At 39.7% G+C, this 112318-nt stretch overlaps 5 protein-coding genes across 12 annotated transcripts; 2 read left to right on the top strand and 3 right to left on the bottom strand.

The window, feature by feature from the left end:
* Positions 1 to 9175: 9175 nt before the first annotated feature.
* Positions 9176 to 19135, top strand: si:ch73-173p19.1 (uncharacterized). Of its 2 annotated transcripts, none has more exons than XM_055020996.1 (17): positions 9176 to 9371; positions 10040 to 10146; positions 10222 to 10361; positions 10445 to 10602; positions 10691 to 10849; positions 11253 to 11706; positions 12378 to 12476; positions 12885 to 12975; positions 13305 to 13528; positions 13601 to 13843; positions 13911 to 14009; positions 14143 to 14336; positions 14425 to 14599; positions 15499 to 15655; positions 15742 to 15895; positions 16196 to 16307; positions 17077 to 19135. In XM_055020996.1, the coding sequence occupies exons 1-17, from the start codon at positions 9351 to 9353 to the stop codon at positions 17238 to 17240; spliced, it is 2751 nt and encodes a 916-aa protein (XP_054876971.1). In that variant the 5' UTR covers positions 9176 to 9350; the 3' UTR covers positions 17241 to 19135. The 2 variants fall into 2 exon arrangements, with proteins under 2 accessions (XP_054876971.1, XP_054876970.1); XM_055020995.1 differs by having other exon boundaries at positions 9178 to 9371; positions 10442 to 10602.
* Positions 19136 to 19139: 4 nt separating this feature from the next.
* abcf2b (ATP-binding cassette, sub-family F (GCN20), member 2b) lies at positions 19140 to 27285 on the bottom strand. 2 transcript variants are annotated; one of them, XM_055020998.1, is made up of 15 exons: positions 27170 to 27277; positions 26304 to 26454; positions 24754 to 24966; positions 24492 to 24674; positions 23517 to 23688; positions 23348 to 23443; positions 23169 to 23271; positions 22931 to 23026; positions 21748 to 21867; positions 21558 to 21647; positions 21364 to 21474; positions 21225 to 21287; positions 21025 to 21153; positions 20395 to 20598; positions 19140 to 19696 (listed from the first exon to the last, which is right to left on the bottom strand). In XM_055020998.1, exons 2-15 carry the CDS (start codon positions 26440 to 26442, stop codon positions 19592 to 19594), a joined length of 1824 nt encoding a protein of 607 aa, XP_054876973.1. In that variant the 5' UTR covers positions 26443 to 26454; positions 27170 to 27277; the 3' UTR covers positions 19140 to 19591. The 2 variants fall into 2 exon arrangements, with proteins under 2 accessions (XP_054876973.1, XP_054876972.1); XM_055020997.1 differs by having other exon boundaries at positions 19141 to 19696; positions 27185 to 27285.
* A 504-nt stretch (positions 27286 to 27789) lies between these two features.
* chpf2 (chondroitin polymerizing factor 2) lies at positions 27790 to 33649 on the top strand. 2 transcript variants are annotated; one of them, XM_055020978.1, is made up of 5 exons: positions 27790 to 27912; positions 28033 to 29174; positions 30157 to 30721; positions 30802 to 30984; positions 31935 to 33649. In XM_055020978.1, the coding sequence occupies exons 2-5, from the start codon at positions 28903 to 28905 to the stop codon at positions 33204 to 33206; spliced, it is 2292 nt and encodes a 763-aa protein (XP_054876953.1). In that variant the 5' UTR covers positions 27790 to 27912; positions 28033 to 28902; the 3' UTR covers positions 33207 to 33649. The 2 variants fall into 2 exon arrangements, with proteins under 2 accessions (XP_054876953.1, XP_054876952.1); XM_055020977.1 differs by having other exon boundaries at positions 27790 to 29174.
* Positions 33650 to 35166: 1517 nt separating this feature from the next.
* smarcd3b (SWI/SNF related, matrix associated, actin dependent regulator of chromatin, subfamily d, member 3b) lies at positions 35167 to 80066 on the bottom strand. Of its 5 annotated transcripts, none has more exons than XM_055020935.1 (14): positions 79777 to 80066; positions 56742 to 56968; positions 53810 to 53899; positions 49483 to 49525; positions 47961 to 48083; positions 47708 to 47833; positions 46536 to 46631; positions 42270 to 42371; positions 42003 to 42164; positions 40974 to 41071; positions 40741 to 40876; positions 38616 to 38738; positions 38027 to 38128; positions 35167 to 37945 (listed from the first exon to the last, which is right to left on the bottom strand). In XM_055020935.1, the coding sequence occupies exons 1-14, from the start codon at positions 79786 to 79788 to the stop codon at positions 37892 to 37894; spliced, it is 1494 nt and encodes a 497-aa protein (XP_054876910.1). In that variant the 5' UTR covers positions 79789 to 80066; the 3' UTR covers positions 35167 to 37891. The 5 variants fall into 5 exon arrangements, with proteins under 5 accessions (XP_054876910.1, XP_054876908.1, XP_054876909.1 ...); XM_055020933.1 differs by lacking the exon at positions 79777 to 80066 and adding an exon at positions 65026 to 65339; XM_055020934.1 differs by lacking the exon at positions 79777 to 80066 and adding an exon at positions 65026 to 65339 and having other exon boundaries at positions 47708 to 47830.
* Positions 80067 to 81347: 1281 nt separating this feature from the next.
* Positions 81348 to 97089, bottom strand: nfx1 (nuclear transcription factor, X-box binding 1). Its single transcript, XM_055020960.1, has 23 exons — positions 96833 to 97089; positions 95041 to 95880; positions 93926 to 94087; positions 93627 to 93704; positions 92343 to 92448; positions 91220 to 91291; positions 90971 to 91110; positions 90190 to 90289; positions 89892 to 90109; positions 88035 to 88132; positions 87931 to 87961; positions 87770 to 87852; positions 86950 to 87058; positions 86690 to 86809; positions 86036 to 86115; positions 85723 to 85953; positions 85011 to 85084; positions 84833 to 84934; positions 84093 to 84230; positions 83909 to 83975; positions 82646 to 82791; positions 82465 to 82569; positions 81348 to 82023 (listed from the first exon to the last, which is right to left on the bottom strand). The coding sequence occupies exons 1-23, from the start codon at positions 96849 to 96851 to the stop codon at positions 81951 to 81953; spliced, it is 3192 nt and encodes a 1063-aa protein (XP_054876935.1). The 5' UTR covers positions 96852 to 97089; the 3' UTR covers positions 81348 to 81950.
* Between the last annotated feature and the right edge of the window lie 15229 nt (positions 97090 to 112318).

Here is a 112318-nt window from a genome sequence, read left to right as displayed (position 1 = left end):
TGCATAGAAGAAAAGAAAATTGCATATTAAAGTACATTTAACCTGATCTGTTAATTACCCTCACCCAGTCACTTCCCGTGTGACCAGATTAGCTTTAGCGTGTTGCACACCTGCTCTCTGGGATTAATCTGCATCTTCAGTCCATTTGCCTCACAGTGTTTTTGGCCTAAAATAACCCAGCAGTTTCAAGTCACCCGGCCACTTCCAGAACCTTTCAAGACTCAGACATGTCCAACTCTCTGCTCAGGGACGCATCGCCTTCACTCAGGGTTTGGTGGCTCCCTGCTCTTCACCATGACTGTTTTCTATCTGTGAATCTCAGAGCCAACAGCTGCTCAGTCAGTCTGCGGCCATCTTTATCTCGCTCTTTGTCCCATCGGGGCGGCGAGCTTCAGCGGCTAAAACAGCACTTGTCTTTTGGGAGACGAGGGGATTTAACTTCGGAATTTTATTATGCAATGAGGCTGTTTTTACCCTCTTGTGCAAAGAAAAAAACAACCAGAAGTCATCTGTTTAATTAGGATTGCAAAATTAGAAGTGTAGTTATTACAATTTCATAAAGACTCAGAATTTTTTTAATTAACCAATTCTGATTCCCCTAGAATTATTTAAAACAATAAAACTATCCAAGTTATCTTAATATTTAAACAGGATGCATTATGCAAAACTCACATTTTGCCCATTTTTTTAATACCTCAATTTTGGTCTCGGCTGCTTCTAAAAACTGACCAAGTGTTAAAAAAAAAAACATTTTCTGGCAACAAGTTAATGTTTTTCAGTGTCAGGAAAATGAGCTGTTTCGGCAGGCTCTGCACCATTACCTAGCAACCCCAGCTACCCATTTAGTCAGCTAGTTTTACTGCTGTATGCGCTACTTTTCCAGTAGCATACAGTTTTGTTTGAGTTACCATTCAGAAACCACTTGCTGCATTTTTGTTGGTTGTGCAGGAGGCTCTACTTCTGCTTTTCAAAGATGTACGGTTGTATAATTGTGCATCTGTTTGCAGCCATTTTCACATGCAAGTGCACATGTTAAGTTGAGGTCAGGGGGTGTGGTCAGCAGCTTATTTGGATTTGAAGTGACAAGAGGCACCAAGACATTTTATTCTGAAAGGAGCTCAAAATAGTCCGACCTTAAGACTAAATCTCATTATCTAAGAATAATTCTGTGCAAAAAAATATTATGAACATATTTTGTGTGGCCAATAGACCGATCCTAACCATTCAGGGAAGCATAAGAGGTCATCTTTAGTTTAATGAGTAGTAAACTTCCCTACCCATGGGCTGCAAGGGCATAAATGCCCTTACTTGGCATATTTAACTGTTGCATGGATGAATGCAACTGCAAGACAGCAAAGTTTTTAATAGACTTTTGCTGAGTCATGTCATCAAAACACAGAAAAGCTTGGAGAGAGTTTTGATGGTGCAAAGAAGTCATTGTGGTCAATGAAGCGGGCAAGAAACTAAAGCTTAGTTAATGATCGCTGCCTCAACCCCTAAAAACAGAGACAAGTACGAATGTGACTTGACTTAGATCTCATGTTATGTGCTGTCCAAGTTGTAAAAAAACAAGTAGAAGTAAAAACAAGTTTGTCCTTCCAGTCCTTTGCTTTAAATTAAGGCAAAGGAACACAGCAGACAGCTCAAGGATAATGTTTTAAAGAGGTTTAAAGAAGGCGTTACGACTGGCTCAAAGTCATAACAAAATGGGAGTTTAATGGACTGATTCATAGCAAAGGGATAATCTGAACCAATAAACCTCAGGATTCAGGGAAATCTCCTGCCACTGATCACTGGTTAAAGTACATAAAAAGGAATATTTATTGTCAATGTCAAATTTATTTATATAGCAGTTTATAAACAGGTGTAAAACTGCACCAAAGTGCAATAACAGAAACTGATAAAAACAGAGTATCAAACACAACTTCAAATAAATGCCAAAGAAAAAAAATAGTTTTGAGAAGCAATTTAAAATGGTCAAGGGTGTGGGCAGATCTAATGTGGAAAGGTAGATTATTCCATAGAATAGGAGCAGCAACAGAGAAAGCCCGCTCCCTTTTTCTCTTAAGTTGGGTCCAAGGAACTATCAGTAACAGCTGATTATTTGACTGTAGGGTGGTTCTGGACAAAGACTGAAATTTTAAAAGGTCCTGGAGATAAGGGGGAGCTATAAATATAAATTCTTTAAAGGTTTGGCCCCAGAACAGCATTGGTCAAGATGAACTGAGAAGGTTCTGTTTTCTAAATAAAATTTAAACCATTCAAATACTGGGCCTCTCAGACCAACACAATGTTTTAATCTATATAAGTGAATCTGATAATCTACAGTGTCAAATGTAGCGCTCAGATCCAAAAAGTAATAAAACTGCAACATTGCCTGAATCAACTGTTAAAAGAAGTTAGGACTGCAACTAATTAAAATTAGTTGTGAAATAACAAAAGTGGAAAAATGTTTGCAAGAAACTGAAAGTTAAAAAAAACAAAACAAAAAAAAAACCTTGTATGTCATTGAATGGTAAAGAAGCCTTTTCTTCAGTCACATTTTATGTTCTTTCATATTTAGTTCCTCTGAAAGTTTTAATACTGCAAACACTTTCTGCCCAATATAGTTTGCATTCAAGGGAAAATAAATACTAAAAGTACATGAACTAATACTAAATATGTGGGTCCTGAAAAACTACTGACAATTATTTTAATGCAGAAACAACGTTATGTTTTTAGCAAATCTGTGGATTTAATCAGCATGAGAGCACAGCCTTAAGAAGCATATTGATCAGCCGTTTCTTAAATATCAGCAGTAATCGGATAATAAATCCAAACATCCAGCACTGACTAATTTATAACAATCCAACTGTTTCACTGTCATTTGAGCTGTGAATAGAACGAATAGAGACAATAAATGTTCATTTTTAGCAGTAATTCAGCACTAATGCTATAATAATGATGCTTAAAATACACAATGCAAGAAAATTGAGTCAAGACAGTCCGGCCTTTCTTTAGGTTCCCCTGAGAGCGCTCCCATCGAGTGATAGTTTCAGGGTGTGACTGCAACAAATTGCAAAAAAAAAAAAGTGAGCCTTTCCTCTCAGTTGCAGAAACCCCAGACTTGATGCATTCTCACACAAACAAAACAAAGGCCTACTATTTGACCCTAAAGTGTCTGTGATAAAACAGTCATTTATATTTTCCCTGGGAGTCAATTTGAGTGATTATATTCTGGGTTGGAGATACGCAAACCAGCAGCTCTGTTTGCAAAGGAATGGGATTTAAATTGGCTAGAGCTCCACAGCTTTAGATAGTAAACAGGACTAAAATAATAGTGTTTAACTTTAAGGCTACATATATTTATAGAAAATTGGAGGCTTTGAAAGTAAAATACACATAGAAAACAGAGAGCCTGGTTCAAAAGAAGAAAGAAAATGCTTATCAGGCTTTTTTCTCCTTCCTTCTTTTCTGCATGAACAAGCAATTCACAACAGGAATGTGAAGACGTCCTACTCATCAGTTTTGGCTTTAAGCAAGTGAAACAAAAATTGATTAACCTGTTAAATAAATCTGTTTGATGAATATGTCTCAGCTCTTGAATATAACAAATAAGTTTAAGCACCTCACAATAAGAAATAATAGGAGTTAATTTGAAATTTTATCTCATTTTTCAGGGATTTTCAAGGTCATAATGACTATTACACTACGCAACTGAGGTGATATTTAGGATAGAAATGTTGCAGTAATTTGTTTCAGTTAGATTTAACAGCTGCTGGGAAAGATAATCCCTTAATCCGACATCTCAGCTTGTCCTCAAAGCGAGTCGTCATCTCAGATAACCTGCAGATTGTATGCAGATGATAACGCGGAGTCAGCAGAAAAGGCACATCCTTCCTCTGTCCCGCCAGATGCCACGTCCTCCTGACGTTTATTATTCAAACGCAAAGCAGAGTGGCTGAAACCGCAAAACTAGAAGGCCCAAACCTCCCCCCCCCCAAAAAAAAATTCAAAGCACAAAAACACACAGAGACTGGACAATAAATCAATCAATAACATGTAATTGAAGAAGAGACATGATTAATAACAGATAATACATCTGATTGAATATTCAATATCAATCCAGAACCGCACAGCATTCTGGGAGATGGAGGCAGAGGAAAGGCTTTAGCTCATCAAATGAGTTTTTTTTTATTTCATCTTTATTTTACCAGGATGAAAAGTGATTTAGATTAAAAACTTAATTTTCAAACGGGTCCTAGTAAAAAGGCAGCAACAAATGCATAAAAAATAAAAGGTGTGAAGATAGAGAGGAAGAATCAGGACAGGCAGGTTGGTCTATCATGAGATGGAAGAGCAGGAACAGCCACTTTAGATATTTAATTTGGAAAAAATGCATTAATAAGACTTTAAATTTGCTTTAAGCCATTAAATAATGCTTGATCAAATAATAGAAATGTGACCAGTTAGCTGTGATTTCTATTGAAAACAGTGTTGCTCTCTGTGTCGTTTTTTTTTTTAAACAAATGGATGAGTGCAAAAAGAACAAGTATCAATAGTTTTCAGTTCCTTCAAGAGTCCAGGCTGCTGTTCAGATGTCATAATTTCACAATAGAAAATATATCAACAGCTGGCTGCTGCTTCTGTTGCATTTATTATACACTATCAGACATCTGTCTTTTCGCTGGAGTTGATATGAAGCGTAATTTGAAGTTAAAGTTTCAAAGTACATAGTTCTACCCCTGCCCAGGAACAGCTGTGTTTATTAACAATTCAATATTTGAATTTCACACTTTATGAGCAATCCCACCCATATTTTAGACCAATCACCGTGAATAATTAGGTTTTCACACTGGCAAGATAATTATACTTTTCTGCAGTTCTACAATTGATTATTGGCATCTAAATTTGTAGATACTCTGAATAACATAACTGAATAATTTTAGCCATATTTCACACCAATTGCCCAAAATATTATAACGTGAAATAAACAGAAACAGATTTCTGATCATATTATCAACTTTATAAAATAATGCCTCAAGTCTTTATTTTGACAAAAGTGGATGTTTTTTCCCTGAAACATCTATTGGAAAGAAAGAGGTGGTAACTTATTATTTTTTGAAAAAATAAAAAATGAATAGAAAACAATCCCTTGGCAAAAGAAAGATACTTAGGCCATCATTTTAGGAAGGTGCCAATATTGAATTAGAAGTTATACTTTGTGTTAATTTATGTAAACTCAGTCTAACCACATTACATTGGATAATTTGTTGGCAGTTTTTTTTTAAATAGGTAAATAAATAAAAATTACCAAGTTAATAAGAGGGAGGGGCTGAGAATAGTTTAGGGAAGCTTCAGGCCCCCTAAAATATTCTTAGTGACGCCACTGAGTTTGGCTATGACATAAACATCAGTTTATCTTACCATATGACCATTACAACAAACCCTTTTTCCACCCATTGAGTTGGATATTATTTTGCCCAGCCAAGTGTAAAAGACAGACCATATTTCCAAAAATTTATCAAGCTTGTTCTTTGCAAAATTGCTGATTTTCCTCAAGTGCAAAGCAAAATGTAATTTGTGCAATCCATTGTGAAACTCCACATCATTTCTCTGTCTTCAACGTTTAGCTTCCAAAAAGGAGACATTGAGTAAAGATCTCAAGGTGTTTGTGATAACAAAGTCTTCAGGATAAAAATTCAAGATGCACATTTTAGGACTTAAAGGAGCCTTTTCAACAATCATTTGACTAATCACAATCAATACATCCTTCCAGAAAGCAAACACTCGAGGACAGTCTAAGGAATATTAGAGTTAAAGCGCCAAACACGCTTTTCTTTTAAAAATTCCCCTTCAGTGAGCTGGAGCTTTTATGGTTTCATTGAGATTTCTTCAAGTTTTTGGAAACTATTTGTCAAAGCGCTGATATTTCCAAATGGAAACGCTCTTAAATACCAAAAACCACTAAGCCATGATGGATGAACTCTGAGCAAACGCTAACCACCCCCCTCTGCTTTATTGAGAAACAAGGCAAACATTAAAGTTTAATTTTATTGCCTCATTAACACGACCCTCGTGGTTGCAGCTGCTGTCAGCTCCCTGCTGCTAACTGCTATCATCCCTAACTTCACTACCATCACCACCAATTAATCCCTCAAGAAAAAAAAAGAAAAAAAAAAACTAATTTAACCATCTCCAGAGACTTTTTCCGCTCTCACCCCACCTTTCTTTACATTACCTGTGTAACAAGGCGGAAAACAAAGCCAATTCATCCGCTGGTGGTGCTGCTGTTGGGGGATTACTCCATGCATGTGTGGCTGTCAAGAGGCGAGTCGGTCCGCAGGAAAAACGAGCTAACATCCAGAACTGGTCGGTAATCCTGAAAAATAACACATTTTTCATAAAGCGACATGCCCAAAAAGCTCAAATTATCACAAAGAATTAGACTTATTTACTTACCGGCGCCTGGCAGGGATACTCGCCTCAAACTCTCTGAATTATTCCCCTGTATTGCGTCAAAGAAGAGCGAGAAACTCACAGCTACTTCCGGTGGAAAGTTCAAATTAAGGTCAAGGAATTTACATCTGCTTTCCCTTTGATGTCAACATTGGGTTTGAAAATAACGTCATAAGCGTAATGAAAACCAGACAATAACACAGAAAAATGTAGGGTGCTCTACAAAGTTTCAAACTACGATCTGTGCGTTTATTTTGAAATTCAAACAACCGAGCTCCGGTTGGTTATTATCGGAAGTTGTTGCAGAAGCATTGCTGCGCCTGCGTAAAACTATTATTCATATTTCTGAGTAAATGCGTCTTTCCGTTATAATTCCTATTACCCTCTGAGATAAATGCCGCGATATAAAAACGAATAACTAGGCTATTATTTTTAGAAAAAGTTGAATCATGTAACATCATTTGTCTAACATATATATATATATATATATATATATATATATATATATATATATATATATATATATATATATATATATATATATATATATATATATATATATATATATATAAAAAGATGGAACAATAAATTAGGATTTAATGAAATAATCAAAAACTTACAGAAACAAACAGATGGCAGCCTGATTGGGATCTCTACTTTATCAGTAATGTTATTTCCGAACACATTTCCACAGAAAAGTTTAAAAGCAACATAGAAGATATTTATTTTTCTTGTGAATTTCACATTTTCTCTATCACTTTTAATAATAATGTATCTCGTTCTAACGTTGCTAACATTCATAAAAAATGTATGAATTATGAATTACTTATCATAATAAAGGTTTTCTCACATTTAATCTACATTAATCACAAAAACAACAACGTGGAGCCTAAATAAATTAAATTTGACTGAAAGTATTTTTGTTATTGCTACCTATATAAGTTTATCTTTAGATTAAGCCAACATTAAAATCATTTGTCTCCCTTGTAAATCATATTACTCTCCACAGTTTCTGATGTAATATTAATTAAATATTATAATGAAGGTCAAATTGGAAAGAGTGTATTTGAATTTTTCAGTCTTTGTTATCAATATAAACTGGATTTTTTTGCTTTGTAAAAGTCATTCAGGTCACATTTGTTGTGATTTGACCCAAAATAAACTGAAATTAATTAAGTAAAACAAATGATTACTTTATAGTGTCAATATTTCAGACTCTTGTTGACATTTTTACTGCTCTGTCGTTACCTTTTTAGGAAATTAATCATCACACATGTGGACACCTGCTCTTCATTTTCCCCAGTTAGTCATTTAAACATAATTTATCTCTCTTTAATGGTGTTATTTGTGTCACCTGTTGTATTGCTCTGGTATTTTTGTTTGTTTGTTTGTTTCAATTTTTTGTTCTATGATCTCGTGGGGAAAAACACTGGCACCATTGTGGCTCTCTAGTAATTTTTGTACTAAAAATGAATGACACTGCCACCTGCTGGTGAGTTGTTGCTAATATTTGCAAAAGAGACACCTGTCAAATACAATCCAACCTTTTTTCTTTCTTTTTGAATTATCCACTTAAAAAAACTTTTACAACCACGGTCTTATCTTCAAGAACATTTCCAATAAATTAGAATTTATTTCAGAAAAGTGAAACACATTTATTATAATAGACGTAACAGCTGAATGGGCCTTGAGTGAGCTTTGCATTCACAATCCCCTAAAGGCCGGTCATCTATGTTGTTATCTACGACATTTTTCCTTCCACTAAACTTTCTGTTGCCTGTTGGATAATGTCTTCCTCGTGAAAAAATATCTTCCTGTTTTCTGAAATCTAAAATATTTCTCATTAGTTTTGTGTAATATAAGTTTCACCGTTAATTTGACAAATAATGGTGGTAAAAATCCTTATTTTAAAAAAATTAACAGCCCATAACCTGGTGAGGGGGAAATAAATGTCATGCAATATGTATATTGCATAACTAGAGCTCTTTTAAATATTTCAGACTTATCGAAAGTCATTTTATGTTCTGGAAGGTGAAAATGACTTTTCATTGAAGTGGATTTGAAAAAGTAAGTATATTTTTACTTTCACTTGAGGAGAACACTCCAACCGGTAATTTTGCTCGTTTATAAATCACTTAATGGTTGTTGATCTCTCAGGTCTTCTGGTCTGACCTGCTCTGCATCCAGAACTAGAACCAGACATAGAGAAGCAGAATTCAGCTTCTATGCACCGCAAATATGGAATAAACTTCCAGAATACAACGAAACTGCTGAAACACTGCGTGCCTTTGAATCTAAAAACCCACCCGAGTTGCCTGTGAATCATAATTCAATGAAACATTAATTTGATGTGTAACAATGGCACTTGACACAATGTAATATTTCAGTTGTTCTATGACTTTGCATTTTTCTCTTTTTATGATATAAAGCGTTTTGAAATGCCTTGTTCCTGAGAGGTGCAAACATAAATACAGTTTTATTGATTGATCAATACTTTTACTGGAACATTTTTTTATGCAGGTATGTGAAGACTGCGTCTGGTAATGTGCACTGAATTAAGCTTCCACTTTCTCTTCATTTGAGTCTCTTCGAGCAAAATATCCGTGTCACGTAAATAAACCTCCACAGGCGGTTCTGGTTGGGGGTTTAAACCCGTCAGTCACCGAGGAAGAAACGAGATTTGCTCTCGGCTGCCTGTTGGAGACGGAGTCGCGTCTCTCCGCCGTGTTGATAGGCTGTTTTTCCGTTGCTGCTCCGTCAATGTGAAAGCCAGGAGGGGAGGAGAAGAGGAAGAGAGGTCAGCGCGACTAGCAGTGCAGATTGCTCGCCAAACAGAAGCAGGGAGTCAATAAAGTTTGACCATAACCACCAATTTCACTCTGATACTGGTGCAGCGACCGTGAAATATCGAAATGAGCTCCACCTCTTCACCGGTAAGCTTCCAAGAGCCTGTTTACCTTTGACCTGTCAGCTGTTAGCTGCGTAGAAGCGTTAGCATGTTAGCTGCGTTGGCTTATTTGTTAGCTACAATGCTAACGCTATTTGTTTACACCCTCCATTGTTCCAAACAACAACAGCAGTGTTAGCTGCAGCTGCTCTCTGGCCTCTTATCCGGTGTTATACATAAGCTGTTAACCTTTATTATGAGTTCCCTTAGTTATACTGACTAAACTAGCCTAGTGTCTCAACTTTATGAACTGTATTTCTCTGAGAGCTTTGGGACTTAAAGGTAAATCTGCAGTTAGAAAGCACAGATGGCACGGTTTATGTACCCCTTTAGCACCTCTTTATGGCAAGCTGCAATGAATCCGTGTTTCCAGTTTCTAATAATCCAGCTTCAACAAAAAATAAGAGGGCCATTTTCATGCAGGCACATCTTTGAAAACATAGAGTTGATGCATATTACTGTGAAAAGTAAAAATTGAAGTTGGCATAATGGAAATCATAAAAAAAATTGGAAAAAATACATTATGTATGTTTTTAAATCTTTAAGATAATATTTATTTGGATCCATGAGAGAAAATGAAGGATTTTTTCATGCTAGTTTTGAATTTGTCACATTGTTCATTGAAGTGCATAAAGTAAAACTTCTGGGTTGCAGACGATCGGGGAGTTCTTCCTCATCCTCAGTGAAATGGGTTTCACAGAACAACAGATCCAGGCAGCTGTGCAGGCGGGACATCTTTCTGTGACTGAAGCCGCTGAATGGTAAGGAAAAAAATATAAATATCAAGCTTTTGATCTGTTTCTCAAGTGTCGTAAAGCATCACCTCTCATTTACAGGCTCTTACAAAGTCAATATCCACGGCATACATTGGTTAAGCAGACATCCAAGTCGTCTGAGACTGCACTTTCTGCTTTCAACCCACCCAAAGACGCAGCAAGCAGCTCCACGCTACCTGCATCTCCTAGTGACAGCAGAGGTATAAAAAAAAAGCTCCTCTTCAAATAAGTTAATTAGTCTGATTTTATTTGATTTATTGTTTTCTGTTTTCTTTAACAGCAGGTTCCTCTCTGGTCCTGAAGCTCTCCGAGTCGACCTCCCAGTCTCCTGATCCTCCTCCAGTTGAGTCGCGGATCAAACAAGACAAGAGCGACTTCAAGGAGAAAGAAAGACAACGTGTGGCTCAGAAAGTCCTGGCTGAGAAGAGGCAAAAGAAGCAGGTCTGACGAAGACAACAGACGTGTACATCTGTTTGTAACTTTTGAAGTAAATGTTGTTGTTTTTTTTTTGTTTGTTTTGTTATGCCAGGAGCGCGAGATGGTGTTAAAGCGGATAGCTGAGGATCGGAAAACCTTGCAGGAGAAAAGCCACGGCGGCTCTGCTGCAGACATGGCTCCTCCCAGCAGCGAAGGCCAGAAACTGGGAGGAAAGGTCCAGACGAATGTTGACAACAACTGTATCCTCATGGTAATGGCTCATTTATAAAGCAGTAGAAAGTGATTAACCTAGCATCTCAGTGTGCTATCAATTAAAACTGGTAGCTTACTCAGACTTACTTATGAAATGTGGTCTGGGTAATTGTGTTTTTACATACTTTTATAAAATACGTGTTTTGGTGAGCAGAATAGACATGTTTCTGTCTTGTAAAATATATGTGCAAACATATCTATCAACCATCTGGTTGAGGCAATTTAATCTAGTTAATATAACTTAAATAATTTTTATTTAAAAGGTAATGCAACTTAAATCTGTCTAGTTGAGGCAACTTGTATCTTCTTAATGCAGCTAATCTATGTAATCTAATCTGTCTATGAGTTCATAAACTTTTAATTTCAGATTTTTTTATCACATTTATTATGTGTTGCTGCAGATCCGGCTTCCCTCTGGAGAATCCATGCGTGAGCGTTTCTCCGCCGACGCGCCGCTGCGCAGTGTCGTGGAGCACATCAGCGGCCGCCATCCCTCCCTGTCCCCCTTTTCCCTCCTCCAGGGTTTTCCCAGAAAACGCTTCGGCGAGGCGGAGTTGGCATGTTCACTGCGGTCTCTGGGCCTCACTCCGAATGCTGCTCTCTGCATTCAGACCACACCGCCAGAAACGCCTCAGGACCCGCCGAGCCCAGCAGACCCGCCGCCAGCGCCTCCCAATGAGCCACTTCCTTGCATTTTCCCACCGCCGCTGCCGCATGCTCCCGTTCCAGAGGAGGCAGAAAGGCTGAATCCAGCGGCGGGTCACCAGCTCCCGAACGATCTGTGGGAGGAGGCTGTGAATTATGCAGGGATACCGAGAGCCAGTCCTCCAATCTCTGGACCTTCACATTTCTGGGGTCAGTACCAAACATAAAAAAACCAGGATGTGAATTAATATCTCTAATCCACGCTGGGTTAAAATGATAAATATAGGTTCTATTATTTGTACTTCTAGAGGTTTAGAAAAAAAATCACAATTTCTGTTATGGTGAATCAATTCAAAAATCTCAAAAATAAATTTTAAAATGTGTTTAATTTGTTCATTTTTGTCGCTCCTATGGGCATATTACATTACGGTCCACTCGCTCTCCGTATATTTTGTGAATAGTTCTTTGATGCTTATTTTCTGAAGAGAAAGCCAGGAAGCTAAGCTAACCTGCAGCCTGAAGTGACCCAATTTTGATTTTCTCTATTTTATTTTGGCCGTCGTGCGACCTGTATCTGATCTTTTCATTAGTCTGAACAACTCAGATCCACCTGGGTATGCGTTTCTAAATCCAATACGTTTTCGATCTTTTCAAATGGGACCTGAATCTGAACAGCCAGTTCGCATTCATCCGACCTGAACGTCATCGATACTCAACAAACGTCATTATTCTGCGCCCTGATACACGCAAGCTGGAAGAAAAACAACAATCATGGCTGACAATAATAAAGATCAAGCTGTTAATGTGCTGGCTCTGGTGGAGCAACAACTTTAAAATTGTAAAATACACTCCACCATCTGCATCCATCTGCTCTTTGACAGGGCGAGGACAGAGACTTGTTCCTGGCGACCCAGAGAATCCTGGACAAGAAGCTGATGAGGGACCGGAAGTAGAGGAAGAACCACCACAAATTCCCAATGGTACAGATTCTTCAGATGATTCATTCCTCATTTTGACCTGCATTTCTCTTACATCCTCTTTCCACCATTTATCCAGTGTAAACTTCTTCCTTCTCAAGACCTTCCAGCTGCAGGAACAGAACTACTTAAATTTTTCCTTCATGTTGCAAAGATTTACTGCTTTACAGAAGATTTGACTAAAAAATGATTGTGATTTCCATCCTAAACATACCAAAATTTTCCCTTAACTTTATATTTCAGTCCATTTGATTATGTAATTTTTAGTTATTAAATGATTTGATAAATTTCTCAGTACCTAAGCAGATGTTTTACCAAATACGTTTTCGTTCTTACTTGAGTAATTACTTGAATGGGTCTTTTTTACTTTTAAGTAAAAACAATTTACTAATTTTTGTGTACTCTGCTCAGGAATGCCAAGGCTGCCTTTCTTCCCAGAGAACAGGGTGCGAGGAGGATTTGAACTCCGACACTTCTGGCCGGACCAGGGCAATCGCCTCAGGTGGGTCGCCTGACAGGACGCCACTAAACTGAAGTTTAAATTATACAATTTAATCAATAAAGACTGCTGCAGCCTGATTGAAAGGTTTTACTAAGAATTTATCTGTTACTAAACTGATCTGCACTGATTTGCTTAAATCAGCCACTGTCCTCCTTTTCTCTGCTGTTGGAGCTTTGACTGCATATTCAGGGACATTTCAGACAAAAACAATTGGTATCGATCAAAATCGACTTTTTAAAGCTTGTAATTATGATCGGCCAGAAAACCGCGATCGATGCAGCCCTGAACACATAGCGATATGTTTTCTGTGCTTCCTCATGCGTCTCCAGAGACGCTCCAGAGGAGGATCCAGCTGACCCCGAGGAGGCAGAGGGTCCGGTGGCGCATGTCGCTGCAGGTCAGGCTGCAGTGGAGCGCCTTCAGAGGGCTGCTCTGCTGGAGGACCACAGCGCCTCTCAAGGACAGCCAACTCCACCTAAAAGACCCTTCAGGACACCAAACGTGCCATCCTTATGTGCCTTGGCCATCCGTGCAACTGTCCACCTCATGACAGGTAGGACGCTGTGAAAGGAAAACGCTCCTGAAGTCTGGTTTCCTCTAAGAACGAAGCGTGTCGCCCCTGCAGCTCCCAGCATGCAGTACAGCAGCAGCCTGGCAGGTCTGACCCCAGAGCTGGCAGAGCTGCTCCTCAGCCACATGTCCAGAGAGAGGCTGCTCCGTCCACGCACCCTGGAACTCTTCTTCGGCTGCCAGTTGCAGAAATTAGTCCTGAACTGCTACCCTTACTCCACCAACGAGCTCCTGCGGCAGCTGCGAGCCTTTACCACGCTGAAGCACCTGAGTCTGGTCAACTCGCCTCTCATCACAGGTAGGAGCTGCAGAAATCTACCTCAGCTTTACGTTTCTTCCTGATCTTATGAGCCGGTTCTGTCTAGATTCTGGTCTGTCGGTCCTTCCCAGTCTGGTCAAGCTCCAGTCACTCAACCTGGCATCCTGCAGCAAACTGACCAACTCCTGTCTGCAGTACCTCACAGGTTAGGATTCTTCCCATAATGCAACTGAGAGCCAGACTTGAAACGGGTTATATTACTAAATATGAACACTTTGGCAGATATTAAATCTTGGTCCTCCAGTTATTTCTAATGAATTGTTTCTTCTGGTTTGAAGGCTTGAAGAGCCTGTGTGTCCTGTCTCTGGATCAGACGAAAGTGACAGATGCTGGGATGGTTCAGTATCTCCAGTCGGCTCCTTCCTGTCTCTCTCAGCTCAGCCTGAACCAGACAGAAGTGACCGAAGTCACCCTGGCTGCGCTCCCCACCTGCGTGCCACACCTGCGACTCCTCAGCATCAAGCAGACAAAGGCACTTCAACTTATTTCAACCAAACTCTGTTTGTCTTAAGAGTCTGGTCTGCCATGTTTCTTCATCTTGTTGCGTGTTGGTGTTTCAGGTTAAAGACATTTCTACTCTAGCAGGGATGTCTAATTTGCAGACTTTGAATCTGAACGGGACAGGTGTGACGGAGGAATCTCTGGAGAGCATCTCCATCCACCCAACTCTGTCTTCTCTGAGTTTAGGAGGAATCTCTGTGAGAGATGGGAATCATGCCCTCAAGATTATCTCAGGTTTGTAAATTGAAATGTGTGTAAGTAAACCAGGGCATCCACGCGTCCTTAAAATGTCTTAAATTCATTAGAAAAAGTAAGTGGGCCTTAAATACGTTAATCACCAAGTCTTAAATTTTGCCATGCGAACAATTGAGTCACTTCTTTGTTGTGTTCCTTGAGTTAAGGTGGTTGAGGCTCCTGGTAAATAGCACCTAATATACCTTTTCTAGCTAGCAAAGGTATATTAGCAGCTAAATGTGTAATGGAAACAGAGGAAGGAAGAAAAAACTGGCTATTCAACTAGCTAAAAAAGTGAACTAGCAAGCTAGCAACCTCACTTTTTGCATCTAATTTCATTTCAGTGCAAATTTATCACCAGTTGACTGGATTGATTGTGTTGCTGACAAGTTAGCTGCTGATGTATACTTGCTAGCTTGCAAAGGTACATTAAAAGGAGTGGAAATGAAGGAAAGCGAAAAACTAGCTAACTAAATAAAGTAGCTTGCTAAAAAATAGTGAGCTAGGGAGCTCACTTTTTTGTGTCCATCATAGTTGAAGTCCAAATTTATCTCCAGTTGGCTGGATGATGTTCATCCTCGTCTTTGGATCACTTATGTTTCCAACCCATAAGATGGGAGCTGCTAATATATTCTTGCTAGCTAGCAAAAGTATATTATCAAAAATAATAATACAAGAATAAGATTATGATTTCATATTACGACTATTTTCTCATTACTTGGACTTTTTCGCAATTTTTTGAAAGCATGGCCCTAATATAGTAATATTCCTGAAATCTTAGATTTCATTCATATAGTCTTAAAAAGTCTTTCATTTGATTGAAACCTCAGAAAACCTGTAAACAGATGGAGCGAAGAAAACAAACCAAGCTAAATCTTGTTGATTCCCACTTCCCCCAGGTCTGAAGTTGACTCACCTCACGCTTCCTGGACGCCACACTGTGACCGATGGGGGTCTGGGGTTCCTCTGCCGGCTGACTCTTCTGTCAGAGCTAGACCTGAAGGATTACACACAGGTCACAGACCAAGGAGTCAGCCAGTTAGCCACCATGACCAGGTCACTCCAACACCTCAATCATGACAGCAAATGCTTGTGGGTGAAACGTCCGCACTGATGGGAGTGTCGTGTGCGTTTGTGTGCAGGTTGAAGAAGCTGTCTCTGAGCAACACGCAGGTGACGGACACAGGGCTTCCCTCTCTGCGTGGCCTGCAGGAGCTGCAGGAACTTTGTTTGGACCGAACGGTGGTGACGAGCCGAGGAGTGGCCGAACTCATCACCTGTCTGCCTCAGCTTCAGGTAATTTGCCTGATAATATTAGTGGAGCTGCATGGTAAAGGTTAGGGTTAGGATGAAGAGGTAGTGAAAACTCTAGTTATAAAACCTCTAGTTTTGATTCAGAGTATCAAAAAAACTAATTTTAAAACAAAAGAAAAATTTATATCACAGCTTAACATAGCTATTCTGGACTTATTTTAATTTGAAAATGAACTTATGGTACACAGGTAAATCTTTAGAAAAATCCCTGTGACATGACATTTGTCAAGCTTTAATAATGAACTGAGAGCTTTGTTTTGGTTATAATTTCCTGTTTTTTAGGTTTTGGGGTTAGCCAGCACGCGTGTGGGAGACTCGGTTGTGAGGAGGGGTTTGATCCACTGTCATCAGCTACTTAAGATCAACCTGAGCCACACACGGATCACGGACCAAGGTGCAGCTACACTGTTAGCTTGTATTCTTTAAGCTCATCTCTGCTTGGTTGAGAGACAAACTGTTATATTTTCTTACTCCTGCAGTAGGGACGCAAAACAAGTAGGTATTAATTGTCGATTAATAGGTTATTGGATTAAAATTAGTTCTAATCATCAACAAATAACGTTTGTCAGTCCATCTTTTAGTGTTGTCGTTTGGCCGCCATCCAGCAGAGGACGCCGCTGGTCATCCTTAAGCACAGCAGTTGATACAGAAACAAAGATGGCGGAGATAACACCATAGCGGAAAAGAGAATTGGTCCAAGTTTGGTTTGGGATGCAAAAAGCACTTTATGGGATTGAAATATAAGCACTCGACAAGATCCTTACGTTTCAGTGTGATAAAGGTTATTCTGCCGAGCTGACTTTACGGATTTTGCTCTGTACTGACAGAGAAAAATTGTAACATAAACATGATTGATTTTGAGGGATGTCTCAAAATCAATCAGAAATTGCAGGCTGCAGGCAAATACAAGAAACGGCGTCCTCTTCGGCACACTTGAATTTGTCTTAAAATACGGAATTGTTCACACATTTTATTATTTTCATCTTTTTCTTTCTTAGTTTATTCATGTGGAAAAAAACACAATTTTCTGTATATTCAGTCAGTATTTAATACAAATGACAAAAAATATTAAAATGTATTACTGAAACTCAAGTTTCAAAGAAAATGGCTCACACAACTTCAGATGAACTCATTCATCAATAATTTGCATCCCTGCCCTGTAGGTCTGAAGCACCTGAAAGACATGCGCCTGGCTCAGGTCAACCTGGACGGCACTGGGGTCAGTCTGATGGGCATCGCCAACCTCCTCTCGCTGACCAACATCGGCAGCATCCGGGCCACCAACACTCGCACTATTCCTCTGGACGCCGTCTCAGACGAGGACTGAGGACGCCTCTGCTTGGACGAAACGAACACTGATGAACCTGAGCACGGCTGTCTCCTGCTGGCCTCAGCACCACGCTGTCCCCGGGACCAACTGGAAACGGCATTGAGTAAAAACACTCCTCCAATTTGCACTGTCTCAACTCCAGCTAGTGCCGCTAATCTGACAATCGCTGAAACCTTCAGGGGACAGTTCAGGGTTTTCCAGAGAAGTTCTGGTTCTGAGCAGCAGCATGTAATGGTCCTGGTGTCCTTATTTGGTCCAAATCCAGACTAGTTGATCCTGGAAGCTGAAGGTTTGAAACCTTAATAACTTCATCCTAAAAGTTTTTTTTTATGCTTTTGGGTATAAAGACAAAAATAAAAGTTAATTCTAGCAGTTCTTCTTTTTACTGCATAGTTTATGCAGTCGCTCTTATGAGATTTTAAACCGACGTCACATTTTCACTGGATGGTTATCATGGGAAATTAAGTGTGGAAGCGGTAATTATCTTTCTGTATGAAACACGTACCAGGGTTTCTGCCCAGTTTGGAGAATTATGACAGCATTTTCTAGAAAATAAAGAGCATTAAAAATATTATTTCCAGACTTCATCACATTGTTTTTATGACCTTCCTTTTTTCTTTTGCCCTACTTCCTATTTTCTGTTCTTCCTTCTCTACTTTTGGACCCCCTCCTGATTATTGTTTCAAATTCTGTATTTAAATACTTCTCATTGTAGAAATTTCAGCCTCAACTTAATGAACTTTATTTTAAAAAACTATGAACTCAGAAAGGTGTGTAATGTTTTATACAGGAAGCTAATCAGACATACCACCTCCTACCTTTTGTTTAAACAAGCAACCAAATAAAAAGGTTCCAACTAATCTGGATTTTAACTAAATTGAGACAAGTTATTTTTTTCTTTTCAGATATTGCATATATATGTAAGCTTTAAAGGAAAAGAAAAAAAAAAGCAGAACCTCAGTCTAAAACTCTGAACTTTTCCTTCAGCTTAACTAATCGGTTTAGGAAGCTTACACTCACCATATAGTTACTGATTATTTACACTCTGCAGCATAATGTCTTAAGACTTGATAAACATTGCAGCTTTAGCTGTATGAAGGAATGTAGGTCAAGCAGCATGAAAAACAGACTAAGGCAGATTTATTTTAATTTCTAATCCTGTTTTTTTATGATTAAAATCTTGATATCAAATGTGGAAATACAGTGCCTTGCAAAAGTAGAAATCAGATCTTAAACTTATGTATTTTATTGGGATTCAAAGTCATAAACGCATACTAAATAGTGCATTTCTTAAGTTTCACATCTGAATCTTCATGGAAGAAGACGTTGGTTCAGATAAGTTTAAAACAAAGTGGTGGCAGCATCAACCTGTGGCAACAGGAAAGTTGGAGGGAGCCAACAGAAAAAGACTGCAATCAGGGCAACAGTAGAATGATTTAGAATGTCCTAGTCAAAGTGTAGACTTGAATCTAAGAGCTGAAAATCGCTGCGATGTACTCCAGTAAGAGCTGTGCTGCAGAAGACAAATCTTAATATAAATAAATAAGGAGGTTGTTACCTCTTCAGACAGTAAAAGTTTAAATATACATTTTGATTAATTCATTGGGTTTCAATACTTTTGCAAGGCATTGTTCAAGAGCAGTAATTAATTTTCATTCAGTAATAAATGAATCATCCTGGTACAGCATGAGTTTTCTCCTAATGTAATGTATGCCAAGAACTACAGCAGTAAAGTGTAAATCTTTGGGAATTCAGCCATTTTGATTTTCATAACCAAAACAAACTCGCTTTAAATCTTTTCCTTGTTGCAATAGTTTATTTTCCCTAAAAGGCAATGACTTTGATACAGTCCCTGTAAATGCATAAAGTATAATAAAGACTTCTCCAATTGGTTTTGCCGTTTTTACCGTTCTGTTTATTGAGACAAACCTTTATTGCATTACTGTCAAATAAGGCAGAACTGCTCTTACAATGGAGGGGAAAGAAAAAAAAAAGAAAAAAAAAAAGAAGTCACCTTTTAAATATGATAAAATGACCTAAAAGCTGCTGCTTACTTCTTGTTGGGGTAAAACAGAAGTTTTAAGAAGGAACAAAAAGACTTCTTTGAAGACAAACACAATGGAATGCATTCCAGGTGAATCAGCCAATCAGAGCGCAGCCTGAGGTTGAGGGGCGGGGCTTGGACTGCAGTCAAACCGTGAGGAAACGGTACTAGGTGTATGAGAGAGAGTCCGATAAGATGCATAATAGATTGGTTCTGTTCAGTAGGACGTTTCCTGCTCCTCCGTTCAGAAACTCGCAGGTCCATGATGTCAAACGAGCGACCAGGTTTGTCAGGTCACCTGCCTTCACTGCTTCTCTATCTTTGACTTCAAATGCTCCTTGTATCCCAAGATGCCGCTCTTCCACTTTGTGATGGTTTGATTCTCACACACCCAGATTTCTTGAGCCACCTGGAAAAAAAAGAAAGAAAAGATTTCAGGGCTGCAACTAACAATTTTGGTAATCGATTATTCTTCCAATTATTTTTTTTATAAGATTATTAATTTACTCATTTTTCACTGAACTACAGAAGTCTCTTTTGCAAAATATTAGAAATACATTGACATGGAAACAATTCAGTTCCTTTTTAAAATATCGGATCCTTTTAAAAAATGTTTTATCTTCACCCGGTTCAGATTTACCAAAGATTTTGTTTTTAATTTTCATCTTAAATGAAAAATAAACATTTCTTTGTATGGTTTTGGTTTAATTACTACTTTCTTTTAAAGCAAATAGTCTTTTAAGTCTGTATACTCCAGTTAGCAATTGATTACTTAGTTGATTATGTCAATATTTGATTAATCATGATTAATCATTTCAGTCCTACAGTTAGCATTTTAAATCTAAGTACTTAAAAATCAATGTTTTTTTGAGTCTGTATACTCTGTTAACAAATAACTGATTAATCACAACTTACCTGATTAATCATTTCCCCTACTAATTGGCATTTTAAATAAGTAGATTTAAAATCTAAATAAGCAAATTTTAAAGCCATATAGTCCAGTTAACCCTCGATTACTGACTTAGTTGATTATTTCAAAAATAGATTAATCATTTCAGCCTTGAGTGATTTAAAACATCAATTCAGGCGTCTTGGAGGAAGCCCTACCTGTTGAATTAGCCTGAAGTCGTGACTAACTAGCATCATGCCTCCCTCGAATTCGTTGATTGCTTCTGCCAGCGCGTCGATCGTCTCAATGTCCAAGTGATTGGTCGGCTCGTCCAGGAACAGCATGTGGGGGTTCTGCCAGGCCAGCCAGGCAAAACAAACTCTGCACTTCTGACCGTCTGACAAGTTCCTGATCGGACTCACCTGGAGAAAATTAAAGGAGGCTTTTAAGAATAATGAGACACTTCATGCGTTTATACTGGTGCTTGAAATCCTTGAATATGCTCAACTTTCAATGAGGCGTTTTGGAATTAATAATTAATAAATATTTATTACTCCTAGTGGCTTGATGAGCTATTGATCTGTGTAATTTAATATTTGAAAATGATTGAAATTGGGGGATTTGTGTTTTGTTCTCAATGTGTATCAAGCGTGGGATATAAAATTATTATTATTTTAGTTTACTTCGTAGAATACAATCACAAGACATTCAAAACAGTAATAAATGGCATCATAGTAAATTTGGTTCATTTTTATGCTTTAGTGCTAGGATTTTATTGAAAACATCTTGAAAATGATTAGGGTTTGCTGTGGGAAAACGGTGCGAAGCGCGTTTTTGCTAACGGCTACCTGCTGTTTTCCTGTGAGGCCGTAGCGACCGATGATCTTCCTCATCTCCTCCTTCTCCTTGATTTCAGGGAAACACTTCATCATGTACTCCAAAGGAGAAAGGTCAAGCTCCAGCTGCTCCGTCAGGTGCTGCCAAGACAAACAGAGGATAGTTACTTTACTGTAATTATTATTATTTATTAAAACGGCTTGACTTTTACCTGGTGATATCTGCCGATCTTCACGTGTGAATGTTTGCGGATCATGCCATCTGTAGGGAGGAGCTGTAAGAAGGACAAAAATCATAAAACTTAGCATTGAGAACAATTCACAAGTTAGTTTTGAAAGAACAGCACCAACCTCTCCCATGAGCAGCTTCAGCAGCGTGGATTTCCCAGCTCCATTGGGTCCCACCAGAGCCACCCGGGTATCCAAGTCGATACCAAACTCCAGGTTTTTATAAATGTGCGGCTAAGACGACATTAAAAGGCAGATTTGTCTGTTTTTGGGAGGTAAAACCAGATAAAAATAGGCTGTTTAATGTCTGTACTCACTGTGTTGTCACTGTACTTGAAGCTCACGTTCTGAACCATGATAACAGGAGGAGGAATCTTCCCACAGGGAGGAAAATAAAATGACAGCGTCTGGAGAAAACAGGTTTTATTCAGTACACTGCAGGAATGTGGGCAGTAATAAATCAGATGCTACGAAACAATCTGACAAAAGGTTCAATCTGTGCTGCACCTTGTCATTCACAACTCTTTCAGTCAAGCCTGATGCCACCATCTTCTGCAGCGTCTTCTCTTTGCTCTGTGCTTGTCGTGCCAACTTAGCGGAGCCGTGGCCGAACCTGGCAATGTAATTCTGGAGAGAACGACAATAAAATTATTATTCTAAAAAAAAATCAAAAAATACACGACTGATTCTGTAGACCCCACACAATGTACACAAATAGATGTTATATTCTAATTGTATCGGAGACAAAATCACCAGAAAAACTTTTAATTCTTAACAGATCTTTGAGATCTCCTCTGCTCTATTTTGGCAGAGGACACATGTACACGTTTTCTTTTTAAATGTTATAGTAGTTCCAGTTCCTTATAGATTAAATCGACAAGCTATGCAAACAGATGTTAACCGTAAGAAGGAAAATAATTGTCACATTTAACTACTTTCAAACACAAAAGTTAAATGTCTTCAAATGAATCTTCAGGCTAGTTCTTATGCCTGATTTGAAAAGTCCAATTTCTAAAAGGCAGCAACATGATTTTGTCCACCAGATGGCGCTGCATTTCTCCTCTAGTAAAATCACAGCAAAATTTCAGAAAAAAAAAAAAGTGTTTTGTATTACATAGTGTAGTTTAAGATTTACTTTACAAATTTTATTTCCTTCATTTTAGCACAAAATGCTAAACAGTAGAGTTATATAAACATATGAAGGGTTAAAAATTAATATTACAGATTTTTAAGAGTAATTTTGCAGGATGGAGCAATTTTAAAAGCATTTTATGCTTAAAGTGGAAATAAAATACTAAGTAACATTTTCAAGATAATTTTGGGAAGCAAATGTCCTGAGAAAAAAATTAAAATAAATCAATGTTGCCATCAAGCAAAGTATAATCTCAGAACCATTTGTTGGCCATTAAAGGTCAACATCCTGCTGGAATTGTTGCTTTAAATAGTTTTATTGTAGCTCTAGTTGTGAGTTTACTAGCTGGTTTTCTTCCAGTATTTTATATTTAATAAAGAAAAAAAATTCTGATTGGCTTCCTTTTCCATACTAAATATTAGCATCCCAAAGCATCACTCTGCCACCTCCGTGACTCGCTATGGGAACGTTGCGTTAAAAGCAATTGGCACTGTTTTAAGGTTTTATTTTGTGGATATTTTTGTAAGTAAAGTGAAATAAATTAGGCCTCTTGTTTACCTTCATGTGTGCAATCTGGTCCTGCTCCCAATTGAAACGCTTCATCTGGTTCTCTTCCAGCTCTGCTCTGGTCTTCACATACTGGTCATAGTTACCCTGAACAAATATAGATTTGCTTCGTCACCCAACAGCAGAGAGACGTTTTTAGCAGCAGCTCGTCTTGATTCCTTATTTAACTTTGGTTCGTTCCAGGTATTCCAGACCTTTGCTATTTGGATTCTAAGCAGCGTGTTCTTACCGTGTAATACTTTAGTTTTCTCTGATGGAGGTGGATGATGTTGGTACACACACCGTTCAGGAAGTCTTGGGAGTGTGAGATGAGAACAAGGATTCTCTTAAACCTGTGGAAAAGCAGAAGCAGGTTGGTGAGTAAAACACTGGAACAGCTGAAACATTCCAGGTGAGGCATAAACATACGATTTGAGCTCCTCTTCCAGCCACACACAAGCGTCCAGGTCCAGGTGGTTCGTCGGTTCATCCAGCAACAACATGAAGGGTTTGATGAACAGAGCTCTGCAGAAACAAACAGTTAAGGTCATAAAACGATACAAAATCCAATTCCGGAAGTTGAGCAAGCGGTTTTCACCTGGCTAGAGCAACACGCATCCTCCAGCCTCCACTGAAGTCCTTCAGCTTCTTCTGCTGCATGGTGGCGCTGAAGCCGAGACCGTGGAGGATCCGAGAGGCTCGCATCTCCGCCTTGTCGGCGTCCAGCTCCTCCAGACGCTCGTACAGCTCCATCAGCTTCTCACACTCCGCTTTAAGGAGAAGGTAAGTTTTAGTTTTAATCATTGCAGCTTTTTAAGCGTTTTCACTGAAATGATCTTCTGAAACAAAAACCTTCTGATGTTATTAGGCCTGATAAATTTGTTTGTTCCCAGAAATTAAACAATAATGTCGTTTTGAGATGGTTTAGAACTAAAATCTTTACATTTCCAGAGAATATTTGACACTGGTACTGAAAAACATTTTAAATTTCCAAAATAAAAATAATGAACAAATAAAATGGATTAAGCTTCAACAAAGCACAATTGCCCTATAAGTTGTGTTAATCATTAGCCTCATACAGGAAAAACAGTTAGGACTTTTAAAATAATGCCAACCAACTATCTTGTTCTTGTCAAATGTTTGCAGCATTTTTAAAATGGTACCTTTTTAATAATCTCTCTTTAATGGCTTAGCAAACTACACAAATAAGCATTTCAATGGAAAAACATTTCTCACTTTAAATCATGTGATTTTCATGTCGCAATAACAAATTTTCCAGTTGAATTGTTGCGATAAATGATAATATTGTTGGTTTGAGACCATTTTCAAGTAACATATTGATAATGGCATAATAATGAAAGTTTGCTCTTTTAATTTGTACAAAATATGTTAATTATCTAAAATAAAAACAAAACCATAAATAAAATTAATTATGACGTCTCTCTAAACAAAATTGTTCTAAAAAAAATATCAGAATGATGATTTGTCATGTGATTAATTTATTTTTTTCTTATGGAGTCTGGCTCAGTTGTTATTCAACCGCTCCAGTTTTGTCAGATCTTATGTAACTCACAGTCTTCATGAGCGAGTCTCTCCGCCTCCTTCTCCAGCATGATCCTCTGCTCGTCCACCTCCATGACACACTGCAGTGCAGTCTTGTCGCTCGGCGCCATCTCCCGGGTCAGGTGGTAAATATCTATGTGTTCTGGAATGGGAATCTCACGGTGACCGATGGCCGACAGTAGCATGGACTTTCCTAGCAGAGGGAAGAAATAACATGATTAATTGTTTTGATTTGGCTTTCAAACAAACGGAGGTCCCAGCTAAACGATTACCAGTGCCGTTAAGCCCGATGAGGCCATAGCGTCGGCCCGAGTTGAGCTCCAAACTGGTGTCTGCCAGCAGCTCTTGGCCGTGGAAGGTGAGCGACAGGCTGCTGATGTGGACATCTGTGCTGTTGGGGTGGGAAGCGAGAACGCCAGTCACGGCCCGAGCCTCCGTCTTGCGCAGCTCGAACTCGTCCAGCTCCTTAGTTAAGCTGCCGACACCTGAAACCAGAGAACAAAGATGTCCTGCTTTATAGATCGCTGCACACCGTTTTAGTCTTCCCAACCAGTCCAATAATTACATGCTTAGACTGATGCTACTCTAAAGATACAAGTAAAATTTCTTGGGATCACTGCTTTTAGTTGCCATCAGATTCAGAAACCTTTGATTTTGTCTTTGGACTTTTCAGGATTCATCATGCAAGCAGTCAAAAATATTAAGATATAACAATGACAACTGGAAAATCAGCACAAACCACTAGAAATACTTAATTATAAGAGTCAAGATGAATTCAGGTTAGGTTATGTGTGTTTGGTGTATAATGTGAAATACTGCAGGCTGATTTTAATACATGGCTGGATCTGTGGGGGTTGCTAAAATTACTGACTCAAAACCTTTGTAGCATCTAGCATCACTGAGATCCAGTTGTTTTAGGTTGAAAGCTTTTTAGATTGTTCCAATTGAAAACTGGAAATATTCTTATTTCTTTTCATTTTTAAGACAAATATTAACAAGTTATGTTTATCTATTTACAAAACTATACTGCTCAAAAAAATAAAGGGAACACTCAAGCAACACAATATAACTCCAAGTAAATCAAACTTCTGTGAAATCAAACTGTCCACTTAGAAAGCAACACTGATTGACAATCAATATCACCTGCTGTTGTGCAAATGGAATAGACAACAGGTGGAAATTATTTTCATATTTACTTCATTCATTCAGATCTAGGATGTGTTATTTGAGTGTTCCCTTTATTTTTTGTGTGCCAGATGTGCAAATACTCAAAAGATAATTATCCAAAATGTCAAAAATCTGAAGAGATTTCAACACCAAGGAACTAAGATTTTTTAAAAAACAAAGTCAAATTGCAGCAGCTTAAAAAATAAAATAACATTTTGATAGATCTTTAAAGTTTAGACAGGCATATAAAAAAAATTAAGGAAAAATTTAATCCAAGACATACAATGTGGATTCACTGTTAAAGTTTTGTGGAACTAGCTCATTATACTATGTTTTTTAAATAATGTGCCTGTCCTTAACTTTATGGTATTCCCTCTAACAGTAAAAGCTCTACAAACTCATTTATTTAATTTTTGATTTTCTAAATAACTGGGTCACTGAGGACAGAAAAAAGCCCCGACAGTTTTTACATTTTTAGTGTTGATACAACTCACTAAGTTACAAATCTCAAGACGGAGACATACATGTTGAAAACAAATCAGTTTAGTCTATCCATATTTAAAGTTAGATGCGACTACTCTGACATATTTTGCATGTACATTCTTCAGTCCCACTGGATCTGGTCACAGAGATCTAATCCCAGTCTTTGTCTCACCGTTGCTGTCTGCTCCATTTTCTTGGATCTCCGGTTGTTCTCCGTCCTCATTCACTTCCTCAGACTTCTTGGGGCGCTGACGGGCTTTGGCTGCCTCCTTCTTCTTGGCTGCTTTCTTTTTAGCCAAGTCTGACGGCATGGTTATCCAAGGCTACTCGACAGAAAACATAAAGTGAGGATAACGAAAAGCAACAAAACACAGTAACATGACAATAAACTCTGGTTATCTGTTGTGTAGCGATTACTGAGGTGACTAAACCGGCATTAGCCATATAAGGTAGAGAGGTCTGAATCAGGATGACTAACCGCTAGCAGGGAACCCCAAGCCGGCTTGCCGGTTAAATACTACCCCCATAATTAAATGGAAACAAAGCTTTTTTTTTTTTAAATGAACACGTTTCAGTAACCAGAGTAATTAAAAACGTCGTCTTAAAGACTTGAATAATGGTGGCAAAGACAACGAACGCCACGTTCTGGTTCTTTCCATTCACGTCTCTAGCATCTATAACGCTCGTTTAGTCCGGTTGTTAGCGGCTAACCGTGCTAACTTTACCTGTACACTTTGTCCCCGAAGAGTAAATGAAATTCGGCGGTGTTGGCTAAAACACGAAAGATGCCAAACACTAAAAAATACGCGTTGGAGATAAAATGTAAAGTTATTTCTACCGGCACAATACGAAGTGAGCCGGTAACGTTAGCTACACCTGACAGGCCTGGATGCTAACTCGACTCCAGGCCCAAATTAAACATGACACAGTTCCAAATCGGTAGAACGAGTTTAAAATAAAGCCAGATTCTCTTCACAATAACCGGTTTTAGTTGGAAGTTCATGCACCAGTTGTTAAACTCAGCTGGATCTAATTTACCTAATATCTCCGTACCTCGTATGTCGTGAGCACACTGACGTCTCGTGTCCACCTTTTGCCGGGTGGATGTAGCCGCTCACTAAACCGCCAGACGAACCATATATGGTCAAGAAGGGCGGTGAAACTAACAGGACCCGCCCCTACTCGTGGGACTGCAGTAAAATGTAGAGATGGGACTTCCGGCTCGGTTATGGGATCCGTTGCTTTGGCTCAGCCGGTTCTTTCGGGTCCCAAACAATTCTTCATGCCAATTAATTTTAAATACTACTCAGTTTTTCAACATCTCAATTTTTCATTAATTATTAAAGTAGAACTCTGAAAATAAAAAATAAAATAAATTTGGTCCAATTAGCTATGGTTTCTTATCGCCAGAAGAAATTGACCCTGAATACCTAAATCACCAGTTCCAATAGCAATTAATTCTAACTACGTTATTATTTTGCAACTTCAAACAAAGTCCTCAGATTTTGACGTCAAAAGACGTTCTTTGTTTATTTCCGATAGGATCCGGCAGGTCGGGTCGGCTCTGTCACGACCGACACATCAGTTGTGAAATGTCATTTCACTCTTTTCCTATTAACAAATTTAAAATGGCTACAATTTATGCCTAAAGGTATTACATACAAATTGGAAGGCGAGTTTTTTTTTAAATACTGTGATTAAAGAAAGAAAAAAAAGATTTCAAATCTGAATTCCTATGCTGAATTCCTGGCAATCTTACTGAGGTGTCTTCACATTTAAAGGTAAAATGCTCCTTCCTCGCATTAAGAACATAATGTACACGAGGATACACGATGACAGTCAAAATATAATTCCGCTTTATTCGTGGGGTTTAATCAAATTGTCTCGGGTTGACAGCACAGGTCTGACAGGCGAGCAGCGGTGATGCTGCAGTCGCGGATGTGCCGTCAGTCTGTAACGATGAGGCTGAAAACGACGTGAGGGACGCTGTTGACACACTTTGTGTGTGTGGCACACAGTTTTTCAGGAAGTGGGGAAAGCGAAGGCAGTAGACGACATGTTTTTGACCGCATTAACGTTTTTGTTTTTTTCCCAGCAGCCAAACGGGACTTGTAACGGCTTCCTGTTGATGATCGCGGAGGTGGATCGACGTGTCTGCACTAACGGCTCGCGATGCTAACTCGCTAGCTTCATCTTTCATGTTTTGTTCCTCTTAGATGTTATTGTTAAACGCTACAATTGAAATAAGATAGACTAAACTCTTCCTCGTTCGCTTCGGGTGTTTTTTTTTTTTTTTAAATAACCAGATTATTGCAAAGCGACTTGACTTTAAAAAGCTTTCCGCTGATTTGGTGACTGCTAGCTAAATGAGTGGAGCTGAGTAACAAAACATGGGTTTTACGTGGATGGAGGCAGGTAGCAGGGCACATGTGAATGATTAACCAGACAGTTTGAGGGTAATAGGAGCCAGTCGGGGGATGTCAAGCTATTTGCATGCATTTGTTGTTTTAAAGCGGAAAACTTTTGCGTACTGGTAGCTGCACAGTTAAATCACATTTAGTAATGGTATACATAAAAAACATGAAATTCTGTGAGGTGGTCGCCTAATCTCATCAAACCTGATCTAATTTATTAGAAACAGTAAACTCTTGTCAGTTTTTTCTTGTTTTATTCAATAGATCTAGTTTTTTCAGCTCCTACTTGGGTAAGATGAGTCTCAGTTGGCCCGTAAAGCGCTGTCACCTTTAGGGTTTGGCTCTGGACCACCAACCATGCGCCTCTCGACGTTTTTGGCCCTCTTCAGGCCTGCTTTGCCCCTCATCCTGGGGCTGTCTCTGGGGTGCAGTCTCAGCCTTTTGATGGTGTCCTGGAACCAAGGGGACACGGACGACCCCTGCGGAGACGAGCTGGCCAAAGGTGGGCTCTTCCTGGGGAGAAGAGACGCTCAGAGAGGAGGCAGAGATGGAGCTGGAGAGGAGGACTTCCAGCCACGAATAGTTCCCTATCACAAGGACCCAAACAAACCACACAAGAAAGTCCTCAGGTGAGTGCAGAGGTCACCTTTTGATGTTTAAAAATACTACACTAGCACCCACATACAAAATCAGAGAGCCAGAATAAAGTGGTTTAAAATTGACATCAAAAGAAGAGAAATGAATGCACATCCACAGTGTGGAGCATGGTAGTGGCAGAATTATGCTGTGTGGATACAGGTATAATGAGTGGAGCTAAACAAGATACAACACTGTTAGATGCTGCAAAATCTTGACACTGTTACAGTAACAAATTGCTCTAATAAGTTATTGCGATAAATGGCTATGTTGTTTTTTTGAGACCTCTTTCAAGTAATATAGCACAATACAAGAACACATTATCAAAGATAATACAGTTTTTATCATATCTGTTGGAAGTAAAAGTCTTGATAAATGACAAGGGCTGCAGTTAATGTTTATTTTAACAGATTATTCTGATGATGAATCGATTAATCGGATAAAATAGCAAATTCTGCAGATTTTTTGTTTCACCACTTGAACATATTTCATACAATATTAGAAAAATATATTTAAAAGATTCAAATAAAATTCAATTCTTATTGTGAAGAAGAAAATAAACATTTTATTGCCTTAATATCAATAACATAACATTCCTATTAGCGGTTAGGAGTAAAATGCTCTTTATTCAAGATTTTCTTTATGGAATTGCAATCAGGTGAAGCTAAAACTGTAATTTGGGGGTATGTTAGTTAGTTACAAAGCTTTTTAAATCTTAAATGCAAAATGTATATATTTTTTGTACAGTTTTGGATTAGTCATAAACTCTGATTAATGATTAATCAGTGCTAATTAAGTTGAAAATTATATTAATAATTGATGAATCACGATTAATCATGGACACCATAATTTCATGAGTTCCATAGTGAGATTAGTAATTATTTAATCAGGAATCGTCACGATTAATCGTTTCAGTCTCATTTGTTTTTGTTTTCTTCATGTTCTCGCGGTTCTAATCTGTTTTTCTCCCAGCAGAACTCGATACATCCACACTGAACTGGGCATCCGAGAGCGGCTGCTGGCGGGCGTCCTCACGTCTCGGGCCACCCTCAGCACGTTGGCTGTGGCGGTGAACCGCACGGTCGCCCATCACTTCCACCGGACCTTTTTCTTCACGGGCCTCCGGAGCCCCAAGGTGCCACACGGCATGACCGTGATCGCCCACGGCGACGACCGGCCCGTGTGGCTGATGTACGAGACGGTGCGGCACCTCCATCAGCACTACGGTTCGGAGTACGACTGGTTCCTGTTGGCGCAGGATGACACTTACATGCAGGCGGTCCGCCTGTCGGAGCTGGTGGGCCACCTCAGCGCGGGGCAGGACCTGTACATGGGCAGGGCGGAGGAGTTCATCGGCGGGGAGGAGAAAGCGCGCTACTGCCATGGCGGCTACGGCTACCTTCTGTCCCGCAGCCTGCTGGCGCGACTGCAGCCGCATCTTGACACCTGCCGCAACGACATCCTGAGCGTGAGGCCGGACGAGTGGCTGGGCCGCTGCATCATCGACTACCTGGGTCTGAGCTGTGTGGAGGTGCACCAGGTAACAACAACCATGCATTTATACACTCAAAAAATAAAAGCAAAGCAAAATCTAGACGTAAATTCTGTGATGCCTGACAGGGGATGACGTATCGCTATTTTGAGCTGGGGAAAAACGCAGATCCAGAGCGTGAGGACAGCGTTGCGTTTAAAAACGCCTTCACAGTTCATCCCGTATCGGACCCCAACCTCATGTACCGTCTGCATAAACGCTTCAGCCAAATAGAGCTTCAGTGGACTTACCAGCAGATTTTTGATCTACAGGTTTGTTACATTTTACTTTCATATTTATTTGGGGGTGGAGCAAAAAACCAAAAAGGTTTTTTGACCCACCCTAATAACCGCATGCTACAAAGCAGAAATTCCTGTTTGATAAATTATTCATTCATGTAAGAAAAAAGCTTTGTTGAGACATGTCAGTGGAATATAATCCTCTCTAAGCTCAGAACAGTTAAATTTAATGACTATTTCTATGTTTTGTTCCTCCAAAATAAAAAAAAAATCTGACTTTTTAATAGAAATGTTACCTCATCTTCTTAGAAATTTGAGCTTTGACACTTTGAGATGATGATTTAATTTAATAGTTCTCACAATATGGCCAGATGTGGGTCTCTTTATTTCATCACGGGACAAAATTATACATTACTCTCACTATTGAACTATCTAGATTAGGGCTGCAACAATTTATCATAATTAATTGACAAGAAATTGTCAACTAATTAATCAATAACTGAAGTATACAGACTCAAAAGAAGTCAGTTTATATATTCACATCTGGAATCAAGGTAAAACTGTACTTAAATTTATATATTTTGCATTAAACCTAGAGAAAAAAAATCTTTGTCAGTAAATATTTTCTGTAAAGTTTTCAGTAAGAATCTGTAGAATTTGTCCAAAAACTTTTATCCGATTAATTGATTAATCCCATTACTAAAATAATTATTAGTAGGGCTGCAACTAACAATTATTTAAAAAATACATTACTTTATTGATTATTTGTACAATTAACTGATTACTAAGCTACTTGGCAATTATTTCAATGATCCATTTGTCGCGATTAATCTGATTAATCGTTTCAACTCTAGTTTTAACCCTGCAAACTTGCTAATGAGTTAATTAGATTTGTTTGGAATTTAAACAAACAGCAGCTATCTTAAAGGTATTATTTTACTTTGGTTTTATATTTCAAAGATTTTTTTGGGTGTATCCATCAGATGCAGATCAGCAACCTGAGCCACTTGACCCCTGAGGGTAAGGCTGGGGTGACGTGGCCAATCGGCATCAACTCTCCCTTCAAACCCAAGACCCGCTTCGAGGTCTTAAACTGGGATTACTTCACCGAGGAGCACATTTACTCCTGCACAGACGGCTCGCCCAAATGTGAGATGAGAGGAGCTGACCGAGCCGACGTCAGCACCATATTGGAGGTCGCCGTGGAGCGGCTCAACGAGCGCTACCAGCCGCAGCTCCGCTTCCGCAAGCGGCGCCTGCTCAATGGGTACAGGCGCTTCGATCCCACGCGTGGGATGGAGTACATACTGGATTTGGCGTTGGAGGCTTTCACCCAGAAAGGTCACAGCCAGGTCATTGCCAAAAGGGTCAACCTGTTGCGACCTCTGAGCGCTGTCGAGATTATCCCCATGCCTTATGTGACGGAGGCAACGCGGGTGCAGGTCATCCTGCCGGTCACCACCCAGGATCAGGACTACGTGGGTAACTTCCTCGACATGTACGTGACGAACACCCTGGACACCCACGATAACGTTTTACTGACCTTCCTGTTCATCTACGACCCCTTCGACGCCCAGAGAGTCAGCCAGAGCGACGTATTCGCCGGGGTCAAGTCGATGATCGGCGAAGTGGAAAAACGTTACGGCGATGTGAAGATTCCCTGGATCAGCGTGAAGACGGAGGTTCCCTCACAGGTCAAGCTGATGGACATCATTTCCAAGAAGCACCCTGTTGACACGCTTTTCTTCCTGTCGAGTGTTTGGACCGAGGTCAACGCGGACTTCCTGAACCGCTGCCGAATGAACGCCATAAGTAACTGGCAGGTTTTCTTCCCCGTCCACTTCCAGGAGTTCAACCCCGCCGTCATCTACCGCGACCAACAGCCGTCCGCCGCCTCCACCTTCGCCTCAGAGTCTCTTCGTGACGGCCACTTTGACCGCCACGTCTTCGACGAAGCCTGCTTCTACAACGCCGACTACATGAGCGCACGCACCAAGATGGCGGCCGACATTTTAGAGAACGAGGACCTCATGGAGAGCATGGACGTTTACGACATTTTCGTGCGTTATTCCGGCTTGCATGTGTTCCGGGCCGTGGAGCCAGCGCTGATCCAAAAGTACGTGCGGCGGGCGTGCAACCCGCGGTTCAGCGAAGACATCTACCACCGCTGCGTGCTCAGCAACCTGGAGAGTCTGGGGTCACGGTCACACCTCGCCATGGCTCTGTTTGAGCAGGACCAGGCCAACAGCACATAAAACACTGGTTTAATGCAGAAAACTGTGGATTTAATCCTCTTTTTCTGGACATTTCATGGTACAAAGATGTCAGGATCAATAAAAAAAAACAATAATAATAACCTTAAAGTATTCCTGCTCATTACGGGAGCTTTTGACTTTTACTTTTGTACCTTTGAAATGTGTCATGTCTAGACAGCAGTGAATCATAGATGCTCCTCCGATTCCTGCTGTTAGCTTTCTCAGCCTCTGAGACGGTATTTATATATTTAGGTGTATTTCAGTATCTGTAACATAAACAAAGGCCTTCTTTGTTAATAATCATTGGAAAGAAAATCACTTGAGCCATAAGTCTTCCATTGTGGAGATGTTCAGATACTGGAAACAAGCTGAAGCCATTGGCTGCCTTTTTCTTTAGGAAATGTTCTTTTTTTTGTAAGAGGTATTAAAGAGTAAAATTTACACTCAGCGGCTTGTGTGTGTTTTTTTGTGTTTGTAAATATCTGGTTAGTATCAGATATTTATATTGGCTTTAGTTTTTGTGTCTGTGCAGCATTTAACATTTTCCTTTGCCTTTTTTTTTCTACACACCTGTGTGTAGAAAAGTAATAATAGGACTATTTTTAGTAAAAATAAAAAATAGCCATCCAAGAAAGTATTTGCTAAAAAGACTTGGATTGCAGAGGTTTTTGTAAGGTATGGACTAAATTACTATTTTCTTGACTTTCTCATCATTTTAGAAGCTTTTTCTGGTTGTGCTCACTACTTATTCCCCGTCTTAAATTCAAAATTTACATGCATTTCAAATGTATTTAATATCTGGTGGGAATCCATTATTTTAGAAGAATTGTTTTGATTGAGCTGGAAAATGGAGGAGAGACGTTCAGGGACCGTTTTTAGGTCAGTTTTCTGGTTCTGATGAACATTTTGTTCCTCAGCTCCACGCCCCGCCTTGTCTCCTCACATTAAATCTTAAAAGTCTCCACCCCGGTACAAACGTGAACCCTCTGCCCAGACGACAGGCCGACTCAGCCAATGGGCGGTTAACCCCCCGACGCTGGGATTGTGGAGAACCCTGAATGCCTCGCTTCATGCAGGCTCATTGCTGATGCAGCGAAATGAGGCCCGCTAACCTCTCTCACCCCTGAGAGGGGCCGTGGGCTCCGGAGAATAGCGCCGCAGCGCAGTGAAAGAAGCTCTTTCTGAGGCGGCAAGGTGCTCCAGCTCCGCTGCAGGTCACAGTGGAAAGGAGGGCCTCCACCTGCCTCCACCAGGAACAATAAAACTCTTGTCTGCCGCCTGCAAACAGCGCCGCTCTCCTGCATGAAGCAGACCCCACCAATGAGCCAGAACTGAAACATTTTTATGAGTCAAAGTCATTTATGTGACGACACAACGAGTAGCAGGCATTATATATATAAAATAATATCTTAAATTTCATATTCCAATTATCTTGGGTTCCCAAATCTTTCCATGCCATCGCCTCCAAAGAACATTTACTGCTGGTCAGAGTATGTAGAGAACCAAAAAGAGCAGCACCACTTCAATATATTTTTACTCTAGTAAAGGTAAAAATTAGCCATCCAAGAGTAAAAAGGTATTTGGTAAAAAGTCGACTCGTGTACTGAGTAAACAATCGATTGATTATTTAACAATTAACAACAATTTTAATTTATTTAATTAAAAAATACATCAGAGTCCCCAAAACATAAAGTTAAGTGGAAATTTTGGCATTTTAAGAATTGGCAATAATTCAATTGCCAATGAAATTGGCAATAATTCAAATAATTCAATTGGCAATAATTCAATTGCCAATTGGCAATAATTCAGTATCAGAAACAAACAAACAAAAAAATCAGGCAAATGAAGATTTTTCCAAATCAGTTTCCAAAACGTGGATTTTAAAATCATACTAATGAATCAACATGTAGCTTTTAAGCCATAGAAAACTGACGAACAACAAAAGAGACTTCACATCTGATGGCATTTACAAACTTTGGCAAGCGCTTCTTTATTTACATCCAGGCTGTCTCACAATGTTACAGCTGTATTCCCCTCTTTTTCTTTACAGAACATGATCATGAAACCCTTTAGAGATATACAGCATTATTATTTATTATTATTATTAACCTCCTGTCGGTGACCCTCAGTGTAAACAAAGAGAGAGTAGCTCCCCCTCCTCAGACCCACATGCAACAGAATGGACAGGGATAGGTGACAGACTAATACAGTAGTGATGATTCTGTTGTAGAGGAGTTGCAGCTCCAGGTGTCCTCCACAAGAGGGGGTTAGTGATTCAGTGACAACGTTATAAATGTCCTGGGCATGCTATGAATAGAAGAAAAACAAAAAGAACAAAAAGAAACTCCAGGTGAGACAGGGACTGATTTCCTAGCTACAGCTACCTACACAGTGCAGTGAATATAACTTAGTCCCAGTAATGAAAACATACAGCTCACACCTACAGTTAGTTAGTTGCTGGTAGGACAAGTTATTATTATTTTCTTCTTTTTTGGCAAAAAAACAATTTCCAGAAGGCGCCATCAGCAAACCTGCCGAGTCTTGCCTTGGCTACGTACACATCTATGCAGACCTCTTAATATTTACACTGACAGCCACATCAGATGTATTGATCCATGTTCATGGAGCATGCATAGGTCGATTTTTGTGTACGCTGGGATTATAAAGAGGGTTTCACCCACAAAAGAGAGTCCCGACAAAGAGTTTACACCACAGTGCAAAGTAACCCTCCCATCCAAAAACAAATAATCTAATTGACAGTACAACATATACATACAAGTCATTAAAAAACATGTAAAATGAGATTGGTGCAGATTATATTCTGTTGCAGCTATTGAGACTGATTTTTGATGAAGCTCCCACTGTAAGACACAAAAATAAATCGATCCCCAAAGTGGGAATAATTAAAAACGAATGTAGCTCCCATTCTGCAACATGTAATCCAAACAGATGTGGACTGTACAGCTGGACACCAAAACATATTTACATTCAAATCTCCAACAAACTAACCTTCGTTATTCTTTTTTTCCTTCTCTGTGCATGAATAACATAGAAAATGTAAAATGCAACAGACCTGGACTTAACTGCTAATGCTGCTCAGTTAATATTTTTTTAAAACACAGATCTGTGTTTTTGTCCAGTTTTTGTTCTCTGCTTCTTTTTGTTGGATCCTTTGGTAAAACTTTTGAAACACTGATCTTAAAAACACACAAAAGGGATTATTTCCATCACAGTGACATGATTAAAGGAAAAAAAAAAAAATACGATCCTCACACCATATTGTTTTCCAGCAACTGTTCTGGTCAGAAGTTTATAGACATTCACCATGGTGATAATTTTAGGTTTCTTATGTGAATGATTAATAATGAAAAGGCTCAATCTGTACATACAAACCCACAAACACATAGCTTCCCATAGCATCAGGAAGCATTTCATATATTGTAGTTCTGGCTACTACTTTTCTTGGCTGAATTGGTTCTGAATTTGGAACTGGCACCAGTTCAAATATAAGTGCAGTCTACAAAAAGTTTCAGAAGCTTGATGTTAGCCTGGTAGCATCTCATAAGATTATTTTTGAAGCAAAAATGAACTCCCAGCGGGTCAAAAGCAGCATTATCACCCATTGCTGATGTTTGCCGATGATGTTGGATTTACGAGGTACTAGAAACGCACAAATACAAAGGTTCCCGCAGGAACAAAATGTAAAATAAAATAAATAAATAAATAGTTGTGTTAACATTTTAAAATCAAAGTAATTAATTAAGCAAAATTTTAATCCCAGCCTTAGTTTTAAAGTATGTTTGGGATCAGAGTCCTGTGCTGGACCACAATACAAAAATTGTGTGTATTTTGCCAAGAAAACTTGTTAAATATTCAGCCAGAAAAATTTAATTAACTTATCGATGGTGTTCAGGGGGTTTGTATGTATATATAAGAGCATGCATGTGAAGTTTTGACCTCATGTGAATTAGATAAAATTGTATTAACTTGACATTTCCCAAATCTTGTTTTTAAAAAGTTAAAGTTGTTGAACAATTAGTTCACCAAGGAGAAATTAACATAAAAACTATTCACCATGGAACACAGTTAATATAATCCTTACGGTAGTGATGAGTGCATGTAAACTTCTGTCATAAACTGCTGATAGCATGGTAATACTTAAACTTCGCAGTCTCTTTTTTTTAAGCAAACTAAACATGGTGGAGAAACAATGAATGCAACCAACAGGTCATGTTTTATAATCTGCAACCACCCAGAAAACTGTAATCTCATATTTTGCTGGTGTTATTAATTAACCCTTAAAAAAATAGGATTCAAATGAGGAGAAATAAAAAAAAATGTGCGTAGTTAGACTCGTCCAGAGCACAAACATGGAGCTGTGTGAGCAGCTGGTCGACAGTTTTTGCGGGACATATTTACAAAGTCGAGCCTCTGAGGGCCAACAGTGCTGCTAACGATGATTACTTTATGGTCTTTTCAAACGGGAAGTGCATCCTTATCTGGGTCTGACAAACCTGTTGAGTCCTTTTTAGCTTCAAAACTGTTGACAAACTGAATGTGGACTTCTTTAGGTTCAGCTAAAGATCTAGACTTCGCTGCTGGCCTCACACACACACTCACAAAAATCCAAACACACACACACAGCTTGAAAATCCAGAGGCAGAACTTCAGGAGGGCCTTCTGCTTTAGGTGTTGCGGACTGCTAAGGCCTGTTCCAGCTCCTGTCTCCTCTGCTGGATCTATCAGGAGAACGGCAAGTTAGAAGAAGAAGAAGAAAAAGAAGAGATTTTATAAACGATGAGGGGGTGGGCTTTCTTCACCTTGCAGTAGAAGTAGCGGCTGACCGCCTCCTGGGACCAGGGTTCGTGGTAAAATGCCGCCCTCCGCTCCTCCTCAGGGTTTCCCACCACGTCGGTCATCAACTGCAGCACAAGTTAGAAAACTTACATCCTGCAGCAAACATCTAAGGTGACGGCATTGTGTTTGAGTATTTCTTGGTTCAAAATAAATTGTGTTGAGGGTTGTAATCTTTATGTTGGTATTTTATACATGTTTTTAATTAAAAACATATTGAAGTGTCCAACAAAAGGTTAGATTTATTTTGAGAGACCAGAGGAGTAGCCATGTTTTTTTTTCATTTATAACTACATGTTGCTCCACAGTCAAAGTTCTAGAGCTATTACCTTTTAGCAGATTTTCATATAAATACAAAGGTTCACCATTTATTTATTAGGGATATTTAAACAGCATTCAGGCAAGAACAAAGATAGAAAGATGGATGTATGGATGTATGTATGGATGTATGTATGGATGGATGGATGTATGGACCTTTCCATACATGTATGTATGGATAGACGTATGGATTAATGGATGAATAGGCAGACGGACGGGCGGACGGGCATGTTGAACCTTGAGGTCTCGGCTTTGGGACTTGAGCCAGTCTTGGATGTAGCCTTTGGGATCTCTGGAGAAGCTGAGCATGAAGTCCCGTTGGATCTTCAGCTGGTTGATGGACTCAATGGTCTCATGAATCTGGAAAACAGAAACACCAGATTCAAACCTCTGAACCAGAAGAACCAACCTTGACCGCCTCTGATTAGACAACACGTCCTCAATTTTGCAGCTTAGTTCAAAATTAGCTTTCCAAAAAAACTGTTACAGCGCCTGGCCTCTTGAGGCTGTGCAGGGTTCTTTTTGTTATGCAGGTTCAACTGTGAGGGCACACCTTCCTGATTGGCTGCCTGAAGGCTGCAGAGGAGCAGCGACCTCATTGGGTCAGCAGAGGATCGTCAAGTCAATCAGATGCTGATGAGACCCACCTGCACCATCCTGACTCCATTCCTTCAGTGGGGCAGCTTGTAGGAAGAGGTTTTGTTCAGCTGTCCCCCACCTTTGGTGCTTGTAACTGCTTTGGGCAATTTTGAAACATTTTTGTTCTTGCTTGTTCTACTCAACAGTTTGCCTTTGGAGTAGTCTGATTTAACAAGCTAGAACCTCGTGTTTGGGAGGCTTGGTTCTCCCTTGTGTGTGTGTTTTTTTCTTCCTTTTCCTTTATTTAAGTTTACCTCAGACTTGTTTGAACATTTTGTAAACTAATTTGCACTTAACATTCTTCAGTAGGTTAGACCTTTTTTTGTTAAATTGTATTGTGTTTTGGTTTTGTGAAACCATCTTTTTTTATTTTTGGAATAAATGACTTTACATTCCACTTATTTTCTCTGGACACATTTTTATGTGTCTGCCCCTCAACCCCTAGATCTTGGGGGCATAACAATAATATTAAGGAATATTAAATATTAAACTTGTTCATCAATGTTCCACCACATCAATGGCCAAAATTGAAGTCATAATCTTTATATTTTATGGAAAAAAATATATTTGTGGGTGCTAAAGTATCACAGGATTCAAGACAAGACAAAGCAACAAAATATGTGAAGAAATTTTGATTTTACATAAAAATCATATAATCAATATACTTGCATATTACACATATTACAAGGCATGTTTTTTTTGTTGAACTGAAAAACAGGACTTCCCCCTAAGTGGACTGCAGCCTCATTAAACTAGCAATGCTTCTGCAATCCTTTTCATGTAAAGAAAAAAAAAAGTCTACCAAGAAGGAGCTTTACGATTTACCAGGAAGGGGCTCTGCTGAGAAACCGGTTCCCAAATGAACAACAGATGAGTGATAAACAGAGTCCAGATAGGCAGAAACATAAACTACACATAATGAAATAACCAGCGCCAGGTTTTCTAAATAAAACAGAAAGAGGAACTGGACATAAAAAAAGAAACCTTTCAGAAATAATAACCGTACAAACCCGCCCCCCTCCCACACCCCCAAGATAAAACAAAGCAGCTAAAACCATTTTTTATAAACACTAATAAAATGTAGCCCATTTAAAAGTTGGCTCAAAAATCTTCCAGCTTTTATTGACTTATGACCACAATTTTATTTCACACGTCTAATTTCTGGAGTCATCCCAAGACCTCATATGTTGCTTTCCAACCATCATCTCAGAAAACAATTCAATAGGTAACTGCATGTTATATCGTTTACTGTCTAGAAAAAATGTTGGGTTTTTATTGATACAGTTCCATATAAAAAGTATTTGCCTCCTAAATCTAATCACTGTTGAGCCAAAACTGACAGCAACAACTCCAGTGAAGATTAGCAGTCATTGGCAGTGAGTATTTTGCATTACTATGGAGTTATTCTGGTCCCACTCTTCTTTGGAGAGATGTTTTAATTCAGCCATACTGAGATGTTTCCATGCATAAACACCTGTTTAAGTTCAGACTTTGACTAGGCTACTTCAAACCCTTCTTTTTGATGCATTTTTGACCCATTTGTGCTTGCTGGCATGTTTTAGATTGTTTTCCTGCTGCATAACCCAACTGTGTCTGAGCTTAAGATCACAAACTGATAGAAAGAAGAGTTTGTGATCGTATTCACTACCAACACACAATTCACTTGTAATCCTTTTTCAGACTGATATACCTTGTTTCTAGTGAGTGGATATAGGACGTTCACCTTGTTGTCGAGGGAGGCGATTTCCTGCTGGTTGGCAGTGGAGAGCAGGAAGCTGCTCATCTGGCTCTTGAGGGGATCTTCCACCTCCACGTCAATGTCGTAGCAGGCCGTCTTCTTCTGGTCGTTTGGGTCAACGCTGAGGGGAAAGCAAGAGAATGAGTGAATGAAGAGGAAACAGAGAGGGGTTTTACTTCCTTAGGTAGGATTTCATGTGATTTAGTAGGAGTCTGTACCTGATCACATGGTTGATGACGATGGGGTCGGGCGGTAGCAGGAGGTTAGTGAGGCGCTGAGGAATCTCGGAGAACTTCAGGCGAGGACAGTCAAAAATCTGTGGAGCAGGACAAGGATCTTCAAAAATAAACATTTACCCATCTCTCTATTTTATATCAGTCAAAGTCTTAGTAAAACTTAGCGAAATAAAAATACTTATGTTTGTTATGGATGGATGGAAAATGAGGCCATCTAATGGTTACTCAACCTTAATGAGACCAAATGCCTCTCTTACTGCAGTTCTCATAAGTTTGGTTATTTTTCTTGTCACTATGAATTGTGGCAAAAATAAACATCCCCATTCTGCCTTTTTGTTTGTCTCACTTGCAGTTGTTTTAATAATTTTAGTTACTACTCTGAATGCAGATTCTGGTAACTTTAGGCAATTTAGATGAACACACATTTGTCTCCTTTGAATGTTTTCTTGTCTTTCCATTTCGTAAAAGTGTCTAACGCCAAGGAGCTTCTGTATTTTTTGTGTTTACACCTCATTGAAATTTGAAGTTGTGGAATTCTAATTTTAAAAAAATCTAATTTTAATTAAAAAAGGGTTGAAGCTACATTTATTATTTTAGAACTTATCAGTGAGGATAAAAAGCATCATGCCAGCAATTTAGTTAAAAAGATTTATTACCATTTTGATTTTGTTCTCCACTGATTACCTACCTTCAAATTACAAGTTAGTTTTTCCCAGAAGTTATAAAGAAAAATTATGCTGCAGTGGTGACAGCTGTTCATCTTAGACTTCTGTGCTATCGCTACATAGTCAAACACTCTTTATTTTTGAGTTGCTATGCTATAATCATAGCATTAGAAAAAGTCCACATATGCCATGTTTTTCTTTATCTTTTGCGCACGGCCATCTTTATCAATTTTTATTAAAAAGTGCCCACTTTCAGTTTTTATGGGTTTTATATATTTTGGGAAAGCTGCCCAGTTCATGTTGTTTTTTTGCCCTTAATAGCCTTATTTTCTGTAACATGTTGTACCTGTTGGAAGTACTTGTCACAGTTGATGTACTCTTTGTCATGCGAGTCCTGCAGCTTGTTGGTCTTCACGTACTGCCAGAGGGCTTGAATGATGCAGGAGCGAGTCTGAGTGTGGATGCCCAGCAGGCGCGCCAGGCGCAAGTCCAGCTTAAACTGGGGAGGCTGCAGAGACATTTTGATTAATAAAAACTATAAAAACAATCCATATTAGATCATTCATACCAAATCTACCATCCTGTACATGTCAGGTATCTGTGGCGCCCTCACCTGGTAGTCCAGCATCAGCAGCAGGGTGCAGCGCACGCTCACATCTCCCGGTCTCTTCACCTGGAAGCCGTCTGTCTCCTGAGTGGTGGGTGTGCGGTGCCACTGTAAGAGCAAACAGACCAAAACCTAATTTCACAAAAAAGTTCAAACTACGCTCTGGAGAGTTTTGGCACCACCAGATTAGATTATTATTAAACATAATGTTTATTATTTGGTTAATGAAAACAACAATAATCTGTCATAGACTCAGTATTGGACTAAGTTGGTCTGTTATTTCCACTTATCGGATATCAAATATGATCAAACACTTGTAGACTATCAATTATAATTACCTGCATTTAATTAATTTTAGTTAAAACAGACATTTTTATTATTTCTCTAAAATCTATAATCAATTGTAAATTTAGAGGAATCTAAGAACAATGCTATTATAGTACTTACAGTATACTATAGAGGTTTGTATTGGTAAGGTGTATTGTTTTCATCTCAATAGAAACATTCATTAATTCATCTTTCAAACCTTTCATAGAAAAATAAACAATTGGAAGAAGCAGAATATAAGCAGCAATATAAATATAACAAAATATAACATGTCAAACATATAAGATATAGAGCTAAAACTAAAATTGGAGCTTTTAGTCTTTTAAGGGAAGATATAATTTAAACAAAAGTTAGCGCTTTAGCATTAGCTTCTGCTGAACATCATGTTGCTGTCGTGCTTTGGCGTTAGCAGCTAACATTTTAATTAGCAGTGTGATCTACTGACAGTAAGTTTAAGTAGTGAGACCATTGATTTCTAAACCTGTTATGTTACAGAGGGAATATATTTATTAAATAGATTTAAATATATATAAATGCGCTAAAACTCAAGGCTGGATTTTTCAGACTGAGATTATGCAACTGCTTTAAAGTTTTCAGATCTTTTAGGATGAAATTTATATAAATAGCTGTAACACAGTGGACATCTTTCGCCATTAACACACAATAATCAGAGCAATGACCTTCACAGGCAGCACTATTTGATAAAAGGTTAAATATTTCTAAAGCAGTCATACACATTGAGAAGAAGAAGCACAAGACAGCAAAGGGTTAACCAGGATTTTTTTGTCTTCTATAAAAAAGGATTTATAGATCTAACCTTGGGTGATTTTTTTTTTTTTTTTGTGCTTTTTTGCAGCCCGAAAAATAGATGAAAGCATGACTGTAAATTATAATAAAACAAGTGCAGAAAACTAATAACACAAAGACTTCAGTAAGATTCAGTTCTGTTTTTCCTGTCAGATGCATAAAAAACACATTTTTCTTTCAACCAATGGCTGCTGCTCTCAGGGCAGATCCAGCACTGAATGCACCTCAAGAGGGGGATGAAATTCCTTTGATTGAAAATCACTTAAAGAGACGCACCTGAGAGTCGGGTTGATAAAAATGAGGAACCTTGAGAGGCCTCATTTTCACTTTGAAACTTCTGAAGTGGATTTTTTTCTCACTCTTCTTTTTTTCTTTTTACACTTTTATGGAGATGCAGAGTGAAGGGCAGCTGCTGTTTGTTTATAATAACCAGGCTGCCATTTACACCATCTGCATATTGAAACAACCTTGTGTGCTTGAAATTTTTTAAAAAGCAATTTTTCTGCTGTTGGAGGAAAAATCTGCATGCTGCTCTGCCTCTCATCCTGCGTTATTTCCAATTTAACCAATGAGGACGTGACGACGAGCAGGCGAAATGGGATCATTGTTCCTCAACATTTAGCCAGACATGACAAAATGGGAATTTTCAATGAGGGAAACTATCATTGACCTTGACTGCGGCGCTGGAAAGTCCGATTCAGTGCTTCATGTGGCGCAGAGACGCTCTGTGTTGGTAATGGAACAAACTGTTCAAGACGTGTGAATGTTGTCCCGGCGGAGCAAAAGGAGAATTTACAGCACGGCTGACATGCAGTTTGTCAAATTAAAAGTTGGCATTTTTGCATTCTCACTCACTCATACATCATTTTTAATTTTATTGAGGGTTTGAGTTGGATTTTTGATTTTGAGCATCGCCAAGGAATGTTCACAACTCATTATTTTACCAATCCAAGTCAAACCTTGAGTCTCTAATGACTGAAATTAAATGGTCTCGCTGCGGCTCATTTTCCCTGCCTACAGTAAAAAAAAAAAAACATTTTCACTTTTTTTTACATAATGACAAACCTACTGAAATTACTGAGATTTTAGGTGGTAACCTAGACTTTCTTTAGGTTGTTTTAATACATTTTCCAGTCACATACTGCCATTCTACTACACACTTCAGTTGTTATAAGAATGATATATACAAAAAAAAAGAAATCAAACTTTGTAATTTAACGCCATGAAATTGGGCGCCTGTCTCTTTAAAAACTCCTGCCATTTCTGAAACTCCGCCTTCAGGAAGTCATCACAACATGGCTCCTCTCTCAACTCTCTTGAATAGTTGCGATGGAGATAAAAGGGTTTCTCAAACATGCATGTCAGAATTAAAGCAACACTACATGTATGTTTTTGATGAGGCTAAGAACTTCCTTCACATAACAAAAAAACAGTTTAAAATGGATCTTCAGGAACTTCATCAAGGATCTTATCCCCTACTCCAACATCTCTGCCTGATTTCTCACCATACAGCCAGACAAAGATTTACAGAGAAGCAGCAAAAGCAAATGAGGTGGACTAGCAATGCTTACTGTCATGACAGCCATGAGACAATCAAACAGCGACAGTCTCCAGTCAGAGGCCTCTCTAGGCTTGTTGCAACACTGACTGCTAAAGGTGATCCTGAAGACATTTAATTTTCTTTTGAAATAAATGAGGTACTTTTGAGTTAAATTTATAAAAATAATTTTTCACAAACTGACAATTTGTTCCTATTTCTTTAAAAAAAATATGGAAAAGTAGCAAAGATAACTGAAAAAATAGATGTAGTAGATGCTAAACGAAACATAAATTGCAAGATTTTCACCAGATTTTCCTTTTAGACAAAATAAAACTGCAGTAATTTGTCAGTTTTTACAACTTACAACAGCCAGTAGGAATCTCCAGTTATCTCAGTGTTCCAGATAAAAAATTTGAGACAAGCAGCTAAAAACCCCTGAAACATCTAAAGGCCAGGAGAACCTTAAACGTTGAAAAACTTCTGCACATCGTTGCATGATTACTGCGTTGCTCATCTGTTAGTATCAGTAAAGTGAGACTCCAAAAACCGTCTCTCTTCATTCAGGCTTACATCAAACATGTCCTTTGTTTCACATTCATAATAAGTGACGTAGAACAATAATAAGCTGTGGTTTTAAGGGAGAGTCATGAGCTGAACTGTTTCTCGACCCGCTGGCAGCACCTTTGGTGTCGGGCCGACCACCTCTTCGCTTTACTTTCAGTTCAGATGTGAGAGTTGTGTCAGTTTTCCAGAGTTTATTCTTGGCAAGAAGCTGAGCGAATCCGAGACGTAACATGAAGACGTTACATTGTGACTCATTTAAAGTAAAACAGTGTCCTGTTTCTCACCAGATCTGCTAGACTTCTTCTAAAGGACAAGTAAAATTTCTAAAAAGACTGAGTTTGTGTTCAACAGCAATAGGGCGATTGTGCTAATTCTGGGTGATTGGGTTTGTTGAGGTTTGGTCAGATGTTATTATTTTTATAGAGAAATAAGAAGGCAAAAGTGTTGGCAGCAAAGAGTGAGCTGTTTTTCCACATATCCTTAATTTTTTCAGCTACACCTCAGGGTTGAATTGTTTGGCTAAAGGACAGATTTTTCAGATTTTTTGTTATCTTTTCTCGACATTTTTTTACAGCAATAAAGTCATATGACAAAAGCAAAATAATACAGGAATAAAGTCTTAATATTACCAGAATAAAGTCGTATTATCAGCAGAATAGAGAAGTAATTTTATGATAACTGCAACAAAAAAATTATCATTAAAATGACTTTTTTTTCTAGTGAAATTACACCTTTATTCTGTAAATATTCTGACAATATTTTAGTAATTAAACAAAAAACGTATAACCTGGCCCTAATAATTTGTCGTACAATTTACAAAAGGGATGATTGGGATAAAAGCCACTTTTTAAAATTTTTTTATTTATTTTTTGGAAAAGGAAATCAAGAAAAAAAATTGATTGAAATCATAAATCGCATTTGGTATGAAAAAATCAAATTTTTTAACTTTTCGGTCAAATAGTTCTGGCTTTAATGAGACCACATGCTGTGTGACCTTCCTGTTTGTGCGTGTCAAAGTCGCTGTGTGTGCCGACCTCGACCAGGTGGTTGTCCGGACCGTACAGCTCTTTGTCCAGCTCGATCACCAAGCTCTTAAAAAAGGAAGAAAACTTCTTCTTCTGCTTCCCCGGCTGCAAAACAGACAAAAAAACCAGTCATTTCATGTCCCGGGTCTCATAAATAATGATCATATTCATAAATTCTCCCATCGCATCGTTACTTCAGATAAACCACAAAGAGTGAAAATAACACGGTAATCGTTCTCATGGTTCACTTCCTTCAAGATTCACTGAAAGTATTTGTGGGTTTTGAAAGCTTACCCCTGTTATGAATCACAGATCTTATAGCACAAAACAAATCATTTTGCCTTTTCTCACCATTTAGTCATGTTGTGCTCTCAGCCAACACATTACAAGTACATCAATAAAGAAAGTGACTGAAAGCCCAGAGGAGCTCTGGGTTTGATTACAAGCCTTAATAAAGAGTAAGCAGCCATTTAACTTACAAAATAAAAACGCAACTTTCAAATAGGGCTGGGCAATAAATAGATTTTATTGATTAAATAAAACTTTTATTTTGTAAAGATTACTTTTTTTTTAAAGTCTGTATTTTTTTATTCACCAATACCAAAGGCGACCATCTTGTTTTACGATGTTGTTTTACAGTTTCTATTTAGTTGAACTTTGAACTCAGGTCAACTTTATGATGAAATATAACAGTCAGGCTGCAGTTTTTAAAAATAAATTAAAATAAAGTTAGAATGTTACAGGAATACATTTGCAGTAACATGAGAATAAAGTCTTAATATTAAAATAAATACAATAAAGTTGTAATTTTAATAGAACTTCAACACACAAAATATTTTTTTATTAAAGAACTTTTTTTCTTGTAATTTCACAAAGTTTCTCTGGTAAAATTGTGTCTTTATTATGACTATTTTCTCATAACTGAACAAAAATGTGTTTAGCTGATACAACTCACAGGAGGTACGGTTGAAAATATGTCATTTGCAATTTCTTTTTTAGAAAATAAGGCACGATAAATTTAAATAAAAATTTGATGGAAAAAAATGAGGGATTTCATTTTTAAGCCTCATCACCCAGTTCTACTTTCAACCTGCCAATATTCTCTAGAAAAAAATCTTAATATGCAAATAACAATTAACTATAAACAGCAAAACAGTTTGGGAGCATAAAACAAAACTTACATCATCCAGCAACTTTCCCTCTACCCTCAGCTCCCATGATGCAATGCTGCCATCTGAGTCATCAGCGTCAGGTCGAGCTGGGTTGAACGTGTTTGAAATATAGAGCCTTAGTTTACGCTTTTGCTGCTGACACAAGGGCAAAATCAGGAGCACAGCTTAGTATGCAATAATAATCACAAATAAAAATGCAGGTGCTATGTAAATGGCTAAAAAAAACACTAAAAAGTTTTAAAAGAGGTTTATTTTTATTTACCTTCATCGGTCTCTTCAGAGCTTCCTGGATGTCGACGCGTTTACGCATAATGGTTTGGTCCAGTTTGCGCTCAAAAGCCAGTAGATCCATGTAGGCCTGAGATTCAGGTACCAGTTCCCGGATCTGCTCAGAATTAAGAGATGCCATGTTGTGAAATTTGCATAAAATAACCTTCACTCAGTTAATTATAAAGTAAAAAAATTCTTCAAATGCATAATTACTGTACAAATATTGAAGCAGACAAGCTGCCTTATTTAGAAAAAACCCAACAAACCAACAGTTAAACATAAAGGGGACACTGTGATAGTCTGGAAATATCTTGATGAAATTGGTGTAAATATTCATTCTGATTTCAATAAAAATCCTAAAGGAAAATGTACACCCTCCTGTTTGTGACGTTAAACTTAGTGGGTCAAAGATCTACATAAATAAATATATATAGTTTTCTTTTTAGTTTGATGGATTTTACATTGTTTTTGGGCTGGAAACTTGTCAAATTTTGTAACAAAGATGTTAGTTTGGATAACTTTTTTCCCTTGATAAATAAAACCATTAGTAAGCTTTTTGGATTTATTCAGGTTATCTTTGTTTGATATGCGAATTTATTTGATGATCTCAAACACTTTAACTAAACAGAAGAAACATGTAAGCAGCCAGATACCTTTTCACTCTGGGGATAAATGAGATTCCTTGCAGTAGTGACATAAACTGACGTTGAATAAAATACTCAACTAACTTAGAGCCACAGCTCTGGCTATCATTAATGAGTCGCTTCACAGTGCTCAGCAGGGGATCAGAATGAGATGCAGACAAATAGCCAGAACTCAAGCATTACCATACTGATGAAAGTCATCCCAGCATCACAGGCTGCTGCTGCTGCTGCTTACCGAACTGTGCACACACACTCCTCCAGCTCCCTGTCCTCCCTCCCTGCTGCTGCTACTTTCATGTTTTCCTGCCTTCATTGTTCCCTCTCATTCCTTCTCTATCTGCCGGGCTGAGATGGAGGAGTCTGGTCGACATTCCCCAGGCCTGACTCATTGTCAGTGCCGCCCCATGCCATGCCATGCTCGCTGTTATCTCTGTCTGGGTGATGTCAGAGGGGGTAAGGCAGGAGTCCAGCTGCAGCTGCAGCTTCAGCGGACAGGACTTGCAAATCTGCACCTCCAAAGATCCACTCTCACCTGTGGGAACATGAGTCATCTGCTGCCTCTTTCACTTTTTCATGTGTTTCCATCTAAGCCTGACAATTGCAGAGCAAATCAACGAGCAGCCATCCAAATAACAGGATAAAACCCCTGAAGAAAACTTCTCATCACTCCGCCCGACCTCTCCCTTCCCATTTTGGGAAATAACAAATAATGATCCAGCCCTCTGCGCTTTCCAAGAATCCCATGGCATCAAAAAGCGATATGGGATTTTGTTATTTTTTTCTTCTGCTTTGCACAGAGGAGATAAAAAAGACAGACAGACAGACAGAAAAAAACAACAGAACAACAAAGGTAAATATATGCAGCCTCACCCTTTGCGGAAGAATCTTGTCTGCCATTTTCCTTCTCTTAGCACTAGAGACAGGGAGAGAAAGACAGAGAGAAAGAGGAAAAAGAGAGCATGTTACTATGGTGACTGATAGCGTAGCACCCAGGCCATCTGCTAAAATGCTGGGCCATATCCAGCACCCCAGCATCCCAGCTGTGTGTGTGTGCGCTCTTGTGTTTGTGTGCTCACTGAAAATGCAGTCGTCCACCTGGGGAGCGAGAGCCTCTAACAGCCTAGAAAGTGTCACATCACACATCTCTCACCTGAAACGTATTCACCACAACTCACACAGACAGATGCACAAACACACTGCAGAATCAGCGACGGGATGTGTGTTTGAAAAAAGCTTTTAGGAATGCAGAGTCTCCGCTGTGTGCATGTGCCCTCATTGATTTATGATTTTTTCTTTTTACCTACTAAGGAAGACAAAAAAAAAAAAAATTGATGCACTTGTAAGATAAAAAAAAAATCACACTACAGTTTCCTTTGCTTGCTAAATTAAACATCTGTGAGGACCTTGATATATGCAGCGCAACTCATGCAAGTCATCTGTGTCTGCAAAAAGACAGCGTCTAAAAACAACTAGATAGCAAATCAGAATAACTCATCTCAAGATGATCTAAACTCATCGTTCTCACTGCAGACATAACCTTTCTTTCAGGACGCTGCATCCTACGTACAGTGCCTCGTAAAAAGCCTTTGACCTTTTGCAATTTCTGTCAACTTCAATGTTTCCTATTCAGACGGAAATTAATACATAACTGTGAAGTGGAGGGAAAATATTGTGTGGTTTTCAGAAATCTGACTTTGTTAAATAAAAACTAATACAACCCATCGTAAAGGAAAATAGTAGATCTGTTTTTGATGTAAACTCAGCTATTCTATGAAGGTTTGTTACAGACATTAGAGAATAAACATCATCATGAAAACCAGCACATATCCAGGTAGAAAGTTGTGGAAAAGCTCAAACTAGGCTTAAATTATAATAAAACAATTATCTGAAAATGGAACGAGTTTGGCAAAAGTGGCCGTCCGTCTAAACTAAGAGTCTGCAAGACGCGAGTGGCTGTTACTTTTACTTAAAAAATAAAATAGCTATAGCTCTAATAACAAGTACAGGTTTTAGTTGGTTTTTACTATTTTGTCATTGAATTTCTATCACATAAGGCAGAAGAAAATGTATCTATCCTCTTTTTTCTTTTACATGTTTCCATTTGTCTTCATCTTAAAACATAAAAAATGTAAATAAAACTGGCTCTTTAAAGTGGACTTGCTATGCAAAATTCACTTTTTGCATGTTTTATGGTTCTATTTGAGTCTTTACTGCTTCTAAAAAACACCCAGCTGTTTTTAATGTGCTTTGCTGTCTAGAAAATTAATTGTTTCAAAAATCTCAATATTGATGAGACACAATTGCTACGCCGTTACCTAGCAACCCCAGCAAATTCAGCCCATCATCAAGCAACCAAAGCAGAGCTCCAGTAAGTTTGATCAGCCGGGTTTACAATGGCAGCTGGAAAAAAAACAAGTGTTTTGTAGTTGAATAACCATCCAGAAATCACTGGCTTCGTTCTCACTGGTTGTGCAGGAAGATCTACTAATGCTTTTCAAAGATGTACGGTTGTATAATTGCACATCTGTTTGCATGAGAGTAAACGTTAAGTTGGGGGACGTGGCCAACTACAGCTTATTTCGATTTAAAGTGACAGCTAATTCTGAAAGAAGCTCAATGTAATGTGGTTTTAAAGGAATCGGATCACTGATCTAGTCTGATGAGTCAGGCAATCATAAAAGTAGTCAACAGGCTCATCGAACACACAACCCCCATTTGGATGCATGGTGGTGGCAGCATCATGCTTTGGGCAAGAAGGATGGAGCTAAAAGCGGTGTAATCCTTGAGAAATCCTGGTAGAGGCTGCAAAAGACTTGAGACTGCATGGACAGCAGCCAGCGAATGGTTTTTATTAAAAATATATTTATATTTTACTCAGAGATCTAAATGTAGCTGGAAATGTATGGCAAGACTTGAAGGTTGATGACAGATATGATCTCCAGATGTCCAAAGGCAGATTAATATCCCAAATCGCTTGCAGCTGTATGTAACTGAATTTATGATGTATTCTCTCAAGGAGGTTTAATACATCATTCCACACTTTTCAGATTTGTAAAAGTAAAAAATCTTTAAAAACTTGCATCAGTTTGTAAATATGCACTAATTTGTGTAGGTTTACTTGGATAAAACCCAGTTTGAGAATGTAACATGATAAAAATCAAAAACAAAATGTTCCGGATGGTTGAATATTTTGGAAGCTGCTGCATAAAGCCAACCTGCAGGGATGGCAAAAGCAAATAAAATCTTTAATTTTTAAGTTACAGCATGACGGTACAACAACAATATGATTATGTCAAATTAGCAAATCAATTGTTTGCTTTCGATAAGCAATAATGTATGAAATATTACACCATATCATGATTTATTTAAGCGTTAATATCCAAAAATGCAGAAGCAGTAAGTATTAAACGCACACAGAAAAGAACCTGAGAGGGTTAAAAGCAGCTCATAGAGCTGCTGATTATATGCATTAAAGATACTGAGAAACAACAATTTATCTGCTTTTTAGAAAGGTCAAATTTACAAAAAGAAAAATAGGCTGAACATGTTGCTAAATTCAATTTTGCAAACTGCTGATTTGAAGAGGAAACAAACTATTTTCCAAAAATGAATTGTAGTTTGTTTGGCAGCCCTGCACAAAGAATGCAAAAAAACCTTTCCTGTTCTCAGCAGCATGCAGGAGATCAACTCATCACTGACTGCACTGGCTTGAAAGAGATGGGAACTGACAAATAAATGCATTTATTTTATATAGTGCACTTTCACCCTGCTCTTAATGTCACCCTGAGCAACCGCCCATATCAATAACCAGCAATGTGGCCTACTTACATAATGTGATATTAGATCTATTGTTGGTTTTAAAAGTTTTAGAACACATTCAATTTATTTTAAAAAGTTCAATTACCAACTTTTATTTTTTTTTAAATAATATAAATTGACAGATAACCTATTTGTGAGCAAGCTGATTTACTTTACTGTTAAATGTTTTATGAAAAAATGTAATTCTACCTTTAATTTGACATTTTCTAATTTGTCTAACTTTGTTCCCACATATTTCTGTTCTTCGCCACTAGAACTTTACGCCAAGTAAGATTGAATGAAGTAGAAGTAAGAAATAGTACTAACTGCAGGTCAGAGTAAGCACTCTCATGATCATTTTTGTGAAAAATTTCCAGCAACCTCACGACTGATTATGCATTAGTCCAAATAATCTGTTGATTTTGTGTAAATTTCCATGGATTTATCAAGAAACTGGAGGGACTGACTATAACTATGCAACGAACTACACCAAAAACTTACTTAGTATGACATATTTCTTACTGTTTACAATGACGGTATATTACATACATTATAATTTGGAGAAAAAAAGGAGAACATTTCTGCCAAAAAATCTGAAATTAATCACAGAAATTTTCTAGAAAAAAAAGGAAAGTTTGAAAAGCCAAACAAATGCTAAAAAAAGTTTCAAAAGTCTTTTTTTTTTACTTTTCAAACTAAGAAATTCCCAATTTTATCTAAAAAAATTCTGATATTAATCGTAAAAAAATTTTAAAATTTTTTTCTAGCAAATTTGCAACTTATGAAACTCAGGGTTTTTTTTTTAAAGGTTTTTATTTCCCAAAAACGTCAGAGATTAATTTAAACATTTTAGTTTTTTTCTAGCAAATTTTCTACTCAAATTTTCTTGTTTTTCTAGAAAATTTTGGAGAATTTTTGGCATAAATTAATGAATCTTTTTTTCTATTTACAGCGACCCTAATACACTGTTACTCTTACACAGCACCAACGGTATTTGGGGGGGGGGGGGGGGTTGCAGTGCAGAATTAGTTTTATTTTTTGTAAGAGAGCACTGCAACACTTTGTGAAGCAGTAGTTCTATCAGCATGCCAAATACTGCAACAAACCCACTGCAGGGAGGATTAAATCATCCAGAGGGGAATAAAAAAGAAAACACAAACAATTTGCTAGCTTACACTGTTTGAAAAATTCTTTGCAATAGGAGTCTGGTCCCCTTCATGCCATGCTCCAGGCCAAAGCATGCACTACTACAGTTCAGAGAGGGGTCCCCTCTCAACCTGCATACGTTTGGCCAGACTAGTTCATTCAGGGGGGGTTGCTGGTGTCAGGTGAGAGGCTAAAAAGGCCAGAGTCATCAAAAGAAAGACAAGGGGCATGCAGCAGCAGAATAAACTCCTACTTTGATCCAAGGGTGGGATCTGATTGGGGCTCTCTCATGTCCATCTGCCTCGCCGGCATCTCGCTGGCTCCGGGAAATCCAACTGGCTTCCTATGAATTGGTGAGGATTCGAAGGTTGTCCGATTAGTGTTATGGCGAGAAACATATTTACTCAGAGCGGGGAAACACCTGTCGGCTCCTTTTCTTTTTCTTTCTATCTTTACCATAAGTGTGTGTTGGCTTGTGTGAAGTTCAAGGGTCTCTTAGTAGGTGCAAACTCTACGACTGGGACAAGGCCAGGCTGTGATGGGAAAGGAACTGTGTCCATGCTCGTGCAGTGGAGGAGGACCTGGGAGGCTTCCTGCTCATCCGAGGGACGCACTCATTCAACAGAGTTTCTCAGGGAACCAAAACAATCATGCTTCAGACACAGAGACAGACAATACACTGATATATGAGATCACAGGGTGGAGGGTGAACCTGAGCAGAAATCGTTCCTTTGCTTCAGCTCATATTTTGATGTGATGAACATGTGGTGCAGATGAAAACATCATGCATACTTTAGCAGAAAGAGTGAACCTCTAGGAACACAACAGCTGAGGAAAAACACAAACGCTTCCATTTAACTCAGTGCTTTGTGCAAACATGAACGACTGGTTTGAGATTTTATCATCTAAATGAAGAACGTTGTTGTAAAAACACAACATTTATGGGCTTAAATACAGATCAAACAAATCCTGAAGTTACATTTTCATGAAAAAAATGCAAGCAATTAATCATGATTAATCGATTATTAAAATCATTGATAACTAATTTAGCAATCAATTAATTGTCAACCAGAATATACTCAAATAAACACCATTTGCTAAAAGAACAAACCACTTGAAGCAGCAATGGAGCAAAAATGTTATGTACCAATTTTCTCAATTTCTAAGCATCTATCGCTTTCCAATTATTAATCAGTTAATCAAAAAAAAAAATCATCATCAAATTAGTCCAAAATAATCATTAGTAATGCTCTCATGTTTAATGCAGAAAAGTTTGACAGAGGCCGAGTTGTTTGGCCAAAGGGACAAGATGTTTATTTGGAGTCAAGGTGACGCTCTGAAATCTAATGCTGTAAACCACAAAGACAGAAAATCAATTTAAGGTAAATCTGTTCAATTTAAATCAAAGTACCAAATTTCCAGACAAGTATTTACACAACAAAGCCAGCCTGGGTAAAAAAAAAACATGCTTCCATCAGCAACTTTGCTTTTAGCTCAGACCCAGAGGGCTCAGTGACATTGCAAACACAGGTGGTCCGCCCTCCGCTGGCAGCAGCGGAGGTGAACGCCAACCTGTTTGCCAGCAGAAGAACGCTGTCTAAGAGACAAACGACGCAAAGACACCTGGACGGGTCACATTGGCGCATTGATCAGACGCTCGGCAGCCAGACATTCTGCTCTGGGGGTTCAGTAACATTTCCTCTAAAATGTTCGACAAGCCTGCTTAATTGTGAGTGGATCAATTGAGCTGCAGATAGTGAGAGAATGAAACGAAGAGGTGTGCGTATTGATTGTGTTTCTAATGACCACACCTGAAACACTGCTGTGTGTGTGTGTGTGTGTGTGTGTGTGTGTGTGTGTGTTTAGGCGCCTGAATTACAGATGTTCAGGCATTAGACGAATTAAACCCTGCAGATGCAGAAAGCTTTGTGATGGAAAAGTGAGATACTGTGAACGCAGAAAAAAATCTCTTTTGAGACATGAAGTTCAATCGCTTGTGCACAGCAGGAAAAAGAAGAACAAAGCAGTGAGCAAGAAAACAGAGGCAAGATTATAATAAGAAGAGGGAGAGAGCCGATGAGCGAGTGAGAAGTGGAAACAAAGGCCGAAATGGATGCTGAGACGAGGCGGACAAAAAGCCATGGTTTCACATCTCATCAGGTTGATTTTTATCCTTCCGGTTTTTATAAAAATTGTGGCGTGAATAATTGCAAATACTAAAAATAAGCAGGGCTGCTTTTTGATTTCTCCATCATTCATGCTTTTCTTCCAGATGTAGAGACTTTCTCAATCTTTGTGTTTTTATAGCCACTCAAAGATCAAAACATTTAGGACATTACTTCCACTTTTTATAGTTTTTAAAATATACTTTTTGTCATATGAAAATGGAATAGACATTAAAACCCATTTTGCTCTTCGAAAGCTAGATCATTTCTTTTAGATGAAGATTAGTGTGCAAAAAGGGTTCTTCATAAAATTAAGAAAATCATGACAAAATCCTGTCTTCTGTCAGAAGCTTTTTCAGCACTGCTGTAATACAGACTGTTGCAGGAAAAATGAAGTACAATTTCACATGTTGATGCACAATTCACATCAGAAATTTCAATGCCTAAACTCAAATACTTGGGAATCTTGGTTAGGCAAAGTGACTGTTTATAATTCTAGTCAAACCAATTACTGTGTTCTCAGGCATCCAGGGGAAAACCCCCCCCAGAAATTTATTCATGCCATACATCATCGTTTGAGAAGTTTCAAAAGAAATCAGTGATTGCAATCAGTCGTTGCCAGGAGCTCCAACAGGGAAACAAAAACTAAAACAGAAAGCGGAAACAGCAATTCACCAGGGATTTTCATCCTAAAAAGAGGCGAAAAGTCAGGAGGAAGAACTTCAAAACTGCCAATAACAGCAGAGGAAACTGTAAATAAATAATTATTATTACATCAATCAGATTTGTCATTTTTAAGGATGTTTAGCTAGATATTAAAGCTACATTTTTTGATCTTCTAGTAAATAATCAGTTTTCAGGAGGTGATGGATTCATGTCATAAAATGATTCCTTCAGAATTAATTTCCAGTGAAACCATAGCTATTGTTGCCTTTAAAATCACACAGAAGCAGACACAAAAGGTGATCCTGTAATCAAGCCATGCAGCTGGATTTAAATCTGCACTGATTTAAAACTCACTTCCTGGCGCGGTTCTGCACGGCCTGCTGCTGCTGCTGCTGTTGTTGCTGCTGTTGCTGTTGCTGCTGCTGCTGGACCTGGGCTGGAGCGGGCCGCTTACGACTCGGCTCCATCACCGGGGTGGGCAGGCCGGGCCGCACTGCTGGACTCCCACCATACGGTGGCCCAGGGGGACCCATGGGGGCTCCTTGGTGGGGCATCCTCGCTCCAGACGGCATGCCAGGACGCTGAATGGGAAGAATGCAAAACGAAGAGGTCAAACAAGTGATATTATCTTTAGTGTTTATAATTTACTGAAATAACTTCAGTAATGAGTAGGGCTGGGCAAACCGGCTGACTGATTTACGCTTCATATATGTTGATATCAATTATAATTTTGTTTTGTTTTAAATATCTGAAATTCAGTCAAACTGCTGGTGTGACTTTTCCTCTTTGTTTCATTCACAGTTTTCACTTCACACTGCTGTTTTTTTCTTTTTAAGCAGTTATGAGGTAAATAACTAATAACTTAGTTATAAGTTACTTTTCAGGAAAATATAGGAGGTTGTTTTCAGTCAATAATTTCTTAATATAGATAAAAACGTACTAGTTTTATTGGCAGATTATTTCATTTATAAACATTTTTTTTTCCAGATTTTTTTTTCCAGATTATAAGAGAAATAATCTGCCAGTAGAACTAGGAATTTATTCTTGTGTCATTTATTGTTAGGTCAGTTGTATTTAGTGTCTGCAGTCAGTTGGTTTGTTGAGTTAACATTTTATTTTGTCAAAGTCCATTTTGTTTCTCTGAACGCTTTTTATGAGATCCATAGTTTTTTTGTAAATATATTCTTTTGGATTTCAACTCAGCTCATCATATTATCAATAAAACACTGACTTCTGTGGCTGCATTGCAGCAAAATTTGAAAAGTTAATGGGGTACAGATACTTTTAAACCATATATTGTAAATTGGGTTACATGCAGTCAACTGAATTCGATTAAGACAAAAACCCCCCAAACAACCCAGCAGTGATTTGTCTTGTTCGTTTCTTTTGAGATAAAACAATACCAGAAACAAGAGGAATTGCACTGAGATCAAAAGTCTTGATCTTTTGATCTCACACGGCAAAAATACGGAACTAAAACCGTAATCTAAAATCACTTTCAACCCTAATAATGCAAACAGTCTCCCATGTTGACTTCCTGACGGCGGAGGACAGCTGGGTCTCTCACCTGTTCCTGCCATTCTCATGGCAACAGCTGCCCCCGGCCTTGGTTTATGGTCTGAAACCAAAGCACTGTTTGCATGAAATAAAGCAAATGCCTCCCCAGAGCACAGACCTCCGACTGTTTCTGTTCAGCTACAACAGACTGAGTCCGCAATGTCCAATCCGCTCCAATTAAACTGTCTTTCACTCCAACCTGGAGTCTGAGATAAACTGGAAGACACCAACAAACCATAGCTGGTTGAGCAGCTAAAGAGTTTTCTCTGCCTACATCTCCCATAATGCTGTGCCTTTCTGGATCGGAATTCAGTGGATATTATATCAGATATATTATCTATTGATATTGATCATGTGTCTATCACAATACTGTTATTGATTTATTGTCCAGCCCTATTTATGAGCTTGACCTTCTGGTTGATAGCTGATTTAATGTCTCAATATTTTTACATCAACCCTGATGCCGTCTATACTGTGAAGTTCACCAGTCCTTCCAGCAGCAAAACATGCACACACATCAGGATGCATATTTCTTTAGGTTTAATAATGGTCATTTTGTTTGCAAAATTCAATTTTACTTTTCTTTGACTGCAGAACTTGCCTCCAAAAGCAGAGTATTTGTTCCTCAGTTTATTTACAAAATGTAACTGAGATTTTTATTTCACTTTTAGTTTCTCTCTTACCAGCTTCCATCAGTATCTTCAAGGTCATTTTTTCCACACAATTCATACCAAAAAGACATTGATCTCTGAGACAAAACTCAGTGTTTATATTTGCATGAAATGATTTAAACAGATGATCGTGACACCTTCAGGCAACTGAAAATTGGTCGATTTCCACACAAGAAAGCTGTAATTGAAAGGTGCGACAAGATATAAATTTTTAACTGAGTTAACTGCAGGTATTTACTTAATCACATTTTCAAAGCAAAACCTCTTTCTGCTGCTAAATTACTAAATATATAGATGTATAAAATCAACAACAAATATATTTATTGTTTTATATTTCTTATTTAACCATCAGATTGATGCAAAGTGCTATTATACCCATTCAGCACAACATAGTCCTTTGATTTGAAGACAGAAAAATGCCACTACTTGGACCATGAATGAGACAAAGTACTGCCCAGTCAGAGACCAATTAGCAGTGGAAACATTTCCCTGAATATGCCAGACCATAAAATTGCGTACCGAACCGCAGCGGCCTGCTCAGTGGAAACATGTCCACTGAGAATCTGTGCAAGGAGTTGTAAATTGATGATCTCAATCTGATTTGACTGAGCTTGAGATAGTTTCGCAAACATGAAAACCTGGTATCAATTTCCTTCCACTATTACTTAAATCTTAGAAAAACACACTGGAGTTGTAACATGAGACAATAAAGAAAAGTTTGAGCGATGCAAATAGTTTACAAGCAAACACCAACGTTATTTTAGCTGATTAAAGCTACCAAAACAACAAAAACTGAAACTGAGAAAACACTTTCATAACTGAGATAAAAATGGTGATCAATGGGGAAAAAACTGTATTGAAGTAATAACTAATAAAAACTAGCAAACACACTAAAAACTAATTAAAACGAACTGAATTAGTCAAACAAAAAGTCACAACGAAAGAAGACCCAAAACTATCATAACCCTGCCACAAACACAAATCCAAATTGATCTTTAGACTCTCCACAAACACAGTGAAAAACAAACAAAAACACTAAGAACCGACAGTGAGCAAACAAACAATATTACATGACTCAATACATTTATGTGTTGGGAGAAAATTCGCCACTGCAAGCAGATTCTGATGGCATAATGAAGGCAGACATAACATGCAGCCATTGAAATGGACCAGGCTGATATAACACGTGATCAGAAGTCCAAACAGACGTTCCTGTCACTCTGACGAGGAGTTCGGTCTTTAAGGGGGGAGGGGATATGGCAACCAAGAGGCGTCTCCGGACTGGAGGGGATAAAACAACATATGGCCAGACATCCTCCTGCTCCAATGTTGTCACCTTTCTCAGTCTTTAGAGTCTACCCTCATGGATTAGATGATGAAACAGGGATCAGACTGAACCCAGCAGACAGGAGGTCGTCAGGAGAACCCGAGCCCACCAGATACCAGATACAGAAATCCATAGCAAGATGATGTAAATCCACACAAACACACAATGAAGGCCCCACTCTATACTGTGACCTGCTGAACTGACTCCAACACTCGCCCGGGGCTCCGCCAGCCGTCCAGCGATCGAATCTGCCATGTGGACGGCTATCTGAGAAGTGTGCTGGCATCTCAGAGAAGCTGGAGGGATTTAGAGAGGCCAAACTTAACCCACGCTGTCTGAAAGCACAACCCAACCAGCCTCTCAGTCAGCTACAGAAATTCACTGCAACGTTTCGCTTTTTACTTTGCCTCTTTAAAGAATTTCTTTCTTGCTTATGAGTTAAAGCTGCAGTATGTAACTTATATATATGTATATATATAAATTTCTTTACTTAATTATTGAAACTGTCACTATGTCATGACAGTATGAGACAGAATCTGTGAAAAATTCTAGTTTCTCTGAATTCTTCCACTGCAAGCTAGGAATGACCAAACAAAGCCAGGAGGCGGGTCTTAGTGCTGTCAATCACAATCCCAACCTTGCTCTCTGGCACGCTGAAGCTAGCGTAGCATGTTGTGAATGCTCAAACTAGTTAGCATGGGAACAGATGTCACAGATAAACAGATAAAGGAGGATTGAGAGTGCCTTTATGCAATTAATTGTCAGAATTATCAATTACTAAAATAATTGTTACATGTAGCCCTACATATAATCTTGTTTAATATTTTGGGTTTCTATATAAAAGTATTACAATTATATTCCAAAAATAATTGCATGTTCATTAAAGTAGATGCTGAGAAATGCAACATAAGTTAATTTTGTATCTCAATGCTCCTTTGTATCTCAATGCTCCTATTATTGGGAAGCAATTACACCTCAAGCAACAATAACAATCGACTAATTAGCTTTTAATTCTTTATTTACCACTTTGACAGCCACATTCATCTAATGATGAACCATTAATTTGTGAAAATGTTCAATTAAATGTTTGTCATTTTCATGAAATGATACTAATGAAAAATGCCTGGAGATTGATTTAGTATGTTTAAATTATTAATTTTTTTCCTCTTAAGATGTTGACCTCTAATCATTTAAAACAGGAAAAATAGTTCTGCTTGGAAAAAAATACTATTATTTAAATAAGCCTTTTAGCACCTAATTTTACCAAACACAAAATAAAATTAATAAATTAGTTTGGATTAAAAATTACTTTTAAGCTCTGTGGGAAAATTTCCCCATCACCTGAAATATCTGCTAATTCTGTGATGAGGACACATAATAAATTTCCCTCCAATTAAGGTCAGACATAAACCCATGAGCTGGACCGACAAGGAGAGCAAATTCGTACTTTAAGTGTTATTTAAATCAATAAAATGCTTCAGTAACACGACTATGCAGGTGGTTTTATAATTTGAGATGAGGTTACTGCACTCATAATTCATATTGAAAAAATATTCAACAGAAACTGCAAAATCCAAACACATATTTCACATTAAATGACAATTTATCTGGTAAAAAGTAATTTCAGATAAGACTGATCATGGCAAGGTCTTTGGTCTATTGTGGATAATTCAAGGTAACCGGCACATTGTGCTTGGAGAGTGAAGTGGATGTTGAATTTCTTTTATTTTACTTTGCAGACTAAATTCCTGTCACAAGGTTTGTGCATATGCTGATAGCTCCTCACAAACTGATTGATTTGTATGGTTCAAACTCCTCCATAGGTAGCTGAGAACTACCATTCACATTCTTTTTAAGGACTGCAACAAAGAAAATTTAGTCTGAGAGTTTGGTAGAAAAATGTGCAGAATGTTTCAGACAACACAGCAACAGAGTTTCGGTTCATGTTTTGGCTTATCGGAGTTTCTCACAAAGAGCCCTGGAAGGATTTTTCTTACAACCTGGCCCTCGCTGACCTCCAAAGCCAGAGACAGCTGGGAGGTAAGCAAGATAATGAGAGAGGGAGAGGAGGAGGCCTCAGCCTACCCATCAGCCATTGAACCAAAGCTCAGTCAAATCCTGCTGGAGCTGAAACTATAACTCTGATTGCTATATTTACAAATAAAACAAAAACATTTAAATCTGCGTTTTCTGCCTCAAAAAGCATTTCTTCTTTGCTCATTTCAACCATGAAAGGAAATGAGACGTCATCGCTTGCCACAAGCTGGCAAACTGTCCAAAGTCATGTCCCTTGGGATAAATACCCCTCCATTTTGGAGAACACACACCAAAAGGACCTCCTGCAACTTTTATAACAAGTTTTTTCCATCTTCAGATGTGGGGCGGGGATAAAGAGAAGATGAAGGAGGAAGACGAAGGCATGAGAAAAACGTAAGCAGAGGGAAATATTTGGCTTTGAGCAGCCAGAGCTTCATCAAGGTTAATTGGTCTGTTGAGAGGACATGCTCATCTGGCTCATCAATCACGCGGGTCATTGTTTCCTAAAGTGTGTCTGCAAGCTTCAGTCCCCCAAAACCCTTTTAATGACTGCTCCTGTCAAAGACACAATGCCTCTTCTGGTTTCAGTCTATAAATCAAGCTGGTGTCGCTAAAGCTGACATCAGCCTCGATTAAAACTGAGCTCAGTCTAAAACTAGTTGCACAAGTTGAGATTTCAGATCATCTTTGTTTTAACCACTTATGTTGAAGGAGCGTTACAAAATTTAGCTACACAAAATCCTGTCTGACGGCTCAAATTATTATTCAAGATTCTGAAATTTGATCATGGCAAGGTATTTGCACCAAAACATTATATATTATTTTCTTAATTTTGTATTGGCTTGTTAGCCATAAAGTGGAATAAGTTATATAATTTGACAGAAACTACTATATTTTTTAAATTTGAGAAGCAGAAATGTTTATGTACTCCCTGAATGATCAGATTTTATTTTACACAAGTAACAAACTTGCTTCCTTTGTTTTATTTCTTGCCAGTGTAGAAATCAGATCACATGTAAATAACATCATTATAAAGAGTTGCAGCTCAGTCTTTTAAATGTACAAATTAATAAAAATAAAGCACAATACAATCCAGAAGTACTTTTGATGTCTGTGGGCTTTGCACACTGAGTTCTTTCAATTGTAACACATTAATGAGGAAATAGGGGAAGCAAATTAACAAAAAAAAAAGAATCTTAAAGTAAAATGAGATGGTAGCAAATATTTTGTGCACTATAGCAAGTTTTATGTAAGGACAGAAACAAAAAAAATGACCTCTAGCTTTAGCATTCAGCAACTTACCAGTAACATTACAAAGGCTGCAGTGAAGAACATCATACTTTTTTAAAAAAAACATGGAAATGCTAATTAAAAGGTTCTTAAACAAAGACATAATTTAAGTCAAGACAGAAGTAAAAATAGCAATGGTTAAATTAAACGTCCACACTAGCTTTAGCATTTAGCAACGTAACAGTATCTTCACACAAGGAGCAGTAATTGACGGACCCACATTAAGCCACCGTTTCTGACCTAAAGGTCAAGCACGCTTGGGTCATGGAGCAGGAAATTAATTTCAGAGTTTTTGGGTTGTCAAAGTCCAAGTTGGTCTTAAATATGTTTCAGGAGGTTGGATATGATTTTAACAGAGTCTTTAAGCTTTAAACCATCTAATGTAACTGGATTAAAACAATTAAAGGTGACAAATGAGCAATAAAAGAAAACTGTAGCAGGATTTTTTTCCTCACAGTCCTGTTAATTTAGATTAAATTAATGCATTTTGTAAAGTAAGAAATAATGTGTTAAAAGTAAAAAAAAATTGCATGAACATTTTTTTTGTAAATATCAATATGTGAAAAGCTCAGACCTTCTTCTTGACTTATAAATACATTTTGGGGCAAATCTGTTGATTCTTTTCTTGATTAACTATGAAATAATTGGATGACAAAAGGTGATTGATACGAGAATTTGGGTAGAATACATTTACAGGCAAAGTTTTTTTTGTCTTTAAGAAAAACTTTACATTTTTATGAGCAGTTTTGGCTTAAATACTCCTCGTAAAATGTTGTTCTTTCAGCAAATTTAATTTTTTAGAGTCTCAGTTAATAATTAGTTGATTGCCAAACTAGTTGACAATTATTTAAATTAATTAATCACAACTAATCATCATTTGATAATGTCACCTTGACATTTTTAACAGAATGTTGATTATCCGATTAATAATTTGTGAAATTTACCAACTTAGCAATAAAATATAAAACAAAATTGATTGTTTTACTCTAAACGTATTGCATGCATCTCAAAGCGAACATCTTTTGTTTGAACTGACCAAAAGACGTGAGACTAGGGGTCACAAGAGCATACAAGCCACAGAACGGCTGAGACACCACAGACGTTCTTGAAGGTAAATGTTGTGAAGTTTTACCAGAGATTTTTTTTTTACTCCCCCAAACAAACCCATCTCCAGTCCATGTGGTGCAGGGAAGCTTATGGTAACAGTTGTCTAACCTCTAACCACATGAGCAACACTGGGCTTGACATTTCATGCTAGCTTCACATGAATGGACTGATTGTTCTGCCAGCCGTGGCTCCATCTTCCACACTATACATCTGTCGTCTGGTGACCTTACAGGTTCAAATCCTTCCACGGACCAGCAGCGGCGGCAGCAGCACGCCTCCTGGAAGGATACTCCAGAGGACTCGTCATTTCCCACCCTCTCCCTCTCTCTCTTGGGGTCTCTGAATCCCAGTAAAGCAGTGTGCGTTTCTGCTAGCCAAAGGGGAGGGAATCTGGCTGTTTTTCTTGCTTTTCTTTCCTTGCTTTCTGCAGCTCTGCTTCGATTTCTGTGATTTTTCATGTGCATGCGAGCTCCAACATCCTCCCCTCCTGTTCCATTCATGCTGCTCCACTTCTCCTGACAGATTCGAGGGGCTGGAAATAACCTTCACATGGCCAGCGTTAACCCAGCTCTCTCTCTCTCTCTCTCTCACACCGATTCATCCACACAGATGCATGCCAGAGCAGGAATGACAAGACAGCGCCACTCACCACTCCATGGACCAGGAACTCAAACAGTTTGCTCTTGGTGGCTTTCCTGGCTCCCCCCGCCGTCTCCTCCGTAGCCATTTGCTCAGTCCCCTCCGCTTCACCCTGCTACGTCTCCCCTCTCCTTCTTTTGTCTTTCCCTCTCCCTTCTCCCAGCCTCCTGTTCCCCTCCCCTGCTCCACTTTCCTTCTCTTTGTGCTCTCCTTTTCAGCACTGCCTGTCCCTGACTCTCCTTCTCGCTCGCTCTCCCTCTCTCTCTCTCCTATCTTCTGAACGTGTCTAGCTCACTTTTTTTTTAGTTGGAGCCGGGCACGTCGCTCGCTTGGAGGTGGAGTATGGTAAATGAGGAGGGGGGGTGGATTCAGAAGCCATTCGGGGGTCTGGCAAGGGGGTTCCAGCCAGCCCACCCCTTCCTCTTTTCTCCCCGGCGCAGTTGTTGCATTCCAATGGTAGATAAGGACATGCGTTTGGACAGGGTTAGCATTGGGGTCGAGGGGTGGGCGATTGGGATTAGAGCCAGTGTTGCCAGATTGGGTTGGTTTCCACCCAATTGGGTTGGGAGAAAAAGACACACAAAAAAAAGCTGTTCAAATTTGGGCAACTCTCCACAAATTGTGGCAGGTTTTTAGAAAGTGTTTCTTTGAAATAGTTGTCACTGTGTGGCAGGAAAGTACAAAAACTTTCAATAAAATGCCGTTTTTGCATTTATCTTGGTGGTTAATTTATTTTTAAAACGTCTAAAATCTGCCAAATTTGACACCGTCAACGACTCAGTTTTGCTGAACTACAATCCAGAACCGAACAGATGAAGGTAGAGGAAATACTTTTGCCACTCAGCCTCTCACAAACAGGTAAGGATTATGGCGTCATCAACTAACTCTTTATTCACCTAGCAGCTCAAGCGCTCTCTGGTTACGTAGCAACAACCTGAATAACTTGCACAGCATCAGTTTAAGGTTTCGCCAACTGCATAAAAATTAAAAATCTTAGCATGGTATTAGTCCTCCGTCATACAAAAATAGAGTGCATTATAATTTTTTAAAATTAGTTTTACATGCTCAAAAATAAAAAATTTTAATAAGTCTGTAGGCTATATGATAAAATTATTTAAAACATAAAAAGGGCTTTGGACATTTGAATAACTGACCATTTCCAAATGTTTTCAATCATCAGCTGTTTTCTATTTTGTTGCCCAAATTTTTAGGGGCCAAACAAAACAATTTCAAGGGTCACAGATGGCCCTCGTGCCACACTTTGGACACCTCTGCTTTAAAAGAACATAGTATATGTGACAAAATCTGACACTATTAAGACAAGTTTCATTAGAAGTCGAGATTTAGGCTGGTTTTTAGGAGTTGGTTGAGTTCTACATTGTGTTTGGGCTGGAAACAGTCAGTCAGATCTGGCAACCCTGATTAGAGCCAGACTCCCCCCCCCCACCACCACCCAGCGACCACTATCAGCACTCATTCTCAAAAAAGGACATTAGAGCTCTTAAAGGGGCCACGCTGCATATAATTAACGCACATATGCTGCCTTATATGATGGCGTTATGACACGGAGAAGTGCTTGAGAGTGCTAAAGCCACTTCACAGGAGGACCTAAAAGGGGACATGTCAAGAAAACCTTCACTTCCTGTGTTTTTCTATTCAGGGTGCAGGGGCAGGTTACAAACATTTCCTCCTCTTGCCTCATTAGGGTTTACCTTTCACCCAGTAAGTCAGCCCACAGGCTAAGTTCAAGCTAGACACATCAAGCTTGACCCAGACAGAGAGGTGACTATAAGGCACTTGCAATTATGCTTAATTTATTTAAAAAGTAAGAAAGAAGTGCACATAGAGGCCTAGTTCAAGGACAGAAAAGCTAAAGTTGTGTTGTCTTCCCGCTAAAATGACATGCAGGTCATTGCTCTGACTAAATCCACTCCACAGTGACGATCACGGCCCACTCCAGCCCATCACAGATCAGAGCGCTGAAATATTCATGAGGTTATTTGAATGACAAAGAGTGCACCTTGTCACTGGTTTCACTTCCTTTTCCACTGGAGTGAAGATGTGTCCATCTTCAGCCCATTTTGTATTTAAAACAGGTTTGGGCAATGAGGACTTAAAGTTTTAACATTATATTTTGTGCAACTATTGTAATAATAAAACTGATAAGGACTATTATGTTGGGTTTTTTTTTAGGTAACTGAGTGGCTGTGACACCACAAACATAAATAATGCTCTTGAGAAACACATTTGCAATACGCTTCTTTCGGACATCAGTCACACAAAAAAGTGTGACACAGTAAGCATATTTAGCCACATTTTCAAATATATCAATACTCTCATTGAACAAGCGGTGGAGAAAATAGTAAAGTAAACAATCCCACCAATAGGGACAGGTTTCTAAACATCAATAATTGAAGTATACCGTAAATATCAAATTCAAAAATGCTTTATTAATCCCAAAGGGAAACTAAATATGATTTAATATAACATAAAAAAGTATATTAATATATGTTAATCAATCTATAATTTATATATTTATTTGTATTATTATATAATATATAAATTAATATATTATTAATATAATTCATAATATTTAAATATGTAATATTATTGTATTCAGCTAAATACAATATAAATAATAAATTTACCACAATAAATGATAAACAATACAATAAATAGTCTCCTCTAACTTAAACTTTTGCATTTTAATGTATATTTCTTTAAGGTTTAGTATTTTCATGGATTCTTTAGATAAATAATCAGATATAATAATTTTCTGAAGACTTTTGCTTTTTTTCACACTAGAATGTTTTGGATCACCGACCTAATTTTAATATACGACAGAGAAAGTAAATGCAAAATGCTGTTTTCAAATAATAATCTCATTCATTATGGAAAGAAAATCCAAATGAACCTGGTCTTATTATTGCCCTCTGACCTTGCTGTGTTGCCTTTAGTAACAGCAACTCCCAAAAGTAAAAGTTTGACAAAAACCTTTGTTGTTGTTTTTTTTTTTACTCAATTGCCGTTTTGCCAAGTCACTCTTATTATTCAGGAACCGCTGTGCTTCGGATGCTATTCTGGGTTCTTGTGTGACCTCCTGTATGAGTCACTGAGGCGATGTTTCAGTAATTTTAATTGGCCAGCCACTCCTGGGAAGGTTCAGCAAAGTTTCATGCTTTCTCTGTTTGTGAAAAATGTTTCTTGCTGTGGTTCACTGGCCTCAAAAAAGCCTTAAAATGCTTTTCCACTCTTTACAAGCTAATAGATGTCAAAACATTGTCATCTTTTCTTAAATTCTCTTTTAACTGGAAGCAGGATGTGAGAACTTTCAGCCTACTTAATATTGTCAGGTTTTATTTAAGTGATTTATTGTTTCTTCAGGTCTGACAGTCATCGGGTCTGGGTATGGGTCATAAAACTGGAACAAAATGGCGTAAATCGGAGTTGGACCATGACTTAATGCGGCGTGTTTGAATATTCAGCTGTTAAAGAAGAATTTAAAGTTTTCACACAAATTCAGTTCAAAACATCTCCAAATTTCATTCTGGGAAAAGTCCAAAACAAAATGATAAAAAATGAAACAAATGTCTGAACACTAACCCATACCAACTTACTTGGTTGTGGAGAATTAGTTGTTTTTTTTTAAATATATATATATATACTAAAATGCATTTTTATGTATTTCTTGTTGATAGCTACAGTAATTCAGCATATGTAAATTCTCAATTCTACTTTTGCTGTCTTTAAACAAAGACTAAGTTGGCTAGAGAAAACCTTCGTACAAAACAGCAATTGCTTTGTTTCTGTCATGTAACATTGTTTACTGTGCAGGCTTTAATAAAATAAACTTGAATTGAACAGAAATACAAAGCCAACAGCACCTGAATTTCTTGGAAAATTACAATCAACTTTTAATTGTGATTTGCCACAAAAAGAAAAAAAGTGGTGTATCATCTTTAAAAAGGGCAGATTGTTTTATTTTCAATCATAAAAACAGTTTTACTGTGATGTGTAATTCAAAAATAGTCCTTAAAACGTAACAAAAGTTCATAATTTTATATTTAACCCATTAAATTTACTTTAAACCTCCAAATATTGGAATCAGTTTATCGATTTTCAAATTCTTTGTAGCTTTAATTTGCCTGGTGGCGACACCTGCTGTCCACTTGCGAGAACGCAGCCATCAGTAATTAATTTTAGGAGGTATTCTGTAACCTTCACTGATTTCTATTTTTAACAAACGTTTTATTGTCTATGCTTGTGATAGCATTATAAAAATACGTCCTGTGGGACGTCGGGCTACTTGCATTGTACGTTTTTATTCACAGAATCACACAAGATGTGAGTTACAGTTTCCTACAAGGTCAAAAGGCAGAGATGGGGCCGGCTTTTCTCCAGCTATGGGCGTCGACTAATAACAAAGAGATCCAGCAGCACAGGCAATGCATAAAGCCAACATAAACCCCCCTGCTGGCCCCCCGCTGTCTCCCTCACCAAATCCAGTCAGCCTTACCAAATGGTGATGTCCCAGTGAAGCAGACAGGGAAGCAAAGGGGGCTTACAAGGGGTAAAGGAGATGCGGACGTTATTATTGATGACCAGTAGGGGGAGCAAAACAGACAGGCGGGGAAGTGCATACAGCCTCAGGAAGGAGAACTTATTATATTACTCATAGTGAATATAAACTGTTTTTATGATCAATTTCCACCTGAAAAGAAATTCTGAAATAAATAACTAACTTTTGTTTTGAAGCTTGACTCTTCACTTCCTTTTTTGGGCCACTGGGTGGAGCCAGAGTGTCCAATGCAGGCCTTTCAAATCTCTTTTCAAAACTCTCCCACACGTTCATTTCTATCCGGTTCCACCACATCGGTTCATATTTATCTAAATTCAAGATGGCTTCATGTCTTCATGCAACATGAAGCTTCAAAACGACAAAAAGTCAGGGATGTTAAGAAAAACTGTTATTTCTTTGGAGAAATACCAGAGATTAGTTGCCACTTTTGTTTGTTTGATAACCAAAAAAAATATTAAAACACAATAAATAAAAAATAAAACTATAAAGACCAAACTGTTTATACTAACATAGCTTTAAATCTAATGAGAAAATATTTTATTCTCTTACTTTTTTACTAACTTGATAGCTTGAACATTAAATGTGAAATTATTGGGGCTACAATTAACCATTGTTAGCTACTGAATATCAGCCAAATAGTTGCCACTGGACAAAAATGCAAAATAAATAAAAAGAAAAACACTGGACCCCCAGTTTTCAAGAAGACATAAGCATCCAGCCAGAAGTAGCATGAAAAGCATATTTATGACTTAGGATAGTCTAGGCAAAGTCTAGACCTAAATTTAATATTGCAAGATTTGAAAAGCGATCTGCACTGATGCTCTATTCTTGATATGTGGGAGGGTTTGGAAGAGTTCTGTAAATACACTTCTTTAGGACTGAAATGATTAACTAATTATTCTGTTTAATTTATTATTGGAATAATCGTCAACTAATTTCGTAATCGGTTAATTGCTAACTGGAGTATACAGACTCAAAAAAATTAATTTGTTCACAGAGCAACACTCTCAGAGAAGTAATTAGGTCAACAATATATACATTTTGCATTTAAGATAAAAACATTGTAAATATTTTCTACTTTGGACTTAAGTGGCAGTTTTAATTTCACTTGGTTCAAATCCTATATAAAACACAAAATATCCTATTAAGCACCTTTTACTTTTCAATTATTTCTAGGTTAATATAAATTTTAATCATTTAATCTACAAATAATGAAGCGTACATTACAGAAATGCTATGATATTGCATTTTGGACAATAAAATGTTTATTTTCTTATTTAAAAATTAATTGCATTTGCATCTTTTGAATGTGTTTCTAGTAATAAATAAGAAGGTATCAGTGGTTAAATGAAAAAACTGCAAAAATGTACCATTTTTTAATCGAATTACTCGATTAATCGGTCAAATAATGTACAAGTTTTTGTTGGCTAGTTAAAAAGAAACAAATAATTACAAACATCTACCACAAAATGCAACTTTTTCAGACGTTTACATTTGTAAATCAACACTACTTGCCCAAAATAATGTATACGATTAAAATTAAGGACCGAACAACTATGAATTGAAACATTCAAAACGATAAACCTTCTGCTTCAACGTGTGTGAGAGAAAACTGCAGCAATCTACCAATTACGCAGAGGGGAGAAGCAGAAAGAGAGGAGTCAAATTTTATATGAGTGCTGAGGGATAACTTGCAGTTCCCAGTGGCAACGTTTACATACCAGAGACTGTGAACCTGCCCTTGTCAACATTATTGTCACAGACAGATGGGGTGCACTAGGGGGAATGTGGACTGTACAGAGGGCATGGAGAAAATCTGATTCACTCCCACTGCTGGGCCCCTCGCTTCTCTTTCTTCAGTTTAATAGCTGCAGACAAAACTCAGCTCAAGCTGCTTAAAGGCCAGAGTTCTCAGCGAGCAACTCAATGGCCAACGGCTGCCTTCAAAGGGACTCCACAAAAGCACGACCTGCGCCTTCTCTGAGGGGGGATTAAAGAAGGGAAGAAGTACATTTGAGCGCTGATTTCTCACAGCGAGCGAGGCTTGTGCAGCGAAGGAGAACCTGCAGAGAAAGAGAGAAAAGTCTCCCATGACAACTGGAAATAAAGGCGGCATCTGCTGATGTTTTGCGCTCAAAAGTGATTTGGAACTTTTAACTGTGGAGAAATAGATGAAAAGCAGCCGTGTTCCTCCTGGACGGTTGTGCTGTGTTGGCAAGGGTTCTTTTAAGCCACAAATAAGAGATTCAGGGACAAAGCATCCAGCGTCTATAAAAAGGAACCACTGCAAGAGCAGATGGAAAGATGGGGTAACAGTAAAACAGCCAAGTCCCCCCCGCCAAAACCCACCCCACCCACGAGCGGCAAACAGCACACTGAGACGAGCCCGCAGCACTACCTGCCTCCAGGCATTTCCTGTTTGCTGTAACCATGGCAGCGGGATAATCCGCTCAGTATTCAGAGCCAGCAGCCAATGGTGCGAGAGCAACGCCGACGTTAGTGATTTGAGAAGTGGAGCAGCAGCTGGCAGACTGAGACTGGGCTGATTTCAGAGCAAAAACTGTGAAACTGGAAATTAAACATGCTTAGGAGAAAAAAAAAGACTGGATGAAAATCCTGCAGAATCCTCTTCACAAGAGATTACTCAAATCCAAGCTCCTTTCTTCAATCGTTCTCATGAGTTAGCTCAACCCAAACAAGGATGCTGCAACCTAAATTCTTTCCAAGGCATAATCATAACTTTTTACGCTTCCTTGAACAGGTTAGGAAAGGTTTATGTGCTACATAAAATATGTCCGTTGCATTTTTTTGTATAAATTATCAGATTTGCCCATTTTGAGCTGCTTTCAGAATGAGCCGTTTTAGGGCCTCTTGTCACTTTAACACTGTAAAACACAAAATTTCACCACATATTTTGTCTTCTTTCTAGTGAAAATATCTTAATACAGTTGAAATGAGATAAAACTAACTCTTTTCAGCAAGATATAGGAACTGAAATAGCACCAACAAACTCTCGTATATTACTGAAAAGCTATTCATACATTAGTTTTGTCTTATTTGAAGATATTTGCCTTAATAACTTGATGTGATTTTGAGTTTTTGCAGTGAAATCCCAATAAACTCCTGCTGGCCAAGACCACCCAACTCAATATTTACCCTCGCACGTGAAAGTTGCTGCACACAGATATGCAATTATACAACTGTACATCTTTGAAAAGCAGAATTAGAACCTCCTGCATAGTCAACAAGAATACAAGTGGTTTCTGAATGAAAGTCAATGACAAAACGCTTGTCTCTTCCAGACAAGCATTTTGTCGCGTATAGCAGTAAAACCAGCCAACGAAGCAATCAAGTTTATTTGTATAGCGCATTTCAGCAACAAGTTAAAATCACCACTAAACCACAAATATGTTGGTCTATGTTCCATTGGTTATAGGTTTCAAAGCAACTTTAAATAGGTGGAACTCAGTGTTTCAGCTGTTTTGCAGTTTTCTGGAAGTTTGTGGTGAACAGAAGCAGAATACTGCAAAACCAGAAAATCCGAGAGATCCGGAAGGTTAACACAACAACAACAACAGATCTTTGATGTGTTTTGGTGCTAAGCCATTCAGCAATTTGTAAACTGAGAACAGTTTTTAAAAGTCTATTGCATGGAGCCATGTAAAGACTTTAAAATGGGGGTGATGTGCTCCATCTTCCCGGTTTTACTGAGAACGCGAGCATCAGCGTTTCGGATCTATTAGATGTTTATCAGGCAGACCAAATGTACTGGAGTTCCACTTGAGTTGCAAGGCAAAAAATTTGCATATGGGCAAACAAATAAATAAATCCAATTTGGGTCACATTCGAATGCTGTGTGAACCTGACCTTTCATGAATATTAGCAACACTCAAATATTTGAAAATTATTTTACCACAGCAATAGCAAGGTTTAAGCATCTCCACCTCAATCTCCTTGTATTCAGGTGGATCGGGTTACTTAGAAAAACATTTTGGGTCAGATATTTCCATAAACAGTGCTGATTTGTTTACCTTTTGCCATTCTGGGATAAATCTTTTAGGGAAAAACAAAAGCTTAAACATCGAACAGGGATGTATCACAAATTCATAACCACTGAAAACAACCAAATTATGGCATTTAGATAATTAATCACTGTATGATAAAGATGCCAAATGTCAATGCAAATGCAAATGTTTGCTACTTTTATACAACAATAAAATGAATGCTAAATGGTTCCAGTCAAGCAGCAGTTTGAATGTTGGCATTTTTCACTCCTTTTAGATGCTTTACTAATTAAATTCAATTCAAAAATGACTTTATTAATCCAAAAGGGAAAATTAAACATTATTTCCACGTTTCCAATGTTTATCAGCTGCTCCCTGTTGAAAATCATCCTGTTTCTATGGTTACGCATCATAACAAAATTGCAAAAATATGAATAATGTTGCAAAACAAACAAACAAAAAAATTGTCCAAAAAAGAAGGAACGGTTGTCCTTCAAAAAGGCAGTTACCAATTGTACAATCTTTTGACATTTCAGATTACAACATCGATTCTTCTTTAAATAAAATTTTCACATTTCACCATAATTTTTCTTAGCAAAAGCAGACAGAAGTATAAAGGCAACATGCACAGAGGCAGTTTAAAGTGTTCAGTATTGAACCGTTTCCCTTTAAAATAGGTCAGCCAGCTGCTCTGTGAACTGTGAGACCATTACAGGCCAGACATTTTGCTTCAGAGTTGAGTGGGCAATCTCATTATCTGGTTTATAAATGGAAGCCAGGTTTAAAAAGATAAAACTGTTCTATATAAAAGACAGGAAAAAGAACGGAGCCAAGACACAGTAAAGCTTTAGGTAAGATAACGGTGATCAAAACACGGAAACTATCTGCTCCTGAAACTGGAGACTGTGAAATTAGGTCAGAAAATTCTCAATTTAGAACTGTAAAAATACATTTATAGAGGTAATAAAGTGGGAGGTATTAAAAAAACATAACTGGTAAAATGTTCAAAACGTTTACAGGAATCAAAATATTCAAACCTCAAAACAATATTTCCAGATCGCTGGCAGCAGAAATGAGGATTTAATTTGTTGGAAATCATTATGTTTATGAATAATAAAGCATCTTGTAAAAGTATTCTGATACCAGGAATGACTTATTTACATTTTGCCTCGTCTCAAACACAGTTTTTAATTCACTGGACTTTTATGTGACCTCTGGATGTTTGTTCAGGGTGGAAGGAAAACCTCATCTCCAGTTTTAGCTCTTTTAGCCTGTTACGTTTTGCTACTAGGGGAAAAATTATCAACCCAAAAGTACTTTCAGGAGCAACAACAAAACATTTTTAAAAATTAAAACCGCAGAACTTGATGTGACTAATATTGTTGATGTGACTAACAATATTGTTTTTATAGGAACAGGGTGACTTAATCATCATAAATCCTAAAATTTGAAAGAGTCTTGCACGTTTTCCTTATTATTTTATTTTCTAAAAACAAGTCTCCATTTCTATCAATAACCTGTGAACATTAATTATGTTTGCAATGTGGATGTGGGGTGGGTTGATGTGCATTGTTAAGCTTTCTGCCACACCTAGCTTTTTGCATGTAGGTCAAAAAGGTCAATCTTGATCTCTTGGCTTGTGGCAAAGCGTAAAAGGAACTTCTTGTTGCGTATTTGAACAATAGCTTTCTTCCTGTCACTCATTCAGGGATGCGAAATCAGTGGAGTGCCAGCAGTTGAGCTTTATTGAAGGTAGCAGGTTGCACTAGATTTTATTTACAGCTATCAGACTGAAGGAGGTTAATTAATACTGGAGATTATTCAAATTAATTGTGATTAATCAGTTATTGTATTGATTCACTTGCCGACAGAAAAACAGACGTAGAAAAGTGATTAAGGCAAACCTGAACAAAAAATAAATATATTTTCTATTTAAGATTTTTTTTAAACCTTTAGTCTGTAGTTTTAGCTTCTTCTGGTTCAAATTTTTATATTAATCACCTTTTGCTATTCAATTATTGATCAGTTAATAAAAGAAAAAAATAGATAATCCCCAAACTGTATTAATATGGCAAACATAAATATTCTTCTTAGATGCAGATTTATTCTTTGCTACAAATGATTAAGCACAAACTAAATGAATTTTTGCACTTCAGGTGACGTTTATTTTCTTATTTAAGAATTATTATTTGTTTAATGTTTTTCTGAAATTGACTTTTAAAAATCTGCAGAATGTGACTATTTGTTATTCGACTAAATAATTAATCGTCAGTACAATCGATAAGTTAATCAAATTGCAGTTAATACAAATGTGCACAAAACTGAGCAACTAAATGTTTAACTTTCTAACCCAAATTTTCCATGAAATCAGTCTCAAAATTAGTAAAAAACAAACAAAAACCAAACAAACGCAGAAGACCCTGATGGGCATCCCAAGCTGAATTTCAAACATGGCTGAACAAAGTGACTGTTGTGTGAGGTTTCCCTTAAAAAGGCAGGTCAGGCATTTAGCAAACTGTAGAAGGAGCTGATTCTCTGATCCTTTATCAGACCTCGGAAGCTGTGATGGCACATTGCATACTAATGAGAATGGACTGTTCTCCTTTCTTTATACTGAGCGCGATATCTGTGCCAGCAGCTGGGTTAGGGAAGACTGCAGCTTGAAACGAAGCTATTTTAGTCCCGTTTCTTTTCTTTTTTTTCCACAGAAGCAGCCCGAACAATGACCAAACACTTCTTCTACGCCATAAACCTTAAAACAGAGAAGCATCTTCCAGATTCTGACTCTTCATGAGAGCAATATTCTTCTTAGAAAGAGGAGATGAAGCAGCAAAGATGGAAATTTAAAATATGTTTCATGGAAAAAATCGCAAATGAATGGAAAAATTCACATCACCTGGAGTTTTCTGACATTACTATGACTATAAAATATTATAAATATTTTTGATTAGATTTCTCAATGAGACATTCAACTATTGTAAAGTTAATTTTTTGGTGATTTAATCAGTAAGAAATGTAAATATGAAGCCATTTTTCAAATGAACCATAAAAAAACAACAAAAGCAAAAAGAAACTTATTCTAAAATTGATTCAATGCTTATTTATGTTGGGATGCAGCAACAAATAATAAGCTTAGAAGCATGCTATATATATTTTACATAGAAATAATACAGTTTCCACACATACCAAATACCAAAATATCCTAAAAATATTCCAATAATTTCTAGATTAACTGCTTTGTAACACCATAGTTCAAGTGTTAATATTAACAAAGACTAACAGCTGAAACATATAAACTATAGACTTCTGCAGTTGTGTTAACATGTTTTCCAATGCTAATGTTTAGCAAAGCTACTTCAATATAGAAAAAACCTTGTTAACACAATAAAGGAAAATATGCTAAACTCCTTTAGACACATATGTTATCTAACCACCATGATATTTTATTTAAAACAGTGCTTGTGTTTTAAATAAAATAAAAATATAATCTATAAATCAATGCATTTTTGATGTAAATAACAAGCACAGCTGTTTATCTTTTTCCAAGCCTGCTTTATAAAACTCAGGAGCTCATAAGAAATGGAATACATTCAGTTGGATCTTATGGGAATGAGCTGCTGCTGCTGCTGACTACAGCTTTAACATAAAAATGAAATTTTCCTTTGACTCAGCAGAAGTAGATCTAGTTTCAGCCATACACCCCAAATTCCTCTCTCCTGCTGCTGCGTGCAGCACAGCCTGCCAGCATATTAACTGTAAAAATAAAACTTTTTGTTCTGCTCATATGCAACTCACTAAAAGTCAAGTTTTCATCGTTATTATCAGAGGTGAGTAACTACTTACATTTAATTACATTTACTTGAGTAACGTTTTAAGGAAAAAATAGACTTGTAGTCCTTTTAATTGTTTAGAAATTTTATTAAGTGTCATTATTCTTATTTGAGTAAAATTTCTGGATATTTTATCAAACGCATGTCACTTCACTACAGTTAATTAAAGTGAGACTTCTTGTTTTTACACAAACTTCCTTGTTTTAGTGTTATTTTCTATCTGCTGGGCCTGTTGTGCCATTTGGAGGTCAAGTGAATTAAACACCATACACTGTCCATGGACGTTTTCTATGCTTTTCCAACAATTGGTACTCTAATTTAATTAGTTTTATAAGTTTTATTTAAAAGCAGTTTTTGGAAATCTGCTTCTTCTGCTTAAAATGTGTTATTTTGAAACTGTATTATGTAGTTTTAGTCTTTAAAATATCAGAATTTGCACATAACTTTATATATTTCTCTGTTAGATGACCAGGACCGGATTTACAAGGATGTGGGTCTTTGGGCTGGAGTTTTGGTTCCCACTCCAAAATGATAATTAAAATACATTAATAAGTAGTTTTATACATACATTTATGGATGGCATAAGTAGATCCATGTTGTTCCAAAATAAATGACTATAATTTTGAGTATTGTTTATATCAGGAGTGGGAAATATGAACTTAAAGTTTTAGCACAATATGTTGTCGTACTTTGGTGATAATAAAGTAGAAAAAAATAATTTCTTAGAACTGTCACTTTGTCACAACAGTGTAGTTTACGACAGATAATCTGAAAAACAAGTTTATTTGCCTTCTCCCAGTCCTCCCAGTACTAACTGCAGGAAAACACCACTCTGTCAAAAACAACCAATGACTCAGGTGGAGGTTCTCAGTGCTATCAATCATGCTTATGTGCATACTACCCTTTGTTTTCTGCTACGCTACAGCTTCTGGAACGTAGAGCATACTCTGAAAGCTAAGGCTAGTTAGCATAGCCACAGATGATGGTGGATAAACAATGCTAAGTGGTTTCTTTAACATATTAATCAATGTGTACACAGTGATGATTGGCAGCACTAAGATCCTCCTCCTGGCTCTATTTGGTTTGTTTTTGGCATTTATTCAGAAACTCATTAAGGAGAAAGCTTTTTTCCACAGACTATCTGTCTCATACTGGATTTTTAAATATATTTAACAAATAATTTAAAAAACTGCTTTTATTAAAAATAAATTACACTTAAAGTGTAATTTATAAATTTTATTAAAAAACACAGATTTTTAAAAATATTTATTGAAACAGTCACTATGTCGTGAGACTACGCTATGAGGAAGATAATCTGAAAAAATTAGCTTCTCCCAGTGCTAATTAAAAACAACCAATCAGAGCGAGGATCTTTGCGCTGTCAACAACAATTCCAAGTGGTGCTGCTCATCCCTTCTTCCCTTTACTCTCTACTACGCTTCAGCTAGCATAGCCCGTCATGAATGCTCAGGCTAGCTAGCATAGCCACCAATAACAAAGCCATTAGAACATTTAGCAGCAAGTACCTGAGGATGATTGATGGAGGAGATCAATCTTTTCACAGATTATTTCTCATATTTGTCAATATATAGTGACAGTTATAACAAATACGTTAAAAAAAACTAATAAAAAAATAAAATAAAAGTTACATTAAGTAGCCAATTTACATTTTAACTCTGCTTTTCACTTTTACTAGAGTCAAAAAGTGCTATAGCTACTCTTAAGTGCAATTTCTGGGTACTCTAACCACCTCTGATTACTATCACTGAATTGAGGGGTCAAATTGGGAAGTAGAAAAAGTGAGAAGATGTGATGGTGTGCCCTCCTCAGGGAGGTGCATCCCGTCTATTACTCCTCAAGTGTCTGTTTCCCACACCAGTCAAGGTTAACAAGCCGCGCTGGTGTCTGCGTCGGCTGCAAAACGGTGAGGGGTGGCGGGGGCTGGGGGGAGCGGAGGTGCAGCCTGCAACTATACACTGTGCTGTGTGATGATGCAGACAGGCAAACACTGAAGCCTCAAAAATATCCACATCCCACTCCCTGCTCAGCGTTCACTAAAACACCGCGTACCAAACCTAAAGGCTCGCCTTGAAATTATTCACCAAGCGCAATTTAATCCCGGTACGTTTTCTCCCCTCCACACGCACAATAAATAGCAGCAACGCGAGAAAAAAAAAATAAAACACACACACACACACAAAAAAAAACTCCAATGCGCACTATAATCCTGAACCTAACGTCAGGGGAAAAAAAATGTAACAAGGAATAGTTTTCATGGTGGATGCGGATTTATGAGCAGGCAGAGACTCAGAGCAAAATGTGCTACAAGGTAGCATAAGCATCCATACCTTTCTCTCCATCACTATGCGCTTTTTGGGGAGCGTTTCAACAACAGCAACTGTAGGATGTGTCCGTCTGTTGTGTGGAGCGGGTCTTTGGTCCGGAGCTTCCCACCTCAACTTCCTCTCGGCTTTCAGCACAGCGGCGCCTCTCTCCCTCTCTTTCTCTCTCTCCGTCACTCTCTCTACCACTTCCCCATTACTGGGCAGCTAAGCGACTTATTAGCGCTGGCCTGTGGGACGCCGAGCCGGGGATGGAGCCAGAGCCCGGATTGGAGAAGCCTCGGTCGGGAAAGGGGGGTAGAAGGAGCGCAGCGGCGCAGGCGCGGTCCCTGCTGGAAGGCGATATAATGAAAAATGACCAGAGGAAGGGAGCGTCAACAAATTATCCTCCTCCTCCTCATCATCATAATCATCAGCAGGTTTCATTTAGAGGCGGGTTTGGGGATTTCAACAAAATGGGATACAATTTCTGAAGTTACAAAAAAAATATAAAAAATACGGGAATATTTGTTAGTTTATTTAGTCATCATTAAAAGAAAAGACAAAAAAATGTCATATTTCCATCACCTCATTCATATATTTATAAATGCCAGTTTCAAAAATAAATATAAAATTTTTTGCTAATTAAATGTTTTGTTTGGAAATTAAATATTTAATTTGCACACATTTAGCTTCCAAACTAAATGCTTAATTTGCAAATGTTTAAGTTGGAGCTAAATATTTAGTTCCCAAATGCAAACTAAATTTATAAGTATTTAGCTTTCAAATTAAATCTGTAATTAGGAAATTAAATATTGTGTAAATACTTGATAAGTAAAGTATTTGCTAATTAAATATAGTTAGGAAGTTATATTTTTAGTTTGAAAGCTAAATATTTAATTCCCCATCTACAAACTAAATATTCATACATTCATATTTAATGTTTAATATTTAGCTTGCAAATTAAGTAATGAGCTTCCTGACATGTTTTATTGGCAACCGAAATATTTAGTTTGAAGATTAAATGTTTAGTTTGTAAACAAAATATTTAGCTCACACCTAAAGATTTAGCATTTGAACATTCAAGTATTTATTTCCTAACTAAACATTTCAGCATTTATATTTAGTATTTCATCATTTTAGCTCGCAAAAGAAATGCTTAACTTGCAAATTAATAATTTAGCTTGAAAGCTAAATATTTAGTTTGCACACCAAGTATTTTGAATGCAAATTAAAATATTTAGTCAGGAAGTTGAATATTCAATTTGGAAAAAAAATATTTAACTTGAAAATGGTACACATTTTCCAAACCAAACATTTGATTTCCAAACTAAATATTTAGTTAACATTTTTTTCCAGCTTAAATTTACAAACATTACTGTGCAGTAGATCTATGCAAGATTCTTTTACATTAGACTTTATTTTATCCGCTTTCCACTTACTATAACTTTAGTTGACATTTTTTAAAACATTCCTGCATTAAAGTGTCAGACATATAATAGTTGAATTTAATAATTAAAATGTTTGTAGCACTTACTTGCGTTAGAAAAATCTACTTTTGCATTTAAAAAGAGTCAGGAAATTGAACAGTAGAGTCATTTCTTGGTGGTTTTCTCAGATTTATTGGCATGTTGTGATCAGGTACATTTGGTTTAATAAAGAGGAATCTTTGTTGTCATCTCAGGAACAAATATATGATTCATCGGCTCTGGCTTTGCCCGCATCCGCCGCCGCGTCCTCAGGTATGCTGCAGCAGGCCGAACTCAAAATGCCTCCAGAATGTTTTTGGGAGGTGCAGCCCTCCATGTAGGTCAAAGGGTTTGTATTCCCACAATGTTTTTCTACTGAGGTTTTTACAACAGCAGCCTTGGCTCAACACCGACAAAAAGATCAAAAGACATTTTACTGCTCAGAATAAAGCCTGGTGTTTGGTTTAAGGACCTTAAGCTGGAGAGAACACCTGCTGTTTTAAACGAATCTCTGCATTTGAAGATTATAATATCACATAAAATGAATTTACTAGATTGCATACAAACTGATTTTCAAAGGGACTCCTGCTGAGCATGGATGAATTTGAGTAGATCATCAAATTTGTAAGTAATCTGAATATAACTTTAGATGATCACATTTCTCAGATTCTTTTAGTCAGATGAAAAGTGAAGTTAACAAGCAGCTCTTGAAGTTTTTCTCTCCATTCCGTCTCAGTCCTGGACATCAAAATAATCTATCATAGGCTCCTCTTTCACCATCTTTGACCAGCTTCCTCCCGCAGCCCTACGAGAGAAATCAGAAAGAAAAAAGATAAACTAAACTGAACCTTAATCCAATTATGTTACAAAGAGGAGCAACTCACTGCAACAATATCACAGTAATGCATTTTAATTGGTTTTTATCTGTCAGTCAAAAGACAGTTTTCACTGCAAAAACAAAATGTTACCAAGAGTTTTTGTCTAGTTTCTAGTGCAAATATCTTACTACACTTAAAATTAACTTTGAGTCAACAATTCTTTAATATTAGTTTAAAAGAAGTACTAGTTCCACTATAAAATACCAATAAAAATAACCAGTTTTTGGTAGAAAGAGAAAAAAGAAAAACAAGCTATACTCGAAATTATTGATTAATTGATCTATCGATTACTGCAACATCTAAGCTAAAAAGTTCAGTTTTGGCCTCAACTAAAATGTCAAAGTCTTTAATCATGGAGGATGACTCACTTGCTGCTGTGCTGCTTGATATGAGCGATGGGGGGAGGCGCCCGCGCCGCCGTCTCCCTCTCTATCAGCGCCGTCAGGGTCGAGCTCGGACAGGCCGACTTCCCTCTGCCAACACAGATACACAGGCTCAGAACCACAATCGGCACCGCCGGCGGGCCGCCATATCTGCCATCAGACGTACTTGTGGGCGGTGATGACGACGTTCCTCTTGGGCTCGCTGTCGTAGCTCACGCTGTCGACGCCGTAGACCTCGGCCAGCTCGTGGATGATCTTCCGGTGCTCCCTGTTCATCGGCGGGAAGCAGTGGCTCCGCTTTGGCTGCTTTCCCTGCATGCATCAGTGATGAGGATGAGCAACAGAGAAGCGATTCAGGCCTGATGAAGATGATTTCTGGCAGTTTAATCCTGAATAATGGCTGTGATTTCTGTGGAAACTCATGCAGACGTGGCAGCTAATAAACGCAGCTCAAGATGTTTTCCCCTCATTATTTGTGAATTTTTTAAACATTTACTGGGAACAAAAACCTTTATTTGCTGTTCCAGAATGTCCAGAGTACAGAGTCCTTTCAATTTGGCTTAAAATATAAAATATTATTTATAGATTTATGGTAAATAACTGTAAAATAGGCAGGGTTTAAGAGTTTAATCTGAAAAAACAACAAGCTGGAAGGAATGAACAGGTGTAGGAAACAAGAAACTAAGAGGCCAGAACAAAGGAAGTAAGGCAAACAGGGAGGGAGGAAGAAAATAAGCAAGTAAGGAAAAGGTACAGAACGCAAGAAGACGACAGAAGGAAGGAAGTAAGGAGGGATGAAGAAATGAATGAATAAATTAAAAGTGGAAAAAGTGAGAGAAGAAGGAAGGAAGGAAAAGCATAGGGGAGTTGGGGAAGGATGAAGGAGGCAAAGAAGGAAGAAAAAATGAAGAGGTAAAGGAAAGGAATAGGACACAAGGAATAAAGGAAGGAAAGAAGGAATGGAAGAAGAAAGGGAAGAAGGAAGCAAGGAAGAGACAAGGAATGATGAGGATCGAAGGAAATTAAATAGAAATACAAAGAAAGGGAGGAAAAAACGGAACAAAGGAAAATTGAACGAACAGGTATAAGACACGAGGGAAGGGATCAAGGATAAGAGTAAAAGAGTTAGGACACAAGCAAGGAAGGACTCAAAGATGGCAAAGATAAGGACACAATGAAGGGTGGATGCAAGGATAGGAAGAGAGAATGATGGGCAAAAAGAAAGTGAAAAAAAGTATGACACACGGACAGAAAGAAAAACATGATTTAAATCACAAAGACATTTTTTCTGCCAAACTTTCTTATTTTCTCATTCCATCTTTTTTTAGATGCAATTCTCTTTGTTTGTTTGTTACTGTCCCAAAAGGTAAATAAAAAAGCAAATCGTCAAAGCTTCCACAGGTAAATTAGTATCAGATTGTGATGCTACCTTATTGGCGAGCTCAACAAGATTCTTGATCTCTTCCTCTACCTCAGTGAGGAACTTTGGGTCCTTCCTGAAAGCAGAGTCATGCTGCGTTTTACTGCGACGACCCACTTTGTGTTTTCTGCTGCTGCGACGTAAAAACGAAAAGACAAGGCGTCCTCAAAAACCCAGGAGCCAAAGGTCAAACCTGGCATCCTCCTTGAGGCTGTCGCTGTAAACGGAGGTGGAGCGAACGTTGAAGGGGTCGGAGGAGGAGTCGATCTGCAGCGCTTCAGCCAGGCGCCGGTTTCTCTCCAAAGTGGCGCATTCTTGATCGCACTCGAGTCTGAAATCACAACGCTTTTAAAAACTCTACTCACCTCCAACTAAAACCAATACCTGTCATAGAAACCACTGAAATCAGTTCTGACAGTAACTTTTTGGGTATAAACTTCAATGGGATTCTAGGTGACACACAAAAAGTGGAAAGAAAATGATAGTTTTCTTGTTTTTACAAATAAGAATTTGTGTGGCTGAACCATAAATCAGTTTGATTTACAACTGATATATATATATACACACACACACACACACACACACACACACACACCGGTAGACACATGATCAATTTTAAATAATTTCACTGAAATTCAAACCAGAACCACACAGCTTTCTGGGGAATGTAGGCAGAAGGAAGATGAGCCACTCAATGTCTTACTGCTAGCTAAGTAAGAGGTTGGTGGAATTTACTAATTTACAATTGTGTAATTCACAAATCTACACTACTTTACATTGCTTTATCACAGCATATTCCAATAAATCAGGAATATGCTGTCAACAGTGACAGTTGCAACCACTGAAATTGGCTCAGTTGTAAAAAACAAAAAGCCTAAGGGGTATAAATACTTAGAAAGCCACTATGAAATGAAGCATTTAGTTTTCCTCCACCTGGTCTGTTTCAGCTCCTTCTTGGTGAGGAGCGGACCGATGTCCATGGAGTCGCCAAGCTGCATGTCAGAGAGTTTGCTGGCCATCGCGATGGCTGCGTATCTATGGAGGAATTGTTACAGAAGATCATTTTAACTGTAAAACAGAAAGAAAGTGATTAAAAGTGAGGAGAAGTTACCTTTGATAGGAATTAGCAGCTTCTGTGCAGGCAACACTTTCCTTCCTTCGACCACAGTCACACTGGAGCGCTACCTGATGAGAACAGGAGTCCGAATTTTGTTAAAAGTAATTTAAGCAGTAGTGATGTTGTTTACCATCACTACTGCCGATGCAGTGAGCAGTACATCCCTAATTCAGGGGTGTTAAAAGCTTTTTTCAAAATTGTTCAGTCAAAAGTACTTGTGGGCTGAAAAAAAGAAAAATACACTAAAATCAAACAAATTTATTTTTTGTTGTTTTTTTTAAGCAAAGGGTCACTATTTATAATAGAGACAAACATAAATTTGATTTTGATGTATTAAGAAAAATAAAATTTGTTTTCAAATTGTTTTGAGCTTGATTGAAAAATGTTTCCTCAGTTATAAGAACAGAATTTGGATCCTTCTTGTGAAAAAAGTTTAATAAATTCAATAAAAACAGATTTTTGTGGAGCAATGTCGACTTTTCAATAAGTCTCAGAATGAACTTCTTATTGTAAAACCTTATAAATTACATGGTAACAACTTTACGTAAATTAAAATGATCACCTGTGTAATTCTTATTCAGCCACAAAATGGCCCCTGTGCTGCACTTTGGACGTCCCTGATCTAAATCAAACATTTGCTACATTGCATCAGTTTCTTTTGTTTTTTTTTGTCAGAAACGTCAGCTTCATAGAAAGTGGTCTGTACCTTGGCAGTGCAGATGGTGCGTGGGCAGCTGCTGCCTCTGTGACACGGAGCTGCGCATGGGTGGCCGCAGTCCGGCCGGGTCAGCATGCATGGCTGCTGGCAGCCGCCCTCTGGCAGGCAGTCTCCGCGGTGGCAGAGGCGTTTGCAGCGGTGCATTTCACAAGGAAGCAACTTATTACACGTCAGACCACAGGAAATGTCTTGCAGGTGACACGGGATGTTGCTGCGTTGCTGTGGAGCCAAGGAACAAGCTTACTGCAATAATAATAAATGAATGAAACTAAAATAACTCGGTGACCTTTGTGGGGTTTACCTCATGCTTTCCCATGCACCATTTCTGAGTGAGGTATGTGCAAGGCGGGCATTTGTCATCGCTGTGGCAGTTGTGAAACACTAAATCAGAGGAAGATTTTGTTTAAGGCTGCAACTAACAATTATTCTGATGATTAATAGATTATATGAGAAAATAACTGGCACATTCTGCAAATTCTCCATTTGACTACTTTGAATATATACATTAATTGATGCAAATAAATTATTAATTCATCACATTTATTGCCTAAAATGTAATAATATTGTACGCATGATTATTTGCAGCTAAAAAATACTTCTACCACCAACGTATGAAGAGCTTATTATTTAGTAATTTTTTTGGGATTAACTAAATATTAGTTGAATAACAGAACATGCTGAATAGGAGATTGTTTTTCTTACAGAAGCAAAAACTTTGCATGGAAAGCTAAAAATATTCAACTGGAGGAGTTCTGAGAATAACATTTCCGGAAAAGATGTTTTTTTAATGTTAAATAAATAAAAATATGATTTTTTTTACACAGTTTTGGCTTATTTATTACTGTGAGAAAGTTGTTCTTCCAATAAATTAAATTTTTTTGAGTCTTTATGCTCCAGTTAATGAATTGATTAATAATTATTTGAATAATCGATTAATCGTGATTAGTCATCTTACCTGGATGGTCACACTCGTGTCTTCTCATGCACAGGTTTTTGCACTCGGGTGGTTTTGTGCCACAGGAAATTGGAGGGTACAACACAGCAGCGCCACAGTGACACGTCAGCTCATCAAAACCTGCCAACAGGAGGATTCGCAACAAACTCAGGGCCAAACATAACCACACAAAGAAACAGAGATGTGAGAAATTTAAACTGGGTCTTGGTGTTTTTCTATGTGTTGTTGTAGAGGTTTGGCTCCAGAATAAAATGACTCACTTGACTGCCAGCAGGGCTCGCAGTTCCCTTTGTGGCACGGCTCCTGGCAGCGGTGCAGGCCGCAGTTCAGCTTGTAGCTGCAGATCATGGGGCATCTGTGATCCGCGTTCTGGATGGAGACAAAATACCAAACTCATTTTGCAGTTCTGACAAACTTTAAATTCGTTTTACAAAGGTTTTCATTCCCCTGAACCTTTTTTCACATTTTGTGACAACCACTAGCTTCCATGTGTGTTCAGATTTTACGTGAATAAAGTGGCTGAAAAATCTGGATAACAAAAGAAAAGACTGAACAGAGCTACAAGACATTTCTACATTTTCACAATGAAATATACAGATTGTTTTTTCAGAGATTGATGAGCCAAAAACGATTGGCTTGACAAAAAAAAAGAGAGGAATGGATTGTCTTGTGGACAGATAGACTAATGAAAAGGTAAATGAATAGACAGATGGACAAATAAAGAGATGGATTAATGGACAGATAAACAAATAAAAAGATGAACAAATGGACAGGTGGACGAATAAAGAGATGAAATGAATAAACATACAGAAGGATGAATAACAAGATGGATTAATGGACAGATGGATGGAAGGATGAATAAAGAGATGGATGAATAAAATGATGGAAGGGTTGTTTTGAGGGATGAATAAAGAGATAGGTTGATGGACAGCCTGACAGATAAAAAGCTGAACCTCTCCTAGCTAAAGGACATCATACGTCCAGCGACCCAAACGGGTTTCAGAACCAGCACGACTCCGCCCGGTTCTGAAGCCGGGCTTCAACTGGGCCAAACCGGAGCCCAGATTACTGAGGACTCACCACACAGCAAAGCTCTCCACACTTGTGCCGACCACAGGAGCGCTTCTTGTTGCATCGTCTCTCACATGTGAAGATGAGCTCGTCTGGATCGAGACAGCGGACATTTACAACAGGAAGTGACATACGCAGTGATGTCATATTTCACGCTACTAAAATATTACCTTCTTTTTGAATATTTGCACATGGAACCTCCTGAAATAAAAGAAGAATTTTTACAGATTCAGAGTTTTAAAAACATAACTGCTGTGATGACGTTGTGGCCTACCTTGGTCTTGGCGCCACAGCGGCACCTGATAGTGGAGGTCAAAGTGCATGGCCCACAAGTCCCCTCATGACACAAATTTTGACACAAATGGATGGCGTCTGAAAAAACAAGATCACAATCTGCAGATATGCTTCAAAAACAATGCCAGCGGACTTCTGATAATGCACTTCCTGTTTGTTGTGAGAAACCAACACAATGGACCAGCAGGAAGACCGAGAACAGATTTAAAAAATAAATCTTAAAGATAAAAGTTAAAGTCTGCAGGACAAACTTTAAACTGAAGAGGTAAATTAAGGGAGGTCTTGATTTTTTTGTGTCAACATTTGATCAAACTTTTTAGAAAAAGGTTTACTGTTTAAATTTCCACAGTTTCTTTTGGGAAGTCAAAAATAAATAATTTATGCTTCTCATCTGCATTGGACCCACAGCAGCAGCTTGTAAAACTCTTGAGGATGTTCCTCCCATTTATTTGTTGCAAAAGCTTTGTTAGTGAATATACCCATTTATTTTTCCAGCCATTTATCATGTCGTATCAGCACATACAGTGCAAAAACACAATCTTCCTAAGTACGTTTGTCTCGTTCCTCGTGCAAATGTCTTTATACTCTTGAAATATCAACAAACTAACTTAAAAGTAACTTTTTCAGCAGGATCTAGGAGCTTGTATGGAGTCAGTGTTTCCTTAATATGGATTTAAAAAGTGCTAGTTCCACTGACAGACTGAACAGTTTCTTTTAATACATTTTTACAAGTGAAATAATTTGCCAGCAGATTTTGTACATTTTTAAATCAACATTGATGAATTATTGATTCAAAGTAAATCATTATATCTGGCAGATATGTTGTATTTAAGTTAGTTTTATATTATTTCAAGTGAATTAAGATATTTGCTGTCGAAAATAGACAGAAAATACTTGGTAAGATTTTGCGCTTTTAAAGTTATACCAGGGTTTCCCCCGGTGTATTACAAGCCTGGCGGGCCACCAGACTTTACTTGTTCCCCCTCCAAGCTAAGCATTGCTTATTTAAGTTTTGTGTTTTTTTTAATGTTTGAAATTTAAAACTTTATAGTTGATGTAGATATAGATAGATGTTGATGTAGATATATCTATCCATCTATGTTATAGATATGTTATTGGAATTAATCTTCCAATAACGTATAATTAAAAGGATATTTTTATGTTTTCTGCCAACTTTAAAAAAATGTTAACTAAAAAAACCAAACAAAACAACAAAAAAAGAAAACCCTGGACCATTGGATGAATGACTGCCTCTTAGAAGAGCAACATTTACGTCCCATACAGGAACAAATAAATTATTATTTAGTATATAATAATTATAATTGTCATTTATTATTATTTAGGTATCTTACTCACTTTTGGATGCATAAAAACCATCTAGTGATCAGATTTTCAGGAGAAATGCACATTTCTGTTTTGTCTTTACTTCAAATTATGAATGAAAACCCCTATTTTTCACTGCTTTGATATTAACTCCAAACATCAATATAGTATTTTGTAATTAATTCCTTCCAAGTTATTTTTGCAGATCAGTAATTCTGTGCAGAAAACAAAGAACAAGTGTCCCTATTGACGTAAAAATCAACTTGCAAAGAAAATCTTCTCAGAAAAACATGCAAACATGTGGAAATTAGACACATCTACTTTGATTTTTATTATTTTATCCTTGCTTTGTGGTTTTTACAATGCTCTGTGAACAATAAAAAAGCATAATGATCACTAAACTGTTAAGACAAATAACACCCAACATGACAAACGTCTGAGTCCAAAATCCTGGATTCAAAATTAAAACTATTCTAAGATTTAAAGCTTCAAATGTTTGTAAAACATTCCTTACCATTGGAGCCACAAGGCAGAGGTTTGTTGCATGTCTTTCCGCAGGATGGGATGGGATCGGAGCAGCTGCGCCGCTCAGAGTAGCCCAGCTCCAGGAGTTTGGAGAGCGGCGTTTGACTGCAGGGACACGTCTTCACCAGGCTGGGGGAGCGCGGGCACGGCTGGCACGGCCCGCGGTGGCACACCTGCTGGCACCGGTGAGCTTCACAATTCAACATCCTGAGCAGATAACGGGCTCCGGTCACCGAGGGAGAACTCTATGGACGACTCTATGTCTTTTCCACAGCATAGACACTTACTTAGAGCAAATGTTTTGACAGGAGAAATGTCCTGAGCCGTCAAATCTGTCTTTATCTGTGCCGCACAGGACGGTACGAAGCGTCACGCCACAATAACAAACTACAGAAAATAAACACGAGATTAGATTAAACGAAATTAATTGTTTTAAGGCTGCAACTAATAATTATTTCAGTAATCAATTTCTCTTACAATTAATAATGCAAAGGTTAGAACAGGTCGTGTTTAGTTATTTGTTGATGTGATTGCACATCAACACCGTAGTTTAGTGAACTAAAATGAGATTAGTTATTATAATTAAGCCTTTTTATTGACTTCTCTCATTTAGATTTTGTTCTATTGATCACTTAGAATTTTTACAGTATAATTTTTTTATTTTTACAAATTATTTTCAATTTGGGATTTCATGTTCCTGAGATTGTTAATGCATACTCTCTTACTAATTTAATTTTTTAAATACAATAGTCAACATTTCAATAAATGCTTTGGCAATTATTTTTATAATCCAGCCACTCTAACATCAAGCCACTCTCTTTGTAAAGTCATATAAATTTGTTTTTATCTTTCTTGATAGTACAGTAAGGAGAGCAATGAGTATGGAGACAGAAATATTTTTTCTTAAACAGTTTTGTGTCCATAATTACTAAAATAGTTTCTATTATTATCTCTTTTTAATCTAATGTGCTCCATTATCTTAAAAAACGCCATCTTAAACCATTTACTTTACAGTTAAAATGAAAATAAATAGAAATAAACTATGTTTTGTGCCTGAGATAGACTCACCCTGCTGAACCTGCTGCTGGCAGGGCTGACACGACCCGCTGTGGCACACCTGATTGCAAGAGTGTTCCCCACAGTTGAGTAAAGCCCCACAGATTGAGTCACACTGCAGGACTGAGGCCTGGCCGCAGCGCATTGGCTGACTAAAACAAAATAAACATCAAAAACATCAAACAGGCTGACAAATAACCAAATAGTAAGGAAGTATCAATTAGAAAAACAACCATCATGAACATGTTTTTATGCTTTTACCTCATCTTCCCACAGATGCAGGACTTTGTGACAAAGGCAGGACATGAAGGACAAGGTCCAGGGTGGCACAAGCTGAGAGGAAAGGCCAAAAAGTCACGAAGAAAATCTACATATTTTACAGTATAAAGCTGTGAATTATGGCCTTTTTCCACTATTGTAAGCAACAAATCAATCAATTGTATGATAAATTACAACAAGCGCTATAATTTCCATTTGGACAATAATCATTTGATATTGTTGAAAAGTTGGGATTTTGAAGAATGAAGTAGTTAGTTTGCACTACCTGCCACTTTTGCCTGTTTGTCTTTTCCATTCTTCCAATGCAATTTTGTTACATTTTGTTCATAATGCATTTATTTATTATTGTGTGGTTTGTGGATTTGGGATATTTAAAATGTTTTCCAGTTCCAGTGTTAAATATGCTTTAGAAATAAAAGTTTTTTTTAAATCATTGAGAGGATCCACTCACATTAATATGACATTATTATTATCATCTTGTCTGAAAATTGTTTTAAAATGACAATATTGACATTTGTGGCAATAATTTCTGGGATAATTATTGCCCAGAAATTATGGGCAATAATAATTGCCCATAATTATTATTGCCCACAGGATCTGTGTTCATCCTGTCATGACAGGCGTAGTCGTTACAACTCCAAAAAGCTAGCGTTCATTTTTACTAAGTCATTTTTATGCCAATACTCTAATCATCAACATCATCTTTCTTTATTCCAGACACATAAGAAGGTTCACAGTAAACACAACAAACTAAAATCCAGTATAACAATTGTATGACAGGCATGTCTAATCATAACACTCATGAATCCTTTTGCATATCCTGTTTTACTCAAGTTTAAACAGCTAAATATTTATGCTCAGAATCTGCAGATTTCACTTTCTTTCAAGACTGACACTTATTTTCCTTGTATAGTCCTCAGAGACAAGACGTGGAACTTGTCCCAGACATCATTCTGGCACAAAGGATCTCATTTCTAACCTCTAGTTACTTCCCCAGCTGTGGAAATGCAGCTCTGTGTTCATCCTGTCATCTGATCACCTAAATATTACTCAACAGTCAGTCCTGTCCTGCAGCTCGGAGTGTTGTTGTGTTTTCACAGCTCACATGTTACAGGGGTGGTTGCAGTCGGCCCCGCTCCGCTTCTTCCCACACATGTCACCGCAGCTGTGGGGAATCTCGCTGCGCTGCCACTCGGGGTTCGTCACTTTGCCTGCCAATCAATGGAAAGGAAATCTCAGCTCCAGCAGATGAGAGGAAACCGACGTTTAATGAAATTGTCAGACTTCTATTAGTCAGTTTGAATATGTAATAAAAACATTTAGTAAAAAATCACATTGCTGTGTTTAAGATGAGTGAATATGTTACGCATTTATGTTTAAAAATAGGGAAAAAATTTCACTTTAAAAACATTTAATTTATTGTTAAAATTCCCTCAATGACCAAAATGAAGAAAGCAGGGAAGAAGGGATGAGGATGAACAGATAGAAAAATGAAAGAAGGATGGATAGATGGAAGAAAGAAATATGGATGAAAGAAGTTGGGAACCAAAGACAGACAGAAGGATAAAAGGAAGAACAAAACGATAAATAAAATTGATGTATGGATTGATAAACGGCAAGACGAGCAGATGAATGATGGATAGATGAAAAGAAGGAGGAAAGAAAGATAGATAGATATGTAAGAGGACAGAAAAGAAAAGATGGACCGAAGAATGAATGGATGCTGAGGATGAACAAAGACAAATTAAAGAGGGATAGATGAATGGATAAAACAAAGAAATGAGGATGGATGGAAGACAAAAAGACTGCAGAAGGAAAAAAGAAAAAAAGGACAGATGAAAGAAAAGACGGATGTAAGAACAAAGGAAAGGATAAGTAAAGGTAATGGATGATGGATGGATGAAAAGGTAAATGATGGAGAGAAAGACTAAAGAAATATGGAGACATGTTAAGAAATGGACAAAAGAAAAGAGAAGGATGGATGAATGAGGATAAACAGACAAACAAATGAAAGAAGGATGGCTATATAGACAAAAGGAGGAAAGATAGAAAAAGGACATAAGGATGGATGGAGAACAAAAGAAAGTACAAATAAAAGAGATGGATGGATGCATAGAAGAAAAGATCAACAAATGAAAAGGCAGATGATGGACAGAAAGATAAAAGAAAGATGGATAGATGATGAATAAATGGATGATGGGCAATAAAAAGGAGGACGGATGGAACAAAAAGAAAATATGGATGGAAGGATAGATAAAAAGAGATAGACGGAAGAAAAGACAGATAATAGACGTAACAAAATTATTTTCCCTCTCGTTTTCCAAACCTGGAAAACTGTTAAATCAAACTCCAGACATTTTCCAGGAAGGAACGGCTCGTCGTCTCTCACCGCAGAAGCAGATGTAGGTGGCCGGGTGTTTCAGTGCCACGTTCTGGCAGGCGGGGCAGCGCCAACCTTCAGCAGAATCTGACCAAAACAGACGCGAGTTCAGGTCAGAGTTACAAAAAACAAAACAAAAAAACCACCTGCTCCTTCTTTCCAAATTGCTGCAAAGCACAGCGTGTTGCCGGATCAGCAGGAATCACTTATTCTGAATCAGGATCGCGTTCTGTGTGTGTGTGTGTGTGTGTGCGTGTGTGCGTGCGTGGGGGTGTGTGTGTGTGTGTGTGTGTGTGTGAGGGCCACACCGTCCGCCTGCGACGCTGGGGACCGGGCCCACTTCTTGATGCAGTTCAGATGGAAGACGTGGAAGCAGCTGTGGCAGCTCCACACCGGGGCCATGACCCGGATGACGTCGCAGCACACCATACACTCGTACTTCTCCTCGGACAGCTGCTCGATCAGGCACCCTGCGGAGATCAGAGCGCATAGGAAACCGGACCTCAATACCCAGACACAGAGCAGGAAACTGGTGGAAGAGTGCAGAGGTCAACTTAACCCAGAGGGGGTCAAACTCATTTCTGTTTTGGGCCAAATCAACATCATGAAGCCTCTTAAAAGGCAGGTTAAGATAAAACCAGTTGAAGTGTTGAAATATCTTTTCAGTTCGTCCAGCATTTTGTGATTCTATTTGTGATTTTCTGCAATAAAAATCAAAGTGTTTGTGATACTAATTTGGAAATATTTGCAAAATTTGCTCTTATTTGTATAGTTCGTGGACAATAATCTGACATCAATTAAATGTGAGGAAGCTGTTTAGTACAAGTAAAAAAGTTTACAGATTTTTGAGAAAATCTGTAATAAACTCCCAATTATGTATTAGCGCAAAAAAGTGTGTGTAATTCTCAAGAAACTGGAGGAACTGACTGATATAATTTGGCAGTAAGCATAGAAAACCTGCATTGATTTGATTGATAACATAATATTTAAGCACGTTTAGTGTTTAGTCTAGAATGTAGAGGGCTACATAAAAAGCCACAGGACAAAAAGTGCTGGTAACCAAAGACCAAGTGAGTTAGTTGATTTCTTAGCCAGCTATGAGAGGTTGAGCGGCTAAAACCCCCAAATCTCCCAGAATGCTGTGCGATTATTAAGAAATAATATTAATTGCATGTTTATCGTTACATATTTTGTTATTGCGATGATATATATATATATATATATATATATATATATATATATATATATATATCGGCATTTTATGCAGCTGTAAATGTAGAAAATAAATTAGGGAAGCAACATTTTTTAAAATAATTTTTCATACTGTGCTCATTATGGACTACTTTCTGTGAAAATATGCAATGCAAAAAGTTGTTTCGGTGAATTTGACTCCCATAATGACAGACAAAAACTTTGATCCAACCTGTTTGTGTCTCTTTGCTTTTTGGCATTTTGTCGGAGCTCCTCTGACCCGAGTTGACGCTCTGATGGTTCGTCCTTCTCCCGCCTCTTCCTTGAAAAGGTTTCTGCGGCCCTGACCCTTTTCCAGATTTACAGGCGGCATCCTGAGACGCTCGGAGATGTTCAGCTCCTTCCTGTTCCCCCCTCTTTGAGCCCGAATCCTCGTGAAACGGAGGCTTTGGTGGCTTGATCGGTCCTTGACGTCGCTTTACGTCGTTGCTTTTCCTCTGTTGATCGTACGTTTGAGGTCTGCTCTTGGTGGTCTCCTCTCTGGAACCATGAGGTCTTTGATCTGGTATGGAAGTATAATCACCTTTCTCATTTTCTTCTCCCTTCCTCTGCTCCTGGTTGGTGCTTCTTGGTTTTTTAATTTGAGTTTCCAGAAAATCTCTGCTACCGTTTTCTCTTCTCCAGCTCGGCGCATCAGGTCCATCCATGGAACTGGCGTATCTGCTGCTGGCACCAAAAAGATCTGGATTTCTGCCAGGTTTTTGCTGCCGGTAACCAGAACCGCCGACATTTTCATTTATACGCCTGCTTTCTTCTCTCCGTCCTCTTCCTCTACCCCTTCTCCTGGATACATCCACTTCTGGATAGGGAGCCGTGGCATACTGAGGGTAATTTGAATTATTTTGGCCAAATGTGTGTTTGAAACCTTCATGAAAGTTTCCATATTGCTGAGTTGGTTCACAGCTGTAACCGCTGAGGTTTCTGTCATTGTTGTGTCTGGGTCGGGTTCTTCTGGAGCTGTGGTGGTGCTGCTTGTGATGTGGAGTCCCATCTGGATTGAGATCAGGCGGATCTGCAAGCAGAAAAGATATCAGAGTAACTGAAGATGTCTGACTGAAAGGAGAGAATCAGGGGTTATGAATAAACTGAACTGTCACTTCACAAAAACTGCTAAAATTTTAGCTGAAGATTGCAAACTCAGACCAATGAGTTCAAAAAGGATTTGTACAAATTACTCAGGCAGTGAACAAATAAAAGAGAATTTAGTGAAGAACATATTTTAACTCGGATCTTTTGGCACTATAACTAAACTACAATAGTGAATAATAAATAGTGTTTTGTAAAACTATTGTGTAATTTAGCTTTTAAAGGAAGATGTTTATTAAAGTTAAGAATATTTTACAATTTTGTATGACAAAATATTCCAGGTTCCAATGTAGTTTTTTTTTTTTTTTTTTTTTACCTAACCAGGATCCTGTTAACATTTGAAACTTCCTGTCAAAATTCGGCTAAAATACTTAAAAATTGGTTTTAATATTCTAACAGTGAAATCTCAGAAAAACATAAAAGTAAACATATCCCCTTCTTAAATCAAAAAAACTGTTTATTTTAGCCATCCAGATCCACTTCTGACATCCTCAGAGGTTTGTAAAACTTGACTTGTAAACCATAGTGCATCTTTCTGGTTAAAGCAGAAACCCCACTCGCTGCTGGAGCTGGAACCAGTCACATGCTCCCAGCTCCTGTTACAGTATCCAGCTCAGGTGGAGAGTCGGGTTCACACTTCCCACTCACATGCATTTATGTGAGGTAAAGTGAGGAAAGCGTCCAAGCTAGGCTGAAACAACAATCACAACATTAGCCTTAATTGAAAAGTTACTGCTAACATCTGGCTAACACAGCTAGCATAGCACTGAACTGTAAGCAAATTCGCTAACGTGGCTCATCGAGTGTTTTATGCCTGGTAATTAAAATGTAACTTCAAACATGTTCACTCGCTGGTATTTAGAAAGTAAAGCGATTACCTGAGGAGCCTTCAGCCATTCACTTTGAACTCTGCTTCCTCCTAAACAGGTTTAACAGCAGCAGGCTGGATCAGAGGAGCTGACAGGTCCGACCAGGCCGCCGGTGGGAGAGTCCACCTCAACACCTGCCCTCTGCTGTTACCACTGCCCGGAAATCACGATGAACCTGTCGGTTATTTTCCTCTACTTCAACCCGCCTAGCGACACCTGCTAGCTGAAGGCTAGCGAATAGAATGCTGTGAAGCGAACCGGAGCTAACCGGAACTTCGACACTAGATTTTCAAAATAAAAATAATTCCATGAACGGATGAATAGAGAGTGACTTTGAGAAACAAACTAGCAAAGTAAACATCCCAAAATGGAATTGCTTCTGCATATTTTGACTCAAATAAAAGTCAAAAGTAGCCTTTCCGAGAAAAACTCAAGTACTAACTAATCAAAACAAGCTTAATATTTTATATTTATTTTAAATTCAGTTTATCTATATAGTTATAGCTAATCCACATAACTTCTGGGAACTCTATGAGTGTCACAGACAAATTTATTTCAATAAATTGAACATATGTTTCAATATTTATTTGAGGTTTCATGCATACGTAAATTTAAGTTTGAACGATTCAGAAACAGTGTGGTTAAGTCGCATTTTGTTGATGCGTTTGGTTCTTTTAAATTTCTTTGTACATCTGTGAAAAAAAAGCGAACTAATCCCTACAAGAAATCCCTATTTTGCATTTCAATCAAAGTGATTAGACAGACCTATTTTACCTCTTACTTATGAACCATGCAGAGGTAGAATGACTCCTTAAAACTGTTGATAAATTAATGCTGTTTCTATATTTCACTGACAGTAACAAAACTAAGAAAAAGAGAATATACCCCTGGATGTCCACTGGGTGGCGTCTTATGTTTGTGCTTGTGTAACAGTAACAGAAAGAAGAGGTTTGCCCTGAAGACTGGAAAGGAAAAATAATAACATTGCAAGACTCTATCGCTGCATATTTACAACATTTCCTCAGCAATGTCTCACTGCCTTCATGCGGTTTTGTGAGGGGAAGTGAAAGTGTGTGATAGTGAATTAAAAAAAACAACAACAAAACCCCCCAAATATATATTACGTGTTAAGTTTCATAATGATGTACAAGGAGAACCACGCCTTTGTTTCTACACTGTCAGATGTATTGCTCAATGTTTGGGAAATCTTTTGCAACGTTAATACAACACATTCAGTAGATTTACTGAAAGATATAGAAATAAATATCATTTCTTCACATGTGCAGCCTTAATAAACCCACAATTCACTCTTTTCTTTCTGTGCTCGGTGGATGTGGGGTTTCACAACCGGTGTGGTTGACCTTGTGGGGCTCATGTCACGTGGTGATCAGGAGCAGCTCAAGAAAACTATTGCTGGAGAGACCAAGCAATGGGCTGATAACGCCGCGGCAGCACTCTGCAGCTAAAAGTCATGACTTCACAGTTTGGATGTGTTTAGAGCTAAGAGTGACAGCTGCATGCTTAATGGAGGCGGACTTTGGAAATGAAGAAACAACACAAAACATATGCATAAATTAATTAATCACAACTTTTTCATATTTGAAGCTCATTTGGAGTGACCCTTTCTTAAACTCATATTAAGTAGAACATATTACAGCCATATTCAGTAAATTAAAGTGACTGGAAATCTTTATATCAAACAAGTAAATTGTCAGAGATGAGACACAATTATTAAGAAGAATTAGTTTGAAAAGAAGATTGTTTTTTCTTAAATTTAAACTACATTTCCATTCTATTCCAATATTCCTTCTAAAATTTTTCTTATTTTTATAGATTAATTACACACTGAGGGGTTGATGTTTTAAACCCCTCAGTTCTGTTCATTAAAATGATTTTCTGCTCATAGTTGATTAAAATATTATATAAGACCGATAAAAAAAGGTTTAATACAGAAATGTGGACTTACCTGCTTAAAGGTAATTTTAACTCTAATTCCTAATATTGTCATTTTTCAGATTTCCTTCATTTTCCAAATGTTGCAGGACTGCATTGAAAACAATGATTGCAATCTTAATTTTCAGCTGACTGGATGTTAAAAACTGAAAATTAGAAAACAATTAAAAAAAAAAATACAAACAGGCAAATTTACAGACAAGACTATAAACTCAGTGGACTGACATTACAGATATAAATTTATCCGTTTACCTGTAAAAATGTGGAAATGTGGAAATATATTAGTGTGTATTATATATATATATATATATATATATATATATATATATATATATATATATATATATATATATATATATATATATATATATCCCTTCTCACCCACCGCGGGTGGTTCTTATCCTCTGAGCTCGGGTCCTCTACCAGAGGCCTGGGAGCTTGAGGGTTCTGCGCAGTATCTTGGCTGTGCCAAGGACTGCACATTTCTGGACTGAGATGTCTGATGTTGTTCCTGCTCCAGTTTGGGGGTTACTGCCCCGAGGGCCCCGATGACCACAGGCACCACTGTGGTCTTCACCTTCCAGGCCCTCTCCAGTTCTTCCCTGAGGCCCTGGTATTTCTCCAGTTTCTCGTGCTCCTTTTTCCTGATGTTGCAATCACTTGGTATTGCTACATCTACCACAACGGCTTTCCTCTGATGTTTATCCACTACGACAATGTCTGGTTGGTTCGCCATTACCATTTTGTCTGTCTGGATCTGGAAGTCCCACAGGATCTTAGCTCTGGTGTTCTCCACCACCTTTGGGGGTGTTTCCCACTTTGATCTCGGGTTTCCAGTCCATATTCTGCACAGATGTTTCTGTACACTATGCCTGCCACTTGGTTATGTCGCTCCATGTACGCTTTCCCTGCCAGTATCTTGCACCCTGCTGTGATGTGCTGGACTGTCTCAGGGGCCTCCTTGCACAACCTACACCTTGGGTCTTGTCTGGTGTGGTAGATCTGGGCCTCTATTGCTCTGGTGTTTAGGGCCTGTTCCTGGGCGGCCAGGATGAGGGCCTCTGTGCTGTCCTTGAGTCCAGCTTTTTCCAGCCATTGGTAGGATTTACTGATATCAGCCACTTGGGTTATTTGCTGGTGGTACATCCCATGTAGGGGCTTGTCCTCCCATGATGGTATCTCTGGCACCTCAACCTCCGTTCCCTGTTGTCTGAGACATTCACTGAGCACATTGTCTGTTGAGGCTTTGTCCCTGATGTATTTATGGATCTTAGTTGTTTCGTCCTGGACAGTGGTTCTCACACTCACTAGTCCTCTGCCTCCGTCCTTGCGGCTCGTGTACAGTCTCAGGGTGCTGGATTTGGGATGGAACCCTCCATGCATGGTTAGTAGCTTTCTAGTCTTAATATCTGTGGCTTTCATCTCCTCCTTTGGCCAGCTGATTATTCCAGCAGGGTATCTGATTACTGGCAGGGCATAGCTGTTTATCGCACGGATTTTGTTCTTGCCATTGAGCTGGCTTCTCAGGACTTGCCTTATTCGTTGGAGGTATTTAGCTGTGGCTCCTTTCCTTGTGGCCTCATCGAGGTTTCCATTTGCTTGTGGTATACCTAGGTACTTGTAACTGTCCTCTATGTCTGCTATTGTTCCTTGTGGGAGTGAGACTCCTTCTGTGTGGATCACCTTCCCCCTCTTTGTGATCAGCCGACCACATTTCTCTAGTCCGAATGACATTCCAATGTCAGTGCTGTAGATCCTGGTGGTGTGGATCAGTGAGTCGATGTCTCGCTCACTCTTGGCATACAGCTTGATGTCATCCATGTAGAGGAGGTGACTGATGTTGGCCCCATTTTTGAGTCGGTATCCATAGCCAGTCTTGTTGATAATTTGGCTGAGGGGGTTCAGGCCTATGCAGAACAGTAGCGGGGACAGGGCATCTCCTTGGTATATGCCACATTTGATGGACACTTGTGCAAGTGGTTTGCAGTTGGCTTCAAGGGTGGTTTTCCACAGCCTCATCGAGTTTGCAATGAAGGCTCTCAGAATCCTGTTGATGTTATACATCTCTAGGCATTCAATGATCCAAGTATGCGGCATTGAGTCATAGGCTTTCTTGTAATCGATCCAAGCCATGCACAGGTTGGTGTGTCGGGTTTTGCAGTCTCGGGCAACTGTGCGGTCTACGAGGAGTTGGTGTTTGGCTCCTCTGGTATTTACACCGATACCCTTCTGTGCCGTGCTCATGTGTTTATCCATGTGTTTGCTTATCTTGGCCGCTATGATGCCTGACATGAGCTTCCAGGTTGTGGAGAGGCAGGTTATTGGTCGGTAGTTGGGTGGGACTGGACCCTTTGATGGATCCTTCTGGATTAGGATTGTCCGCCCTTCAGTTAACCATTCAGGGTGAGTCCCACTTTGTAGCAGCTGGTTCATTTGGGCTGCCAGTCGCTCATGGAGAGCAGTGAGTTTCTTTAGCCAGTAGGCATGGATCATGTCAGGCCCTGGTGCTGTCCAGTTTTTCATACCTGAGACTCTTTCTTGAACATCTGTCACAGTGATGGTTACCGGGGCTTGCTCAGGGAGGTTGCTGTGGTCCTCTCGTAGAGAGATCAGCCACTGTGCATTGCTGTTGTGGGACGCCTCCCTTTCCCATATGCCTTTCCAGTATTGTTCAGTCTCCAGCCTTGGTGGGTCTGCTCTGTTGTTATTACCCTGCCATTGAGAGTACACCTTAGCTGGTTGAGTGGAGAAGAGCCGGTTAATCCTTCTGGATTCATTCTCCCTTGTGTATCTCTTTAGGCGGCTGGCCAAGGCTTGGAGCCTCTGTTTGGCAGTCTCGAGTGCTTCAGGTATGGGCATCTGGCTGTACTTTCTGGGTACTGGTCTTTTCATTGTACCCTTGTGGAGCTCTGACAGTTGGCTCACTTCCCTCCTTGTTACCTTGATTTTAGCCTCTAACCGTCTTTTCCATGGTGGGTAGTGGGTCTCATGGTTGCTCTTATAGCCAAGTATCTCAAGGATCACTGATGCTGAGTTGTAGATCAGCTCATTGAGAGGGCCTCTCAGGGCCTGAGAGTCCCTCAGAGGGCCTCTCAGAGAGTCCCTCAGAGTCTCAGTTCCCTCAGAGTTGTTTTTTGGTTTGCTCTTATGGACTGCGTAAACTGAGCACCTTTCCATTCGAAGTTCTACAAGTACCCCAAGGACCATCGGAACAGTTAGTCTTCCATGTTAAACTTTAAAAGTCCAGCTGTCTCTCTGGATAAGGAGTGTGCTTCAGACAGTTCCGCACACGTGTCTTGAACTCTCACTTTAGACCCAGTGAGAGTTTAACGTTGTCCATTGTTGCTCCCATGGACTGAGAACTTTAACTTCCTTCTCTTTCCAACATTTACAATAGTACATTCTGGATGCAGTGTATGGTGCAGACCATTCCATAAGCAGATCTTGAACTCCCTCCACTTTCCACCTCTCTGAGTAAAGCCTCCCTAACATGTGCGGAATAAAGCACATGTTAGAGAGTTGGCTCCCTCACTGACACTCTGCATACAGACTATGCTTCGCAGTGTTCCGCCTGCAGGTCTTGAACTCAGACCCACCGGAACCGCAACGCATGTCTTTACGCAGTGCGCCAGCCGAGCACTGACACATCAAGCCGCTCGAACTCCTAAAAGTACCTCAAAGTCGGTCTTCCGTGTTTAACTTTAAAACTCCAGCTGTCACTCTGGATAAAGAGGGTGCTTTGGACAATTCCGCCTGCAGGTCTTGAACTCAGACCCATCGGAACCGCAACGCATGTATTTACGCAGTGCGCCAACCGAGCACTCACCCATCAAGCCGCTCGAACTCCTAAAAGTACCTCAAAGTCGGTCTTCCGTGTTTAACTTTAAAACTCCAGCTGTCACTCTGGATAAAGAGGGTGCTTTGGACAATTCCGCCTGCAGGTCTTGAACTCAGACCCATCGGAACCGCAATGCATATCTTTACGCAGTGCGCCAACCGAGCACTCACCCATCAAGCCGCTCGAACTCCTAAAAGTACCTCAAAGTCGGTCTTCCGTGTTTAACTTTAAAACTCCAGCTGTCACTCTGGATAAAGAGGGTGCTTTGGACAATTCCGCCTGCAGGTCTTGAACTCAGACCCATCGGAACCGCAACGCATGTCTTTACGCAGTGCGCCAACCGAGCACTCACCCATCAAGCCGCTCGAACTCCTAAAAGTACCTCAAAGTCGATCTTCCGTGTTTAACTTCAAAACTCCAGCTATCACTCTGGATAAATGGGGTGCTTGGGACCGTTCCTCACCCGGGTCTTGAACTCAGACCCATCGGAACCGCAACGCATGTCTTTACGCAGTGCGCCAACCGAGCACTCACCCATCAAGCTGCTCGAACTCCTAAAAGTACCTCAAAGTCGGTCTTCCGTGTTTAACTTCAAAACTCCAGCTGTCACTCTGGATAAAGAGGGTGCTTCGGACCATTCCGCCTGCAGGTCTTGAACTCAGACCCATCGGAACCGCAACGCATGTCTTTACGCAGTGCACCAACCGAGCACTCACCCATCAAGCCGCTCGAACTCCTAAAAGTACCTCAAAGTCGATCTTCCGTGTTTAACTTCAAAACTCCAGCTATCACTCTAGATAAAGAGGGTGCTTCGGACCGTTCCTCACCCGGGTCTTGAACTCAGACCCATCGGAACCGCAACGCATGTATTTACGCAGTGCGCCAACCGAGCACTCACCCATCAAGCAGCTCGAACTCCTAAAAGTACCTCAAAGTCGGTCTTCCGTGTTTAACTTCAAAACTCCAGCTGTCACTCTGGATAAAGAGGGTGCTTGGGACCGTTCCTCACCCGGTCTTGAACTCAGACCCATCGGAACCGCAACGCATGTCTTTACACAGTGCACCAACCGAGCACTCACCCATCAAGCCGCTCGAACTCCTAAAAGTACCTCAAAGTCGATCTTCCGTGTTTAACTTCAAAACTCCAGCTATCTGGATAAAGAGGGTACTTCGGACCGTTCCTCACCCGGGTCTTGAACTCAGACCCATCGGAACCGCAACGCATGTCTTTACGCAGTGCGCCAACCGAGCACTCACCCATCAAGCTGCTCGAACTCCTAAAAGTACCTCAAAGTCGGTCTTCCGTGTTTGAGTCCCTCAGAGGGCCTCTCAGGGCCTGAGAGTCCCTCAGAGGGCCTCTCAGGGCCTGAGAGTCCCTCAGAGGGCCTCTCAGGGCCTGAGAGTCCCTCAGAGGGCCTCTCAGGGCCTGAGAGTCCCTCAGAGGGCCTCTCAGGGCCTGAGAGTCCCTCAGAGGGCCTCTCAGGGCCTGAGAGTCCCTCAGAGGGCCTCTCAGGGCCTGAGAGTCCCTCAGAGGGCCTCTCAGGGCCTGAGAGTCCCTCAGAGGGCCTCTCAGGGCCTGAGAGTCCCTCAGAGGGCCTCTCAGGGCCTGAGAGTCCCTCAGAGGGCCTCTCAGGGCCTGAGAGTCCCTCAGAGGGCCTCTCAGGGCCTGAGAGTCCCTCAGAGGGCCTCTCAGGGCCTGAGAGTCCCTCAGAGGGCCTCTCAGGGCCTGAGAGGCCCTCAGAGGGCCTCTCAGGGCCTGAGAGGCCCTCAGAGGGCCTCTCAGGGCCTGAGAGGCCCTCAGAGGGCCTCTCAGGGCCTGAGAGGCCCTCAGAGGGCCTCTCAGGGCCTGAGAGGCCCTCAGAGGGCCTCTCAGGGCCTGAGAGGCCCTCAGAGGGCCTCTCAGGCCTGAGAGGCCCTCAGAGGGCCTCTCAGGGCCTGAGAGTCCCTCAGAGGGCCTCTCAGGGCCTGAGAGTCCCTCAGAGGGCCTCTCAGGGCCTGAGAGTCCCTCTCAGGGCCTCTCAGGGCCTGAGAGTCCCTCAGAGGGCCTCTCAGGGCCTGAGAGTCCCTCTCAGGGCCTCTCAGGGCCTGAGAGTCCCTCAGAGGGCCTCTCAGGGCCTGAGAGTCCCTCAGAGGGCCTCTCAGGGCCTGAGAGTCCCTCAGAGGGCCTCTCAGGGCCTGAGAGTGCCTCAGAGGGCCTCTCAGGGCCTGAGAGTCCCTCAGAGGGCCTCTCAGGGCCTGAGAGTCCCTCAGAGGGCCTCTCAGGGCCTGAGAGTCCCTCAGAGGGCCTCTCAGGGCCTGAGAGTCCCTCAGAGGGCCTCTCAGGGCCTGAGAGTCCCTCAGAGGGCCTCTCAGGGCCTGAGAGTCCCTCAGAGGGCCTCTCAGGGCCTGAGAGTCCCTCAGAGGGCCTCTCAGGGCCTGAGAGTCCCTCAGAGGGCCTCTCAGGGCCTGAGAGTCCCTCAGAGGGCCTCTCAGGGCCTGAGAGTCCCTCAGAGGGCCTCTCAGGGCCTGAGAGTCCCTCAGAGGGCCTCTCAGGGCCTGAGAGTCCCTCAGAGTTGTTTTTTTTTTTTTGGTTGCTCTTATGGACTGCGTAAACTGAGCACCTTTCCATTCGAAGTTCTACAAGTACCCCAAGGACCATCGGAACAGTTAGTCTTCCATGTTAAACTTTAAAAGTCCAGCTGTCTCTCTGGATAAGGAGTGTGCTTCAGACAGTTCCGCACACGTGTCTTGAACTCTCACTTTAGACCCAGTGAGAGTTTAACGTTGTCCATTGTTGCTCCCATGGACTGAGAACTTTAACTTCCTTCTCTTTCCAACATTTACAATAGTACATTCTGGATGCAGTGTATGGTGCAGACCATTCCATAAGCAGATCTTGAACTCCCTCCACTTTCCACCCTCTGAGTAAAGCCTCCCTAACATGTGCGGAATAAAGCACATGTTAGAGAGTTGGCTCCCTCACTGACACTCTGCATACAGACTATGCTTCGCAGTGTTCCGCCTGCAGGTCTTGAACTCAGACCCACCGGAACCGCAACGCATGTCTTTACGCAGTGCGCCAGCCGAGCACTGACACATCAAGCCGCTCGAACTCCTAAAAGTACCTCAAAGTCGGTCTTCCGTGTTTAACTTTAAAACTCCAGCTGTCACTCTGGATAAAGAGGGTGCTTTGGACAATTCCGCCTGCAGGTCTTGAACTCAGACCCATCGGAACCGCAACGCATGTATTTACGCAGTGCGCCAACCGAGCACTCACCCATCAAGCCGCTCGAACTCCTAAAAGTACCTCAAAGTCGGTCTTCCGTGTTTAACTTTAAAACTCCAGCTGTCACTCTGGATAAAGAGGGTGCTTTGGACAATTCCGCCTGCAGGTCTTGAACTCAGACCCATCGGAACCGCAATGCATGTCTTTACGCAGTGCGCCAACCGAGCACTCACCCATCAAGCCGCTCGAACTCCTAAAAGTACCTCAAAGTCGGTCTTCCGTGTTTAACTTTAAAACTCCAGCTGTCACTCTGGATAAAGAGGGTGCTTTGGACAATTCCGCCTGCAGGTCTTGAACTCAGACCCATCGGAACCGCAACGCATGTCTTTACGCAGTGCGCCAACCGAGCACTCACCCATCAAGCCGCTCGAACTCCTAAAAGTACCTCAAAGTCGATCTTCCGTGTTTAACTTCAAAACTCCAGCTATCTGGATAAAGAGGGTACTTCGGACCGTTCCTCACCCGGGTCTTGAACTCAGACCCATCGGAACCGCAACGCATGTCTTTACGCAGTGCGCCAACCGAGCACTCACCCATCAAGCTGCTCGAACTCCTAAAAGTACCTCAAAGTCGGTCTTCCGTGTTTAACTTCAAAACTCCAGCTGTCACTCTGGATAAAGAGGGTGCTTGGGACCGTTCCTCACCCGGGTCTTGAACTCAGACCCATCGGAACCGCAACGCATGTCTTTACGCAGTGCACCAACCGAGCACTCACCATCAAGCCGCTCGAACTCCTAAAAGTACCTCAAAGTCGATCTTCCGTGTTTAACTTCAAAACTCCAGCTATCTGGATAAAGAGGGTACTTCGGACCGTTCCTCACCCGGGTCTTGAACTCAGACCCATCGGAACCGCAACGCATGTCTTTACGCAGTGCGCCAACCGAGCACTCACCCATCAAGCTGCTCGAACTCCTAAAAGTACCTCAAAGTCGGTCTTCCGTGTTTAACTTCAAAACTCCAGCTGTCACTCTGGATAAAGAGGGTGCTTAGGACCATTCCGCCTGCAGGTCTTGAACTCAGACCCATCGGAACCGCAACGCATGTCTTTACGCAGTGCACCAACCGAGCACTCACCCATCAAGCCCCTCGAACTCCTAAAAGTACCTCAAAGTCGATCTTCCGTGTTTAACTTCAAAACTCCAGCTATCACTCTAGATAAAGAGGGTGCTTCGGACCGTTCCTCACCCGGGTCTTGAACTCAGACCCATCGGAACCGCAACGCATGTATTTACGCAGTGCGCCAACCGAGCACTCACCCATCAAGCAGCTCGAACTCCTAAAAGTACCTCAAAGTCGGTCTTCCGTGTTTAACTTCAAAACTCCAGCTATCTGGATAAAGAGGGTACTTCGGACCGTTCCTCACCCGGGTCTTGAACTCAGACCCATCGGAACCGCAACGCATGTCTTTACGCCGTGCGCCAACCGAGCACTCACCCATCAAGCAGCTCGAACTCCTAAAAGTACCTCAAAGTCGGTCTTCCGTGTTTGAGTCCCTCAGAGGGCCTCTCAGGGCCTGAGAGTCCCTCAGAGGGCCTCTCAGGGCCTGAGAGTCCCTCAGAGGGCCTCTCAGGCCCTGAGAGGCCCTCTGAGGGCCTCTCAGGGCCTGAGAGTCCCTCAGAGGGCCTCTCAGGGCCTGAGAGTCCCTCAGAGGGCAGAGTTGTTTTTTTTTTTTGGTTGCTCTTATGGACTGCGTAAACTGAGCACCTTTCCATTCGAAGTTCTACAAGTACCCCAAGGACCATCGGAACAGTTAGTCTTCCATGTTAAACTTTAAAAGTCCAGCTGTCTCTCTGGATAAGGAGTGTGCTTCAGACAGTTCCGCACACGTGTCTTGAACTCTCACTTTAGACCCAGTGAGAGTTTAACGTTGTCCATTGTTGCTCCCATGGACTGAGAACTTTAACTTCCTTCTCTTTCCAACATTTACAATAGTACATTCTGGATGCAGTGTATGGTGCAGACCATTCCATAAGCAGATCTTGAACTCCCTCCACTTTCCACCTCTCTGAGTAAAGCCTCCCTAACATGTGCGGAATAAAGCACATGTTAGAGAGTTGGCTCCCTCACTGACACTCTGCATACAGACTATGCTTCGCAGTGTTCCGCCTGCAGGTCTTGAACTCAGACCCACCGGAACCGCAACGCATGTCTTTACGCAGTGCGCCAGCCGAGCACTGACACATCAAGCCGCTCGAACTCCTAAAAGTACCTCAAAGTCGGTCTTCCGTGTTTAACTTTAAAACTCCAGCTGTCACTCTGGATAAAGAGGGTGCTTTGGACAATTCCGCCTGCAGGTCTTGAACTCAGACCCATCGGAACCGCAACGCATGTATTTACGCAGTGCGCCAACCGAGCACTCACCCATCAAGCCGCTCGAACTCCTAAAAGTACCTCAAAGTCGGTCTTCCGTGTTTAACTTTAAAACTCCAGCTGTCACTCTGCATAAAGAGGGTGCTTTGGACAATTCCGCCTGCAGGTCTTGAACTCAGACCCATCGGAACCGCAACGCATGTCTTTACGCAGTGCGCCAACCGAGCACTCACCCATCAAGCCGCTCGAACTCCTAAAAGTACCTCAAAGTCGGTCTTCCGTGTTTAACTTTAAAACTCCAGCTGTCACTCTGGATAAAGAGGGTGCTTTGGACAATTCCGCCTGCAGGTCTTGAACTCAGACCCATCGGAACCGCAACGCATGTCTTTACGCAGTGCGCCAACCGAGCACTCACCCATCAAGCTGCTCGAACTCCTAAAAGTACCTCAAAGTCGGTCTTCCGTGTTTAACTTCAAAACTCCAGCTGTCACTCTGGATAAAGAGGGTGCTTGGGACCGTTCCTCACCCGGGTCTTGAACTCAGACCCATCGGAACCGCAACGCATGTCTTTACGCAGTGCACCAACCGAGCACTCACCCATCAAGCCGCTCGAACTCCTAAAAGTACCTCAAAGTCGATCTTCCGTGTTTAACTTCAAAACTCCAGCTATCTGGATAAAGAGGGTACTTCGGACCGTTCCTCACCCGGGTCTTGAACTCAGACCCATCGGAACCGCAACGCATGTCTTTACGCAGTGCGCCAACCGAGCACTCACCCATCAAGCTGCTCGAACTCCTAAAAGTACCTCAAAGTCGGTCTTCCGTGTTTAACTTCAAAACTCCAGCTGTCACTCTGGATAAAGAGGGTGCTTGGGACCGTTCCTCACCCGGGTCTTGAACTCAGACCCATCGGAACCGCAACGCATGTCTTTACGCAGTGCACCAACCGAGCACTCACCCATCAAGCCGCTCGAACTCCTAAAAGTACCTCAAAGTCGATCTTCCGTGTTTAACTTCAAAACTCCAGCTATCTGGATAAAGAGGGTACTTCGGACCGTTCCTCACCCGGGTCTTGAACTCAGACCCATCGGAACCGCAACGCATGTCTTTACGCAGTGCGCCAACCGAGCACTCACCCATCAAGCTGCTCGAACTCCTAAAAGTACCTCAAAGTCGGTCTTCCGTGTTTAACTTCAAAACTCCAGCTGTCACTCTGGATAAAGAGGGTGCTTAGGACCATTCCGCCTGCAGGTCTTGAACTCAGACCCATCGGAACCGCAACGCATGTCTTTACGCAGTGCACCAACCGAGCACTCACCCATCAAGCCCCTCGAACTCCTAAAAGTACCTCAAAGTCGATCTTCCGTGTTTAACTTCAAAACTCCAGCTATCACTCTAGATAAAGAGGGTGCTTCGGACCGTTCCTCACCCGGGTCTTGAACTCAGACCCATCAGAACCGCAACGCATGTATTTACGCAGTGCGCCAACCGAGCACTCACCCATCAAGCAGCTCGAACTCCTAAAAGTACCTCAAAGTCGGTCTTCCGTGTTTAACTTCAAAACTCCAGCTGTCACTCTGGATAAAGAGGGTGCTTGGGACCGTTCCTCACCCGGGTCTTGAACTCAGACCCATCGGAACCGCAACGCATGTCTTTACGCAGTGCACCAACTGAAAACTCACCCATCAAGCCGCTCGAACTCCTAAAAGTACCTCAAAGTCGATCTTCCGTGTTTAACTTCAAAACTCCAGCTATCTGGATAAAGAGGGTACTTCGGACCGTTCCTCACCCGGGTCTTGAACTCAGACCCATCGGAACCGCAACGCATGTCTTTACGCCGTGCGCCAACCGAGCACTCACCCATCAAGCAGCTCGAACTCCTAAAAGTACCTCAAAGTCGGTCTTCCGTGTTTGAGTCCCTCAGAGGGCCTCTCAGGGCCTGAGAGTCCCTCAGAGGGCCTCTCAGGGCCTGAGAGTCCCTCAGAGGGCCTCTCAGGGCCTGAGAGTCCCTCAGAGGGCCTCTCAGGGCCTGAGAGTCCCTCAGAGGGCCTCTCAGGGCCTGAGAGTCCCTCAGAGGGACTCTCTGAGGCCCTGAGAGGCCCTGAGAGGCCTCTCAGGGCCTCTCAGGCCCTCTGGCCTCTCAGGGCCAGAGGGCCTCTCAGGCCCTGAGAGGCCCTCTGAGGGACTCTCAGGCCCTGAGAGGCCCTCTGAGGGACTCTCAGGCCCTGAGAGGCCCTCTGAGGGACTCAAACACGGAAGACCGACTTTGAGGTACTTTTAGGAGTTCGAGCTGCTTGATGGGTGAGTGCTCGGTTGGCGCACTGCATAAAGACATGCGTTGCGGTTCCGATGGGTCTGAGTTCAAGACCCGGGTGAGGAACGGTCCGAAGTACCCTCTTTATCCAGATAGCTGGAGTTTTGAAGTTAAACACGGAAGATCGACTTTGAGGTACTTTTAGGAGTTCGAGCGGCTTGATGGGTGAGTGCTCGGTTGGTGCACTGCGTAAAGACATGCGTTGCGGTTCCGATGGGTCTGAGTTCAAGACCCGGGTGAGGAACGGTCCCAAGCACCCTCTTTATCCAGAGTGACAGCTGGAGTTTTGAAGTTAAACACGGAAGACCGACTTTGAGGTACTTTTAGGAGTTCGAGCTGCTTGATGGGTGAGTGCTCGGTTGGCGCACTGCGTAAATACATGCGTTGCGGTTCCGATGGGTCTGAGTTCAAGACCCGGGTGAGGAACGGTCCGAAGCACCCTCTTTATCTAGAGTGATAGCTGGAGTTTTGAAGTTAACACGGAAGATCGACTTTGAGGTACTTTTAGGAGTTCGAGCGGCTTGATGGGTGAGTGCTCGGTTGGTGCACTGCGTAAAGACATGTGTTGCGGTTCCGATGGGTCTGAGTTCAAGACCTGCAGGCGGAATGGTCCGAAGCACCCTCTTTATCCAGAGTGATAGATGGAGTTTTGAAGTTAAACACGGAAGACCGACTTTGAGGTACTTTTAGGAGTTCGAGCAGTTTGATTGGTGAGTGCTCGGTTGGCGCACTGCGTAAAGACATGCGTTGCGGTTCCGATGGGTCTGAGTTCAAGACCCGGGTGAGGAACGGTCCGAAGTACCCTCTTTATCCAGATAGCTGGAGTTTTGAAGTTAAACACGGAAGATCGACTTTGAGATACTTTTAGGAGTTCGAGCGGCTTGATGGGTGAGTGCTCGGTTGGTGCACTGCGTAAAGACATGCGTTGCGGTTCCGATGGGTCTGAGTTCAAGACCCGGGTGAGGAACGGTCCCAAGCACCCTCTTTATCCAGAGTGACAGCTGGAGTTTTGAAGTTAAACACGGAAGACCGACTTTGAGGTACTTTTAGGAGTTCGAGCGGCTTGATGGGTGAGTGCTCGGTTGGCGCACTGCGTAAAGACATGCGTTGCGGTTCCGATGGGTCTGAGTTCAAGACCCGGGTGAGGAACGGTCCGAAGTACCCTCTTTATCCAGATAGCTGGAGTTTTGAAGTTAAACACGGAAGATCGACTTTGAGGTACTTTTAGGAGTTCGAGCGGCTTGATGGGTGAGTGCTCGGTTGGTGCACTGCGTAAAGACATGCGTTGCGGTTCCGATGGGTCTGAGTTCAAGACCTGCAGGCGGAATTGTCCAAAGCACCCTCTTTATCCAGAGTGACAGCTGGAGTTTTAAAGTTAAACACGGAAGACCGACTTTGAGGTACTTTTAGGAGTTCGAGCGGCTTGATGGGTGAGTGCTCGGTTGGCGCACTGCGTAAATACATGCGTTGCGGTTCCGATGGGTCTGAGTTCAAGACCTGCAGGCGGAATTGTCCAAAGCACCCTCTTTATCCAGAGTGACAGCTGGAGTTTTAAAGTTAAACACGGAAGACCGACTTTGAGGTACTTTTAGGAGTTCGAGCGGCTTGATGTGTCAGTGCTCGGCTGGCGCACTGCGTAAAGACATGCGTTGCGGTTCCGGTGGGTCTGAGTTCAAGACCTGCAGGCGGAACACTGCGAAGCATAGTCTGTATGCAGAGTGTCAGTGAGGAGCCAACTCTCTAACATGTGCTTTATTCTGCACATGTTAGGGAGGCTTTACTCAGAGAGGTGGAAAGTGGAGGGAGTTCAAGATCT

Source organism: Poeciliopsis prolifica, unplaced genomic scaffold, assembly GCF_027474105.1.
Source record: "Poeciliopsis prolifica strain line A6 unplaced genomic scaffold, Auburn_PproV2 SCAFFOLD072, whole genome shotgun sequence".
Lineage (NCBI taxonomy): Eukaryota > Metazoa > Chordata > Actinopteri > Cyprinodontiformes > Poeciliidae > Poeciliopsis > Poeciliopsis prolifica.
The sequence above is the reverse complement of the archived record's forward strand: the minus strand, read 5'-3'. Positions and strand labels throughout refer to the sequence as shown.

Excerpts from the sequence above, each read along its gene's own strand:
- si:ch73-173p19.1 (XM_055020995.1), top strand. The coding sequence starts at position 9,351 with ATGAGCTCCACCTCTTCACCG. Across the intron at positions 12,477-12,884 it reads ACCACCACAAATTCCCAATG|GAATGCCAAGGCTGCCTTTC; the intron begins GTACAGATTCTT and ends TACTCTGCTCAG. Across the intron at positions 16,308-17,076 it reads CACACGGATCACGGACCAAG|GTCTGAAGCACCTGAAAGAC; the intron begins GTGCAGCTACAC and ends CCTGCCCTGTAG.
- abcf2b (XM_055020997.1), bottom strand. The coding sequence starts at position 26,442 with ATGCCGTCAGACTTGGCTAAAAAGAAAGCAGCCAAGAAGAAGGAGGCA. Across the intron at positions 23,689-24,491 it reads GAGACTCGCTCATGAAGACT|CGGAGTGTGAGAAGCTGATG; the intron begins GTGAGTTACATA and ends TTCTCCTTAAAG. Across the intron at positions 21,154-21,224 it reads AGATCGGCAGATATCACCAG|CACCTGACGGAGCAGCTGGA; the intron begins GTAAAAGTCAAG and ends TTGTCTTGGCAG.
- chpf2 (XM_055020978.1), top strand. The coding sequence starts at position 28,903 with ATGCGCCTCTCGACGTTTTTGGCCCTCTTCAGGCCTGCTTTGCCCCTC. Across the intron at positions 29,175-30,156 it reads CCACACAAGAAAGTCCTCAG|AACTCGATACATCCACACTG; the intron begins GTGAGTGCAGAG and ends TTCTCCCAGCAG. Across the intron at positions 30,722-30,801 it reads GCTGTGTGGAGGTGCACCAG|GGGATGACGTATCGCTATTT; the intron begins GTAACAACAACC and ends GATGCCTGACAG.
- smarcd3b (XM_055020933.1), bottom strand. The coding sequence starts at position 65,103 with ATGGCTACGGAGGAGACGGCGGGGGGAGCCAGGAAAGCCACCAAGAGC. Across the intron at positions 49,526-53,809 it reads GATCCCACCCTTGGATCAAA|TGCTAAGAGAAGGAAAATGG; the intron begins GTAGGAGTTTAT and ends CCCTGTCTCTAG. Across the intron at positions 38,739-40,740 it reads TCGCCTCCCTCGACAACAAG|ATTCATGAGACCATTGAGTC; the intron begins GTGAACGTCCTA and ends TCTGTTTTCCAG.
- nfx1 (XM_055020960.1), bottom strand. Across the intron at positions 90,110-90,189 it reads TGTCAAAACATTTGCTCTAA|GATGTTGAATTGTGAAGCTC; the intron begins GTAAGTGTCTAT and ends TTATCTGCTCAG. Across the intron at positions 85,954-86,035 it reads GGTGCATGGGAAAGCATGAG|CAACGCAGCAACATCCCGTG; the intron begins GTAAACCCCACA and ends TTGGCTCCACAG.